The 144,179-nt window shown below is 45.8% G+C and overlaps 2 protein-coding genes across 6 annotated transcripts; both read right to left on the minus strand.

Moving 5' to 3' along the window:
- Window positions 1-867: 867 nt before the first annotated feature.
- LOC144608978 (retinaldehyde-binding protein 1-like) lies at window positions 868-52,309 on the minus strand. Of its 5 annotated transcripts, none has more exons than XM_078427261.1 (8): window positions 52,232-52,309; window positions 33,211-33,256; window positions 31,569-31,700; window positions 20,816-21,020; window positions 10,523-10,701; window positions 7,820-7,978; window positions 4,786-4,896; window positions 868-1,039 (listed from the first exon to the last, which is right to left on the minus strand). In XM_078427261.1, exons 2-8 carry the CDS (start codon window positions 33,220-33,222, stop codon window positions 887-889), a joined length of 951 nt encoding a protein of 316 aa, XP_078283387.1. In that variant the 5' UTR covers window positions 33,223-33,256; window positions 52,232-52,309; the 3' UTR covers window positions 868-886. The 5 variants fall into 5 exon arrangements, with proteins under 5 accessions (XP_078283387.1, XP_078283388.1, XP_078283386.1 ...); XM_078427262.1 differs by having other exon boundaries at window positions 31,569-31,697; window positions 52,142-52,294; XM_078427260.1 differs by having other exon boundaries at window positions 52,142-52,294.
- Window positions 52,310-88,471: 36,162 nt separating this feature from the next.
- Window positions 88,472-131,333, minus strand: ticrr (TopBP1-interacting, checkpoint, and replication regulator). The gene is made up of 22 exons (XM_078427108.1): window positions 130,737-131,333; window positions 126,671-126,983; window positions 124,026-124,261; window positions 123,555-123,792; window positions 122,373-122,505; window positions 122,151-122,287; window positions 121,371-121,574; window positions 120,616-120,767; window positions 118,443-118,543; window positions 117,652-117,745; window positions 116,341-116,423; window positions 114,482-114,715; window positions 113,139-113,226; window positions 111,896-111,974; window positions 108,729-108,866; window positions 107,791-107,881; window positions 107,606-107,670; window positions 105,902-106,042; window positions 102,656-102,759; window positions 97,365-100,284; window positions 91,586-91,708; window positions 88,472-89,851 (listed from the first exon to the last, which is right to left on the minus strand). The coding sequence occupies exons 1-22, from the start codon at window positions 131,331-131,333 to the stop codon at window positions 89,706-89,708; spliced, it is 6,417 nt and encodes a 2,138-aa protein (XP_078283234.1). The 3' UTR covers window positions 88,472-89,705.
- Between the last annotated feature and the right edge of the window lie 12,846 nt (window positions 131,334-144,179).

A 144,179-nucleotide genomic window follows, 5' to 3' on the forward strand; every position in this document is an offset into this window, starting at 1 on the left:
ACCTCCCTCTCCCTCCCCCCACCTCCCTCTCCTCCCCTCCCCCTCCCTCCTTCCCCCTCCCCCCCTCTCCCCCTCATTCTCCACCTCCCCCCTCCCTCCTCTCCCTCCCCCTCCCCCCAACTCACCCCTCCCTCCCTCCCCCCCCTCCCCCCTCTCCCTCCCCCCTCCCCCAACTCACCCCTCACCCCTCCCTCCCTCTCCTTCTTCCTCCCCCTCCCCTCTCCCTCTCCCCATCACCCCCCCCCCCCCTCCCGCCTAGTGTTGCCTCTCTTGGTGCAGCACCCTCTCCTCCCCCCTCCCCTCTCCCCTCCATTCCCCTCTCCCCTGCACTCCCACCTCCCCTCTCCCCCCCCCCCCCTTCTCCACCCCCTCCCTCCACCCCCCTCCCTCCCTCCCTCTCGTCCTCCGGCCCCCTCTCCATCCCTCCCCTCCTCCACCCCCCCCCAACGGGCCCCAACTGCGCAGGCGGGTAGGCGTTTGTTCTGCGCACGCGCGGATGCGGCGGCCATCTTACGCAAGTACCAGATCAACGTAGCCCCAACTGCACATGCGCGGTTTTTAAAACTTTGAAATGTGAATAACTTTTAAAATATATCTCCGATTTCAATGAAACTTGTTTCATATACGACCACGGGACGACGGTGAGTAAGATGGGCCTAAAATTGTCGCACTATCTTGTACAGTTTTGGCTGTAGTTCAGGAACAAACAAACAAACAAGATTTAGTATATAGATATCCAGCATCTGAGGTTCTTTATTTTTTGTTGCTTTTTGAAAACCAAATCCTGTGGTAACTGGTTTGCAATTCATCCCCACCTCCCCCCCCCCCCCCCCCCCCCCCCCGCCCCCCCTGTCCTTAAGGCTTCTCTCAATGCCATCTGTGGTGCTTATAGGGCAGTATCTTCCGACTCAGTACCGAAGATTTTGTCAGCTATTATTTTGCCGTCGTATTTCGCCTGCGTCCCTCCAAAATCTTCTGGGAGAATATCAACGTCAATCTCCTTAAAAAACGATTCCAGTTCCTCGCCATGCACGTGCACCTGGAAGAAATGAGCAGTGATTATTGAGCAGGAAGGAACTGCAGATGCTGGTTTACACCGGAGATAGACACAAAATGCTGCAGTAACTCAGCGGGGCAGGCAGCATCTCTGGAGAGAAGGAATGGGTGACCTTTCAGGTTGGGTCTGAAGAAGGGTCTCGACCCGAAACGTCACCACCGAGGTGCTGCCTAACCCGCTGAGTTACTCCAGCGTGTCGTGTCTACCATTGGTGATCATTTTCAGATAATTAAGGTGCTACCACACAAATAGATCGAGCGACAAAGAAGGCATATGGTATCTTCATGTTCATGTTAAAGGAGCAAAATGAGGCCATTTGGCCGATCAAGTCTACTCCACCATTCCATCATGAATGATCTATCTTTCCCTCCTAACCCCATGCTCCTCCCCATAACCTCTGACACCCGTACTAATTAGTTTAGTTTAGTTTTAGAGATACAGCGCGGAAACAGGCCCCTTCGGCCCACCGGGTCCGCGCTGCCCAGCGATCCCCGCACACTAACACTATCCTATACCACGAGGGACAATGTTTTACATTTACCAAGCCAATTAACCTACAAACCTCTATGTCTTTGGAGTGTGGGAGGAAACCGAAGATCTGGGAGAAAACCCACTCAGGTCACGGGGACAACGTACAAAGTCCGTACAGACAGCACCCGTAGTCGGGATCGAACCCGGGTCTCCGGCGCTGCATTCGCTGTAAGGCAGCAACTCTACCGCTGCGCCACCGTGCCGCCCATAATATAATCAAGAATCTACCAATCTCCACCTTAAAAATATCCAATGACTTGGCCTCCACAGCTGCCTGTGGCAATGAATCCCACAGATTCACCGCCCTCTGACTGAAGAAATTACTCCTCATCTCCTTTCTAAAGGTACGACCTTTTATTCTGAGGCTATGGCCTCTGGTCCTAGACTCTCCCACCAGTGGAAACATCCTCTCCTCATTCATTGCTTTCATCACTCAGGGCTTCAAGTGGAAATGTCTGGAAGTCATGTTGCAGCTTTATAAAACGTAGGTTCTGTTGCATTTGGATCATTGTGTGTAGTTCTGGTTGTCCCACGACATGAAGGATGTGTCGGCTTCACAGAGACTGCCTGGATTATTGGATGTCGGCTTCAGGGAGAAGTTGGACAAACTTGGATAGTTTTCTCTGGAGGCTGTGGGGAGATCTGATCGAAGTGTATGAAATTATGAGAGCCATTGTTAGTCAGACTGGAAAAGGCAAAGACGAGAGGGAATGGCTTTGAGGTGAGAGGGGCAAAGTTTAAAGATGTGCGCGGCAAGTTTTTTACTTGAAGGGTGGTGGGTGCCTGGAACGAGGTACTAGGGATGGTGGTGGAGGCAGATACGATAGTGGCATTCAAGAGCCTTTTGGATGGGTGATGTTTTGGATCAGAACATTTTTTCGGACTGGGTTTTAGTTAGGCACATGAATATGCAGAGGGTGGGGGGATGTGGATCATGTCCAGGCAGAAAAGATCAGTTTACCTTAGCATCACGTTCAGCACGGACATTGTGTGTTGAAGGTCCTGGCCCCTGTGCTCTACTGGTCTATGTTTATTTCTATGTCCTTTACTGAAGTCAATGCTTTCAGCACAACCCCTTTCCCTTGCTATGCCTTGCATCTCACTACAACCAGTTGGTACGCCTCCCATCTCAATACAACCAGTCTCAGAATCAGATCAGGTCCCAACTCCAAAATTCTTTCCAAACTCAACTCTAACTCCATCAGCCATCACAGTGGGGCAGCGGGTAGAGCTGCTAACTCACAGCGCCAGAGACCAATCCTGACCGTGGGGACTGTCTGTGTGGAGTTTGCACGTTTTCCCTGTGACTGCCTGGGTTTTCTTCGGGCGCTCCGGTTTCCTCCCGTGTGGGCTTGTAGGTTAATTGGCTTCTGTAAATTGCCCCTCGTGTGCAGGGAGTGGATGTGAAAGTGGGACAATGTGAATCTTGGTGGGCTGAAGGGCCTGTTTCCATGCTGTGTCTCTAAACTAAACTTGAACAAGTCACAACAGCAGTTGAGCTGAGACATGTGCAAAGACAAATTGTAGCAGGTGATAGAATAGACAGATGGACAGACGCAAAGAGCTGGAGTAACTCAACGGGTCAGGCAGCATCTCTGGAGAAACAGAACAAGTGACGTTTCGGGTCGAGACCCTTCTCCAGACTGAGAGGGGGAAGGGAAACGAGAGATATAGACGGTGATGTAGGACAAATGAATGAAAGATACACAAAAAAGTGACGATGATAAAGGAAACAGGCCATTGTTAGCATTGGGCTAGGTGAAAATGAGTTACAGACAATGAAACACAACAAGACAACGTTGAAGCTGGTATGACTTGGGTGGGGGAGGGATGGAGAGAGAGGATGCAAGGGCTACTTGAAGTTAGAGAAATCAATATTCTGCACTCTGTATCTTCCCCTTTGCTGCACCTATTGGTATTGAGTTTGACGTGATTATATTTATGGAGAGTATATCTGATTTGATTGAATAGCATGCAAAACAAACCTTTTAATAATAAACCTAAACCTAAATCTATCACTAATCAGATAAATTCTATCACCTGCTACAATTTGTCTTTGCACATGTCTCAGCTCAACTGCTGTTGTGACTGTTTAGTTTAGAGACACAGCGTGGAAACAGGCCCTTCAGCCCACCAAGATTTACATTGTCCCACTTTCACATCCACTCCCTGCACACGAGGGGCAATTTACAGAAGCCAATTAACCTACAAACCCTTTGGGATGTGGGAGGAAACCGGAGCGCCCGAAGAAAACCCAGGCAGTCACAGGGAGAACGTGCAAACTCCACGCGGACAGCACCCACGGTCAGGATTGGTCTCCGGCGCTGTGAGGTAGCAGCTCTACCCGCTGCCCCACTGTGACGGCTCTTTTCGTTCAGTTCTTACTATCTCCGGACTTGCTCCGGCCACTGTTGTCCTGGCCAGCCTCCCACCTCCCAGTCTCTGCACCCTGCTCCCCTCAGCCTAACGTTATGTAACATACACCTTTGGCCCACAACCAGTTGCAGTACGCACCTGAGAACTGTGTACATTCACAGCTCTGACATATTTGGCATTTCTGAAGGTATTTCTGCACAGAGCATTATGGAGCAAATCTTAACAGAGATGTACGTGCGAGCGATGGGTTGCAAAAGGTGGCGCAAAGGTGGAGCCGCCGCCTTACAGCGAACGCAGCGCCAGAGACCCGGGTTCCATCCCGACTACGGGCGCTGCCTGTACGGAGTTTGTACGTTCTCCCCGTGACCTGCGTGGGTTTTCTCCCAGAGCTTCGGTTTCTTCCCACACTCCAAAGAAGTTCAGGTTTGTGGGTAAGTGGAGCTGGTAATGGAAATTGGCTGGTTCTACGGTCGAGGAAGAAATGGAGGGCTTCAAGACCACCCTGGTGGGGGATGGAGAAGGTTCTCGACCATCAGTCTGAAGAAGGGACTCGACCCGAAACGTCACCCATTCCTTCTCTCCCGAGATGCTGCCTGACCCGCTGAGTTACTCCAGCATTTTGTGTCGACAGGTTTGTAGGTAAATTGGCTTGGTATAAATGCATAAGTGTAAAATTGTCCCTGGTGTTGTGCAGGATGGTGTTCATATGCGGGGATCGCTGGTCGGCGCGCACTCAGTGGGCCACAGGGCCGGTTTCTGCACTGTATCTCTAAACTAAAGTGTTTAAAGGACCATGCCATGCCCTCTTGTTACGTACTTACCCTCTCCAGCAGTTTGCCCTTCAAGAAAGGTTTGACCATGTTGTACGTGGTGGTGAAGTACCAAGGCTGATTGATGAAGTGTACCGCTTTAAACCGAGCAGGAAAGGAATCCTGGAGAGAGGAAGCAATGTGAAAGGGTCAAATTAATCCCAGAGTTTCCTCGGCTGCGCTGTGCGTACTTATGTGTCTTACGCAGGAACTGCCGAATGGTGACAGACAAAATATCCCATCGCTCAGCACTTGAGGTGTGGTTTTATGAATAAACAGGATAGACAATAGGTGCAGGAGTAGGCCGTTCGGCCCTTCGAGCCAGCGCCGCCATTCACCGTGATCATGGCTGATCATCCACAATCAGTACACCGTTCCTGCCCTCTCCCCGTACCCCCTATCTTTAAGAGCTCTATCTAGCTCTCTCTTGAAAGCATCCAGAGAATTGGCCTCCACTGCCTTCTGAGGCAGAGAATTCCACAGATTTACAACTCTCTGACTGAAAAAGTTTTTCCTCATCTCCGTTCTAAATGGCCCACCCCTTATTCTTAAACTGTGGCCCCTGGTTCTGGACTCCCCCAACATTGGGAACATGTTTCCTGCCTCTAACGTGTCCAACCCCTTAATAATCTTATATGTTTCAATAAGATCCCCTCTCATCAAACCATCTTCATTGGTTGTGGAAGATCCTTTGAAGTAAGGTAGACACAAAATGCTGGAGTATCTCAGCGGGTCAGGCAGCATCTCGGGAGAGAAGGAATGGGTGACATTTCGGGTCGAGACCCTTCTTCAAACTCTGTACAGACAGCACCCGTAGTCAAGATCGAACCCGGGTCTCCGGCACTGTAAAGCAGCAACGCTACCACTGCCCAACAGAGAGAGGATAGAAGAGGTTGATAAGGATGTTGCCTGGAATGGGGGGGTGGTGGTTATGAGGGGAGATCGGAGAGATGGGGTTATTCCCAGTGGAACAAGAGGTTGAGGGATGACCTTGTCGAGGTTTATGGAATCTTTTCTCCAAGGCAGTGCTGTCTATAACCAGATGGTACACATTTAGGATTAGAGAGGAGAAATATAAAGGAGATTGGAGGATGAAGGTTTTTCACACAGAGGGTGGTGGATATTTGAGATGAGCTACCAGGGGAGGTGATAGAGGCAGAAACCACGACAACGTTTAAAAGGCAAGTAACAGCTACTTGGACCAAAAAGACATGGAGAGATTTGCAGGTAAATGGGATGAGAATGTGGCACGGTGGCGCAGCGGTAGAGTTGCTGCCTCACAGCGCCAGAGACCCGGGTTTGATCCAGATGCCAGGTGCTGTCTGTGTGGTGTTTGTACGTTCTCCCTGTGACTGTGTGAGTTTTCCCCGGATGCTCCGGTTTCCTCCCACATTCCAAATAATGGGGATAAATGGAACAAGCTGCCGGAGGAGGTAGGTAGATGGGGCAGGTACTACAACAGCATTTAAAAGACACTTGGACAGGTACATAAATAGATAGGAAAGGATTAGAGGGATATGGGCCAAATGTGGGCATATTGGGCTCGCTTTGATGGGGCATCTGGGCTGGGAGGGGCGTTGGGCAGAAGGGCTGTTTCCATGCTGTTTGCCTCCGTGCTGATTCCCTTCCTGAAAGTATCTAGAAAGGGGAACATTATTGTAAGTGTCACCCAGTTAAGATGAAGTTGAGGAGCAGCTGCTTCTCAGAGGCTGAATTTTGAAGAGAGCGGTGGAGGTGGATACACAGAATACATTCAAAGCAGAGGTGGACAGATCTTTGAAATCCACGGGTGTCAAAAGACACGGGAAGAGAGCGTGATGGTGGTGTTGAAGTCAAGACCGGATCACACGCGGATCATTCAAGGGCGGAGCAAGCTTCTTTAGTTTAGAGATACAGGCGGGGAAACAGGACCTTCGGCCCACCGAGTCCGCGCCGACCAGCGATCCCCGCGCACACTAACGCTGCCCTACACACACGAGGGGCAATTTAACATTTACACCGAGCCAATTAACCTACAAACCTCTACGTCTTTGGAGTGAGGGAGGAAACCGAAGATCTTGGAGAAAACCCACGCAGGTACAAACTCCGTGCAGACAGCGCCCTTAGCATTAAAGTTTGACAAGCAAGTCAATGCTGTGGTAAAAGCCAGCTTCTTCCAGCTTCGTACCACAGCTAAAATCAAACCATTCCTCCAATTTGACGACATTGAAAAAATCATCCAAGCATTCATTTCCTCCCGCCTAGACTACTGCAACTCCCTATACACTGGGATCAGCCAATCATCCCTGTCCCGCCTGCAACTGGTCCAAAACGCCGCAGCGAGACTCCTGACGGGTACCCGAAAAAGGGACCACATCACCCCGATTCTGGCCTCTCTCCACTGGCTCCCAGTATGGTACAGAATCAACTTCAAGCTCCTCCTATTCACATACAAAGCCCTAAATGGGCTTGCCCCCCTCCCCCCACATATCAAAAATCTTCTCACCCACCACTCTATCTCCAGGTCCCTCAGGTCGGCTGACTTGGGGCTACTGACTATCCCGCGGTCTAGGCTTAAGCTCAGGGATGACCGCGCTTTTGCGGTTGCAGCTCCTAGACTGTGGAACAGCATCCCTCTCCCCATCAGAACTGCCCCCTCCATCGACTCCTTTAAGTCCAGGCTCAAAACCTATTTCTACTCCCTAGCGTTTGAGGCCCTCTGAGGGGGCGCTGTGAACTGTTTATGTATGTGCTGTTATGTTTGTGTGCCATTGTATGTTCGTTTCTTAGTACCTGAACTGATGTACAGCACTTTGGTCAACGTGGGTTGTTTTTAAATGTGCTATACAAATAAAATTGACTTGACTTGAGTTAGGCGGGATCGAACCCGGGTCTCTGGCGCTGTAAGGCAGTAACTCTACCACTGCACCACCATGCCCTTCTCCTTGTTCAAAGCAAAATAATTTAAATTCATACTTAAAAGAAAATGAAAAAAAAGACAGAAGTGCATGTCTTTCCTTGGATTTTCCAACACGAACCCTTCTGGCAGCGGCTTCCCGACACTCACCTGAAGCATGTCCACCATTTTCTTCAGCTCGGAGGGCTTGATGCCAGATGCCTGCTGCATGGTAAAGCCCTTAAAGTTCTCAATGATGCAAAATATGTTAATCAGAGTCTCCTCATTCTCCAGCAGTTTCTCCAGGATCACGCAATAGGCACGAAGGATCTAACGAGAAACAGAAAGTCTCGGCTCACACCCAATCATTCTTTGACTCAGGAGAAAGCTCTTTCTGTCAACTGCAGCAAAGCTGCCTGAAGCCTTGTCCCAAAGGGCACCAATATCAGTCATCAACAAAGACTCCGGATCCGATGACCGCCCCATGCAATAGAGCAACTAGTTTCTTCTTCCACAGTCGAACGGCCAACTAACAAGATACGTTCACTTTTTTTCATTGGGCAGTGGTGTCCGCAGAGTTGTGTAATTTATACCGGGTTCACGAACAGTAGATTATAGCACAAATGGGGAGGATAAGAAGACGGGCAGCACAATGGCTCTGCGGTAGAGACCTGGGTTTGATCCTGACTGCGGGCGCTGTCTGTACGGAGTTTGTACGTTCTCCCAGTGGCCTACATGGGTTTTCTCCGGGATCTCCGGTTTCCTCCCACACTCTAAAGACGTACAGGTTTGTAGGCTAATTGGCTTGATTAAATTGTAACACGTCCCTCGTGTGTGTAGGATAGTGTTAGCGCATGGGATCGCTGATCGGCACGGACTCGGTGGGCCGAAGGGCCTGTTTCCTATTGTATCTCTAAACTAAACTAAATTAACTAAACTAAACTAAACATCAGCTGGGATTACTATTTTTGTTTGCCATAACCCTGTTGAACATCGAACAAGAGAGACAAAAATTAAGGAAGAGTTGCAGGGCAAGTTTATTTACACAGTGGGTAACACACACACAATGGGTAACAAACACTGTGGGTAACACACACACAGTGGGTAACACACACACAGTGGGTAACACACACACAGTGGGTAACACACACAGTGGGTAATAGACACACAGTGGGTAACACACACACACACAGTGGATAACACACACACAGTGGGTAACAGACACACAGTGGGTAACACACACAGTGGATAACACACACACAGTGGGTAACAGACACACAGTGGGTAACACACACACAGTGGGTAATAGACACAGTGGGTAACACACACACAGTGGGTAACAGACACACAGTGGGTAACACACACACAGTGGGTAACACACACACAGTGGATAACACACACACAGTGGGTAACAGACACACAGTGGGTAACACACACACAGTGGGTAACACACACACACACAGTGGGTAACAGACACACAGTGGGTAACACACACACAGTGGGTAACACACACACAGTGGGTAACACACACACACACAGTGGGTAACACACACACAGTGGGTAACACACACAGTGGGTAATAGACACACAGTGGGTAACACACACAGAGTGGGTAACACACACACAGTGGGTAACACACACAGTGGGTAACACACACAGTGGGTAACACACACACAGTGGGTAACAGTCCCACAGATGCCGGTGGGTGCCTGGAACATATTGCTGGGCTGGTGGTTGAGGTATGGTAGTGCCATTTAAAAGACTTTTGGATAGGTGCATGGATATAGTTTAGTTGGTTTTATTGTCACGTGTACCGAGGTACAGTGTAAAGCTTTTGTTGCGTGCTAACCTGCCAGCAGAAAGACAATACATGATTACAATCGAGCCGTCCACTGTTTACAGATACCATGATAAAGTGAACAACGTGAACAATGTTTAATGCAAGATAAAGTCCACAATGCAGGGAATGGATGACTGTGGGTCATGTGTCATCTGGCTGGTTGATCAGTGATGGTCTTGGCATCATGTTTTGCACAGACATTGTGGGCCGAAGGGCCTGTTCTTGTGCTGTACTGTTCTATGCAACAATACAGAAACTGCTGGAGGAACTCAGCGGGTCAGGCAGCACCTGTGGAAAGAATGGACAGGTGATATTTTGTGTCGGGACACTTCTTCCAACTGATTGGAGAATGGGGGGGGGGGGGAGGGGAAGCTGGAAAAGAGAGGTGGGGGCAGGACAAAACTGGGAAATGAGAGGTGGATACAAATATTGGAACAGTGTGAAAGGTCGGCTGATGGTTGGTGCGGACTCAGTTGGCTGAAAGGCAGTGAGAATTATTGGAACGATTGTTTGAAAATATTCTTTGGAGTATTCTGGTATTGTATAAAGCATGCAGGAATCAGAACTCAAATCTAGAAGCATGTTAGGCAGCATCCGTGAAGAGAGAATGATAGTTAAAGTTTCAGGTCCAAGATGAAGGGTCTCTGACTTGAATCTGTAACTCTGATTCCCTCTCCTCAGATGCTTCCCGACCTGCTGAGTGTTTAGTTTAGTTTAGCGATACAGCGCGGAAATGGACCCTTCGGCCCACCGAGTTCACGCCGACCAGCGACCCCCGCACATTAACACTGTCCTACACACACTGGGGACAATTAAACTACACACACTGGGGACAATTAAACTACAAACCTGTACGTCTTCGGAGTACGGGCGGAAACCGGATAAAACCCACGCAGGTCACGGGGAGAACGTACAAACTCTGTACAGGCGGCACCCGTAGTCGGGATGGAACCCGGGTCTCTGGCGCCGTGAGGCAGCAACTCTACCGCTGCGCCACTCCAGCACCAGCGTGTGTTGGACGCCTTGTCACTTACCTCATCGAAGGTGATCTCCTCGTAGTCCCAGTTCTCGATGTTGAAGAGCAGGACCACGCGACCGTGCTTGTCGCGGGCGGTCAGGATGCCCGGGTAGCCGGCCTCGATGGTGCTACGCACCGCCTCCAGCGTCAGCTTCTCAAACAGCTCGGGGTACTGCTCACGGAAACGCACATAACCTGAGGTACACACATCAAACACCTGTTTTATACTTACCAAGAATAATGTTAATCAACCATTTACAAACATACCCACAAACATACAAACAAACCCCACCACCAGAATACAAAATAAACACATATTCCTAAATATGAAATCACTATTTCCCAATCCTTATTACATAGAAACATAGACAATAGGTGCAGGAGGAGGCCATTCGGCACTTCGAGCCAGCACCGCCATTCATTGTGATCATGGCTGATCGTCCATTATTGAGGATACATTCCACCCCCCCGCAGTGCCCAGCGGTCCCGGGAATCCCCCAGGATGCCCGTGGACATCTCTAGTGCCAGCTGGGCGCGGACGTAACCCCCGGAAAAGTGGCAGGTAGCAGGCTCGTGCAGAGCTCTCTTCCGCCTGGCGCCAGTTTGGCAGCCACGTCTTGTCAGTGCTTGGTGTTACAACTTCACCCCAATCACTGGGTCCAGGGATCACTGGGTCCAGGGTTGCCATGTGAGAGGAGATTGAGGAAGGGTCTCGACTTGAAATGCCACCTGTTCCTTTTCTCTAGAGCGCGACAGGCAGCCCCCCGGAGAGAAGGAACGAGTGAAGAAGGGTCTCGACCCGAAACATCACCCAGTCCTTCTCTCCACGGATGCTGCTTGTGCCGCTGAGTTACTCCAGAATTTTGTGTCTATCTTCTGAGTAGACAATGCCAGGATTCTCCACAGCCTGGACTAACAAGAGGAGAAAGGTGTACATTGTTCTTATTTTGTTTAAAGCAACAAAATTAATATGTGTAGGGAGGACCTGCAGATGCTGGTTTATTTGGAGGATGGTCTCCCCACATTTTTCTGCTGTCCCATTATCGAATGATAACTGATCCAAAAAAGGACGATGTTGGGTTGTCTGAAAATTATGTCTCATTGAACAGGAATGAACTGCTGATGCTGGTTTAGACCAAAGATACATGATTGCAATCGAGCGACACAATATGCTGGAGTATTTAAAGGCAGGCAACATCTCTGGAGATGGTACAGTGGGCCAGGCAACATCTCTGGAGAAAAGGAATAGGTGACGTTTCATGTTGGAACCCTTCTTCAGGATGGATATTTTGGGTCAGACTCGAGAAGTCTGAAGAAGAGTTCTGAACCGAAATGTCATTTCTGCCTTTGATTTATCCTTTTCATACCATTCATTCTTTGTGCCTTTTCATATCTCTAGTTTTCCTCTCCCCTGACTCTCAGTCCGAAGAAGGGTCTCAACCCGAAACGTCACCCATTCCTTCTCTCCAGAGATGCTGCCTGACCTGCTGAGTTACTGCAGCATTTTGCATCGATCATCTTCAACAAAATTAACGTCTGAAAATGATAGCTTAATATTGATCGCAAACCCAACTTTAATCAGCACCGTTTTAACCCGCTTCAGTTGAACGAATACCTGGGCGTATACAAAACTATGAAAGACATATGAGTTCAAACAATTTTAAACGGCTGCGGCCTAATTTACAAGTCACTCTGCAGAGATCCCAACCTCAAATGATCGGTGGCACAGCGGTAGAGTTGCTGCCTCACAGCGCTAGAGACCCGGGTTCGATCCTGACTACGGGTGCTGTCTGTACGGAGTTTGTACGTTCTCCCTGTGATCTGCGTGCGTTTTCTCCGGGTGCTCTGGTTTCATCCCACACTCCAAAGACGTACAGGTTTGTAGGTTAATTGGCTTAGTATAAATGTAAATTGTCCCGAGTGTGTGTAGGATCGTGTTAATGTGTGGGGATCGCTGGTCGGCGCGGACTCGGTGGGCGGAAGGGACAGTTTCCGTGCTGTGTCTCTAAACATTGTCATTTCATATTGGACGTTTCGTTCCAGAACTAGAGAAACCCTCAAACATAGAACAGTACAGGACAGGAGCAACCCCTTCAGGCCACGACGTCTGTGCCAAGCATGATACCAAGGTAAACTAACCTTATGCCTGGATGTGATCCAATTCATTCCAAAGTTCCTCGGCAATTCATAAACACTTTGGATTTGCATTTCTAGAATATTTATCCACACATTTGACTTGCAAAGTCGTAGGCCAGCTTCTTCACAGTCAAGTAATATACAGGTATACGTTGTGCAGGAAGGAACTGCAGATGCTGGTTTACACCAAAGATAGGCGCAAAATGCTGGAGTAACTCAATGGGTTAGGCAGCATCTCTGGAGAAAAGGAATAGGGTCGGGACCCTTCTTCAGACTGAGAGTCTGGGGAGAGGGAAACTAGAGATATGGAAACATATAAAGAACAAAGAAGAATGAAAGGTATGAAAAGGACAAATCAAAGCCAGCAACGATGATCAAGGGAAGGCGGAGCCCACAATGGTCCATTGTTGGCTGTGGAGAAGGTGATACGAGTGGATACAACAATGAAACTAAGCAGGACGATAGTGAAACTGTTAGGCCGATTAAGGTGGGGGAGAGACGGAGAGGCACCACGTGGCACCTCTAAAGATGTCAGTGCTCGTTGGGGATTATAATACTAGTAGTTGTTCACAAATAAATCTCATTAGTAAATTCAGGGCAGACCTACTGCCCCCGAGGGTAGTTATGGTCTAGAACATGAACCAAACGCCACTGATGTATTTCAGAGAAAGCTGCCTCAGAACATCAGGGGGGAAAGGATGGAGAGACTGAGGGCGGCACAGTGGTGCAGCGGGTAGAGCTGCTGCCTCACAGCGTCAGAGCCCCAGGTTCAATCCTGACCCCGGGTGCTGGCTGAGTGCAGTTTGCAAGTTCTCCCAGTGGCCACGTGCGTTTCCTCCGCGCTCCGGTTTCCTCCAAAGACATCCCAAAGACATGCGGGCTTTGTAGGTATTATTGGCCTCTGCAGAAAGCCCCTGAGTGTGCAGGGAGTGGATGAGAACGTGGGATAGCATAGAACTAGTGTGAGCGGGTGATCGATGGTCGGCGTGGACTCTGTGGGCCGAAGGGCCTGAATCCATGCTATGTAAGCTAAACTAAACTGGCTGATAGCATGAAGCCAGACGTGAGGGCGGCACGGTAGCGCAGCGGTAGAGTTGCTGCTTTACAGCGAATGCAGCGCCGGAGACTCAGGTTCGATCCTGACTACGGGTGCTGCACTGTACGGAGTTTGTACGTTCTCCCCGTGACCTGCGTGGGTTTTCTCCGAGATCTTCGGTTTCCTCCCACACTCCAAAGACGTACAGGTATGTAGGTTAATTGGCTGGGTAAATGTAAAAATTGTCCCTAGTGGGTGTAGGATAGTGTTAATGTACGGGGATCGCTGGGCGGCACGGACTTGGAGGGCCGAAAAGGCCTGTTTCCGGCTGTATATATATGATATGATATGATATAATAACTCATGGAGCAGAGCAGCAACATAAGCTGTGTGGCTAAATGCCTTGGTCTCATGAAGTCAGGGCGAGCCAGAGACCTTACAGGGTGGGAGCAAGTCCACCAGCTCAACGAGTCTGCACCAACCATCTGCTCCCACTTACATTCATCCGACATTAATCCTGTTTTTATTCTCTCCACATTCCCCATTAACTCTCCTTAAATTCTGTTCCTTACCTGCACATTTGGGGCAATTTACACGACAAATGTAACCACTAATCTGCATGTCTTAAGGGCCTGTCCCACTAAGGCGATTTTTTAGGCGACTGCCGGCGACTGTCATAGTCGTAGCAGGTCATCGAAAAACCGGCGACTGGACCCCCCCCCCCCACGACAATGTCTACGACAAGCTACAACAACCTACCACCTAGTCGACGTCAAGCTACGGCAACCTACCGACAACCGGCGACCCAGTCGTCGCGACTTAGGACGTCCAGCTATGACCGCATCTACGACAACCTACGACCGCACAGGCGGCAACCTACAACAACCAAAGTCAACCCACGTCCACCCGCGACAAGGTACGACCGTGTCGGCGACAACTGAAGACAATTCACGTCACTTTGCCCTCTGGTTTTGACGCCGGTACCTGTCGCCGGTTGAAGTAGGTAGTCATAGAAACATAGAAAATAGGTGCAGGAGGAGGCCATTCGGCCCTTCGAGCCAGCACCCGCCATTCATGGTGATCATGGCTGATCGTCCCCAATCAATAACCCGTGCCTGCCTTCTCCCCATATCCCTTGATTCCACTAGCCCCTAGAGCTCTATCTAACTCTCTCTTAAATCCATCCAGTGATTTGGCTTCCACTGCCCTCAGTGGCAGAGAATTCCACAGATTCACAACTCTCTGGGTGAAAATGTTTTTTCTCACCTCAGTTTTAAATGGCCTCCCCTTTATTCTAAGACTGTGGCCCCTGGTTCTGGACTCGCCCAACATTGGGAACATTTTTCCTGCATCTAGCTTGTCCAGTCCTTTTATAATTTTATATGTTTCTATAAGATCCCCTCTCATCCTTCTAAACTCCAGTGAATACAAGCCCAGTGTTTTCAATCTTTCCTCATATGACAGTCCCGCCATCCCAGGGATCAATCTCGTGAACCTCGTGGCGGCACGGTGGCGCAGCGGTAGAGTTGCTGCCTTACAGTGAATGCAGCGCCGGAGACTCAGGTTCGATCCTGACTACGGGCGCCGTCTGTACGGAGTTTGTACGTTCTCCCCGTGACCTGTGTGGGTTTTCTTCAAGATCTTCGGTTTCCTCCCACACTCCAAAGACGTGCAGGTATGTAGGTTAATTGACTGGGTAAATGTAAAAATTGTCCCTAGTGTGTGTAGGATAGTGTTAATGTGCGGGGATCTCTGGGCAGCACGGACTCGGTGGGCCGAAGGACCTGTTTCCGCGCCGTATCTCTAAATCTAAAAAAAATCTAAAACCTACGCTGCACTGCCTCAATTACAAGAATGTCCTTCCTCAAATTAGGAGACCAAAACTGTACACAATCTGTACACATTTTGTGTACACACAACTGTACACAAAACTGTACACATAGTCGCCAATGGAATTCACCAAAGTCAGCACCGGTGACAACCTACGTCACCTGGCGACAACCTACGACAGCGCCCCCGTCAGGAGACGTCAAGCTATGATCATTGGCGTCAAACCCAACAGTCCCCTAAAATTTTTAAACATTTCAAAATCCAGCGGCGACCAGAAAATCGCTACGACTCTTTGGAGACGCCTCACGACCGTACAGGCGACACCCCGGCAACCGCATGGCGACGGCCTAGTCGCCTGTAGTCGCCTAAACAATCGCCTGCGTGGGACAGGGGATTATTAGTGTAGTTTAGTTTATTGTCACAGGTTCAGTGAAAAGCTTTTGTCGCGTGCTAACCAGTCATCTGAAAGACAATACATGATTCCAGTCCAGCCGTCCACAGTGTACAGATACATGACAAAGGGAATAACGTGAACAATGTTTAGTGCAAGGTAAAGTCCGATCAACACCATCATTTGGGTGTCAGAGGGAACTGGAACAGCAAGAGGAAACCGACGCGGTCACAGAGAGAATGTGCAAGCTCCTTGCACACAGCACCCAAGGTCTGGTTCCTGGCACGGGCACTGAAGTCTGGTATTGTTTAGTGTAGACACACAGCGGGTAGACAGGCCCTTTGGCCACTGCGTCCATGCCAACCAGTGAAACGCGTGCACTGGCACTACCCTGCACACTAGGGTCACTTTACAATTTACAATCTTTACTGAAGCCAATTAACCTACAAACCTGTACGTCTTTGTAGTGCGGGAGGAAACCGGAGCACCCGGAGAAAACCCACGTGGTCACGGGGAGAACGTTACAAACTCCGTACAGACAGCTCTCATGGTCAGGATCAAACCTGGGCCTCTGGCGCTGTAAGGCAGCAACTCTACTGCTGTGCCACTGTGCCGCCCAACCATTTTGGAAAAAAAACATAGAAAATAGGTGCAGAGGGAGGCCATTTGGCCCTTCGAGCCAGCACCGCCATTCATTGTGATAATGGCTGATCATCCACAGTCAGTAACCCGTGCCTGCCTTCTCCCCATACCCCTTGATTCCACCGGCCCCTAGAGCTCTATCTAACGTTTTGCTCAGCAGTCAGCACTCCTCCTCCTGGTCTGATCTGAATCGTCCCTGTTCGGCTCCACTGCGGGACAATGCTTACTGTGTCTCCTGTGTAATGGCATAAACCTTCGCACTAATGAACACACAATAAGCGGACTTTCCCATGCCAAAGAATTGGCTCTTTTCAAGAACAATTACTGTGGAACTAGCAGAGGAAACAAGTCCCCCCTTTAATGAATACATTACCCTCAAATGGGTGAACTCTTTCTTGTCTGCTGATTAGAGATGTTGAGGCAAAGTTGAGTGTTGGACTCCGCTAAAGCCAAAGCCATTGGTGATGGTCCAGCCTGGGAATGAGGGCGGGGAGCAGACAATTGTTCCAGTGTCTCTGGGTGAGAGAGATGGGAAAGATGAACTCCACCACCACTGGTACGGAGTAGCTCCAAATGGGAGGTGCTTATCTACAAGTTGATCCAAAGTGTGGCTGCAAAGTTACTGCCACCCAAACAGACAAACAACGTCCAGCCTGACATGCACAAAACCACTTGGACAAACTAAGCTGATGGGAGACCCTTTTTAAAATTGTGTTGCAGGATAAGGCCTTTGCTGGTCTGGAATGTACCACCCATCCGACCAACAACTGGAGAGCTGTCCTGGGCTACTATCTGCCTCATTGGAGACCCTCGGACTATCTTTAGACTCAGAAGGCTGGAGTAACTCAGCGGGTCAGGCAGCATCTCTGGAGGAAAGGAATAAATGAAGGGTCTCGACCCGAAACGTCGCCCATTCCTTCTCTCCTGAGATGCTGCCTGACCTGCTGACTTACTCCAGCATTTTGTGAATAAATACCTTCTTGCACATTTGATCGGACTTTACTGGACTTTATTTAGCACAAATGTTATTCACGTTATTTGTACACTGTGAATGGCTCGATTGTAATCACGTATTGCCTTTCCGCAGACTGGTGAGCATGCAACAAAAGCTTTTCACTGTACCCCAGTGCAGGTGATGCTAAACTGAGCTCAAACTCATCACTGACCACCCAGCCCTAAATTATAGGTAGACTCAGAATGCTGGAGTAACTCAGCGGGTCAGGCAGCATCTCAGGAGAGAAGGAATGGGTGACGTTTCAGGTCGAGACCCTTCACCAGCCTGAAGAAGGGTCTCGGCCCACAACGTCACCCACTCCTTCTCTCTCTCGAGATGCTGCCTGACCCGCTGAGTTACTCCAGCATTTTGTGTCTACATTCGATTTAAACCGGCATCTGCAGCTTTTTTTCCTACACATCCCTAAATTATCTCGGGTTGGTAATGGTAGGCTGCCCTGGAGAATCATGTGGGGAAAATCTCTCCCCCCACCTCTCACCCCCTCCCCCACCTCTCCCCACCCGCTCCCCCAACTCTCCCCACCCCCTCCCCACCTCTCCCCACCCCCTCCCCACCCCCCAGTTGCGCAGTGTAGACAGTCCCATGGCTTTAGATCGAACTATGAAACACGTTGGCCGGTTATAGTTCCAAGTCAGGATTCTATGTGACATAGGAAGATCTGTAGTGTTCCATCTCCTGTTCCAACTGCCCTTGGACCTTCCTTGTGGAGTGGCCCGAGGTTTGAGGGTCATAAATCAATCAATGGCGTACATTTTTAGATCACACTCACTGCAGCCTGAGTGGTGGGGAAGGAGTTTAGCAGGGGGCTTTTCCATTGATCAGTTCTGATTGTTATTGGAGTAGCGTTTTTGTTTAGGTGATGAGATAGCTCCATATGAAACAAAAGCATGGTTGATGCACTGCTGAAGTATATCCCATCACACATCTCCACTATAGTCGACTATAATTTGAGGAAGGATATTCTTGCTATTGAGGGCGTGCAGCGTAGGTTTACTAGGTTAATTCCCGGAATGGCGGGACTGTCATATGTTGAAAGACTGGAGCGACTAGGCTTGTATACACTGGAATTTAGAAGGATGAGAGGAGATCTTATCGAAACATATAAGATTATTAAGGGGTTGGACACATTAGAGGCAGGAAACATGTTCCCAATGTTGGGGGAGTCCAGAACCAGGGGCCACAGTTTAAGAATAAAGGGTAGGCCATTTAGGACTAAGATGAGGAAAAACCTTTTCAGTTAGAGAGTTGTGAATCTGTGGAATTCTCTGCCTCAGTAGGCAGTGGAGGCCAATTCTCTGAATGCATTCAAGAAAGAGCTAGATAGAGCTCTTAAGGATAGCGGAGTCAGGGGGTATGGGGGGAAGGCAGGAACAGGGTACTGATTGAGAATGATCAGCCATGATCACATTGAATGGCGGTGCTGGTTCGAAGGGCCGAATGGTCTCCTCCTGCACCTATTGTCTATTGTCTATCTATTGTCTATAGTCTCTAGCCCAGAGTTAGATGCACAGAGTCTCTTGCCCAGAGTAGGAGAATCGAGAACCAGAGGACATAGGTTTAAGGTGAAGAGGGTTAAAGTGAAAATTGAATAGGAATAGAAACATGGAAAATAGGTGCAGGAGGAGGCCATTTGGCCCTTCGAGCCAGCACCGCCATTCATTGTGATCATGGCTGATCATCTACGCCTAATCGAAGGCGTAACTTTTTCACACAAAGGGTGGTGGGTGTGTGGAACGAGCTGCCAGAGGAGGTAGTTGAGGCAGGGACTATCGCAACGTTTAAGAGACAATTAAACAGGTGCTTGGACAGGACAGGTTTAGAGGGATATGGACCAAACGCAGGCAGGTGGGACATGTTGGTCGGTGTGGGCAAATTGGTCCACTCTGTATGACTCTCTGACTCTCTTTAACTCTATCTGCCTGGTTTGAGGCTGGTATACTGGTAAAGATGCAACAGTCCAGCAACCATACACTTGCCCACATTGCTTCCTTTATTACCTAAACGAGACTAAAATGGCCAGTCATGGGTGTCCACACTACGTTTGCCTAGTAGATGTGAAATCAATGGTGCTTAGTTTGGACAGATCGGCTTTTGGCTGAGCAGGAACCTAGCCCTCTCCATCCAGGAGTAGTTCCAGCATGGCTCCAGTAGTTCCCCATTACAGGAAGGGTGAGGAGGCTTCAGAAATGGTGCAGAGGTTTACCATCCAGAGTGATGCCTGGACTCATAAGTTCAAGCAGCAGAATAAGGCCATTCGGCCCATCAAGCCTATTCGGCCATTCTATCGTGGCTGATCTATCTTTCCCTCTCAACCCCATTCTTCTGCCTTCTCCCCCTAAACCCCTGACACCCTTGGTTTGGTTTAGTTTAGTTTAGGTCAGAGATACGATGAAGAAACAAGCCCTTAGCGATCCCCGCACACTAACACAATCCTACACACACTGAGGGCAATTTTACATTTACACCTAGTCAATTAACCTACAAACCTGCACATCTTTGGAATGTGGGATGAAACCGAAGATCTCGTTGAAACCCACGCAGGTCACGGGGAGAACGTACAAACTCTGTACAGTCGGCACCCGCAGTCGGGATCGTACCCGGGTCTCTGGCGCTGTGAGGCTGCAACTCCATCGCTGCACCACCGTGCCGCTCGCTCAGGGGGTATCAGCTACAGGGAGAGGTCGGACAGACGAGAATTGTTTTCTCAGGAATGACAGAGGTTAAGGGGGAGACCTGATAGAAGGGTATCAGATGATGAGAGGCATAGATAGGGTAGAAAGTCAGAACCTTTTCTCAGGATAGAAATATTAAATACTAGAGGCCACAGCCTTAAGGACAGAGGGCCAAAGTTTAAAGGAGACGTGGGGGGCAAGTTCGTTTCCCCGCGGAGGCTGATGGGTGCCTGGAACACACTGCCAAGGCGATAGTTGAGGCAGATATGATAGTGGCAGTGAAGAGACTATTACACATTTGAATGAAGAGATATGGATTATGTGCAGGCAAATAAGAGTTGATCTTGGCATCATGTTTGGCACAGACATTGTGGGCCGAAGGGCCTGTTCCCGCACTGTGCTGTTCTATGTTGCTCAAGACTTAGTCCCGGCAAAAGATAAATCAATTCTTGCCCATTTGAACGCTGTTTGAGGGATTGGCCAACATGCAAAACCAGACCGGGTGGAACTTTCTGGAAAATCCACATCTGAAATGTGTGAGGAAGCTCAGCCTGGCTTTTCCAAATGTCCTTACGTTCACCTCTCACCTTTGAGAAGTTCATAGGACCGTTTCACGTCAAACTTCCTTGCTCTAATGAACCTCAGGAAGAACAAATCATCTTTGTCTTTTGTTTTCTCCAGCACGACCTTGGCAAACTCCTCTCCCGAGCTGGCGGAGTCCTGCACGAGGTTCTGAAGCTCTATCACACACGCCACCCGCTTCTCTTCTGTCTCGTTCAATTCATCCTTGGCCTGCGGAGGGAAAAGAAAGGTTCGAGTCGTTCTGCAGCAAGTTCTGTTGTCCAGTCTGTGCAGAGTTTTCTCTACAACCACTAGGCTGTTAAACCCGGCATCCTCCAAATAGGCTCCAAAGTATATAGACTTGGGGACATAATTTTTGCACTATTATTGAATATGTTGTTAGGGCTTAAAGTTCTGAGCTGTAGGTAAGATAAGAAAATAACTGCAGATGCTGGTACAAATCGAAGGTATTTATTCACAAAATGCTGGAGTAACTCAGCAGGTCAGGCAGCATCTCTGGAGAGAAGGAATGGGTGACGTTTCAGGTCGAGTCTGAAGAAGGGTCTCGACCCGAAACGTCACCCATTCCTTCTCTCCAGAGATGCTGCCGGACCTGCTGAGTTACTCCAGCATTTTGTGAATAAATACCTTTGAGCTGTAGGTAAAGTTGATCAGGCTGGGACTCTATTCCCTGGAGCGCAGGAGGATGAGGGGTGATCTCATAGAGGTGTCTAAAATCATGAGAGGAACAGATCGAGTGGATGCACAGTCTCTTGCCCAGAGTAGGGGAATCGAGGACCAGAGGGCATAGGTTTAAGGTGATGGGGGAAGGATTTTATAGGAATCTGAGAGGTAACTTTTTCACACAAAGGGTGGTGGGTGTATGGAACAAGCTGCCAGAGGAGGTAGTTGAGGCAGGGACTATCACAACGTTTAAGAAACAATTAGACAGCTATACGGATAGGGCAGGTTTAGAGGGAATTGGGCCAAATGCAGGCAAGTAGAACTAGTGTAGATGGGACATTGTTGGCCAGTGTGGGCAAGTTGGGCCTAAGGGCCTGCTTCCACACTATGAATATTTATTTGACTGTGTTTTATACTGAACTTTCTTTTGTTGTTTATTATGGGTTTTACAGAATATTATATTTGCATATCTGTTGTGCTGCTGTGAGTAAGAATTTCATTGTTCCATTTCGGGACATATGACAATAAAACGCTCTTGACTAGAAGTGAATAGGCTGGTGGGAGAGGGGGTGGGAGTGATGGTGAGGTGGTAAGCCAATCTCTATCTCTGTTAAATTTCCTCTGAAATTTTCCCGTCTCCACCCCTTTCCGCCTTCCGCAGAGACCGTTCTCTCTGATACTCCCTGGTTAAATCATCCCTTCCCACCCAAACCACCCCCTCCCCTGGTACCTTCCCCTGCAGCCGCAGAAGATGCAACACCTGTCCCTGTACCTCCTCCCTCGACTCTGCCCAGAGACCCCGACAGGTGAGGCAGAGGTTCACTTGCATCTCCTCCAACCTCATCTACTGTATCCATTGTTCAAGATGTGGACTCTTATACATCGGCGAGACCAAACGCAGACCGGGCGATCGTTTCACGGAACACCTTCGCTCAGCCCGCCTGAACCCACCTGATCTCCAGGTTGCTGGACACTTTAATTCTCCTTCCCATTCCCACACAGACCTTTCTGTTCTTGGTCGCCTCCATCGTCAGAGTGAAGCCAAACACAAATTGGAGGAACAGTATCTCAAATTTCGCTTGGGCAGCTTACAGCCCAGTGGTGCAAACATTGATTCCTCTCACTTCAGGCAGCCCCGGCATTCCCTCTCTCTCTCTCTATCCCTCCCCCACCCAAGTCGCACCAGCTTCTCGGTTTCACACAACAAACAGCTTACAATGGCCTGCTTCCTTTATCATCATCACTTTTATGCATATCTTTCATTCATTGTTAGACAATAGACAATAGGTGCAGGAGTAGGTCGTTCGGCCCTTCGAGCCAGCACCGCCATTCACTGTGATTATGGTTGATCATCCACAATCAGTACCCCGTTCCTGCCTTCTCCCCATACCCCCTGACTCCACTATCCTTAAGAGCTCTATCTTGCTCTCTCTAGAAAGCATCCAGAGAATTGGCCTCCACTGCCTTCTGAGGCAGAGAATTCCATAAATTCACAACTCTCTGGGTGAAAACATTTTTCCTCATCTCCGTTCAAAATAGCCTACCTCTTATTCTTAAACTGTGGCCCCTGGTTCTGGACTCCCCCAACATCTATATCTCTCGTTTCCCTTACCCCTAACCAGTCTGAAGAAGGGTCTCGAGCTGAAACGTCACCCATTCCTTCTCTGCAGAGATGCTGCCTGACCTGCTGAGTTACTCCAGCATTTTGTGTCTATCTCCTTTATGTTATTGACTAAGCACTCTATAAGAGATGGAAGGTCTGGGAAATTAGAGTTTAGTTTAGTTTAGTTTAGTTTAGTTTAGTTTAGTTTAATTTAGTTTAGTTTAGTTTAGTTTAGTTTAGTTTAGTTTAGTTTAGTTTAGTTTAGAGATGCATCGTGGAAATGTGACCCTTTGTCCACTAAGTGCACACCCATACATTAGTTCCGTCCTACAAACTGGAGACAATTTACAGAAGCCAATTAGCCTACAAACCCGCACATCTTTGGAGTGTGGGAGGAGACCAGAGCACCCGGAGAAAACCCACGAGGTCATGGGTAGAATGTACAAACTCCATACAGAAGGCACCCGTAGTCAGAATGGAACCATGGTCTCTGGCGCTGTGAGGCAGCAAGTTTAGTGAGTCAGGGTTGTAGGTGGTCAGGACTTGTCAGAGCTGGGTGGCATGGTGGCACAGCGCCAGAGACCCGGGTTCGATCCTGACTACGGGCGCTGTCTGTACGGAGTTCTCCCCGTGACCGGCGTGGGTTCTCTCCGGGTGCTCCGGTTTCCTCCCACACTCCAAAGACGTGGAGGTCTGCAGGTTAATTGGCTAGTTACAATGGTGAATTGCGTTAGTGCGCGGGGACCCGTGTTAACGGTTGGCGCGGACTCGGCGGGACCAAGCCGTATCTCTAAACTAAACTAAGCTGAACTAATCAGTGAAGGAAAGGTCATTGCAAATGTAGAGCTAGAGTTACTTAGTTCAACTTTGAACCTTTCTTCGTGTCAAGCAACACGCACAGAGCCTGTTCAGTGACACTCATACAAAACAGATGGCCATGGAACTCTAATCCTGACCTGACATCATGAAGTGGACTGACTCCTATTCAAAGGAGAATGAAGATCGCCCATTTAAAAGAGCAGCTATCTGTGTGGATTTGACAGCAAGCCTCCAGCTTGTTCTACACTGTTTAGGAGGCATGAGATTATTTTTTTCAGATCTCTGCCTTTGAAGCTGAGCTTGAGGCAATGGGACATCTCCCAAGGATGTTTTTGGTCACTTGATAAGCAGATGTTTCCGTCTAAGTAACGCTCACTATCAGTCAACTAGGGACCCAACATCCAGCCATGAGCACAGGCAGATATTGAACTGCTAGTATTTCACCTCTCTTCACTCTAAGACAGGCCTTTCCTTCTGAAAAGCAACAACAACAAAAAAACTGCAGACGCTGGGAACAAGAAATAAACAACAGAAAATGCTGGGAACACTCAGCAGGTCAGGCAGCATCTGTGGAAAGTGAATCAGTGAACATTTCAGATTCCAGGATCTGTGAAGAAGGGTCTCGACCCAGAACATCACCCATTCCTTTTCTCCAGAGATGCTGCCTGAGCCGCTGAGTTACTCCAGCTCTTTGTGTCTATCATCTAGAATAGAAGAATAGTTCCTTTATTGTCATTGTAACATGAGCCATGTACAACGAAATTGTAAAATGTCAGCCAGTCAGTGCACCATTCAAACATTTCTAAAAGCTAACGATACATACAAGGTAAAATATTTAAAAAAAGATAAACAACTAAAATAAATATCATGAAAATAGCACGCATAAACACCCAACCCTACATCCTTCTGTCGATTTCACAGTCTCTTATTATGTATCGCCCCTGCGTTCCTTGGCGGCTACATTTAGTGCCTTTATAGCAGTGGGGTAAAAACTATTTTTAAGTCTGTTTGTCCTTGTCCTTGTAGATCTGTACCGTCTGCCTGACGGTAACAGTTCAAACAGGGAGTGTCCGGGGTGGGAAATGTCCTTTATAATACTCTGGGATTTTTTGATGCAGCGGGAACTGTGTAAGTCCTCTGGGCGTTGTCAATGGCCCTCTGGAGCGCTTTCCTCTGAGCCGCTGTGCAGCTGGTGTACCATACGCATACACAGTATGTTAGGATGCTCTCAATGTAGCACCGATAAAAGGACAACAGCAGTCTCTGAGTGATGTTATTCTTCCTGAGCACCCTCAGGAAGTGCAGTCTCTGCTGGACCTTTTTCAGCAGCGCAGAGGTGTTCACGCTCCACGTCAGGTCCTCCTCAATATGGATTCCCAGGAAGCGGAAATCCGCCACCCTCTCCACACAGTCCCCTCTGATAGTTAATGGTACCATGTCCGTTTTATTCTTTCTGAAGTCTATTATTATTTCCTTTGTCTTTAAGGTGTTGAGGAGCAGGTTATTTTCTCCACACCACACTGTCAGCTGCTCCGCCTCATCCCGGTAGGCGTACTCGTCCCCCCCGGTGATGAGTCCCACCACCGTAGTGTCATCCGCAAATTTGACAATGGTGTTGCTGTGGTGGGCGGGGGTGCAGTCATGTGTATAGATGGTGTAGAGCAGGGGGCTCAGCACGCAGCCCTGTGGAGAGCCGGTACTGAGGCTGAGGGCCGTGGATGTGTGATGGCCCACTCTGACTCTCTGGCTGCGAGCTGACAGGAAGCTATTTATCCACATGCAGGTGGAGTGTGGAAGTCCCAAGTCCCCCAGTTTGTCCACCAGTTTATGGGGAAGGATTGTATTAAAGGCAGAGCTGTAGTCCACAAAGAGCATCCGCACGTAGCTCCCCGGCTGCTCCAGGTGGAACAGTGCAGCATGGAGGGCTGTGGCTATAGCGTCCTCTGTGGATCTATTCGCTCTGTACGCAAACTGGTGGGGGTCAAAGCTTCGGGGCAGGAGTGATGTGATATGACCCCGGACCAGTTTTTCAAAACACTTCATCACCACTGGTGTGAGTGCGACTGGCCGGTAGTCGTTGAGGCTGGAAATGTGGGGTTTTTTGGGCAAGGGGACTATGATTGCGGACTTCAGACAGGATGGAACAGTGGACTGGGCCAGAGACTGGTTGAAAATCCTCGTACAGACTCCAGCCAGCTGGTCAGCGCAGTCCTTCAGCACGCGTCCAGAGACGCCGTCGGGTCCAGTAGCCTTCCTTGGATTGATGGCCCGCAGCGTGCGCCTCACCTCATGCTCCTCTATCTTGAGGGTTAGGCTGCTGTGGACCATGTGGTGTGATATGGCTGTCTCGGGTGGCTCCACTTCAAAGCGAGCAAAGAAGAGGTTCAGCTCCTCTGCCAACGAGGCGTCACCTTCAGCAGCTCCAAGGTTGGTCTTATAGTTGGTTAGATACTGGATCCCCTGCCACACCTGCCTGCTGTTGTTACTGTCCAGGTGGTCCTCTATCTTCCTCCTGTAGTCTAATTTGGCCTCTCTGATGCCTCTCTTCAGGTTAGCTCGGGCCATGCTGTATAAAGCCCTATCGCCAGACCTAAAAGCAGTGTTCCTCTCTTTTAACAGCCGCTGGACCTCCCTGGAGTACTGTGCGCAGTTTTGGTCTCCTGTTTTGAGGAAGGACGTCCTTGCTATTGAGGCAGTGCAGCGTAGGTTCACCAGGTTAATCCCCGCTATAGCGGGACTGTCATATGAGGAAAGATTGGAAAGACTGGGCTTGTATTCACTAGAGTTTAGAAGGATGAGAGGGGGATCTTATAGAGACGTATTAAAATTATAAAAGGACTGGACAAGCTTGGTGCAGGAAAAATGTTCCCAATGTTGGGCGAGTCCAGAACCAGAGGACACAGTCTAAGAATAAGGGGGAGGCCATTTAAAATTGAGGTGAGAAGACATTTTTTCACCCAGAGAGTTGTGAATTTGTGGAATTCTCTGCCACAGAGGGCAGTGGAGGCCAATTCACTGGATGAATTTAAAAGAGAGTTAGATAGAGCTCTACGGGCTCATGGGATCAATGAATATGGGGAGAAGGCAGGCACAGGTTACTGATTGTGGATGATCAGCCACGATCACAATGAATGGTGATGCTGGCTCGAAGGGCCGAATGGTCTCCTCCTGCACCTATTTTTTATGTCTATGTCTATGTCTATGTCTATGTCTATGTCTATCTTCACCTATTACCTGCCATGCTCTGTCCTGCCCCTATTCTCTTCCAGATTTCTTCCCCCCTTCCCCCTTTACAATCAGTCTCAGCTACTCCAGCACTCTGTGTCTTCCTTCATCAGAACAGAAAGAGTGAAAGAGAAAGGGAAGGGTCTCGACCCGAAACGTCACCCATTCCTTCTCTCCAGAGATGCTGCCTGTCCCGCTCAGTTACTCCAGCTTTTTGTGTCTACCTTACTATTTTTCTGTGTAAAGTAATACATTACACAGTCATAGGAACTTAATCCTATCTTAACTGCTCCATCATTTCACCCAAAAGAACAATTCATCATCACTGTTTAGTTTAGATTAGTTTAGTTTAGTTTAGTTTAGTTTAGTTTAGTGGTACAGCGCGGAAACAGGCCCTTCGGCCCACCGAGTCTGCGCCAACCAGCCATCCCCACACATTAACACTATCCTACACACACTAGGGACAATTTACACTTTGACCAAGCCAATTAACCTACAAACCTGTACGTCTTTTGAGTGTGGGAGCAAACTGGAGCTTCTTGAGAAAACCCACGCAGGTCACGGGGAGAACGTACAAACTCCGTACAGACAGCACCCGTAGTCAGGATTGAACCCTGGCGCTGTAAGGCAGCAACTCTACCGCTGCGCCACCTATAGTTCAGAACCCGACTCACTGTAACTTTGCAAATACAAATGCATTCACATTTATGTCATGTGCATAGTGTATACTTGTAATTGTCTGTATCCATCCTTGCCCCATCTACAAAATACTAACTTGTTCCCCCCCTCTCTGTTCCTGTTAAAATGTTCCAACTTGAAATTTTAACCATTTATTTTTCGACCTGCTCAGTGTTTACGTCTTCTGTCTTTATTTCAGATTCTCAGCATCTGCCATATTTTGACTTTCATCCAGTGTTTGTGTGTGAGTTCATGATGCCGCTTGATGTGTGCAGAGATGCGTGTGCACGTGTGTGTGCGTGTGTGTGTGTGTGTGTGTGTGCGTGTGCGTGTGCGTGTGTGTGCGTGCATGTTTGCGTGTGTGCATGTGCGTGCGTGTGTGCGTGTGTGTATGTTCATGCATGTATATGCGTGTCTGTGTGCGGGCGCGTTTAAGTTTGAGTTTGAGTTCAGTTTATTGGTACAGTGAAAAGCTTTTGTTGTGTACTAACAAGTCAGTGGAAAGACAATGCATGAGCCATCCACTGTGTACAGATACATTATAAAAGGAATAACGTGAATAATGTTTTGTGCAAGATAAAGTCCAGTAAAGTTTGATCAAAAATAATCTGAGGGTTTCCAACGTTGTTAATGTTGTAGTTGTTCGTCCTTCGGGTTGGAAGATGACCATGACTTCACTTTCAGTTGGATGATTGGTGACTGTGGGTCCGGAAGTGACTGGTGAGGCCAATCCGGGCCCGGAAGGCATGCCCACACGTAGGACACAAGTGGATGGGTGCTGCAGTGGAAGTGGAGGTAGCCCGGGCCTTGCGCGCGGTGCGTTTCCTCTGGGCCTCTGCAGTGCGTCTGTTCTCTGCTGCACGGGTTCCTGTGGTGAGCTTGCTACGCCAGGTTGGACGGTCCAGAGCAAGAGACTCCCAAGTGCTGAGGTTGATGTCCAAGTCTTTGAGGGACACTTTGAGGCAGTCCTTAAACCGTTTCTTCTGTCCTCCTACTGAGCGCTTGCCCTGACACAGTTCTCCATACAGAAGCTGTTTTGGCAGTCGATTCTCGGGCATTCTGACGACATGGCCTGCCCATCTGGCTTGAGCTTTCCGTAGGAGGGTGTGGACCCTGGGGATTCCGGCCCGTTCCAAGACCTCTGTGTCGGGAATTTTGTCCTGCCACCTGATGTGAAGGAGTCTGCGTAGGCAGCTCAAGTGGTTGAGCTGTTTGGCATGTCTGCTGTAGACAGTCCAGGTCTCACTGGCATAGAGAAGAGTGGTGAGTACCACTGCACGGTAGACCTTCAGCTTGGTGGTAAGGCTCAGTCCTCTCCGCTCCTAAACATTCCCACGGAGTCGCCCAAAGGCAGCGCTGGCATTGGCCATCCTGTTGTTGACCTCAGCGTCAATGTTCACCACTCGAGAGAGTGTACTACCCAGATAGGTAAAGCTGTCGACTGCCTGTAGATTCTGCCCCTTCACCATGATGTGTGGTTCCTGGTAGGGCTCTCCAGGCGCGGGCTGGTACATAACTTCTAATGGAGAGACCTAGGCCTGTGAGAAGCAGTCCATTTCATGCTGCATCTTCTGCTCTGTGCTGGCGTTGAAGGCCAAGGTAGGAACCAATGAGGTAGATAGTAGCTCAGGACTGCTCGCTAGTTGTTGGTTCAGTTGCCTGATGACAGCTAGGAAGAAACTGTCCCTAAATCTGGTATAGTTTTCACACTTCTATACCATTGCGCATGTGTGCACGTGTGCCTGTGTGTGTTTGTGCATGTATGCATGTGTGTATGTGTGTGTATGTACATGTGTGTGCGTGTGCATTTGTGCGGCATGTGTGTGCATATGTCTGTGTGTATGCATGTGTATATGCATATGTGTATGCATGTGTGCGTGCATGTGTGGGTGTGTGTGCGCGCGTGTGTGTGTGGGTGTGTGTGCGCCTGTGTGTGTGCGTGCGTGTGTGTGTGTGCGTGCATGTGTGTGTGCGCGTGTGTGCGTGCATGTGTGCGCCCGTGTATGTGTGCGTGCATGCATGTGTGTGTGTGCGCCTGTGTGTGTGCATGTGTGTGTGTGTGTTTGTGTGTGTGCGTGTGCATGTGTGTGCATGTGCGTGTGTGTGTGCGTGTGTGTGTGTGTGTGTGAGCGCGTGCGTGTGTGTGTGCGCGTGCATGTGCGTGTGTGCGCGTGCATGTGCGTGTGTGTGTGTGTGTGTGCGTGCGTGTGTGTGTGTGTGCGTGCGTGTGTGCGTGTGTGCGTGTGTGTGTAGTGTGTGCGTGTGCGGTGCGTGAGTGCGGATGTTTGTCCACTGATATCTGACCGTGTAGTTCCAGACAGCGGCTAACACCACCGCTGTTTCCTACGTTGTGATGGCACATTCATTTTCTTGACCTTTAAAGGTCATCAGTTGTTTTTCTCTAGCCTAAGGAAATGACCTTTGTTCAATGATTGGCCTTGAAAATAAAGGTAACCCTGTGGCAATGAAAGAGAAATGGCAAAGTATCATTTGTGGCAGCGTTGATTTTTTGTAAAATATTCAAAACAACAAAATAATAATTGTCTTTATATCAATCTACCTGCTGTCTTTGACAAACACAGTAAAGTACGTGAATAAACCTAAAGTACTTTTGCTTCCTCAAGCATGAATCAAACTGCATCATCCCCACCACTCTGTGTTCTGCTTCCAGCCAAATATTTAGTTCCCAAATGTAGTCTCCCTAAACTAAATTGTCTGTGCCTTGGCTGAGAAAGAAAAACATCATGTTTTAACCAGCCTGCTGACTAACCCTGATGTATCTAGGGACAGGTATGTGTGTGTGTGTGTGTGTGTGTGTGTGTGTGTGTGTGTGTGTGTGTGTGTGTGTGTGTGTGTGTGTGTGTGTGTGTGTGTGTGTGTGTGTGTGTGTGTGTCTGTGTGAGAGCGTGTATGTGTGTGTGTGTATGTGTGTGAGCATATGCATGTGTGTTTGTATGTATGTGAGATGTGTATGTGTCTGCATAGTATATGCAGTGTACGTGTGTGTAGTATGTGTATGTGCGCAGTGTGTGTTTGTGTGTGTGTAGTACATGCAGTATATGTGTGCTGTGGGTGTGAAGTATATGCAGTGTTTTACATTGTGCATCCATGTAGTATATCAGGTGTACGTGTAGTATATGTGGTGTGCGTGCGTGCGTGCGTGTGCATGTGTGTGCGTGTGTGTGTGCATGTGTGCGTGTGTGTGTGCCTGTGTGTGTGTGCATGTGCATGCGAGTATGTGTGTGCGCCTGTGTGCATATGTGTGTGCGCGTGTGTGTGTGCGCGTATGTGTGCGCATGTGTGTGTGCATGCGAGTATGTGTGTGTGTGTGTGTGTGTGCGCGCGTGTGTGTGTGCGTGTACGTGTGTGTGCGTGTGTGCATGTGTGTGTGCCTGTGCGTGTGTGCATGTGCATGCGAGTATGTGTGTGCGCCTGTGTGCGTGTGCATGTGTGTGTGTGCATGTCTGTGTGTGTGCGTGTGCGTGCGTGCGTGCGAGTGTGTGTGCGTGTGCGTGTGCGTGTGTGTGTGTGTGTGTGTGTGTATGTGTGTGTGCGTGTGTGTGTGTGTGTGTGTGTGTGTGTGTGTGTGCGTGTGTGTGTGTGTGTGTGTGTGCGCGCGCGTGTGTGTGTGTGTGTGTGTGTGTGTGCACGTGTGTGTGTGTGTGTGTGTGTGTGTGTGTGTGTGTGTGTGTGTGTGTGTGTGTGTGTGTGTGTGTGTGTGTGTGTGTGTGTATGTGTGTGTCCGTGTCCCAGGGCGAGCGTTCACTGACCTTCTGTAGTGTGTGAGGGGGCAGCTGCTCACATCTGCCAAACACTGGCCCATGGTCCTTGGTGGTGAGATGGTCAAGTTTAGTGCGCAGTGCTTGCTCCTCCTCAGAGACCATCCGGAACGTTCCCGTCTGCTAACGACAAAAATAACAGTGAAATTATAAGCTGCTAAACAATGTGACCAAGAACAGAAGGCACAAAGTGCTGGAGTTACTCAACGGGCCAGGCAGCATCTCTGGAGAACAGGCTGTTCCCTGGAGCAGTGGGGGATGAGAGGGGATCTAGAGGTGTACAAAGTCATGAGCAGAATAGATAGGGTAAATGCACAGTCTTTTTCTTAGGGTAGGGCAATCATGAACCAGTGAACAAAGGTGTAAGGTGAGAGGGGAAAGATTTGATAGGAACCTGAGGGGCAACTTTCTCACACAAATAGTGGTGGTGTATGGAACGAGCTGCCAGAGGAGGTAGTTCGGTCAGGTACAATAATAACATTTAACAGACAATTGGACAGGTACATGAAGAGGAAAGGGTTAGAGGGATATGGGCAAAATGCAGGCAGGTGAGACTGGCATTAGTGGGACATCTTGGCCTGCATGGAGAAGTTGGGCCGAGGGGTTTATTTACATTGTCTCCATTTCTCCCCAACATGGATAGGTGACATTTTGGGAAGAGTCACAACCTAAAACGTCATCTGTCCATCTTCTCCACGGATGCTGCCTGACCCGCTGAGTTACTCCAGCACTTTGAATAATTCCTTTTTGTAAAATAGCATCTGCAGTTCCCTGCGTCTCCAAACAATGTGACCAGATATGGTCAGCAGAGGTGGGATAAGTCATTGTCTGACGTACACACATCAACATGAATTGTTCATCAGGGGCCCACACTTTATAAAGATTTTTTTATTTCAGCAATTTTCATCTATGATAAAACAATTGTACCGGGCCTTGGTGAGACCACATCTGGAGTATTGTGTGCAGTTGTGGTCTCCTAATTTGAGGAAGGACATCCTTGCTGTTGAGGCAGTGCAGCGTAGGTTCACGAGGTTAATCCCCGGGATGGCGGGACTGTCATATGAGGAAAGATTGGAAAGACTGGGCTTGTATTCACTAGAATTTAGAAGGATGAGAGGGGATCTTATAGAAACGTGTGAAATTACAAAAGGATTGGACAAGCATGATGCAGGAAAAATGTTCCCAATGTTGGGGGAGTCCAGAACCAGGGGCCTCAGTCTAAGAATAAAGGGGAGGCCATTTAAAACTGGGATGAGAAAGAAAAATTCACCCAGAGTTGTGAATTTGTGGAATTTTCTACTACAGAAGGCAGTGGAGGCCAATTCATTGGATGAATTTAAAAGAGAGTTGGATAGAGCTCTAGGGGCTAGTGGAATCAAGGAATATGGGGAGAAGGCAGGCACAGGTTACTGATTGTGGATGATCAACCATGATCACAATGAATGGCGGTGCTGGCTCGAAGGGCCAAATGGCCTCCTTCTACACCTATTTTCCATGTTTCTATGTTTTCTATATTAATTAACTATGTTAGCTGGTGACAGATAACAGTATAAACCCTTCATATTCCATTACTTTTTCAAGCAATGATATGAAATATTAAAACAAAATTATGTGCGTTGTGTTGCCTACTTACATTCGCAGCCATTTTGTCCCTGAAAGTCCAGGAGTGGTTTTAAACACTGAAAATAATAAAATAAATAGTATTAGACACCTGCAGGGTGTGAAGAATAGGAACATAGATAGCTCCTCAAAGCTATTCCACGCCAAGGTTGTGAACAGACTGCATCCGAGCTTTTCCTCTTCCATTGATAGCCGTCAGCTAGAAACAGTGCCTTCATTTTACATCGAAATGAATCTTTCAAAGATACAGCATGAAAACAGGCCCTTCAGCCCACCGAGTCCACGCCAACCAGCGATCCTCGTACACTAGCACTAGGGACAATTTTTAGCAAAGCCAATTAATTGACAAATCTGTACGTCTTTGGAATGTGGGAGGAAACCGGAGCACCCGGAGAAAACCCATGCGGTCACGGGGAGAACGTCCAGACTCCGTGCAGACAGCACCCGTAGTCAGGATCGAACCTGGATCTCTGGCGCTCTCTGGCAGCAACTCTGCCAGTGCACCGCCCCAAGCAGGCCGCATCTCTGGAGAACATGGATAGGCGACGTTTAGGGTTGGGACCCTTCCGCAGACTTTGTGTTCCTTTTTGTAAACCAGCATCTGCGGTTGCTTGAGTTTACATTGAACAGTATAGCACAGGAACAGGCCCCGTGGGCCACAATCTCCATGCTGATCATGATACCTAGTTAAACTAATCTCCTCCTGTTACAACCACCTAACAGATGGATGTTCAAAAACATGCAATGCAAGGAGATACCAAGTAAAAATAGAGAGGATTAGATAAGGAGGTGAATCACTTAATTTCAACAACGGAATATCAGACAGTATGTCATGGGCCTCCTCCATTGTCATAGTGAGGCCCACGGCAAATTGGAGGAACAGCACCTCATATTTTGCTTGGGCAGCTTATACCCCAGCGGTATGAACATTGACTTCTCTAACTTTAGATAGCTCCTCTGTCCCTCTCTTTCCTCTCCCCCTTCCCATTTCTCCCACTGTCTTCCTGTCTCCAACTACATCCTTTCTTTGTCCCGCCCCCTCCCCTGACATCAGTCCGAAGAAGTGTTTCGACCCGAAACGTCACCCATTCCTTCTCTCCTGAGATGCTGCCTGACCCGCTGAGTTACTCCAGCATTTTACGATACATCAGACAGTATGTTCCCAATGTTGGGGGAGTCCCAACATTGCCCCTTTGGCCCACTGAGTCCATGCCGACCAGCGATCTCCAAACACACTATCTACACACTAGGGACAATTTACCAACTCTACCAAAGCCAATTTACCTACAAACATGTAAGTTCTCTGGAGTGTGGGAGGAAACCGGAACACCTAAATAAATCCCGCGCAGGTCACGGGGAGAACGTACAAACTCCGTACAGCCAGCACCTGTAGTCGGGATTGAACCTGGGTCTCTGACGCTGTAAAGCAGCAACTCTACCGCTGCTCCACCGTGCCACTCCCTCAGATGGAACCCAGGTTGGGAATAACACAAGATTTTGCTCAATTGCATCTAGCAGTAACATATTCCTCAAGTCAACAGGTGAGTACAATGTCAACAAAACACACACATTCTCAAGATGATCAAAAAGACTCTGAAACCCTGTAGTGTTTCTTCAAGAAATTCACCAGGCAGAAAACTAGATACCAGATATCTGAATTAAAAACAGGAATAGAGGAAAGTACTTAGCAGGTATTTATTCACAAAATGCTGGAGTAACTCAGCAGGTCAGGCAGCATCTCGGGAGAGAAGGAATGGGTGACGTTTCGGGTCGAGGCCCTTCTTCAGACTGATGTCGGGGGTGGGACAAAGGAAGGATATAGGTGGAGACAGGAAGATAGAGGGAGAACTGGGAAGGAGGAGGGGAAGGGAGGGACAGAGGAACTATCTAAAGTTGGAGAAGTCGATGTTCATACCACTGGGCTGCAAACTGCCCAGGCGAAATATGAGATGCTCTTCCTCCAAATTGCGGTGGGCCTCACTATGGCACTGGATGAGGCCCATGACAGAAAGGTCAGACTGGGAATGGTAGGGGGAGTTGAAGTGCTCGGCCACCGGGAGATCAGTTTGGTTAATGCGGACCGAGCGCATTCCTCTGTCCCTCCCGTCCCCTCCTCCTTCCCAGATCTCCCTCTATCTTCCTGTCTCCACCTATATCCTTCCTTTGTCCCGCCCCCCTGACACCAGTCTGAAGAAGGGTCTCGGCCCGAAACGTCGCCCATTCCTTCTCTCCTGAGATGCTGCCTGACCTGCTGAGTTACTCTAGCATTTTGTGAATAAATACCTTCGATTTGTACCAGCATCTGCAGTTATCTTCTTAAAGTACTTAGCAGGTCAGACAGGATCATCAATTTAAAATATCGATTCTGTTTTTCTTTCTACAAATGCTTTCTGACCTGCTGAGAATTTTAAACATTTTTGTTTCTGTTCGCCTTGAAACAGATCTGGGCAGCATGGTGGCACAGCGGTAGAGTTGCTGCCTTCCAGCCCGAGAGACCCGGGTTCAACCCTGACCATGAGTGCTGTCCGTATGGAGTTTAGTACTTTCTCTTTGTGAACAAGTGGGTTTTCTCCAGGTGCTCTGGTTTCCTCCCACACTCCAAAGACATACAGGTTTGTAGGTTAATGGCTTCTGTAAATTGTAAATTGTCCCTAGTGTGTAGGATAGTGCTAATGTACGGGGTGATCTTTGGTCGACGTAGACTCAGTGGGCCGAAGGGCCTGCTTCCACACTTTATCGCTGAAGTCTAAAATCTAAAGTCTAAATCTGCACAGATTCATCTGCACTGAGTAATCTGCCTTGTGCTGGTTTCAAAAGCTCTACGAAATTTGTGAAATTCAATAGCCCTCGTTCAAACACACCCTAGCAGATTTCCTTTAAGTAACACTGGAGAACATGGATAGGCCATGTTTCGGGTTGGGACCCTTCTTCGAACTTACACTGAAGAACAGCAAGAAGGGTCCCCCACCTGAAACGTTACCTATCCATGTTCCCCAGAGATGCTGCCTGGTCCGCTGAGTTACCCCAGCACCCTGTGAAACGTCACCTATCCATGTTCTCCAGAGACGCTGCCTGGCCCGCTGAGTTACCCCAGCACTCTGTGAAACGTCACCTATCCATGTTCTCCAGAGACGCTGCCTGGCCCGCTGAGTTACCCCAGCACTCTGTGAAACGTCACCTATCCATGTTCTCCAGAGATGCTGCCTGGCCCGCTGAGTTACCCCAGCACCCTGTGAAACGTCACCTATCCATGTTCTCCAGAGACGCTGCCTGGCCCGCTGAGTTACCCCAGCACTCTGTCTCTTCAGTAAGAGTAACTGCACAGACATTGCATTGCGGGATGTGTTGATTAGAGCAAGCATTCCTTTGTAGCCGGGGCAGAGAAGGTTCCTGGTCTCACCTTTTCAGTTGTAAACAATAGACAATAGGTGCAGGAGGAGGCCATTCAGCCCTTCTAGCCAGTACCGCCATTCAATGTGATCATTATGTCATGTCTTTCTCCTACGTTTAGTCACATCATCTCCTGAGCACGAGAAACATCTCTCCTTTTGTAGTGTTTGTTCTGGCGCTTCTGGACACTTAATTTTGAGGAGGATTTTCAGGCTTGGTGACAGGGATCCCAGACCGAATCAATCTCCCAGAGATAGACTCAGGTAACTCAGCGGGTCAGGCAGCATCTCCGGGTAAAAAAGAACAGGTGACGTTTCGGGTCGGAGTCTTGCTTTATTGAATGGAATTGCACTCCCGATAACTGCAAGAACAAGATGTTTCTGACACTTTAAGCAACATTCACTTTGTGCCATTAGCATTATTAGAAGCCGGAACAGATCATTTGCAATCAAGACCAATTTGGTGGAAAACCTCATCAGGAAATAATAGTTGGCTTTGGTGCTTAGGCAGGCTGGATGCCACAAATATAATGCCATGGTACGCAAAGACCTTGGACGAAAGACCCATATATCATTAATGGCTGGGATTATTTTCCCCAGAAATATGGGCCAAAATTGGTTAAAGGTGGAGTAACTCAGCGGGTCAGACAGCATCTCTGGAGAAAAGGAATAGGTGATGTTTCGGGTCGAGACCCTTCTTCAGACCTAAGGGCCTGAAGTGTCTTGCTTCATGTTGTATCTCGAAATGAAACTAAATTCAGTCAATGCAGATTTCAATCGTTGTAAACATTTTGATTTTGCGTTGTCCATAGTGATTGTGTCATTATTAGTTATTGAATCTATACAGCCCTTTAGCCCAACCCATCCCAGCCAACTAGGGTTGCCAACTATCTCACTCCCAAATAAGGGACAAAAGGTGACGTCACCGCCCCGTGCCCCACGTGACTTAACCCAGCCAGCGGCCACTTGCTACCGCTCCACCAATGGCGGCAGCCTGGGCCGGGAGGTGGGTTGCAAGGCAACCTCCGTTAGGCGGCGCCCGGGCCTCCGGGCCTTCAGCGGCCCCTGGGAAAACAGTGTCCGGGCCTAAAGTGTCCGGGCTGACAGCACCGTCCGGGCCTACAGTGTCTGGGCCTGCAGTGTCTGGGCCTACAGTGTCTGGGCCTACAGTGTCTGGGCCTACAGCGCCCCCCGGGCTTAATAAGGGACAAGGGCGGTCCCACGCGGGACAAACCAATTTAGCCCAATATACGGGATGTCCTGGCTAATACAGGACAGTTGGCAACTCTACTGCCACCGAGATATCTATCTGATCTTTTGGATACGGAGGCATAATCAGTCTGTGCTTTGTTATAAAGTGCTTCCAAGTCTGTATTGTGCCAATCCTGTGAACTTTTGTTCTGCTCCATGACGTGCCACTTTGCCTTGGTGTTAACTGCCTGAATCTGCTCAGAATATTCCATCTCTCCATTTCCTCAGGAAAAATGCTCCTTTCCGGACAATCAGGAATTCTCCAAGAGTCCCCCATATTTTAAGAGATTAATGACAGCTCTCAAAGAAATCACCAAACAACAGAACTTCCTAAGTGGACAGGAATTAGAAACTTGAACTGAGAGTGGTAACAGCAGCAGCAGTCAAAAATAATATATCATTTGCAAAATAATATTACACATTATCAAAGCAGCCCGCGACCAGCAAAGGAATAATCAACCCTTTGATCATTGAATTTAAATAAACAAATGGACAATGTTTCGGAAATAAAAGCTTTGATAAAGGGAAAAGAAGATAACCATGTGTGGGAAGGAACTGCAGATGCTGGTTTGAACCGAAGATAGACATAAAAAGCTGGAGTAACTCAGCAGTTCAGACAGCATCTCTGGAGAAAACGGATAGGTGACATTTCGGGTCGAGACCCTTCTTCAAACTTAAGGGAAAAGGGAAACGATAGATATAGATGGTGATATAGAGAGAGAGAAAGAGCAAATGAATGAAAGATATACAAAAAAATGACGATGACAATGGAAAGTGGCCATTGTTAGCTGTGGTGAAGGTGAAAACGAGTTACAGACAATGAGACTCAACAAGACAACTTTGAAACAAGGGCTTGGGTGGGGGAGGGGCGGAGAGAGAGGGGATGAAAGTGTTACTTGAAGTTAGTGAAATCACAAATCATACTGCTGGGTTACTGCTCCAAGCAAAGAAAGTTTCACTACTTCCAATACGAACTCTGCTCAATTTCAAGTGGAAGTCGTTCCCCAAATTAGAACAAGTTGGCCACATTATGCATTTTTAAGTGAGGAAAAGTTAAGAAATGCATCTTCCGTTAGGTGGTTTCCTGCCTTCAGACAGGTCCTGCCACTTGCAGGGGTCTCGAAACACACTGGCTATCCCTCCACATGCAAGAGCCATTGGGATAAAGGACCCAAAACAGAAATGAAGATGAAGGTTAACACGCCCTACCCCAGAGTGAGTTAGAACATCCTCCCTGATGCATTGTAATCTCATTATGCGTTTCCATTATAACACTCTCCCTGTTACATCACACTATCATTATGAGGTTGTGGAAGCAAGGAACCGCAGATGCTTGTTTACAAAAAAAGGACACAAAGTGCTGGAGTGACTCAGCGGGTCAGGTATCATCACACCTGACCCAACTCCGAAACGTCACCTCTCCATGTTCTACCGAGATGCTGCCTGACCCGTTGAGTTACTCCATCATCTTGTGCCTATCATTATGTACAGGTGGGGCAATGGGGAGAGAGGGAGGGAAAAGAAAGGGGGGTGAGGTGGGGGGGGAGGGGTGAGGGAAGGAAGGGAGAGGGGTTTGTAGTTACTTAACATTCCTCCACCCTCGCCTCCATCCAGGGGCCCCAGCAGTCCTTACAGGTGAGGCAGAGGTTCTCTAACCTCATCTACTGCACCTGGTGTTCCTGATGTGGCCTCCTGTTCATCAGCGAGGCAAAGCATAGACTAGGAAGACTCTTTCACCAAACATTTGCTCGGTCCGCCAAGGCCTACTGGATCTCCCGGTTGCTGACCATTTGACTCCTCCCATTCCCACACTGACCTTTCTGTCCTGGGCCTTCTCCATTGCCAGAGTGAGGCCACATGCAAACTGGTGGAAACACCCCTCATATTCACACAACACAACAGTACGGGGCTTCCTCTCACATTTCAAAGACGTGCACATTTGTTGGTTCATTGGTTTCTGTAAATTGCCACTAGAGTGTAGGACCGAACTAGGGTATAGGACAGATTGTTGGTTGGGCCTAAGTGGGCCTAAGCCACCTGTTTCCACGATGTATCTCCAAAAGAAACTAACCAATACCATCACCTGTATCAAGCTATTAGCTGCTAGGCTTTGTCCTGCCCCTCCTCTCTACCACCCCCCTCACAACCCAATCAGTCTGAAGAAGGGTCCTCACCCAAAATGTCACCTATCCATGTTTTCTGGAGATGCTGCCTGAGCTGCTGAGTTACTCCAGCACTTTGGGTCTTTTTTTTGGTAAATCAGCATCTGCAATTCCTTCTTTCTATAGTCTTATCTGATTGGATGGCATGCAAACGGAAGCTTTTCACTGTATCTCAGAGCAGGGGTATCAAGAGCCAGAGCACATAGGTTTAAGGTGAAGGGGGAAAGATTTAATAGGAATCTGAGGGGTAGCTTTTTCACACAGAGGGTGGTGGGTGTATGGAGGTAGTTGAGGCTGGGACTATCACAATGTTTAAGAAGCAATTAGACAGGTACATGGATAGGACATGTTTGGAGGGATATGGGCCAAACGCAGGCAGGTGAGACTAGTGTAGATGGGACACGTTGGCCGGTGTGGGAAAACTGGTCTGAAGAGCTTGTTTCCACGCTGTATCACACCATGAGACCACTAAATGGAACCGAGCGGGATCAACACTTGCTCTTACAAGACGTTGGTGAGGCCACGCTTAGAGTTCTGGGCACCATGTTATTGGAAAGATGTTGTTAAGTTGGAAAGGGTACAGAGAATCTTTCTTTGTCCCACCCCTCTCCCCTTACATCAGTCTGAAGAAGGGTCTCGACCCGAAACGTCACCCATTCCTTCCCTCCTGAGATGCTGCCTGACCCGCTGAGTCTCTCCGGCATTTTGTGGTACAGAGAATATTTATGCTCTTCAACACTTGCTGTGACGAAGCCGTTCCTGAACAAGAATCAGTGCCTTCACGAGAGGGAAATTGGGTGGAAATCAAGAGGACAAGCCTGTGGGCCTCACAAAGCCATCCAGTGTTGTAAAGATAACCGTGTAATCTTGCAAAATGCGATTAGTCTGTACAAACACGCCACCCTGCAGAGCAGAGAGGCCAAACTGCACTAATCAGTACAGAGTGACACTAGCTTACTGGCAAGTGAATGGCGCAGATTGTCTGATTTTTCCTTTAAAGGAAACATTCCTTCTGCTCTGATGTCAGAAACATTAGGAAAATATTGTCGGTGACTGGAATTTAATTCAATTTTCAAGTTGATGACAGGCAATTTTATTTTCAATCTTGTTTTAAATGCTTGCTTCTATGTGGTTTTCCTTCACATTTTTGGAAAGTCTCTCTCTTGCAGTGTGGCTCCATAACTAGGCGGACGGTTCGCCCCCTCCATCTTGTCACCATTCTTCGCGTCGAATGAATTTGTTTTCATGTTTTAGAGATACAGCGGGGAAACAGGCCCTTCGGCCCATCGAGTCCACGCCGACCAACGATCTCCACACACTAACACTAGGTACAATTTATGTTATTTACCAAGGCCAATTAACCTACAAACCTCTACGTCTTTGGAGCGTGGGAGGAAAGCGGAGCACCCTGGGAAAACCCACGTGGTCACGGGGAGAACGTACAAACTCTGTACAAAAAGCTCCCGTACTCAGGATTGAACTTGGGTCTCTGGCATTGTGAGACAGCAACTCTACCTCAGTGCCACCGTGCCGAGGATGTATGCATGAGGCTGTTGTACCAGCGTAGTGAAACAAACACTTGGCGAAAGAAAGTACTGATCACAACCTCAAACTAACCCAAAGCATTTTACAGTCCATGCAAAATGGCATCAGCTGATTAATTCACAGCATGATTCCACATGGTGCAGGGTGATAACGGGAACTGTTTCCTCAGCACTGATTGACTCTTTGACTATAAAAACAACTCCCCCTTCAGCACTTCAACTCCCCCTCCCATTCCCAGTCTGACCTTTCTGTCATGGGCCTCCTCCAGTGCCATAGTGAGGCCCACTGGAAATTGGAGGAACAGCACCTCATATTTCGCCTGGGCAGCTTGCAGCCCAGTGGTATGAACATCGACCTCTCCAACTTTAGATAGTTCCTCTGTCCCCCTCCTCCTTCCCAGATCTCCCTCTATCTTCCTGTCTCCACCTATATCCTTCCTTTGTCCCGCCCCCCTGACATCAGTCTGAAGAAGGGTCTCGACCCGAAACGTCACCCATTCCTTCTCTCCCGAGATGCTGCCTGACCTGCTGAGTTACTCCAGCATTTTGTGAAGAAATACCTTCGATTTGTACCAGCATCTGCAGTTATTTTCTTATATAACAACAAGGCAGATTATTATCTGAATGGTATCAGATTAGGAAAGGGGGAGGTGCAACGAGACCTGTGTTTTCGCTGTACATCAGTCACTGAGTGCAAGCAAGCAGGTACTGCAAGCAGTGAACAGACCAAAGAGCATGTTAGCCTTCATAGCGAGAGGATTTGAGTATGGGAGCCTGCAACTGCGCTATATCTCTAAACTAAACTAAATAGAAGATACGGACTAGAGAAACTGATTTACATTAAGAGACGCATAGTGCTTGAGTAACTCAGCAGGTCAGGCAGCATTTCTGGAGAATGTGTAGGATGGAACTGCAGATGCTGGTAAATACGGATGATAGACACAAAATTCTGGGGTAACTCAGTCAGGCACATCTCTGGAGAAAAGGAATAGGTGACGTTTCAGGTCGTAACCCGAGTCTGAAACATAGAAACATTGAAAATAGGTGCAGGAGGAGGCCATTCGGCCCTTCGAGCCAGCCCCGCCATTCCATATGATCATGGCTGATCATCCAAAATCAGTACCCTGTTCCTACTTTTCCCCATATTCCTTGATTCCATTAGCCCTAAGAGGTAAATCTAACTCCCTCTTGACTAGATCCAGTGAATTGGCCCCCACTGCCTACTGTGGCAGAGAATTCCACAAATTCACAACTCTCTGGGTGAAAAAGTTTTTCCTCATCTTAGTCCTAAATGACGGAAATATTTCAAACGTCATTAGAAACAGGGATGGTGCCGGAAGATTGGCGCATTGCGCATGTTGTGCCTTTGTTTAAAAAAGGTTCTAAAAGTAAACCTAGCAATTATAGACCTATTAGTTTGACGTCTGTGGTGGGAAAATTAATGGAAAAGATACTTAGGGACAATATATATAATTATTTGGATAATCAAGGCCTGATTAGAAACAGTCAACATGGATTTGTGCCTGGAAGGTCATGTTTGACTAATCTTCTTGAATTTTTTGAAGAGGTTACCAGGGAAATTGATAAGGGCAAGGCTGTGGATGTTGTCTATATGGACTTCAGTAAGGCATTTGACAAGGTTCCACATGGAAGGTTGATTAAGAAGGTTAAATCGTTGGGTATTAATAGTGAGGTTGCAAGATGGATTCAACAATGGCTGAATGGGAGATACCAGAGGGTAACGGTTGACAATTGTATGTCAGGTTGGAGGCCAGTGTCTAGTGGAGTGCCCCAAGGATCTGTGTTGGGTCCACTGTTGTTTGTCATTTACATTAATGATCTGGATGATGGTGTGGCAAATTGGATTAGTAAATATGCAGATGATACGAAGATAGGTGGAGTAGTTGATAGTGAGGTAGATTTTCAAAGTCTACAGAGAGACTTGGGCCTTTTGGAAGGGTGGGCTGAAAGATGGCAGATGGAGTTTAATGCTGATAAGTGTGAGGTGCTGCATTTTGGTAGGACAAATCAAAATAGGACGTACATGGTAAATGGTAGGCAATTGAGGAATGCAGTGGAACAGAGGGATCTGGGAATAACTGTGCATTGTTCCCTGAAGGTGGAATCTCATGTGGATAGGGTGGTGAAGAAGGCGTTTGGTATGCTTGCCTTTATAAATCAGAGCATCGAGTATAGAAGTTGGGATGTAATGTTGAAATTGTACAGGGCATTGGTGAGGCCAAATCTGGAGTATGGTGTGCAGTTCTGGTCGCCAAATTATAGGAAGGATGTCGACAAAATGGAGAGGGTACAGAGGAGATTTACTAGAATGTTGCCTGGGTTTCAGCACTTAGGCTACAGAGAGAGGTTGAACAGGTTGGGTCTTTATTCTTTGGAGCGTAGAAGGTTGAGGGGGGACTTGATAGAGGTTTTTAAAATTTTGAGAGGGACGGACAGAGTTGACGTGGGTAGGCTTTTCCCTTTGAGAGTGGGGAAGATTCCAACAAGGGGACATAGCTTCAGAATTGAGGGACAAAGGTTTAGGGGTAACATGAGGGGGAACTTCTTTACTCAGAGGGTTGTGGCTGTATGGAATGGGCTTCCGGTGGAAGTGGTGGAGGCTGGCTCGATTTTATTATTTAAGAGTAAATTGGATAGGTATATGGATAGGAGGGGATTGGAGGGTTATGGTCTGAGTGCAGGTAGATGAGACTAGGTCAGGGAGAATGGTCGGCGTGGACTGGTAGGGCCGGACAGGCCTGTTTCCATGCTGTAGTTGTTATATGTGTTATATGTTATATGTGTTATAAATGGCCTACCCCTTATTCTTAAACTGTGACCCCTGGTTCTGGACTCCCCCAACATCGGGAACATTTTTCCTGTATATAGCCTGTCCAATCCTTTAAGAATTTTATATGTTTCTATAAGATCCCCTCTCATCCTAAATTCCAGTGAATACAAGCCCAATCGCTTCATTCTTTCAGTATATGTCAGTCCCGCCATCCCGGGAATTAACCTGGTGAACCTACACTGCACTCCCTCAATAACAATAATGTCCTTCCTCAAATTAGGAGACCAAAATTTGCACACAATACTCCAGGTGCGGTCTCACCAGGACCCTGTACAACTGCAGTAGGACCTCCTTGCTCCTAAATTGAAATACTCTCGCAATGAAGGCCAACATGCCATTGGCTTTCTTCACTGCCTGCTGTACTTGCATGCTTACTTTCAGTGACTGATGTACAAGCACACCCAGGTCTCGTTGCACCTCCCGTTTTCCTAATCTGACACCATTCAGAAAATAATCTGCCTTCCTGTTCTTGCCACCAAAGTGGATAAACTCACATTTATCCACAATATACTGCATCTGCTAGGCATCTGCCCACTCAACCAACCTATCCAAGACACCCTGCAGCCTCATAGCATCCTCCTCGCAGCTCACACTGCCACCCAGCTTTGTGTGATCCACAAACTTGGAGATGTCACATTTAATTCCCTCGTCTAAATCGTTAATACAGTATATATTGTAAATAACTGGTCCCAGCACCGAGCCTTGCGGCACCCCACTAGTCACTGCCTGCCATTCTGAAATGGACCCGTTAATTCCTACTCTTTGCTTCCTGTCTGCCAACCAGTTCTCTCTCCATGTCAATACCCAACCCCCAATACCATGTGCTCTAATGTTGCACACTAATCTCTTGTGTGGGACCTTGTCAAAGGCTTTATGAAAGTCCAGATACATCACATCCACTGGCTCCCCCTTATCCGTTCTACTTGTTACATCCCAAAAAAATTCCAGAAGATTAGTCAAGCATGATTTGCCCTTCACAAGGACCATTTCTCTTTTCCCTTTCATAAATGACAGCGCCAGAGAGCCGGGCTCGATCCTGACTACAGGTGCAGTCTGTTCGGAGTTTGTACGTGCCCCCTGTGCCCACATCGATTTTCTCCAGCTGCTCTGGTTTCCTCCAACACTCCAAAGCAGTCCTGAACTACCTACCTAATCGGGGACCCTCGGACTATCTTTGATCGGCCTTTACAGGCTTTACCTCGCACTAAATGTTATTCGCTTCATCATGTATCAGTCCACTGTGAATGGCTCAAATGTATTGTCTTTCCGCTGGCTAATTTTTTTTAAAATATATTAAAAAATACTTTATTCAAGTAATAAATATTTACAAAACATCTTCTTTTCAACAACTCCATCCGCCATTTCCGGAGGTTACACATTCAATGCAGATAATCATTTCCAATTTTACACAGAATCCCTTATTTGGCACACAACAAAAGCTTTTCACTGTACCTCAGTACACATGACAATAAACTAAACTGGTGATGAAAGGAAGCGGCCACACAGTTGAGACAGGGTAACAACAGTCCTACCTCAGGCAATAGTTTACCACAGCCTAGGATACCAGAGCTAACCGTGCCATAGACAATAGACAATAGACAATAGGTGCAGGAGGAGGCCATTCGCCCTTCGAGCCAGCACCGCCATTCAATGTGATCATGGCTGATCATTCTCAATCAGTACCCCGTTCCTGCCTTCTCCCCATACCCCCTGACTCCGCTATCCTTAAGAGCTGTATCTAACTCTCTCTTGAATGCATTCAGAGAATTGTCCTCCACTGCCTTCTGAGGCAGAGAATTCCACAGATTTACAACCCTCTGACTGAAAAACTACAGGCAGTGACTGTGGAATACAACTCATAGATACTAGCTTTTATTTTAATTCCAGATTAATTTAATTTCTTGACATAAAGTTCCATAACTACTATAAGGTAGATTTTAAATTAATATCTCCAGATCAAAAATCAAAAATCCCCCTCCTCATATTCCTGCACTCAAAGGAATAAAGTCCTAGCCTGTCGAACCTCTACCTGTAGCTCAGGCCCTCAACTCTGCTGCTGCACCACTGTGCGTGCTGCCTTCGTAAGGCTACCAGCCAATGTAAGGCGATGTCAAGTGTATTAAAGCAAGACAAGCCAGTGTATTCAAATAATTATACTGTATTCGCTATTGTACTGGGGCACTGAGGAGGGGGGGGGGAGGGGGGGGGGGGGTAAAGCAGCATTCTACTGTTGTGTTGTCTACAAAAAAATACCATTTAGTCAGGTAAGTCTATCCCAGTGTTTTTCATTGTACAATAAACCTTGGGTTATCCTACTCCTCTGTCTTTTATTGACAAAATGCTGGAGTAACTCAGCAGGTCAGGCAGCTGAGTTACTCCAGCATTTTGTGAATAAATACCTTCGATTTGTACCAGCATCTGCAGTTATTTTCTTACACTACTCCTCTGTCTGACCTTCATTCTCTTAATGCTCTTCTTTCCTTAGTGGCCAATTCCACATTAACAAGAAACACTTCCAAGGATATAGTGTTTACTGTGGCAAAAATGCAGCACGGTGGAGCGGCGGTAGAGTTGCTGCCTTACGGCGCCAGAGACCCAGGGTCGATCCATCCTTCCACCCTCCAGGGTGTACAGGCCCAGAGACTTCAAACGCTCCTGACTTCGGGTGCTGTCTGTATGGAGTTTGTACATTAGAGTTGTAGAGTCATAGAGTGATACAGTGTTGAAACAGGCCCTTCGGCCCAACTTGCCCACACCGGTCAACATGTCCCAGCTACACTAGTCCCACCCGCCTGCGCTTGGTCCATATCCCTCCAAACCTGTCCTATCCATGTACCTGTCTAACTGTTTCTTAAACGTTGGGATAGTCCCGGCCTCAACTACCTCCTCTGGCAGCTTGTTCCATACACCCACCACCCTTTGTGTGAAAAAAGTCACCCCTCAGATTCCTATTAAATCTTCACCTTGAACCTATATCCTCTGGTCCTCGATTCCCCTACTCTGGGCAAGAGAGTCTGTGCATCTACCTGATCTATTCCTCTCATGATTTTATACACCTCTTTAAGATCACCCCTCATCCCCCTGTGCTCCATGGAATAGAGACCCAGCCAACTCAACCTCCCCCTACGTCATTTCATTCCACTGCTATGCCGATGACACTCAGCTTTACCTCCCCCTGAAACCCAACAACCAGTCAAATTTAAACAGCCTCTTACACTGCCTTGAGGACATAAAATGTTGGATGGCACAGAACTTCCTCCAATTAAATGAGAGCAAGTCTGAGGTCATCCTATTCGGCCTCCCCGACTCCATCAAATCGATAACAGGCAGTCTTGGAAGTCTATCCTGCCTAGTCAAACCGCATGTCAAAAACCTCGGCATGATATTTGACTCTGCATTAAAATTTGATAAGCAAGTCAACGCTGTGGTAAAAGCCAGCTTCTTCCAACTTCGAACCATAGCTAAAATCAAACCTTTCCTCCAATTCGACGACACAGAAAAAATCATTCACGCTTTCATTTCCTCCCGCCTAGACTACTGCAACTCCCTATACACTGGGATCAGCCAATCTTCCCTGTCCCGCCTGCAACTTGTCCAAAACGCCGCAGCGAGACTCCTGACGGGTACCTGTAAAAGGGACCACATCACCCCGATTCTGGCCTCTCTCCACTGGCTCCCTGTACGGTACAGAATCAACTTCAAGCTCCTCCTATTCACGTATAAAGCCCTAAATGGACATTCCCCCCCACATCAAAAATCTTCTAACCCCCCTCTCTAACTCCAGGTCCCTCAGGTCGGCCGACTTGGGGCTACTCACTATCCCGCAGTCTAGGCTTAAGCTCAGGGGTGACCGCGCTTTTGCGGTTGCAGCTCCTAGACTGTGGAACAGCATCCCTCTCCCCATCAGAACTGCCCCCTCCATCGACTCCTTTAAGTCCAGGCTCAAAACCTATTTCTACTCCCTAGCGTTTGAGGCTCATTGAGGAGGCGCTGTGAACTGTTTGCGTGCTACTGTATATTTCATTTTTTTTTCCTTAGTACCTAATCAGATGTACAGCACTTTGGTCAACGTGGGTTGTTTTTAAATGTGCTATACAAATAAAATTGACTTGACTTGACTATAGCTCACACCCTCCAGTCCTGACAACAGCCTCGTAAATCTTCTCTGAACCCTTTCAAGCTTGACAATATCTTTCCTATAACATGGTGCCCAGAACTGAACACAATACTCTAAATGTGGTCTCACCAACGTCTTATACAACTGCAACATGACCTCCCAATTTCTATACTCCGTACTCTGACTGATGAAGGCCAATGTGCCAAAAGCCTTTTTGACCACCTTATCTATCTGCGAGTCCACCTTCAAGGAAACATGCACCTGCATCCTAGATTCCTCTGCTCTACAACACTCCCCAGAAGCCCACCATTCAATGGGTAGGTCCTGCCCTTGTTAGACGTCCCAAAATGCAACACCTCACACTTCTCTGTATTTAATTCCATCAACCATTCCTCAGCCCACCTGGCCAATTGATCCAGATCCTGCTGCAATCTTTCACAACCATCTTCACTATCTTAAAGGTTCTCCCTGTAACCTGCGTAAGTTTTCTCCGGGATCTTCGGTTTCCTCCCACACTCCAAAGACGGACAGGTTTGTAGGTTGATTGGCTTGGTATAACTGCAAAATTGTCCCTCGTGTGTATTTAGATTTAGATTTAGATTTAGTGATACAGCGCAGAAACAGGCCCTTCGGCCCACCGGGTCCGTGCAGCCCAGCGAGCCCCGCACATTAACACTATCCTACTCTCACTGGGGACAATTTTTACATTTGCCCAGCCAATTAACCTACAAACCTGTACATCTTTGGAGTGTGGGAGGAAACCGAAGATCTCGGAGAAAACCCACGCAGGTCACGGGGAGAACGTACAAACTCCGTACAGAAAGCAGGAACGGGGCACTGATTTTGAATGATCAGCCATGATCATATTGAATGGCGGTGCTGGCTCAAAGGGCCGAATGGCCTACTCCTGCACTATTTGCTATGTTTCAATGTTCTATGTTCCATTGATTCATGGAGTCATACTGCATGGAAACAGGCCCTTTGGCCCAACTTGCCTATGCCAACCAAGATGTCCGTTCTTCACTAGTCCTACCTGCCTGTGTTTAGCCCATATCCATCTAAACCTGCCTTATCCATGTACCTGTCTAAACCTTTCTTAAACATTGCAATAGTACATGCTTCAACTACCTCCTCCAGCAGCTCGTTCCGTACACCCACCACCCTTTGTGTGAAAAAGTCACCCCTCACGTTTCTATCAAATCTTTTCCCCCTCACCTGAAACCAATGTGCTCTTGTCTTTGCTGGATCTATAGGAATTACATGGGTTTGCTCACATCCTCCTGAACACGTTAATTTAATGGGTCACATGTCTGATGGTGCCCCACTATCTCAATGCTGCACTGAAGGTCCAGCCCTGGTGAAAGACCATTGCACCTACAACAGTCTCAGTGAGAAAGCAACCAACAAACCAAGTGCCCTTTACCTGGTGACTATTTGCATACCTTGGGTAAGCAAGCAAAGAATTTCACTGTGACTTGTCATATGTGACAATAACGTATGTAATTCAATTCAAGCCAACACATCGCAGGTAGTGATACAACCAAGGGGATGCCCTCTTTTAGATTTTAGATTTTTTAGATTTAGAGATACAGTGTGGAAACTGGCCCTTCGGCCCACCGGGTCCGCACCGCCCAGCGATCCCCGCACATTCCTAAACACCCTAGGGACAATTTAAAAAAAAACATTTGCCCAGCCAATTAACCTACATACCTGCATGTCTTTGGAGTGTGGGAAGAAACCGAAGATCTCGGAGAAAACCCACGCAGGTCACGGGGAGAACGTACAAACTCCGTACAGATGGCGCCCGTAGTCAGGATCGAACCTGAGTCTCCGGCGCTGCATTCGCTGTAAGGCAGAAACTCTACCGCTGCGCCACCGTGCAGAACGGTTCTGATCAGACGTCGAAAAGAAGACCAGTCTAAATTCTTAATCGGATGTAAAAGATCCCACATTACTATTGTGGCCAACCTTTAATCCCCAGTCAACATTGAACCAAAGAAGATCATTGTTACGTTGTTGAGTGTGGGTCTTTGTTTCCGACTTTACAGTTGTGATGATGCTTCAAAAGCTCTTCATTGGTTGCAAAGTGGATTTGGATACCTGAGGCGATGAGGGGTCTTTTTCAAAAAGGAGCAGTTCCCTTGATCATCAGGTAGTGAATTCAGGCATGAATAATTCTGCCACTTGGAGGTGCAGAGACACATCAGTTTACAGATACGAAGGGATACGAAGAAATCACTGGCATGGGATAAGTCTTTGATTTTGTTGGCTGCTTTTTCGAGGCAGCGTGAAGTGTAGATGGAGTCAATAGTAATCTGATCAATCCAGACCTGGATCGTATTAAAAACTATGTTTAATCAGCAGTCGTTCATGACCAACGATATGTACAGATCGAGCGATGGAATGGGATTATAATCTGCCAGGCACTTCAGTCATTGAGACAAGTTCTGAGGACTGTTCTCTCAGACATTATATCAGGAAAGATAGCAATCTCACTTTATTATTCACACAATACATCCCACTCCTTTTGATAATTGTTGAGTTTGCATCAGTTCGGTTTAGTTTATTGTCATGTGTACCGAGGTACAGTGAAAAGCTTTTTTTGCGTGCAAACCAGTCAGGATAAATAGTATACGCATACACATAAATAGCACACGGCCGAAGATTTAAAGAAATACTAGACCAAGTTGACCCGTTGGGCCCAAACCTCTCCTGCATTGGTGCAGCACCCTCTCCTCCCCCCCTCCCCTCTCTCCTCAACCCCCCTCTCCCTTCTCCCCCACTCCCCTCCCCCTCCCCCCCCCCCTCCATCCCTCCTCCCCTCCCCCTCCCCTCCTTTTAAACTTTAAAATGTGAATAACTTAAAAAATATAACACCGATTTCAATAAAACTACTTGCATTATCACTAAAGTGACAATGGTGAGTAAGGTGGGCCTAGAATTGTCGCGCTACCGTGTACCGTTTTGGCTGAAGTTCAGTCACAAACAAGATAACAAACGAGAGTTTTAGTATATAGATTATTAATCCCATAGAATTAATCATCACTGTCCCACAGATCAATTAGCGCCAGTCAAAATTACAGTTTTAAGCAAAGACGGGTTGAAATTTGCTTCATTGTGTGATGCTGAAAGTATACAGAAAGCTTTTCCTCGTAAACCTTCATGGGAGACCCTGGGGGAAGGTGCAGATATACACGGACATGTACTGTTGAAGCCAAGATAGAATAACAGCGCAAACAACTGTTCGAACCATTGAAGAAATGGGCAGCAAAAAGGGTGGAGAAAGTAAAGCAGTTAAACAGTGGAGAATTGAGCCTTAGCTGGTTCAGCATTGGGAATAAACAGCAGCTGTATGGGCATGAGAAATTTGGTGCTGTGTTCTCGCAAGTATTTGAACAGAATTAGATAGAATTTGACAGATTAATATTTTTACCTTAACATTTAAGCTTTTTTGGGGCTGAGAATCGCAACTTTGGTGACATTTTTGTCTTGATATTTCCGATTATTAGAAAACCGCAAATATTTTAAGTTTAAATCCTCCACCATTATCGTGTCGTTAACGCAATCTCTAATTGTTCACTCCCGTGTGTGGCGTCTATTCTCCCTGGGCTCGGCGACAGGCTGCCTTACCTTGCCGTGAAGGTGTGTCCAGACTCTGTGCGATGAAGCTGAGAGACCGACCCCGACACTGTTCGCTGGCTGGCAATGATTGTGACTCACCAGGCGATGGCAGAGAGCGGTTTGGAAGCTCGCTGGGTCCAGGAACACTGGCTTCTCCCGGGAGGTCCCTACAACTGAGAAGCCGCAGTCTCTGGAAGAAAGCTTTGTATGGTCAGTTGATGTGGATTAGATTGTCACAAGGCATCACTCAAAGCAACTTTTAATTAATTAAGCCTGCTTAGAATGACGAGGCTTCCATTTGCAAAATGCAGTTGGAGGGCGGAGGGGGGAGGGAGGGGGTGGTACAGGGGACAGGGGACAGGGGACAGGGGAAGCTCTTCCAGACCTTATTAGCAAGTGCAGTTTGACGGTCAAGTATAGCCAGCAATGGGAATAAACAAGGCAAGACTGACAGAATCCTGATCAACCTGCAATGGACGCCGAGCCTCATCACTAAAACTCACTCACTTAGACCATAGAACAGTACAGCACAAGAACAGGCCCTTCGCCCCACAATGTCCGTGCTGAACATGATGCCAAGTTAAACGAATCTCTTCCGCCTACACGTGATCCATATCCGTCAATTCCCAGCATAAATCCCCGCGGAAAGGAACACCAAAACACATTTTACACATTCCAATTGTTTGTAATAAATTATTTTCAGCTACATAACTCGAAACCGTTCAACAATGCTCATTATAGAAACATAGAAAATTGGTGCAGGAGTAGGCCATTCGGCCCTTCGAGCCTGCACCGCCATTCAATATGATCATGGCTGTTCATCCAGCTCAGTAGCCTGTACCTGCCTTCTCTCCATACCCCCTGATCCCTTTAGAAAAAAGGGCCACATCTAACTCCCTCTTAAATATAGCCAATGAACTGGCCTCAACTACCTTCTGTGGCAGAGAATTCCACAGACTCACCACTCTCTGTGTGAAGAAATGTTTTCTCATCTCGGTCCTAAAAGACTTCCCCCTTATCCTTAAGCTGTGACCCCTGGTTCTGGACTCCCCCAACATCGGGAATAATCTTCCCGCATCTAGCCTCTCCAACCCCTTAAGAATTTTATATGTTTCTATAAGATCCCCCCTCAGTCTTCTAAATTCCAGCGAGTACAAGCCCAGTCTATCCAGTCTTTCCTCATATGTAAGTCCCGCCATCCCAGGGATCAATCTGGTGAACCTTCTCTGTACTCCCTCTAAGGCAAGAACGTCTTTCCTCAGGTTAGGAGACCAAAACTGCACACAATACTCCAGGTGCGGTCTCACCAAGGCCCTGTACAACTGCAGCATAACCTCCCTGCTCCTAAACCTTATTAACCTTTCTTGCGTTGCTGGAGGTGTTGCTATCCGGGTGGGATTTTATATCAGGTGCTTTAACGCAAGGAACTGCAGATGCTGGTTTACAAATAAAAGACACAGAGTGCTGGAGTAACTCAGCGGGTCTGGCACCATCTCTGGCGAACATGAACAGGTGACATTTTGGGTAAGGACCATTCTCCATTCTATTTGTGGAGGGAGGGTTTGGGGTGGGGGTGGGGGGTGTGGGGTGGGGGTGGAGGGTGTGGGGTGGGGGGTGGGGGATGGGGGGTGGGATGGGGGGGCGGGTAAAAAAGCTGGAGGAGAAGAGGGGCAGACAAAGCCTGGCGGGCAATGGTTGATAGAGGTGAGGGGGTTCTTGATAGGCGGATGGTTAGAGAAAGGCGAGAGGTGAAAAGGCAGAAGGTGTGAGAGAAAAAGATTCAAGAATTGAAAATTGTGAAGCTAGAGGAAGGAATGTAGGTGGAAGGGGAAGGGGAAGAGGAGAAATAAGTGCAAGTCCGGGTGGGACCAATGTCATTAAGCTGCAATGAGGGCAGAGAAGATTTACAAGGACGTTGCCAGGTCTTGAGGGCCTGAGCTACAGGGGAAGATTGGGCAGGCTAAGACTTTATTCCCTGGAGTGCAGGAGGCCAAGGGATGATCGTATAGAGGTATATAAAATCATGAGGGGAATAGATAAGGTGAATGCACTGAGTCTTTTACCCAAGGTAGGGGGAATCAGGAACCAGAGGACTTTGGCTAAAGGTGAGAAAGGCACAATTTAATAGGAAGCTGAGGGGCAGCTTTCTCACGCAGATGGTGGTCAGTATGGAACGAGCTGCTGGAGGAGGTAGTTGAGGCAGGTAGTTGGTTTTAAAGACATTTGGGCAGTAAGGAACTGCAGATTCTGGTTCATACCGAAGATAGACAGAAAATGCTGGAGCATCTCAGCGGGTCGGGCATCGTCTCTGGAGAAAAGGAACAGGTGACGGATCGGGTCGGAACCCTTCTTCAGACATATTTGGTCTTCACACTTCAGACACATTAAAAGACATCTAGATGGGTACATGGATAGGAGAGGTTTAGATGATCTGGGCCAAATTCAGGCAAGTGGCACTAGCGTAGATGGGGCATGATGGTCGGCATGGGCAAGTTGGGTCATAGGGCCTGTTTAAATGCTGCACGATTGTATGACCCTATGGTAGGAGTAGTCATATAACAAAATGGTGGCACAGCGGTAGAGTTGCTGCCTTACAGCGCCTGAGCCCCGGGTTCGATCCCGACTATGGGCGCTGTCTGTACGGAGTTTGTATGTTCTCCCCATGACCTGCATGGGTTTTCTCCAAGATCTTCGGTTTCCTCCCACACTCCAAAGACGTACAGGTTTGTAGGTTAATTGGCTTGATAAATGTAAAAATTGTCCTTAGTGGGTGTAGGATAGTGTTCGTGTGCGGGGATCGCTGGTCGGCGTGGATCCGGTGGGCTGAAGGGCCTGTTTCCGCGCTGTATCTCTAAACTAAAATCACAATAATCCAACCGCCCCACCGCTTTCTCTACAGTCCACACTAGCTGCTTTTTGGTGATGTTTACAATGTTTAAGCTGTAATGGTTCGCTTCAAGTGGCAACCAACCCAGTGCCTGTTTCATACTGGATGAAATATTCTTCTCTTCACGTCCTGATTTAGTCATCGTTCCTCCTCACAAACTCTCTCTCCTCCCGCCTGGCTGAGTTCTCACAGGACAATTTTATAAAGTTATACCCGCCACAGGAACAACGCGGAGGAAGCAACTGCAGACGCTTACGCACAAAAAAGCCGGGGTAACTGTACGGGTCAGGCAGCAACTCCAGAGAGAAGGAATAGGTGACGTTTCGGGTCGAGACCCTTCTTCAGACTGAGAGTCAGGGGAGAGGGAAAGGAGAGATGTGAAATGGAACATAGAAAAAAATGGATGCAGACATGTGCAAACGGCCAAATCAAAGCCAGCAACGAGGATCAAGGAACAATGGAGCCCACAATGGTCCATTGTTGGCTGTGGGGAAGGTTGATACAAACAGTGAAATTCAGCAGGAAGAGAGTGAAACTAGTACGGGGGAGGGTGGGGGAGGGGCGGAGAGTGAGAGGGGATGCAAGGGTTACTTGAAGTTAGAGAAATCAATGTTCAAGCCCAAGCTGCCCACCAGAAGCAGGCTCTTCCGCCAACTCACCCGCGCCTTCCAAGATAAGCGATCCCCTTCCCAGCATTTGCTGCATTTCCCACAGAGAAAATGTTCCAAATTATATTCCTGTATCTGGGTCGGCACCAACACACTTCCTCCAACTAACAGCTTTCAGTTTAGTTTGATTTAGTTTAGAGATACAGAGCGGAAAACAAGCCCTTTGTCACACCAAGTCCGCACCGACCATTAACATCCCCGCACATTAACACTAGTCCTACACACACTAGGGACAATTTACGATTATACCAAGCCAATTAACCTTGTACGTCTTTTGAGTGTGGGAGGAAACCGGAGCACCCGGAGAAAACCCACGCAGGTGGGCACCCACTCACGGGGAGAACGTACAAACTCCGTACAGACAGCACCCATAGTCAGGATCGAACCCGGGTCTCCGGCGCTGTGAAAGACAGCCCCATTTATATGTGAGCAGATGAGATTGGTTTATTTAGGCATTATGTTCAGCACAGACATTGTGGTCTGCACCTGTACCTGTGCCTTACCTTTCCATGTCCCAAGTTCCAATCAACCTCCCCCAGATTCTCCCACTCACCTGTACACTAGAGACAGACGACAGTGGCAGGTCGGTGTAGCAATCTGTACATCCTTGGGAAAGCCAAACTTGAGCTGCTGGATAAATCCCATGCAGTCATGGATCAAATATGTAAAGTGCACAGAGACAACAAGCAATTGACCATGAAGTTGTGAGGCAGCTATTGGTTGCACCATTGGCCCAACCACCATGTTCATGCCACCCTGTGACAGGCAGGGTGTGGAGGCTTGGAAATGGTGCAGAGGAGGTTCACCAGAGAGATGGCTAGGATAGGGCCTAGTAGCTGCAGGGAGAGGTTGAACAGACTTGGCTTGTTTTCTCTTGAATGCTGGAGGTTGCAGGGAGACCTTTAGTTTAGAGATGCAGCGCGGAAACAGGCCCATCGGCCCACCGGGTCCGCACCGACCAGCGATCCCCGCACACTAACACTATCCTACACATACAAAGGACATTTTTTACATTTACCACGCCAATTAACCTACATACTTGTACGTCTTTGGAGTGTGGGAGGAAACCGAAGATCTCGGAGAAAACTCACGCAGGTCACGGGGAGAACGTACAAACTCCGTACAGACATCGCCCGTAGTCAGAGGTATCACAAAATGCTGGAGTAACTCAGCGGGTCAGGCAGCACCCGTAGTCGGGATCGAACCCGGGTCTCCGGCGCTGCATCGCTGTAAGGCAGCAACTCTACCGCTGTGCCACCGTGACCGCCCCTGATAGGTATATCAAATTATGAGAGGCATTTTTAAAAGATTTTTTAGATTTAGAGATACAGCGACTGGGCCGCCCAGCGATCCCCGCACATTAACACTATCCTAGTAACACACTAGGGACAATTTTTACATTTTGCCCAGCCAAATAACCTACATACCTGTACGTCTTTGGAGTGTGGGAGGAAACCGAAGATCTCGGAGAAAACCCACGCAGGTCACGGGGAGAACGTACAAACTCCGTACAGACGGCGCCCGTAGTCAGGATCGAACCTGAGTCTCCGGCGCTGCATTCGCTGTAAGGCAGCAACTCTACCGCTGCGCCACCGTGCCGCAGTAGAGCACCATAGATAGGGTAGGCAGTCAGAACCTTTTTCCCAGAATGGGAAAATCAAACACTACAGGGCATAGCTTACAGGTGAGAGGGGCAATGTTTAAAGGAGATTTGCAGGGTATTTTGTTCCACAGAGGGTGGTGGGTGCCCGGAACATGCTGCCAGGCTGTGGTGGTTGAAGCAGATACATTAGTGGCATTTAGAATACTTTTGGATAGATATATCGTTTGGAGAGATGTGGGTAATGTGCAGGTCGATGGGTTATGTGCAGGTCTTGGTTCGGCTCAAACATTGTGGGTTCTTGAAGCCAGCGATCTCCTGCCCTCTGGCAGTTTTGCTTCCAATTGGCTGGCAGCATCCACTCACGCCCAGCTTAGGACAGGCACCCATCAGGTGGGCAGGCATGGTTATGGGAATCATTCATCAGTACAAACAGCCCAACAGCAGGTAACTGTACCCAGGCAATCACAGCTCACTGCTGAACGCTATGTGGTTCTAATCTCAAATATTTTATCACAAGTTTGCAAAGGTTATATAAAAATAAGCCGTGTTAGTTTTTTCCGTCTATCCTTTTCCAAGTATCCCCTATTAAACTCATGGGCCTCCTCCAGTGCCATAGTGAGGCCCACCGGAAATTGGAGGAACAGCACCTCATATTTCACCTGGGCAGCTTGCAGCCCAGTGGTATGAACATCGACTTCTCCAACTTTAGATAGTTCCTCTGTCCCTCTCTTCCCCTCCCCCTTCCCAGTTCTCCCTCTATCTTCCTGTCTCCACCTATATCCTTCCTTTGTCCCGCTTCCTGACATCAGTCTGAAGAAGGGTCTCAACCATTCCTTCTCTCCTGAGATGCTGCCTGACCTGCTGAGTTACTCCAGCATTTTGTGAATAAATACCTTCGATTTGTACCAGCATCTGCAGTTATTTTCTTACATTACTCTTCCAAACTGGCAATCGACGGCAGTTCCTCTCATTTACTTTGCAAATTAACGATCGCAACTAAACACATTGTCTGGCTCGCTGAATGGCTCTTTGTTGCTTTATCCAAAATAATTTGCTCCCTCCCTCCCTCCCCTCTCTCAACTCACAATCATTCGACAACCGGCTGAGATGGGACCCAGCGATAGTGGTCTTAATTAGGACATCGCAACCAAAGGAGGAGACGATTCCATTGCCTGGCAACAATTACGGCATCACAAGCTGACAATAACACAGCCAATGCCTTCAGCCGCTACAGCTTGGCTCACTAAGCTGACCCTGCCATTATCAATGATAGACACAAAAAACTGGAGTAACTCAGAGCGCATCTCTGGAGAGAAGGAATGGGTGATGTTTCAGGTCGAGACCCTTCTTCAGACTGATGATAATAATAATAATAATAATAAACATTTATTTTATATAGCGATTTTCCAAGTGCTCAAATATGCTTTACAAAAACAGTCAAGACATAAAAACAAACAGACGAACTATCCTGACGGAGAAGTGGCGAACAAATAGACGGTGATGCAGAGAGATATAGAGCAAATGAATGAAAGATACGCAAAAAAAGTAACGATGATAAAGGAAACAGGCCATTGCTAGCTGTGGGCTAGGTGAAAACGAGTTACAAACAATGAGACTCAACAAGATGACTTTGAAACTGGAGTGATGGACAGAGAGGGAATGCAAGGATTGAATTTAGATAAATCAATAACAAGAGGAGTTGAGTATAGGAGCAAAGAGGTCCTTCTGCAGTTGTACAGGGCCCTGGTGAGACCACACCTGGAGTACTGTGTGCAGTTTTGGTCTCCAAATTTGAGGAAAGATATTCTTGCTATTGAGGACGTGCAGCGTAGGTTTTTAGGTTAATTCCTGGAATGGCGGGACTGTCATATGTTGAAAGACTGGAGCGGCTAGGCTTGTATACACTGGAATTTAGAAGGATGAGAGGGGATCTTATCGAAACATATAAGATTATTAAGGGGTTGGACACGTTAGAGGCAGGAAACATGTTCCCAATGTTGGGGGAGTCCAGAACCAGGGGCCACAGTTTAAGAATAAGGGGTAGGCCATTTAGAACGGAGATGAGGAAAAACTTTTTCAGTCAGAGAGTTGTAAATCTGTGGAATTCACTGCCTCAGAAGGCAGTGGAGGCCAATTCTCTGAGTGCATTCAAGAGAGAGCTAGATAGAGCTCTTAAGGATAGCGGAGTCAGGGGGTATGGGGAGAAGGCAGGAACGGGGTACTGATTGAGAATGATCAGCCTTGATCACATTGAATGGTGGTGCTGGCTTGAAGGGCCGAATGGCCTTCTCCTGCACCTATTGTCTATTGTCTATAATATTTGTACCCCTGGGTTGGAAGCTGCACAAGCGAAATATGAGATATCGTTTATTGAACTCCTCTGTCACCTCATATAATCCTGCTTCTATTCTGGCTCTGAGAGGGAGCTCATCAATCACGCTCCTCTGCATTTCCCTATAACCTATTCTCTGTCACGTATCCATTAATCCCATCCTGACTCACCTGTCACCTTAGTACAGGCCCAGATAGAGTGGATGTTTCCACTCGTGGGAGAGACTAGGGCACAGCCTCAGAATTAAAGGACGTTCCTTTGGGAAGGAGATGAGGAGGAATTTCTTTAGTCAGAGGGTGGTGATTCTGTGGAATTCATTGCCGCAGACGGCTGTGGAGACCAAGTCAATGGATATTATTAAGGAAGAGATTGACGGATTCTTGATTAATTACGGGTGTCTGGGGTTACAGGTGAATGGGGTTAGGAGGGAGAGATAGATCAGCCATGATTGCATCAGTCAATGAAAGGAAGCATGCAGGTACAGCAGGCAGTGAAGAAAGCCAATGGAATGTTGGCCTTCGTAACAAGAGGAGTTGAGTTGAGTTGAGTATAGGAGCAAAGAGGTCCTTCTACAGTTGTACCGGGCCCTGGTGAGACCGCACCTGGAGTACTGTGTGCAGTTTTGGTCTCCAAATTTGAGGAAGGATATTCTTGCTATGGAGGGCGTGCAGCGTAGGTTCACTAGGTTAATTCCCGGAATGGCGGGACTGTCGTATGTTGAAAGGCTGGAGCGATTGGGCTTGTATACACTGGAATTTAGAAGGATGAGGGGGGATCTTATTGAAACATATAAGATAATTAGGGGATTGGACACATTAGAGGCAGGAAACATGTTCCCAATGTTGGGGGAGTCCAGAACAAGGGGCCACAGTTTAAGAATAAGGGGTAGGCCATTTAGAACGGAGATGAGGAAGAACTTTTTCAGTCAGAGAGTGGTGAAGGTGTGAAATTCTCTGCCTCAGAAGGCAGTGGAGGCCAGTTCGTTGGATGCTTTCAAGAGAGAGCTGGATAGAGCTCTTAATGATAGCGGAGTGAGGGGGTATGGGGAGAAGGCAAGAACGGGGTACTGATTGAGAGTAATCAGCCATGATCGCATTGAATGGCGGTGCTGGCTCGAAGGGCTGAATGGCCTACTCCTGCACCTATTGTCTATTGTCTATTGTCTATTGAATGATGGAGTAGACTTGATGGGCCGAATGGCCTAATTCTGCACTTATCACTTATGAACGAATGAGTATGAATTTGGAAACACCACAACTACACTCATCTACAAACTCCTGGACTCGGAGATAGACACAAAACGCTGGAGTAACTCAGCGGGACAAGCAGTATCTCTGGAGAGAAGGAACGAGTGACGTTTCGGGTCAAGACCCTTCTTCAGAGCAGCCAGCATCTCTCTCTACAACTTGGTCCGCGTCTTCATGACCCATGGACCATGGTCAGTGAGGACGGGCATGGTAATTCCTCCGTGAAGCCCTCAGTGAAACGCAGGATCCGCCATGATAATTGTCAGCGTCCGTGCCCTGCGAGGGTGCGTTCTCAGCTCCTTACTACGGTCCCTATACACCCACAACTCTGTGGCCAAATTGTGCTTTAACTCCATTTACAGGTTTGCAGGTGACACCACTGTGGTGGGTGGGATCACAAACAATGGCAAGACAGAGTGCAGGAAGGAGGTAGGGACCCTGGGAACATGGTGTCAGGACAACAATCCCTCCCTCAGCATCAGCAAGACCAAGAGGCTAGTTATTGGGCTGCTCCTTGCCTTCTGGCTGCACTCCTCACCCACCACCCTCATCTCTGGACACCCTGTGCGTAGGGGAGAGGGTGGGTGGGGCTGGAGATGTCCTGGTTGGGTTGCTCTTGGGCCTGGCCAAGCTGGCCATCCGCGAGTCACGGCGCCAGGTGGAAGAGGGCTCTGCCCCTTTTCCGGGGTTACGTCCGTCCGCGCCCGGGTGGTGTTGGAGAGGGACTATGCGCTGCCCACGGGCACCCTGGGAGATTTCCGGGACCGCTGGGCACCGCGGGGATTGAATGCATCCTTGACAAGGAGTGTAAGATAGTTGTATAATAATGTATTGTTTGTCTTGTATTATGGTGGTGGGTTCTGTTTTGGTTTTATTGTATTGTATATATTATTTTAATATTCGAATAAATATTTTTGATTAATTTTAAAAAAGAAGCTTGTTATTGACTAGGAAGTTCAACGGTACTTTTATTGTCAAGTGTACCTCAGTAGAGTTAAATTCCTTTTTTTGCCTAGTTAAGTGACAATCCTGCTGTATATGAGGCAAAGTCGTACTAAGTACAAGAGTGGAACATACTAAGATTGGAACATACTAAGTACAACAGCGACAGTGGACCACACTGAGCCAGTACACAAGAATCGCCATGTTTCATGCATCATCTTCTACACTTCACGTCCAAAATATTAAATAATGTCAGAGTCCTAAATTGGCTTTAAAGGCTTGTTGTCCTGGTGGCAGCACAGGGTTAGAGTTGGAGGGATCGGCCTGGCCAGGTGATCCTGTCAATGTCCTCCACCGCTCAATGCCACTGCAGGCCACGTCCGACCCACGTGCTCAGCTTCTTGGAGCAGCGGCCGATCTGGTTGAGCTCCAGGCTGCTGCAGGGCCTCCAGCGGCCCACTCCGCCGACTCACCCGCTCTCTCACCTCCTCAGCATCAGCCCACAAACCTCACCTCTGATGGCCACCGCTCAGCCTCTGAGCACCATGCTGCCTTTCACCACGTGCAGGAAAGAACTGCAGATGCTGGTTTACATCGAAGATAAAGTCATAGAGTGATACAGTGTGGAAACTGGCCCTTCGGCCCAACTTGCCCACACCGGCCAACAGTCCCATCTACACCAGTCCCACCTGCATGCGCTTGGTCCATATCCCTCCAAACCTGTCCTATCCATGGACCTCGACACAAAATGCTGGAGTAACTCAGCCGGTCAGGCAGCATCTCTGGAGAGAAGGAATGGGTGATGTTTTGGGTCAAGACCCTTCAGACTGTCCAAGTACCCGTCTAAGTGCTTTTTAAACGATGGGATAGTCAATAGATAGAGTGGATCGGTCTGAAGAAGGGTCTCGACCCGAAGCGTCACCATTCCTTCTCTCCAGAGATGCAGCCTGTCCCGCTGAGTTACTTTTGTAGCAAAGCATTTTGTGTCTACCTTTCACTATGTTGGACAGCCCTGTATTTGATAGTTAGGCTGGATGCAAGATCCTGGCAACTGTGTGGGCAGCTTTGAGTTTTCACCTGGACTCACTGTGAAATAGTGTGCCAAGATCTTTAACGTTCACGGAATGGAGATTGGCTGTTATAAAACAGGAATGAATTCAATAGTTCAATGGTTCAATTGTACTTGATTTGTCTCATGTACTGACGTACAGTGAAATTCATTTCTGTATACAGTTCAGTACAAGTATCACTATACAGAAGCACTTAGAAATGCTGCGACGTTTTCACTCATACTGTAGGTAATCAAATGGGCTCCCATAATTGGCAAAAGAACCAGATGGGAAATAGTTAGAACTTACTTTGAATGGAGAATTGTTATAATCTGGTATGTATCTCCTGAAATGTGGCAAAAACAGATTTTAAAACAAGTTTTCAAAAGAAACAGTAAATGTAAAGGGTTATGGGGAGAGAACAAGGAATGGAGAGACAGAGGAAATTAGGTTAACTTGGCATCATGTTCAACACAGACATCATGGACTGAAGGGCCTGTGCTGTACCGTTCTCTGATCTACGTTCGATGAGTGGAACTAATTGGAGAAGGTGGTGTAGCGGTAGAGTTGCTGCCCGTCAGTACCTGCAGACCCGGGTTCCATCCCGACTACATAGCACAAAAAGTAAGGAAATTTGTGTTTGGTAGATTATTTCTTTGTTGTAACAATGCTTCTTGGCAATAAATCTTATACCGTTGGAAAGCCTGTTTATTTCCCTTTTAAATGGTGCCACATTTGTAAGGAACATGCATTTGTGGGATGAGCAGCAGAGCTGAGTATATGGGTTGCGCCCATGAAAAATTTGCCAAATCTTCTCTGCCAATGCCAAACAGCTTATTCTGCTGTTGCTATTGACTCTTGTTTTGAGCTTCTGGTACCCCCAGGTGCTGACAAGAATGGGATGCCATCCCACAACAGTGTGTGACCAGGCTGGTGACCAGCATGAGGAGGAGGTGCCAGGCTGTTGTGGCTGTGTATGGTTCTTCCACACGCTACTGTGGCTCCTGTTTATTAAATGAATAAATTGTTAAATTGCCAATATGTCTTGTTTCTTCAGACCAATCATCCAATCCACCAAACAACACCGAACAAGAGTCAATGGCAGAATAAGCTGTTTGGCATTGGCAGAGAAGATTTGGCAAATTTTTCATGGGCGCATCCCATATACTCAGCTCTGCTGCTCATCCCACAAATGCATGTTCCTTACAAATGTGGCACCATTTAAAAGGGAAATAAACAGGCTTTCCAACGGTATAAGATTTATTGCCAAAAAGCATTGTTACAACAAAGAAATAATCTACCAAACACAAATTTCCTTACTTTTTGTGCTATGTTTATAAAAGTTTTATTCCAAAGAAAAACATACAAACATACTAAGCAAAATGTGATCAAACAAAAGCCGCCTGTATCGGCAGTTTACAAATTAAACAATTATCACATTAAAATCCCGCCATCTCTGTCAACAATACATTCAACCCCCCGCGGCGACCAGCGTTCACGGAAGGCCTCCAGAGTCCCTGTGGACACCGCGTGTTCCCTCTCCAGGGACACGCGGGCACGGACGTAAGCCCGGAACAGGGGTAGGACGGGTGCTGTCTGTACGGAGTTTGCACGTTCTCCCCGTGACCGCGTGGGTTTTCTCCGAATACAGAATTTCAGCGACAAAATGCGTAAAATGGTGAATAGTGCAGGCGTGAGTATAGTTCACTGCACACTGTACAGGGTGACGTAAAACAGAGACAGGATTAGGACATGAACTCTCTGTCATTCTGAAGCAGGCTCACTAAAACTGGCCAACCTCCCCACACAAATAAAAACCTCAAAGTGTTTCTATGAACTATCTATGATCGCAGAAACGTAAAAAAAATTCTGTTGCAACTAAGTTATTAAATCTTAGATTAGATTAGTCTGAAGGAGGATCTCGACCCGAAATGTCACCTATCCATGTTCTCCAGAGATGCTGGCTGTCCCGCTGAGTTAATCCAGCACTCTGTGTCTATCTCCTTCAAAATGTTAATTGTCCTTGCCATAACGTAGGTTTAATGTGGTGGAATACTGAATAAGCAGCAACATCCCAGCTAAAGGCTCTGTTCACACTTTGTTTTAACCCAAGCAGATTTAGTCAGATCCTGCTCATAACAACTTGCAGCCTTGACATTAAAGGCATTGTATGCATTGTTACAGTTGTAATCTTGCAATCTTTACATTTGTACTGTAAGTTGCACAAGGTGCCACTGGTAGAGCTGTTAGCTCACAGCCCCAAAGACCTGGCTTCAATCCTGACATTAGCAAATTTGCAGATGACACAAAGCTGGGTGGCAGTGTGAGCTGTGAGGAAGATGCTATGAGGTTGCAGGGTGACTTGGACAGGTTGTGTGAGTGGGCGGATGCATGGCAGATGCAGTTTAATGTGGATAAGTGTGAGGTTATCCACTTTGGTGGTAAGAATAGGAAGGCAGAGTATTATCTGAATGGTGTCAAGTTAGGAAAAGGGGACGTACAACGAGATCTGGGTGTCCTAGTGCATCAGTCACTGAAAGGAAGCATGCAGGTACAGCAGGCAGTGAAGAAAGCCAATGGAATGTTGGCCTTCATAACAAGAGGAGTTGAGTATAGGAGCAAAGAGGTCCTTCTGCAGTTGTACAAGGCCCTAGTGAGACCGCACCTGGAGTACTGTGTGCAGTTTTGGTCTCCAAATTTGAGGAAGGATATTCTTGCTATTGAGGGCGTGCAGCGTAGGTTTACTAGGTTAATTCCCGGAATGGCGGGACTGTCATATGTTGAAAGACTGGAGCGGCTAGGCTTGTATACACTTGAATTTAGAAGGATGAGAGGGGATCTTATCGAAACATATAAGATTATTAAGGGGTTGGACACGTTAGAGGCAGGAAACATCTTCCCAATGTTGGGGGAATCCAGAACCAGGGGCCACAGTTTAAGAATAAGGGGTAGGCCATTTAGAACGGAGATGAGGAAAAACTCTTTCAGTCAGAGAGTTGTAAATCTGTGGAATTCACTGCCTCAGAAGGCAGTGGAGGCCAATTCTCTGAGTACATTCAAGAGAGAGCTAGATAGAGCTCATAAGGATAGCGGAGTCAGGGGGTATGGGGAGAAGGCAGGAATGGGGTACTGATTGAGAATGATCAGCCATGATCACATTGAATGGCGGTGCTGGCTCGAAGGGCTGAATGGCCTCCTCCTGCACCTATTGTCTATTGTCTAACCTCAGGCGCTGTCTGTGCAGAGTTTGCATGTTCTCTCTGTGGCCGTGTGAGTCTCCTCCGGGTGCTCCGGTTTCCTCCCACATCCCAAAGACATGCAGGTTTGCAGGTTAATTGGCCCTCTGTAAGTTGCCACTGGTGTGCAGGTAGTGGATGCAGAAGTGGAATAACACTAGTGTGAACAGGTGAGTGTGTTGGTGTGGACTCGGCGGGCCGAAGGGATTGTTTTCGTGCTGTTTCTTTCAATTCAATTCAATTCAATTCAAATATGTGACACTAATACTACCTTGTATTTTTGCAGCACAATTGAAGCAGTAAAATGCCCCAGGACAGTCAAATTATCATTGAAAAATTAACTGAGCCCCACGTGTAACATACTGAAGCTCATCTTCAGAGACGGAATTGAAGAGGAAGGTTTTTCAGGAGTGACATCGGAGCGGAGGGAGGTAGAGTGCTTCGGGTGGGAATTCCAGATCGGGAGTTGAGAGTGATAAGGAACACTCAGCAGTAGTTTACCCTGAAAAAAGACACAAAGTGCTGGAGTAATTCAGCGGGGTCAGGCAGCATCTCTGGAGAAAAGGAATGGGTGACAGATTAGGTTCGGGACTGAAAGTATCTGCAGTTTTTCCTTTGTCCTGCTTGAATTTTTGAAGGCTTGTGGGGTTGGAAAGGAAAGGTTAGAAAGTGGTCATGTTGCCTCGATCTTTAACATCCAAAAGAGACTTGTTGGTATCTAAAACTCGGATTGGAGACCTTGCATTTGGGAAAAAATAAGGTTTGCCTTAATTGACAAACCAGATCTATTTTTTTAAAATACGGTCTCCATTTATTGAATTTTTAAAAAAGTAAGTGGGTTTGTCACAAAACTAAAATTTAAAACTAAAGTTAAAACTTGAGTTTAGGGTTGGATGTACAACATTAACTCCCTGATCTACCCCCATAATCTTTATATTTGTAATTCTCTTTTTTCTTTGCTTTCTCTCCATTAGTTTATAGTCTTTTTTTTCAGTCTCTTTTCATCTTTATTTTTTCTTTAAAAATTAAAAGATTGAAGCTACGTAAGAATTCTATAACCAGTTTGTCATTTATTATTATTTGTACATATGCTTTAATTTTTTTTTTTTAATTTAAAACTTGGATTGGACATGTGCGCATGAAGATGTATTTATACGTGGCCTGGGACTGCAGTACAGGCAGGATTTGCACCAAAAGGCATTTACAGCCTCCCTGAAACGTTTCAAATGCCTCCTGTTTTTCTTACACGGTTCTTCCCGCTGAGAGACTTCTGAGTTGGTTCAGGCGCATTCCTCAGTGGGATACACAACTGAGGAGAAGCCAGCTGATCACTGCTAATGAGAAGCAGCTGGCAGCAGGAACGAGGGCTGAGAGAAAGACTTGTCCCTCACACTGCCTCCATTGAGAGACTGACCCCCCCCCCCCCCCCCCCTCACCCACTCCGTGCTCCTGAGTAGCACCGGATGCCCGTGTGGAAACTGGAGCTCGCTCGAGTCGTTCAGACTGGAGGCTGCATTGTAAAGCCCTCTCCAAACGCAGGCACCAGGAAAAGGCAAGGCAATGCGGGCAAGAATGATAGCATTATGTACGCCCTCCAGTCCATGGACCTAATCATCCTGAACACAACGCACAACTTTATTTTCTTGGGATACATTGGGGGAAATGTAGAGCGTTTTTACAACCTGACTATCAGTTCTGCCAATGCAGCTTCCTGAATTCCAAGTTACTCAGATCATCAGTTCAACAGATAAATTACTCCTGCAGTAATGTTTAAACCTTCGTGATTTGTGGCCTCACTTTTCTGTGAAGGTTCATCAGGAGGCAGATTTGTCAGAGCATGCATCTCCCCAGTTTGGTGTCATTCGACAAACATGTCTAATTGCTCTGCTATTAAACTCTTGTCAGACCCCTAGAACATGTTTTTCACCAACTCTACTCTTAAAAAAAAAATCAAAGCGCCATATTCTCTTGAAGCCACAACACTGGCATCTATTCATCAAGTCAGAGGGTGGTGAGTCTAGGAAATTCATTGCCACCGACAGCTGTGGAGGCCAAGTCAATGGGATATTGGCTTATCTGCGTCTTATCTGGATCTTAAAGAGATCCAGGTTCAATCCCAACCTTGGGTGCTGTCTATGTGGAGTTCTCACGTTCTCTCTGTGACCACGTGGGTTTCCTCCGGGTGCTCCGGTTTTCTTCCGCATCCCAAAGACGTGCGGGTTTGTAGGTTAATTGGCCCTGTGTAAATTGCCCTAGTGTGCAAGGAGTGGGTGAGAAAGTGGAATAACATCAAACTAGTGCGAATGGGTGATCGATGGTGAACGTGGACTCGCTATCCACACTGCACAGCTATGTTCATCAAATAACACGTTCTTATTCACCAACACTCATGGGCAGAAGCTCCCACCATGATGTAGCCTACAGGCTGACAACCACCGGTCAGGGCACCTGACTTGAGAGTGCCATAGAGTAGACGCCCCTTGCATGCGGGCTCAGTGGACTATGTCTGTACACTTTGCTAACCGAGGATACGCTCTGGTATGGCAATATTGTACTGGACTGCATGTAAGAATAACAAATCACTGTGAAGGTGCCAGAGGAGGTAGTTGAGACTGGGACAATCCCAACGTTTAAGAAACAGTTAGACAGGTACATGGATAAGACAAGTTTGGAGGGATATGGACCAAGCGCGAACAGGTGGAACTAGTGTAGCTGGGACATGTTGGCCGGTGTGGGCAAGTTGGGCCGAAGGGCCTGTTTCCACACTGTATCACTCTATGACTCTATGACACCATGTGCTCCTTATCGAGGGATTCAGGGAACTCAGAAGGCAGTGGAGGCCAATTCTCTGAATGCATTCAAGAGAGAGCTAAATAGAGCTGTTAAGAATAATGGAGTCAGGGGGTATGGGGAGAAGGCAGGAATGGGGTACTGATTGAGAATGATCAGCCATGATCACATTGAATGGTGGTGCTGGCTCGAAGGGCCGAATGGCCTACTCCTGCACCTATTGTCTATTGTCTATTGTCTATTGACTTAACCCCAGAAGAGGGGCAGGCTATCGGCTTGGGCAAAGCCCTCTTCCACCTGGCACCGTGACCCACTAATGGCCATCTTGGACTGGGCCTGGGGCAACCAGCCAGGACACCCTCTGCTCGACACAAAGAGCTGGAGTAACCCAACGGGTCAGGTAGCATCTCTGGGAAAAGGAATAGCTGATGTTTCGGCTCGAGACCCTTCTTTGGACTCATGGAGTCCCATTCCTTCTCCTTTTCTCGCCTATTCCTTTTCTCCAGAGATGCTGTCTGACCCGCTGAGTTACTTCGGCTTTTTGTGTCTATCTTCAGTTCCTTCCTACACTGGACATCCTCTGCTCTACCCACTCCCCTGCACACTGGGTGCCCAAAGAGGAGGACAGTGGGGCTGAAGTGTAGTCAGAAAACGAGGGGCAGCCCCTTCAAGCAAAGATACTAAAGGAGCAAGATAGACCACTCGACCCTAAAAACCGTAGTACGTCACGGCGCCATTTTAGTAGGCAGAAACTTGCAGAAACATCTAAAAAGAAAAATAACAAAAATCTGCGAATTGATAGATGAGATATATTCTGCATTTTAATGGTATAATCCCGCATTCCGTTCCCCCAAACACTGATTACACTGCGAGAGGCATAACGGACGGTGGGTTTTGCCCACTAAATTGGTGGACGTTACGCTCCTTTGCGTACTACACTTCAGTATTGGCGATTTCAACGGAGTGGTCCATCTTGTTCCTCTAGTATCTTTGCCTTCGAGTGTTCAAATTCCATGTCAGCCTTGGGTGTGAGCCCTTCCACAGTCGAAGAGGCTAATGGGGCTTCACTGTCCCGAGTTGCCTACGAGCAATGGCCAATTCAATGGGATACTTCCAAGATGGCGCCCAACCCAGGCGACTATTGGCGTGCTAGCCACAGTACACGTGACAATAAACTAAACCGTAAATGCAATTATAGTTCACTTGGGTATCTAAAATGGGCATTGTTTCATTCCCCTGCACAAGAATCCTTTGACCAGCTACGTATATCATTTAGAAATGTACTTATTCACAAGAGGTTTCCTGTTATAAATGTTTTACTTATCCATCATTGCCCTACAACAACATTTCCTACTTTAACTGTGATGCTGGCTTTATCTTGCGCTAAACGTGATTGCCTTATCATGTATAGGAAAATAACTGCAGATGCTGGTACAAATCGAAGGTATCACAAAATGCTGGAGTAACTCAGCAGGTCACACAGCATCTAGGAGAGAGGGAATGGGTGACGTTTCGGGTCGAGACCCTTCTTCAGACTGATCAGGAAGATTCGGCACGGTGGCGCAGCGGTAGAGTTGCTGCCTTACAGCGAATGCAGCGCCGGAGACTCAGGTTCGATCCTGACTACGGGCGCCGTCTGTACGGAGTTTGTACGTTCTCCCCGTGACCTGTGTGGGCTTTCTCCGAGATCTTCGGTTTCCTCCCACACTCCAAAGACGTACAGGTATGAAGGTTAATTGACTCGGTAAATGTAAAAATTGTCCCTAGTGTGTGTAGGGTAGTGTTAATGTACGGGGATCGCTGGGCGGCGCGGACCCGGTGGGCCGAAGGGCCTGTTTCCGCGCTGTATCTCTAAAAAAAAAAGATCTATACACTGTACACTGGCTGGTTTGTGATGTATTGTCTTCCTGCTGACTGGACCGCACGCAACAAAAGCCTTTCACTGTACCTCAGTACACGTGGGAATAAACTGAACTAAACTGAAGTGACCAAACATTTAGGTGAGTTGCTGTGGAGAGGGAGCGCGGCATGCATCACAGTGGAAAGGCTGGCCTTTTGAAGGGCAGGAGGGGAAGTGGGGGAAAGATCACCATCTGGGCAACTTGGCCGAATGACACCACAGGGATTAACCGGATAAAGAGTTTTCCTGTGAAGATTTTGGATCAAGCGCTCACCATGCGTAATCCCAACAGAGATTATCCCTTTCCACATAAAGACTACATTCTGTGACGCTCGCCCCCTCCTTTGCTACTAAGAATATTTACTGTACTTCAAATTATATTCCACCTCCCAGCTTAATTCACGGACAATGGCCTTTCATTCACGGGCTGAGGTCGGCTGGAGCGGAGTGCTCTGTGCTCAGGGTAACCTGTTCTCCACTTGTGTCACCATTACTGTTGCAAACTCAGGATCACAATTTGCAAATATATTACATAAGAACAAAACGAAATAGAAACAGGAATAAGGTCCTGCAGCCTGCACTGTGATAACTGGAGAAGGGTCTCAACCCGAAACGTCATCCATTCCTTCTCTCCGGAGATGCTGCCTGTCCCGCTGAGGTACTCCGGCATTTGTGTCTTTCTCTGGTCACACCTTGCTTTGGCCACTCTGGCAATGGAGAAGTCCCAGGACAGGAAGGTCAGTATCGGCACGGGAAGAGGTGCTAAAATGGGTCGTCGATCCCAACACTATTATTCCCACCTCTAGGGTCACAGTCACACAGTCATACAGCAGGGAAACAGGCCCTTCAGCCCAACGTGTCCATGCGGACAAAGATGCCCCATCTAAGTTAGTCCCATTTGCCCGCATTTGGTCCATATCCCTGTCATCCTTTCCTATCCATGTACCTGCCCGATGCATTTAGATGTGTTATAGTATCTGCCCCAATCACTTCCTCTGGCAAATTGTTCCATATACCCACCACCCTCTGAATAAAAATGTTGCCTCTCAGTTTAGTTTAGTTCAGAGGTACAGCGCGGAAACATGCCCTTCGGCACACCGAGTCCGCGCCGACTAGTGATCCCCGCACATTAACACTATCCTACACACACCAGGGCCAATTTTAAACTTATGCCAAGCCAATTGACCTACAAATGTGTACATCTTTGGAATGTGGGCAGAAACTGAAGATCTTGGAGGAAACCCACGCAGATCACGGGGAGAGCGTACAAACTCCGTACAGACAGCACCTGTAGTCAGGATCGAACCTGGGTCTCTGGCGCTGTAAGGCAGTAGCACCACTGCTACGCACAGGATCATGGTAAACCTTGCCCCTCTCACCTTAAATCTATGTCCTCTGGTCCTTGATTCCTCTGCCCTGGTATAGGACCATGTGTTCATCAGACACCTACGCTCCAAGGAGTAAAGTCCTAGTCTACTTTGCATGCGGTCCTGAATGGCGGTGGACAATTGAACCGCTAATGGGAGGAGCAAGAGTCAGAGAGACATGGAATCATACATCGAGGAAACAGGCCCAGCGTGCCCGCACCGACTAACATGTCCCGTCTACACTAGCTTATGGGGAGAAGGCAGGCACGGGTTATTGATTGGGGATGATCAGCCATGATCACAATGAATGACGGTGCTGGCTCGAAGGGCCGAATGGCCTCCTCCTGCACCTATTTTCTATGTTCCTATGTTTCAAATTGCTGGAGTAACTCAACGGGTCAGGCAGCATCTCTGGAGAAAAAGGATGGGTGACATTTCAGGTCGGAACCTTGCTAAGTAAAGGGGAGGGAACTGGAGGTAGGAAAAAAGGCCAGAACAAATCAGGGCCAGCAACAGATGACCAAGGTAGGGTGGAGTCCATAATGGGCCATTGTTGGCTGGGGAAGAGGTGATAACAAAGGGGTAGACAATAGACAATAGGTGCAGGCATAGGCCATTCGGCCCTTCGAGCCAGCACCGTCATTCAATGTGATCATGGCTGATCATTCTCAATCAGTACCCCGTTCCTGCCTTCTCCCCATCCCCCCTGGCTCCACTATCCTTACAAGGATATGGAGTATCACAAGATACAAGGATGCGCACTATGAATGCAGGACAGGAGTGTCTGGGGAAAGTGGGCACAGTCGTGATATCAGCTGTGCCATATGATTCAGGCCAAAATCATGTTCCCCTATCTCATGTGCACAATATGGTGTGATAGAAACTGGCCCTTCTGCCCACCACATCCCTGCTGGCCATCTAGCACCTATTCAGACTAGTCCCATTTACAGCACTTGGTCCGTAGCCTACTCTGCAATTCCAATGTTTGTCCAAATGCTTCTTAAATAAAAATGTAAAAATAAATGATTAGTCATTCATTAGTCATTCTTAGCATTACACTAGTAAAATTGTTCAACAAATTTGGGCAGCACGGTGGCGCAGCGGTAGAGTTGCTGCCTTCCAGCGCCAGTGACCCGAGTTCGATCCTGACTATGGGTGCTGTCTGTGCGGAGTTTGCACGTTATCCCAGTGACCTGCGTGGGTTTTCTGCATGGAGAACCTCCGGTTTCCTCCCACACTCCAAAGACATACAGGTTCGTGGGCTAATTGTCTTGGTATGATTATAAATTGTCCCTGGTGTGTGCAGGATAGTGTAAGTGTGCGGGGATCGCTGGTCGGCGCAGACTCGTTGGACCGAAGAGCCTGTTTAAACACTGTATCTCAAAACTAACAAACTAAACTAAGATTTCTATGTTTTATTATTAGTAGCATTTAATTGAAGGGACAGATTGTTTTATTGTGTCAACATAACACCCCTGTTTCCTGGCCCGTAAAATGATGAGGGGTGGTCTTTAAACAATAAACTCTTGTTAAGTTTAAACATGTCGGTCATAAATATTACACAACTGTGAAAAATAACACATTTGGCATTAATCAGATGAGGTGGGATTTCATCATGACGAGACGAATAGCTCGCTTAATTAAGTAGGATTGAGTGAACTGTGTAGGGTGGAGATGAGGTTAATTAACAAATCTCGGAGGACATTTGTCAGAAGTCTGCGATACAGGATGCTATTGACCTGTAGCCCCAGGGGTCAGAGTGCATGTTGTAACTGCCGATGTGAGTCAACTGATCGTAATTGGAGGGCACAGGTCAGAGTGCAGTATCCCAGGTCGCTTGACACAGAGGCTGAAGTCAATGATTCCCACGGTTCAAATTGAGCAGTCATTTTGTTGAGGAGGAACATTTGCTCACATGGTCACAGCATGGAAGGGGCCATGCAGTCTGTTCCAGCCTCTCGGAGAGACTGCCAAGCCCTCTCTCCACTGCCCTGTAAATTCATTCTTTCAGATACTTAGTCCTGTTGACTAACTCTAACTTCAGATAGTTCCTCTGCCCCTCTCCATCCCCTCCCCCTTCCCAGTTCTCCCACTAGTCTTCCTGTCTCCAACTACATCCTATCTTTGTCCCGCCCCCCTCCCCTGACATCAGTCTGAAGAAGGGTCTCGACCCGAAACGTCACCCATTCCTTCTCTCCCGAGATGCTGCCTGACCTGCTGAGATACTCCAGCATTTTGTGATACCTTCGATCTGTACCAGCATCTGCAGTTATTTTCTGGCTGTAGTTCAGGAACAAACAAACAAACAAACAAACAAACAAACGAGAGTTTTAGTATATAGATGACAGTGCGTAAACACAAAATGGTGAGGAAGGAAATTCCACAGCAGTGGGTTTAACATAGAACATGCTGTAGAGTAGAACAGTGCAGCCCAAGAACAGACCCTTCGGCCAACTATGTTGGTGCAGAACATGATGTCCAATCGCGCTAATCGCCTCTGCCTGCACGTGTACCCAAAATGGCGGCGCTGCCCTAGCAGCTGCGGCTTACCTGCGGTCCGTTTGTCTCTGTGTTTTGTTGTTTTTTTTGTCTTCATTGTAGTTGTGATGTCGTGTTTTTGTGTTTGTGTACTATATGTGTGTGTGTGGTGGGGGGGGGGGAGGGGGGAACGGTAAAATTGTAATATTTGTCCCTTCCAAACGGAGACCCGACCTCTGTTTTCTGGGCTGTGTCTCCGTTCCTGCTGCGGCCTACCATCGGCCCAACTCCTGGAGCTGGCGGCCTCCAGGGCTCCGGTTCGCAGTGCCCGCGGACCGGACTCACCATCAGCGGAACCGCCCGGACTCACCATCAGCGGAGCCGGCCGTCCTCGGAGGCTGCGGGAGCGGCTGCGACTCGCCTTCTGCTCTGGCCGCGTGGATGCCGACATCGGGAGCAGCGGCAGCGTGTTCGCCCGCCCCGAATCGCAGGGCTTGGGTTGGCCCGCCACGGACATTTCACCGTCCGGCGCGGCTTGAAATAGGCCGCGGGATTTTTCTCTGCTCGGCGGGAGCTTCAATGTCGGGAGCCCCGACCGCCCCGACGTGCAGCAACAGCGACAGCGACAGCGTGTTCGCACGCCCCGGATCGCGGGGCTTGGGTCGCCACGCTGCGGACCCTTCACCGTCCGGCCCGGCCTGCAACGTGGCAACGACATCAGCCTGACCGCGGGAGAGGACAGCAGGGGAAGAGAAAAGGACATTCTGGCCTTCCATCACAGTGAGGAGGGGACTGGAGGAGACTCACTGTGATGGATGTTTCTTTTTTTTTTGTGTGTTGGTTGGGGTTGTGTAATTTGTTTGTTTTACTGCTTTTAATATTGGACTGTGGGTGACTAAATTTCGTCCAAAAAACTTGTTTTTTGGATGACAAATAAAGATATCTTGAATCTTGAATCCATATCCCTCCATTCCCCGCATAACGGGCCTATCGAAAAGTAATTTAAGCGCCACTGTCGTACCTGCCTCCACCACTACTTCTTGCAGCGCATTCCAGACTCCCACCACACTCTGTAAAAAACTTGCCCGGCATATCTCCTTTAAACTTTGTCCCTCTCACCTCATACCTCTGTCCTCTAGTCTCCCCGGGAAAAAGGTTCTAAATATCTACTCTATTTACACCTCTCATAACTTTATATACTTACATCTAGTCTCCCCTCAACCTTCGGCCTTCCAGAGAAAACAATCCAAGTCCTGGATCCAAATCCAAGATTTAGTTTGGAAGTCTATCTGAAGGAACGATTCCCAGTCTTCAGTAGAGGAGAGCGGAGGGCTAAAATTGTTCCAGAGGAGGTAGTTGAGGCAGGTATATTAACAACATTTAAAGGACAGATACATGGATAGGAAAGGTTTAGAATGATACTAGACCAAGTGGACCCGTTGGGCCCAAACCTCTCCTGCATTGGTGCAGCACCCTCTTCCACCCCACCCCACCCCTCTCCCCCTCCCCTCTCCCCATCCCCTCTCCCCCCTCCCATCTACCCCCTCCCCTCTCCCCCTCCCATCTTTCCCCTCCCCTCTCCCCCCTCCCATCTACCCCCTCCCATCTACCCCCTCCCCTATCCCTCCCTCCCTCCCCCCTCCCTCCCCAGGAGATAGATTTAAACTTTAAAATGTGAATAACTTTAAAAATATAACACCGATTTCAATGAAACTTCTTCCATTAGCACCAAAGGGACGACGGTGAGTAAGGTGGGCCTATGATTGTCGCGCTATCGTGTACCGTTTTGGCTGTAGTTCAGGAACAAACAAACAAACAAACGAGAGCTTTAGTATATAGATGGGCTAAAGGTAGACAAATAGCTTTGATTTCGTTTTAGTTTTTAGTTTTAGAGATACAGTGTGGAAACAGGCCCTTCAGCCCACTGAGTCTGTGCTGACCAGTTGGTCCTATCTTAGACAGTAGGGACAATTTACAGAAGCCACTTAACCTACAAACCTGCATGTCTTTGTGCAGAGAAAACTGGAGCACTCTGGGAAAACCCTCACGGTCACAGAGGAAACTTACAAACTCCGTACAGGCAGCGCCCTTAGTCAGGATTGAACCCGGGTCTCTGGCGCCATAGGGCAGCACCTCAACCGCTGTGCCACTACGTTTAAATACATATGGCCACCCATGTCCCAGATGGAGCATGTTGGTCGGCATGGACAAGTTGGGCTGAAGGGCCTGTTTTCGTGCTGTCTGACTCTATGGCTGAAATAAAAGGGCAGAACAGTGGTGCAGCGGTAGAGTTGCTGCATTAAAGCACCAGAGACTACGGGCGCTGTCCGTAGGGAGTTTGTACTTTCTGCTGTGGCCTCGTGGGTTTTCACCGGGTTTCCTACCACACTCCAAAAACGTGCAGGTTTGTAGGTTGATGCGCTCCTGTGAATTATTAGCTTCTGTAATTCCTAGTGTGTCGGATGGAACTAGTGTAAGGGTGACCATTGGTCAGCACGGACTCGATGGGCCGAAGAGCCTGTTTCCCTGCAGTATCTCTAAAATAAATAGAAAAATAATAATGCCAGGAGCTGGAAGAGAATGGACCCTGAAGCCACCAGCATTTAATGCCACTTGGAAAGAAGTAGTGAAATTCTGTTCCCAGTCATCCAGGTCAACGATGCGATATTTCCCCTGTTACCTGACCCTCTAAGCCAGGGGCCGCCATGTTTCCTGCCTCTGGGGTTAGTTTGATGTTGCTTCAATTTCCCTTCACCCTCAGTGCCGGCAGCAGCTGCTTCCACCCATTCATTGTAGTTGCCGGGGGAAGGATGGACTTGTTGCTTCCAGGGATGCCACAGGAAAATCTGCACTCGACTGTTGTCAGCAGTAATCTTACAAACAGCGGTCACACTTTCCACCCCCCGACTCTCCTCTGTCATCCTCTCTCCTGGCTTCTTGTCTGATCAGATCCCATGGCTTGCTCATGGTCCAGACTTTAACACAGGCAATCGGGCAAGGGTTTAACGATGAGATCGCAAACCCACACAAGCGGGCAGAATTGTGACGTAGAATAGAGAACAGTGCAACACAAGAACAGGCCCTTCGGCCTGCAATGTCGCTGCTGCCGAACGTGATGCCAACTCGAGATAGACACTAAAAGCTCAGCGGGACAGGCAGCATCTCTGGAGAGAAGGAATGGGTGACGTTTCAGGTCGAGACCCTTCTTCAGACTGACGGGGTTCCCAGCAAAGGGTGAACAGGGTGGGGGGGGGGGGAAGGGGGGAGGCGGAGGGGGAATTTGTAACTTTGTAAGCGCCCTTCATGGGCAACTATTTGCATACCTTGGCAATAAGGTATTCAATTCAATTCAATTCTTATGACAAGCTCTGTGGGCTCTGCTTCTCATCACTCTCCACCCTCTGGGGCGCACTGCTTATCCCGCTGCCCAGTTGCTTCGCTAACTACCAAGGGGGTCACAGCCTCCCTCAGACAAGCACGGCTTTGACTCCAGCAGAAGGAAGAGGCCGGCGTTGGAAATTCAAACGGAACGCTGCCATTCCTGGAATTCATCAGAGCACTCAGTCACTGGAGCACAGAGCAGGAAACCTGGGGAAAGCAGAACCCGCTACAAGGGATCAATTCATTTGAAATTCCCAACCCAACCTTCCCAATGTTCTGATGTGTACGAGGGAAAAGCAACCGAATGGTCTGTGGAATGGAGTTCCAAGTGCAGCGTGTGACCCAGGCGGGCTGACTGGAGTTTATGCTAACTCTAATGGTCGTAGGATTCTTCCACTTTTACCGAACATTCCCTGTTATGCACACATTACACCAGCCTGGAGTTGAAGATGAAAGGGCGTTGAAGGGTGGCGCAGTGGTAGAGTTGCTGCCTTACAGCACCAGAGACCCGGGTTCCATCCCGACTACGGCTGCTGTCTGTACGGAGTTTGTACGTTCTCCCCGTGACCTGCGTGGGTTTTCTCCGAGATCTTCGGTTTCCTCCCACACTCCAAAGACCTACAAGTTTGTAGGTTAATTGGCTTATAGGTTTGTAGGTTGTAGGTTAAATGTTAAAAATATCCCTCGTGTAGGATGGTGTTAGTGTGCGGGGATCACTGGTCGGCGCGGACCCGGTGGGCCGAAGGGCCTGTTTCTGCGCTGTATCTCTAAACAAAATCTAAACTAAAAGCACATCATGTTCTATATCAGAATGCGACTGTGCACTCGCATATTTGATGTTCTCTTCCTTTCCCTCATCCATAACGCAGTTGAATGCTGCTGCCTGTTTGAACAAGCAGGCTACGTTCAGATGCCCAGATCACAGAGCTGGAAGCTCTTGCAGAGTAGCCTTGCCAGCGTGTGATGGGGTGCAGTGGTGGTACAGCTGGCCCGGATACTGGCATGTGTAGCAGCTGGCAGCGGTCAGGAATCTTTCACCGGATGACCAAGCCTCTGATGTTTGTACGTGTTCAGCTTGCCAGAGACTCGATGTTCCTGGGGCTGAGCGTGTTGACACACAGACGTGAAGTCACTGTTCACAGGTCAGAAGCGGCTGCCAACTACAACCTGAAGGTGATGCTGGAGTCAGAGGTGTAGGAGGGTACCCGATGCTGCACCAGACACAGTAGACACAAACTGCCCGAGTGAGTCAGTGGGTCAGGCAGCATCTCTGCAGACTTTAATTCAACGATGCTTTATTGTCACATGTACTTATGTACAGTGAAATGGAGTGCTTTGTTTTGTGTACAATACACAAAGTATGCAAAGGGTCGCCACCTGAAGGGCGCCAACAAAGTTCCAAATGTATTCATTATGGCCCCAATGGTCCCTCATCTTTCTCGGCCCTCCCCACCCCCACGCCGGGTCCCTCTTTGATCTCGGAGGCACATCCTCGCCCGTCTGCCGGGACCCACGCGGGCTCATCCTTGCCCACCCACCGACGGGTCCTTGCCCACCCACCGCCGGGTCCTTGCCCACCCACCGACGGGGAGGTTGGGGGTTGGGGGAGGGGTATGGGTGGGGGAGAGATGGGGTGGGTGCGGGGTGGGGTAGGGGTGGGGGTGGGTGAGGGGTGGGGTTGGGGGAGGGGGAAGAGTGGTGGGGGTGGGGGAGTGGTGGGGGTGGGGGTGGGGGAGGGGTGGGGGAGGGGTGAGGGTGAGGGAGGGGTGGGGGTGGGAGTAAACTGGAGGCAAGAAGAAGCCAGATAAATAAGGACTTGCAACAGATGAGCTCAGGAAGTGCAGAGCCCACAATGGGCCATTGTTGGCTGGGGAAGGTGTGATAACAAGAGGGATACAAAGGTGCGATCAGCAGAACTGGTAGGATGTGAGGGTGGGGGGGGGGGGAGGGGGGAGAAAGGGGTGGGGAAGGAATGCAAGGGTTATTTGAAATTAGGGAAATCAATATTCATGTCGCTGGGGTGTAAGCTGCCCAAGTGAAATATGTGGTGCTGTTGTTCCTCCAATCTGTGTGTGGCCTCACACTGACAGTGGAGGAGGCCCAGGACAGAGAGTTCAGTGTGGGAATGGGAGGGGGGGGGGGGGGTTAAAGTGTTTGGCAAGCGGCAGATCACGTAGGCCAAGGTGGACTGAATGGATTGATCTCTTCTTTGTGCATGGAGTTTCTCAGAATGGGATAACTTTATCCAAAGTACTGGGTGTGAATCTTGATTATTACCAACCTACAGGAAATGGATTGGAATGGATTGATGCCTGTTCAACTTCGTGCCAATGAAAAGCCAATTGTGAAATGAAAGCCTGATCCATTGATGCTGAGGTGTGAAAACGCACACCTCCAGATTCTTCCCAGCTGTTATTAGGCAACTGAATCATCCTACCACAACCAGAGAGCAGTGCTGAACTACTATCTACCTCTTTGGTGACCCTAGGACTATCCTTGACCGGACTTTGCTGGCTTAACCTTGCACTAAACGTTATTCCCTTATCATGTATCTGTACACTGTAAATGGCTCGATTGTAATCATGTATTGTCCTTCTGCTGACCGGTACAACACAAAACGAAAGCTTTTCACAGTATCTCGGTACACGTGACAATAAACAAAACTAAACTATGACTCTAGATCGACACAAAAGCTGGAGTAACTCAGCGGGACAGGCAGCATCTCCGGAGAGAAGGAATGGGTGACATTTCGGGTCGAGACCCTTCTTCAGAACTATATGACTCTATCTAAACAGATTTGCTTCTGCTGAAGGACTGGAGGCTTCATGTCTGATTACATGCTGCCATGCCGATCACTGACACGGAGACAGTCAGCTGATACAGTCAGGAGGAACAAGAAGGTATCAGGACAAACTTCCAATATGTGGGAAGTTAATCAGTCTCAGCCAAAGTGACAAGGGGATAGTGAAGCAATCGGTCTCAGTGTCCCTTGGGCTTGCTGCTCCCAATAACGCCCCAGTTATCCCTGTCGGTGGGACGCAGGGGGTGGGTGGGTGGGTGGGGGATGGGGGAAGATGAGCTCAGCAGGAAATCCCCGCCTGGTCACGAAAGGAAAAACTACAGCACGCTTAAACAAACATCGTCACAGTCCACGACGCAGAACGGTTTATGCCAGGAATAATATCCATTCCCATAATGTAACTGCCTCTCCCCTAGTTGGAAAACAAACTAGCTCCTCATCACCCCAGGTAAGGTTAAGTTTTCCATCCAACAGTATGTCATTCCACCTCCAATATGTTCTACCTATTATAGACACAAAAAGCTGCAGTAACTCAGCATCATGACGCAGCGGCAGAGTTGCTACCTAACAGCGCCAGAGACCCGGGTTCGATCCCGACTACGGGTGCTGTCTGAGCGGAGTTTGCACGTTCTCCCCGTGTCCTGCGTGGGTTTTCTCCGAGATCTTCAGTTTCCTCCCACACTCCAACGACGTACAGGTTTGTAGGTTAATTGGCTTGGTAAATGTAGAAAAATTGGCCCTAGTGTAGTGTAGATAGTGTGCGGGGATCGCTGGTCGGCGCAGACCCAGTGGGCCGAAGGGCCTGTTTCCGCGCTGTATCTCTAAACTAAAAACTAATCTCTGGAAACAGAACTCTCATCAGAGAGAGGAGGAGAACTTCTTCAAAGTAGACATGCCTTGAGGAGATTTCGCAGTGGAGTGGACAAAATGTGGAGGAAGGAACTGCAGATGCTGCGATAAACCAAAGATAGACACAGAAAGCTGGAGTAACTCAGCGGGACAGGCAGCATCTCTGGAGATAGGCTCTCTACCTGTTATGTGGTCTTCCTCTCTACATCCTGGGTTTCCTTGGGCAAGGGATAAATACCGATCAGGACACCAGGGAATAACAACCCTGCTCTTCTGTGCACAGTGCCATGGGACCTTCCACTTCACTTGAGGGAGTAGATGTGATCAGCATTGTATTCTAAGGGCAGCACCTCTAACAGTACAATGCTCACTCACTATGTACCGAGGGGTGTAAGCCTGAAGAAGGGCCCCAACCCAAAATGTTCTCAGTCCATTCCTTCCGAAGATGCTGTGTGTAGGAAGGAACTGCAGACGCTGGTTTACACCGAAGATAGAGACAAAATGCTGGAGTAACTCAGCGGGTCAGGCAGCATCTCGGGAGAGAAGGAATGGGTGACGTTTCGGCTTGAGACCCTTCTCCAGACTGACTTTTGACTAATGCCAAGTTCTATCGGCTTGCCATTCATTCCAGGACTTCAGTCATTCACCAACGTCAGATGCTGTCTTTAATATCACGAAGGACACAGAAAGACTGTCTGTTTAATTTCTCTTGCAGTGTAATTTCTCCAGCATGTCAGTCATACCGGAATGCCAAATTAACCACTTCTGATCTTTCTCCCCATTTACACACCCGTAGAAGCTTAAATATTCTGCGTTATTTCCGCGATATCCCTTTTCTAGAATTTAAAAGGCCGCTCCTGCCATAACCTAAATGCATGTTTCTGACCCTCACTGATCTCAAACGCGCGCACAGCCAAGCTTTTGTGCATGGTAGGGGTCCATTGATAACCAAGACCTAGTGCACTAATGAGAGCCAGTGTGCCAACTCAATCAGATGCAAGACCATTGCAGTTTTATAATATTAGAAAGGTTTACAAGACTAAAATCCCACATGCATGTTATATTATTCTAATAGGCACCATCTCATTGCCTGTTTTATGTTATGTCTTACATTACCACTGCAGTATGAGAACCCATAGATAACTCCCACTAATGCTTTTCCACCCGTTGCTGTTACAAGGTTCAAGCCAATATACTACTTGGAGAAACATTCGATCCAGAACATTTATGTTTCAGCTTATTTTAACAAACCCAAGCTAAAACCTATTGGATCGTGTTCCCACACTCCTCTTAAACTCACCAGGACAGTTTCATGTTCCCTTTAAATTCATTGTGCTCACTGTAAAATTTGTTATTCTGCTGTACAACACGTCAAATAAGAGTTTTCCAAACTTTGCTACACTGCCTTTATCCCACCCTTTATTACGAGGGCTACCATTTCTTAAACATTTTAGAAAAGGGGATAAAATGGAAGTATCCAGGAATATTTAATAACCATCCTTGGTCTTATTGCAAATACATCCTCCTAAAAGCTCTCAGATCACCCCATGATCTTTCCTGTTCTGCTTGCTGGATGTGGTCAGATAACAAGCCTTTAATTTTGTCGTTTTTTGGGTTTTTTTCTTGCTGACTCTAATTAAAGGTATTCTGTTCTGCTCCAACTGATTCTGATCATCATTTAGTCTTGCATTGCCTCAGGTTTTTTCTTCAAGTTTCCCAGCTTCTGGCTTCACCATTCCTGCTAGACTTAATTCTTTTAAATCTATATATTAAAACTCTCATTTGTTTGTTTGTTTGTTCCTGAACTACAGTCAAAACGGTGCACGATAGCGCGACAATTTTAGGCCCACCTTGCTCACCGTCGTCCCTTTGGTGCTAATGGAAGAAGTTTCACTGAAATCGGTTATATTTTTAAAGTTATTCACATTTTAAAGTTTACATCTATCTCCGAGGGAGGGGGGGAGGGAGGGAGAGGATGGAGGGAGAGGGTAAAGGGGGGTTGAGGGGGATGGAGTGGAGGGGGAGGGGAAGGGGGGTGGGAGGGGGGGAGAGGAGGAGAGGGTGCTGCACCAATGCAGGAGAGGTTTGGGCCCAACAGGTCCACTTGGTCTAGTATATATACCTAAAAACTTGCCCCTAACTTGCAAAGCCCTTTTAGTCTTCTTCAGTCTGAAGGGTCTCAGCCCAAAATGTCACCTATTCCATTTCTCCAGAGATGCTGCCTGACCCACTGAGTCACTCCAGCGCTTTGTGTGAAACCCCTTTACATGGTCCAGGCACCACAAGCTGGACTAAACCATACCGTGCCTCAGCATAACCCAAAGACTATTCTACTAATTCCAAGACAACCGATTTCTGTTAACCAGTTCTAAGTGGTAACCCAATCACCTGGAGGACTAAAGGCTAGTTGCTTACCACTCTATGAAACTTACCGCTAAAATAAAAACCACAAAATGAGAAATGGTAAACAGTCAAGTGTTTAAGATGAAATGAGCACTTTATTCCTTCAAGATGCCTAAGATAAGTCTATATTTACCAGAAATATAACCCATCAAAGGCTGAATTAAATATACGATTCCATCGTTCAAGGTCCAATTGCCGTTAAAACTGAACAAGGTGTGCCCTCTGGAGGATATCCAGAGAAAGGACGCAATTAAGAAAATTGATTTTTCATTAGCACAGCACAGCAGAGCACGCTTTGACAACTGCGTCTTTCCCTAACAGACCTCTGCCCTCACCCCCACCCCCCAACACCCACACCCAAGAGCAGACCGATCGCTTGCTTTCCTTCCAGCTCACCTGCTTCACTCTCACCTGCTGCATATGTGGCCACTTCCATAAATCAATAGGGCCAAGTTTAAAAGAACCGCCAACCCCCTAACCGTCTCTCAAATCTCATCTCAATTCTTACATAGAAACATAGAAAATAGGTGCAGGAGGAGGCCATTTGGCCCTTCGAGCCAGCACCGCCATTCATTGTGATCATGGCAGATCATCCACAATCAGTAACCTGTGCCTGCCTTCTCCCCATATCCCTTGATTCTACTGGAGCTCTCTCTAACTCTCTTTTAAATTCATCTCTAACTCTCTTTTAAATTCATCTCTAACTCTCTTTTAAATTCATCTATAACTCTTTTAAATTCATCTTGGAAATGCTTTTTCTTTTTACACATTATAAACTGTGCCAATTCATTTTAGACCTCAACCGTCTCAAATTTTGCTCCCCAAGCCTCAAAAACAAATTCAGTGCTACCAACACATGAGTGCAATTAACCTAAGACAGACGGTAAAAGCTGGAGTAACTCAGCGGGACAGGCAGCATTTCGGGAGAGGAGGAATGGGTGACGTTTCGTGTCGAGACCCTTCTTCAGACTAGACAGGTGTAAGGGAAATGAGAAATATAGACGATGATGTGGGGAGATAAAGAATAATTAATAAAAGACATTAAAAAAAGGTACGATGATAAAGGAAACGGGCCAATGGCAGCTTTTGTTGAGAGAAAACGAGAAGCTGGTGCGACTTGGGTGGGAGAGGGATAAAGAGAGGGAATGACGGGGTTACTTGAAGTTAGGGAAATCAATATTCATACCACTGGGCTGTAAGCTGCCCAAGTGAAATATGACCCGGTCTTTTCCCAGTGTCAGACATCTATATAGTGCCAGTCAAATAGCATAGAAATTGGCTCTTCGGCCCAACTTGCCCCTGTGACCAAGATGTCCATCTACACCAGACCCACCTGCTCACGTTTGGCCTATATCCCTCTAAACCTTTCCTATCCACATACCTGACCAAATGCCTTTAAAAAAAATAGCTATCACTCGGGCTCCTGCTAAACATTTCCCCTCTCACCTGAAACCTCTCCCCCTTGGTTCGGCTCGGCGATCATTTCGCTGAACACCTCCGCTCAGTCCGCCTTAACCTACTTGATCTCCTGGTTGCTCAACACTTTAACTCCCCTTTCTGTCCTGGGCCTCCTCCATTGTCAGAGTGAGGCCCAGTGCAAACTGGAGTAACAGCACCTCATATTTCGCTTGGGCAGCTTACACCCCAGCGTTATGAACATTGCCTTTTCGAACTTCAAATAGCCCTTGCTTTTTTTCCCTCTCTCCATCACCCCTACCCAGTTCTCCCACGCCCTACTGTCTCTTGACTACATTCTATCTCTGTCCCGCCCACTCCACTGACATCAGTCTGAAGAAGGGTCTCGACCCGAAACGTCACCCATTCCTTCTCTCCAGAGATGCTGCCTGTCCCGCTGAGTTACTCCAGCATTTTGTATCCTCCCTTGGTTCTTGATTCCCCTACTCTGGGTAAAAGACTGTGCATTTACCCTATCTAGGGTTTTAGGGGGCGCATGGTGGCGCAGCGGTAGAGTTGCTGCCTTACAGCGAATGCAGTGCCGGAGACTCAGGTTCGATCCTGACTACAGGCGCCGTCTGTACGGAGTTTGTACGTTCTCCCCGTGACCTGCGTGGGTTTTCTCCGAGATCTTCGGTTTCCTCCCACACTCCAAAGACATGCAGGTATGTAGGTTAATTGGCTGGGCAAACGTTTAAAAAAAATTGTCCCTAGTGTGTGTAGGATAGTGTTAATGTGCGGGGATCTCTGGGCGGCACGGACCCGGTGGGCCGAAGGGCCTGTTTCCACGCTGTATCTCTAAATCTAAAAATATATATATTTTCCCTAATGATCATACACCTCTACAAGATCGCCCCCCTCCTGTGTTCCAAAGGATAACGTCCTAGCCTGCCCAACCTCTCCCTATAACTCAGGCCCTTAAATCCTAGCAACATCCTCGTAAATCTTCTCTGCACTCTTTGCAGCTTAAGTGCTATGCACAATGCTCTAACTCCATCTTAGCTCGGTGGGCACAATCCAGCACTACCTTAAGCAAACATATGTTCTTATCATAATTTTGAATATAGACAGCCCAACTAATTCCTCCCTATCCACACCTCATCATAAAGATCAAACCACTTACCCCCAATATATGGGAGTATTTTATGAAGAACATCCTAGGTGATGACAAACCAATACCAATTTTGCTACAACAATTAACCCTTTGAGGAAGGAATGAAGAAAACCTAAACGTTTTAAGTGAACAAAATATGTTCTGAATATCAGATAGTTCAAATGAGGAAAACTTATCCAAATCCTCAATAATAATAAAAACTCAAAAAAAGTACACATGTATATAGATTAGAGTAACTTCTGATACATGACCAGAAGCCTAAAACTGAACCTTGATTCAGGGGCACATCAGAACATAGGAGGCACAGCTGGTAGAGCCATTGCTTCACAGCATCGGAGACCTGGGTTCATTTTTGACCTCCGATGCACACAACAAAAGCTTTTCATTCTACCTTGGTGACAATAAACTAAACTGAATTGACCCTTGTCCTGTCCTACCTTTCCCCTCCAAGTGTTGCCTGACCCACTGAGTTATTAAGGGCCTGCCCATTTAGGCGATTTTAAGGCGACTAGGCTGTCGCGGGCATGATCGTGAGGAGTCTTCAAAGAATCATAGTGGATCACGGCGCGTCGCTGAGAAATCAACCGGATTGAAATTTCTCGGCGACAGCTGGCTTGTCGCCAGGTATCGTTGCTTATTGCGGGCGCTGTCGCACGCTGTCCCCAGGTTTGCTAGGTTGTCGCAGATGCAGTTAGAAGCACGTAATATTAAATTAAGTAAAGTAATTTGAAAATACCATAAAATACCTGTGTTTAACCAATTTATTTATGGTCAGGACATTTGTCAGGTAGATTGGAGGCGACAGTTTGACGGTCAGGTAAGCGTGGGAATTTTCACGGTTTATGGCCATCAGCGATTACATTTAAAGGGGGCTCCCAACCCAGATATGCAACCCAGAAACCAGATATGCATCTCCCGTACATTTTCATAGAATGCCCACACTCCACACAAAAATCCATTTAACCACATTTTAAATTACATTTCTTAATACTGCTATTAGTAAACTGGAAGTCAATCCAGTTTATGCCTTGTTACCGTGAAGCTTGGTTTTCAAGTAACCCGGGCAAGATGTTATATTTCAAAACTCTCAAGTAATTAGTCTTGTCAGTGATTTCAGCAATAATTAGGACGCCGGAGAAGCATTGATAAGCTTGGGAATGTTTCCGAAGACGGTGTAATCTCGACCTGACTCGGCATTGTGTCATTGTCGTAGGGTAAAAGAAAATTTCGGCGATCTGCTACGACTTTGACAGTCGCCGGCAGTCGCCTAAAAAATCGCCTAAGTGGGACAGGCTCTTTGCTCCAGCACTGTGTTCTACACAAGATTCCAGCATCTGCAGTACCTACATGTCCCCGTGGTATAATTTTCTGTGTCATTTTTATTTGAGAAAGAACAGGCATCAAGTTATTCTCTAGGAAAGAAAACTGCAGATGCTGGTTTAAATCGAAGGCAGACACAAAATGCTGGAGTAACTCAGCGGGTCAGGCAGCATCTGTGGAGAGAAGGAATGGGTGACGTTTCGGGTCGAGACCCTTCTTCAGACCCTAATTCTTCAGATATGAAGAAGGGTCTCGACCCGAAACGTCACCCATTCCTTCTCTCCACAGATGCTGCCTGACCCGCTGAGTTACTCCAGCATTTTGTGTCTACCTTCAAGTTATTCTGTTACATATCTGTGATTTTAGTAACAAACTTGCACTTTTAAGTCTCTTTAATATTTCATCGTTGAAAGAACTTAGTGAAAATGAAAACAACACATTGGAAACATATTGTTGGTGGATGAACACTTGAAACGCAAGGTTCATTTGTCTTTAATGCACCTTCATCAAGGTCTATGAAGTAACATATACAAGCTGCACGTACTTGTAATATAATTTCCAGTTTATTCCAAAATAAACAAATTTATCACAATCTAAATGAAATACTTGTAACAGATTTCATTAAATTAAAACCACTTTACACAATATTTACACTTCCATTCCCCTAATTCAGTACATAGAGAAATCTTGTACACGACGAACATCTATCTGCATTCAATGTGTGACGGGCTCATTATCTTCTGCTGAAATTTAATGATCATTTAAAACAAGACCAGTAAGAAACCATTGTGGCTTTTCTGTAAAAATCCATAAAAAAATTAAATTGTGACAATGTTTGAAAAGATAAAATTTTATTTAATAGTATAAAATGTGTGCTTCCCAGTAGTAAAGGTTTGGTTAACACATTAGGAAATTCAATTTTAAAACCAGGATCTAATTGAAATTTTCAGATAGAGGACTGAACTACATTGACCACTGCAATGTGAGGGGCAGAAGCATGCGGTTTAAGAATCTGCTCTCTTCTCATTTTAATGCCCTTGAAGTCACTGGGAATTCAATGCAGCTTTTAAGTATTTTTTTCATACACATTCCAATTAGAGTTAAAGATAAAATCTGGAAAATGTTAAAATGGGTACTGTTGGTTTATCATTGCAAAATTTTACTTTCTATTTAAAAAATATTGCAACATAATGATTTTAATCATAGGTGTTACGAAGACGACTCTCAATCCACTTTACTTTATCCTTTATAATATTATTCCTCTCATCAGCAACAGTAACATCCACCCAAATAAATAATTGAACCACCCATTTCTATGTGTGAAATTCAATTCACAGCAAGAGGTAGTCCCTTTTCATTTGGTCCAGCCTTGTGAAAAAGACCGAGTAAATGACCCACTTTAAATTCTGCCTTCAATGAATCCAAATGGTTTTAGTCCAAGTTTGTACTCGCACTCAAGGGACAAGGAACATTTTTCAAATACAACATTTATATGTTAAAAAAATAAAACTTTTTCCTTTGAGGTCTGTCCATTCCAGTTCAAATGGATCAGTCTGCCTCAAGGTTTACTCAAAACCTTGTGGCGATGTAGTGTTGTTGCTTCCCTCCAAATTGATTCCACCTGAAATGCTTCATCTCATCGAGAGTACCACAACAAAGCAATTCCAATATTCACGATTTCTGTGGACCTGCATATATTGTTTCTCCAGTGAAAAGGAACTGAAACAAAACCACTCTAGATTCGGATGCTTGTTAATCAGTAGCTTTTTTCCTGGAGTAGGTCTTTGTGAAGCGACGGCGAACAGGCATTTTGGCAAAAGGAGAATAATCTTGGTCAATGTCACTGGCCAATCTCTTGCAAGGCGAGTTGTCTGTTTGCAATGCTTCACACACTGTATCTGTGAACAATTCAAAGTGAACAACATTCATTTCACAATTCTAAATGTGCCAAGCAAAGTAGAAATTATATATTCTAAAATCCCAGGCCGTTTCTCATATCGCTAAATTTGTTTAATTTACCAGAGAAAAAAAATAGGTTGAGACTTGGAAACAAGTCCCTCCCTTTTACGTTCACAAGCACATTCACCAGCTGAGAGCAGGATAGATATTGGTTTGCGTTGCCCTTCAGGTCAAAGAATTAAAAAAAAAATTAGACAATGTCACTTGGAAAAGGCAGCGGAAATTTGATAGGACTGCTCAAATTGTACACCAGCAATTAAAACAACTTCAAGGATGACACATCTGTGGTGTTCAGGAGGGAATTCATGCATTTGGAAGAACAAGAGCTGATTAATAATAGTCAGCATGGCTTTATACGTGGGAGATCGTATCTCATGAATTGGATTGTTTTTTGAAGTAACTCGGGTTGATTGCAGCAGGGCAATAGCTGTAGTCTGCATGGACTTCAGTGAGGCATTTGATAAGGCTAGGCATGGTAGGCTGCCTTAGAAAGTTGGATCGCATGGCTTCCAGGGAGAACTAGTTAATTGGACACAGTTGGTTTGATGGTAGTAAGCAGACGGTGCTGATGGAAAGATTTTGGACTGGAGGCTCATGACCAACTCCATTGTTGCTTGTTATCCATATCAACAATTTGGATGAGAATATACAAGCCAGGGTCAATAAGTTTGTAGAAGACACCAAAATAGGTGGTATTGTAGCTAGTGAATAGGATTATCAAGAACTATAGCAGGATCTTGATCGGCTGGGTAAGTGGACTAAGGAATTGCAAATTAAGTTTAATGCAGATAAGTATGAGGGGAAGTCAAACCTGGGAAGGACCTTCACCTTCGCAAGAAGGGTAGGAGCCTCACGGTAACCGAGTGCATCCTGTCAGTGTGGGCAGCCTGAAGAAAACGCTGTCAACCAGGGGCTACAATGTGAGCCGTGACAACAGCTGCATTAACCAGACAGCTGGTGCATCTTGTGGAAGGTGTCGGTGACTCGGCTGGGAGTTGCTCTCCACTACCTTCCTCGCCTTCCCAGTGTCACCCTGAGCCCCGGCAACGTGTCTATATCTATGATGTGGACAGGAAGTCCTCGCCATCCCCCCGTTGCAATAACACAGGCGATTCAGGAAACGGGACCACCTATGGCGAATTGTTTACGCAAGTACCTGTTTACATCACTCGCTTATTATACAAGTCGGGGAGTGCCTGTACTAGTATTGATCTCTTTAATCAAGGAGGGGTCTACTCGCTTTGTAGGTCGTCAAGAATGTGTTCACAAGATAGATTCCTGATGAAGAGTTGTCTTTTGAAAAAGGTTTGAGTCAATAGTCATTGGAGTTTATAGAAAGAAGAAATTGTGAAGGTGTTTTGATGAGTAACTGCTTAATGGTTCCCCAACTGCATGAAGCCAAACCAAAGGGCATATAGTTTCATAATAAGACGGCCACTCTGATAGATGTGGGGATGAGCTTTGTGGAGGTCATATATAAATGGAATTCTCTATCGCAGGGAGTTGCAGCGTAAAACACGGGCACACAATCTTGGCAGCAGGAAAGATGATAAATGGAAAACACGGAATTTCGTCCTAACTGAGCTAGTCTTCCTTTAGTTCAGTTTAAATTAATCCCAATTAGATGTACAATACATACACAAGTTAAAATCCAATACTCATATCATATTTACCTTTGGTGCCAGCTTTTTTCTTCACTGGTGTTCTCCCAGTGTACAACAATGGTGACTGAGTGAGTGCCATTAGGCCACTGGCAGACAGGCTTGGTCTAACTGCACAACTTGGTGATATGTCAACTGCAGAACACAAATAAAATTAAAAGCAACAGAAATAAAGTATTGTCAAAGAGTCTAGAAACAGGCCTTTTGGCTCAACTTACCCACGTCCCATCTACACTAGTCCCACCTGTCTGCGTTTGGCCCATATCCCTCCAAACCTGTCCTATCCATGTACCTGTCTAACTGTTTCTTAAATGTTGGTATAGTCCCTGCCTCGACTACCTCCTCCGGCAGCTTGTTCCATACACCCACCACACTGAGTGAAAAAGTGACCCCTCAGATTCCGATTAAATCTTTTCCCCTTCTACTTAAACCTATGTTCTCTGCTCCGTGATTCACCTACTCTGTGCAAGAGACTCTATGTACCTACCCGATCTATTCCTTTCATGAATTATATACCTCTATACGATCACCCCTTATCCTCCTGTGCTCCAAGGAATAGAGTTCCAGCCTACTCTATAGCTCAGACCCTCTAATTCTAGCAACATCCTCGTAATTCTTCTTTGTACCCTTTCCAGCTTGACATCTTGCCAGCTTTTCAGTTCGGCAATTGTTACAATTCTCTGCTTCATCACCTAATTACCTATAAACGGTCAGCCACATTCTAAAAATGTTCTTTGAAACACAAAATCAGAGTCATACAGCACAGAAACAGGTCCTTCGGCCCAACTTGCCCATGGCAATCAATCCGCCCCGTCCACACTAGTCCCATTTGCCTTCATTCGGCCCATATACCCTAAATCTTCCCTGTGCAAAATGCATCGACCTCAGTCCCCAAACAGAAAAGGTACAGATAAAATCCTCAGTGCTGGTCTCAGGCCAACTTTATTACAGTCAAAGATAGACACCAAAAGCTGGAGTAACTCAGCGGGTCAGACATCTCTGGAGAAAAGGTATAGGTGACGTTTTTGGCTCGAGACCCTTCATCAGACTGTCTGGGGAAAGGGAAACGAGAGATATAGACGGATATAGAGATATTGAATGAATGAAGAATATGCAAAAAAATAACGATACACAGGCCATTTTTACATATCTTTCATTCATTTGTTCTATATCTCTCTATATCACCGTGTATATATCTCTCGTTTATCTTTCCCCAACTCTGTCTGGTTTCGATCAGAATGAAAGATATGCAAAAAAGTAACGATGATATAGGAATTAGGCCATTTTTGCATTTCTTTCATTCAAAGTCCAATAGAGCTGCATCGTGGTTTCCTGCATCTTCCAGTCAATTCCCCAGGCAATGAAGGACAGCTTACAATGTGCCTTCTGTACTACTATATCTACTTAAGCTGACAACTTTCGTGAGCTATGAAGCTGGACTCCAAGATCACCTATGCTCTTACATGCAACCTGCCAACATGCAACACCTCACACTTGCACAGGTTAAACTGCATCCACCCATTTGTGCAGCTGATCTATATCCCACTGTATCTCCCGACAGCCTTTCTCACTGGCTGCAACTCCACCAATTTAGGTGTCATCAGCAAACTTACTCACCAACCCATCTACATTTATGTCTAGGCCATTAATATATATATCACAAACAGCAGAGGTCCACGCACAGATCACTGCGGAGCTCCACAGGTCAGACGTCCAGCCAGAATATCCACCTTCCACTACAACCCTCTGTCTTCTATGAATAAGCCAGTTCCGAATCCATAGGACCAAGTCATTGTGAATACCGTGCATCTTAATCTTCTGGATCTGCCTACCATGAGGGACCTTATCAAAAGCCTTACTAAAATACACGCTTATAACATTCATCACCCTACCTTCATCTATTTCCTTCGTCACCTCACCAAAATACTCGATCAACTTTGTGAGACACGTCCTGCTGTGTATAAAGCCATGCTGGCTATCCCTAATTAGTCTATTCTTCCAAATGAGAGCAAATCCTATCTCCAAGAATTCTCTCCAAGTTTCCTTACCACCTAGGGTTCCGTGGCATAAAGTTCCCTGGATTCCTTCCTTTCTTAAACAAAGACACAAAACTAACCACTCTCCAGTCCTTCGGGACTTTGCTTGTGGTTAGAGAAGAAACAAAGATCCTCGTCAAGGCTCCCGCAATCTCACTTGCCTTCTCAATAACCTGGGATAGATCAAATCAGGCCATGGGAACTTTTCCACCTTAATGTTCTTCAAGAGTCAGCACTACCACCTTCTTGATCTCAAAGTTCCTTAGCATACCTGTATTCTCCAGACTGATCTCACTGTCCTCCTCCTCCTTGGTGAATGTAGAGGCAAAGTACCCATTTAGTACATCAGCTACATCCTCCGACTCCAAGCACAGATTCCCTCCTTTATCTTTGAGCGGTCCTAACTTCTCCTGAGTCATCTTATTTTTAAACACATAAAATGCCTTGGGATTTTCCTTAATCCGACTCGCCAATGGCATTTCATGGTCTCTTCTAATCGCCTGCTTGCACTCTTTCCTACTCACTGTGTGATGCCACCTTTTTAAACCAGACCTTTTTCTTCCTGACCAAGTTTACGACCTCCTTGGTCATCCACCTTGCTGTCCTTATCCTTCCTCCTTATTGGAACATGCTGATCCTGTACTTTGATCAGTTGCTCTTTAAATGACTCCCACATGTCCTTAGTGGACTTGCTCCCAATCTACTCTCCTTAGCTCCTGCCTAATGACATTGACTAAATTAACCACCTTTCTCCAACATTCAAACCTGTCCCCATTCAAAACAATTTTAAAACTTACGGAATTGTGTCAAGCTCTTCTTCCCCCACAACACCAGTCACCTGGCTGGGCTTCTTTCCCAATACAAGGTCCAGTGTGGTCCCTCCTCGAGTCAAATTATCCACATACTGTTTAAGGAAACCTTCTTGGATGCACCCAACAAATTGTGCCCAGTCTAATCCTCTTGCCCTGAGCACGTGCCAGTCAATATTGAGGAAGTTAAATTCACCCACTACAACAACCCTGTGGTTCTTGTATCCTTTTGTAGTCTGATCCTCCGTCCCCTGCTGCCTATTGGGTGGCCTACATTATAATTCCATTAGAGTAATTTCTCCTTTATTATTTTTGAGCTCAACCTCCAATGCCTCAATAGACATATCCTCCAATATGTCCTCTGAGTATCACCGTGACATTCTCCCTGATTAGCAAAAGAACTCCTCCACCTCTTTGACACCCCCCCCCCCCCCATCTCATCTGAAACATAGAATCGCAGGCACGTTGAGCATTATAATTCCAAACACTGATCCAGGTTCTAAGTTCATCACCCACAATACCCCTAGCAGTGAAGTAAACACACTTCAGCCCTTCATAATCCCCATATTCATGAAGCCCTCCCTGCCGTTCCTTCCTTTGAGACTTACTCATCATAACCTCCACTTTCTCATCAACCCTTCCATTTACTGACCGACTACTCTGGACCCCCCTGTCATTCTAAACTATCGGCTTCTTTGCTAATGAAAACTAACTTGTTTCTCTTTTCTGTTCAACAAAAAGTCTCAGACCTGAAACATTATCATTATCTGTAATCGCATGCTGCCCAACCTGCTGGGTGCTTCCGGCAATTTTTGGTTCTCCCTGTAATGCAGACCACCCTACTCTTTTTCTTCTCGTGTTGAAAATGAATAAGTCACCAAAATTCCCAATGCAGGGTTAAGTGATGGGCTGAAGCCTAGACAAGGAATGTCTAACTTACAGGACATTTTAAAAATGGGCTGCAAGCAAATTAATACAAACAGGCACCATTTCTAAAATAAAAACCAAATAAATACAAATGACTGAAAACCCAAATAAAATGCCCTGGGGATTAATGGATGTGTTATACCAAATTTTGCATTGCACTTGGATTCACTTAGACTGAATACATCAAGCAAGCTGAACTCTTGCAAAGGCCCTCATTCTTATGGATGCACGGTAGCGCAGCGGTAGAGTTGCTGCTTTACAGCGAATGCAGCGCCGGAGACTCAGGTTCGATCCTGACTACGGGTACTGCACTGTAAGGAGTTTGTACGTTCTCCCCGTGACCTGCGTGGGTTTTCTCCGAGATCTTCGGTTTCCTCCCACACTCCAAAGACGTACAGGTATGTAGGTTAATTGGCTGGGTAAATGTAAAAATTGTCCCTAGTGGGTGTAGGATAGTGTTAATGTACGGGGATCACTGGGCGGCATGGACTTGGTGGGCCGAAAAGGCCTGTTTCCGGCTGTATATATATGATATGATATGAACAAGTGGATTGCGCAGTGAATTAAAATCTGTGTTACCAAATCAATGGGTGCCAGGGGCCAGATTTTTCCATCCCAGTGACATTTTATAATGGTATCGTCATCTGATTTTCAGTTGAAGAAAGATCCATTTGAAGTTGCAACCCTCCTTCTTCAACTAAGAGCATGGTTAAAAGATGAATTCATAACAATGATGACACTTTTCAGCGTCAGAGTATTTCGACCCATTTCCTTTACTTCCCTTTCAAATAGAAGTCAATAGTTTACAGATACGACAGGAGAACAGGCCCTTCGGCCTAGAGTTCACACCGATCAACTGTTCACCCATTCACATTAGTTCCATATTATCCCGCTTTCTCACCAACTCCCTACACACTATGCCAATTAAAGCTGCAATCCCCCTCGTCTTTGTGAGGAAACCGAGCGCCCGGAAGAATGTGGTCACAGATGATGCAAACTCCGCATAGACAGCACCCGAGGTCAGGTGTTGTGAAACAACAGCTCCACCATGGTGCTGTCTGACTACAATTTGATAACAAAAGCAAAAAATGCTGGAAACACTCAGCTGCACTCTTGCCCCATGATCACCAATGTGGGCCAGATATCAAATCATGATGAGACGGAGGACAGGAAGGAGATTGAGGACCTCGTGTCCTGGTGTTGAGACAACAACCTTTCTCTCAATATCAACAAGACAAAGGAGATAGTGATCGGCTTCAGGAAGCAATACGGTACACATACCCCAGTTTGCATTGACTGTGCCGAAGAAATTTCACCAACAACTTCTCCTGGACCACCCATATTGAAGCAATGACCAAGATAGCACACCAATGCATCTAATTTCCTTAGAAGGCATAGGAAATTTGACATGTCCCCTACAACTCTCACCGACATCCACAGATGCACAATAGAAAGCATTTATCAGGATGCATCAGTTTGGTTTGGGAACAGCTCCATCCAAGACCACATGAAATTGCAGCAAATTGTGGACGCAGCCCAGACCCAAATCTCCCTTCTATTGACTTTATTTTTACCTCACCCTCGCCAGCAGCATAACCAAGGACAAGTTGCACCCTGGCCACTCCCTCTCCTCCCCTCTCCCATCAGGCAAAAGGTATAGAAACGTGAAAACGCACACCTCCAGATTCAGGGACAGTTTCTTCCCAGCTATAACCTGGCATCTGAATCATCCTACTACAACCAGAGAGCAGTGCTGAACTATACCTCTGATGACCCTCGGATTATCCTTGATCTGGCTTTACCTTGCACTAAATGTTATCCCCTTATGTATCTAAACATTGTAGATGGATCGATTGCAATCATGTATTGTCTTTCTGCTGACTGGTTAGCACGCAACAAAAAGCTTTTCACTGTACACGTGACAATAAACTGAACTGAATCTATATCAAATTTCCGGCATTTTTATTTTCTTCAGTGCAATTATAATTTTGAGAAAAGTTAGGGAATTCGGAAAATCACCTGGATTACTGAAGACCTCATCCTCAACTGAACAATTCAAGATAGTTTTATGAATTTGTGCAGAAGTGCCGGGTAAAGATGACTTATTTTGTAGCTCGACCAATGCAAATGCTGAATCTGTGCATGTTCCAGTAAAATTAGTCTCCTTTCGCTTTTTAGCATCTCTTCCTTCTGTTGCCACAGGAGAAATAAATCTATTCCCACGTTTTCTGGAACGGAGGGCAAAAGTTTTCAGTGGACTATCTGGCAATCTTTGGTCCCTTTCCACATTAGAGGATTGATCTTGCAACCTGCTCACTCCCTCCATACTTAGCTCTTCCAAAGGTACTGTTTTGCTGCTACAGTGTCCAGTAGAACAGCTGCCATCTTTTTGTACTACTGCAGGTTCGTCCAACTTCTGCCTCTTCCTACCAAGTGGAGTGGTGGCTGCTTTCTTCTTCCTTGGCCAGTCTTTAATGGCATCTGGTGTTTGGGACAGCCAGAGCTTGTGTGTGGGTGAAGGAGTCCATGGGACTGTTCCCAAATCTGTTTGTGACGGAGAGGATGTGTTGGAGGAGCACTGGGTTGGAGTATAAGATTGGCAGATATAAGTCTGCACGCCACCTTTTCTGGGTGTAGCCTTTGCTGGAGTGCTGAGACAACTATGGAAACAAAGTGATGGAGATATATGGCCTTCAGTTTTTCCTGAATGTTTAACGCACCACTGTGCGGGTGATTCACCTAATGGGCTTTCACATCCACTTTTCTTTAAACAAACTGAGGGAGGGCTATTGTTGCTTTCAGATTTCTCCACCTTTGGATTAATCCCAGCACTAGAATTGGTCCGCTTGAATCGAAGTTTGGGAAGCCCAGAATCTTGCATTTCCAATTCAACCTCATAGATTGGCATTGAAGGCGTTGACGTTCCCATTGGATCTTCTAGCATTTGCTGTTGCCGTGCCGCTGCAAGTCTCTGTCTCCTATCTGGAGTCCAGCGGAACTCGTAGGACATTGATTCCTTTTGAAGCAGGGGCAATTTAGTCGGAGCCACAAAGTCAAGAACATCGGAATTAGACAAGTTTCTCTGCACAGCAACTTTCATTCTTAAACCAGTGTCGGCCTTCTGTAAATTAACTTGAGACACATCGCTACTTCCTTCTCCTTGCAAGCTCCCTGCATCAGAATACATCCTACTACTCAAATGAGACAAATCCGGTTTCTCCAATATCAAATTCACACTGGAAATGAGTTCAGAGGTTGTGTTTTCAGAAGGGCACACGACAGGATGTAATGAATTCAAAGCTACAATTGCATTAAATCTATGATTCTGCGAGTTGTCAGTAGTCGTTTCTGACCAAGTGTCCAAAGCTGTTTGGCTGGGGATAGAGTTTTCAGTTATGTTAGGAGTGCCAAGGTTTCCTTGCTGCATAGCCTTGTGCATATTAGACTTTGATTTCTCAAATGCTTTGGGCAATTTATTCTTTGATTTATAAATTATGCTTTTATTTTTTTCTGTGGTTTTCAATTCATGGTTTAATCCAGGAGCTGAAGTAATAGGTTTTGGTGGAATGTTTATTGGTACTATAACTGCTTCAGTCTCAGAAACTGAATTAATTGATGTATCCAATATTGCCCGAGCTTCAAAAAAATCACACTCATTATGTTTAATTTCTGTAACACCAAATCCGAGCTGTATTCCCTTTGCATCTTTGAGAGATGGAGAAATGGAACTTGACAAAGTTTCAGCTGGGCATTTGTCTGGTGCCAAGTTGTACTTTGATGGCGTTTTCTGATCAACTGCTGAGAAAACATTGTTAAGAGCAGCCCTTGCTCTTAACCTTGATTTGAAGCATGGAGATATTGCAGTACTTTTACAAATTTCCAACACTTCAATACACAATGGTGTTGTATCTAAAACTGACTGCATTTCTGCAGGGATTTTAGGTGATGTTTTCAAGTGTTTTGCCGGTGGCTTTGACTGAGATTTTGCCGGTGTTCGGTTAGACATTGACCGTGTCTTCACCAAGGTTTTAGGTGGTGTTGCAGATTTAGACGGTGTCTTCAACTGCGATTTTGGAGTAACACAAAACTCAACTCTAGTTTTTCCTGGATTTTCACTAAACTTAGTTGGTGTATGTAGAAGAGACATCGATCTCGTCATGACTGGTGTTTTAAGCGGTGTTGGAGGACTAGGTTTGCTAATACTCCTTGGTGTAGAAAAGGTGCTTGAATTTGACCACAGACAAATACTTTTATCGGGTGAGCTTGAATCAAGACCTCTTTCACCAGTCTTCTTTGAACACTCCTGCAGGTATAATTTTGGGGGAGAATCAAAGCATTTCCTTGGCATGGAAGAGATCAACAATTCTTCTGATTTTGACTTTCTTAATTTTAGTTTTACTGATGTACTGACCTTTGAAAGTTTATTTTTTGGCAAAGTGTCAATCAAACAGGATGGAGATAGTTCTTCTGACTCCGTTACTGAACAGTTCGACACAGATACATTTTTGCATGCTGCTTTCACTTGGGAAGAAGATTCTGTTGTTGAGATGTTTCTGAAAGGAGATGCTAAGCGCTCACTCTGTCTACAAGGTAGTTTGACCGGAGATTGGTCTTTGTAAGGAGATGTCAGCTTCAGCTGTGCACTAACATTGGAAGGATATTTAAACAGGGATTGGCCTTTCATTTTGCACGGTGAATTACTTTCTTGGGACGATGCTTTAATCAAACGTTCACTTCGTCTTGGTGATTGCAATTGAGAGTCTGTTGCCATTTTCCGGGGTGAAAAACGTTCAATTGATAAATTTTGGACAACATTTAAGCTCTTGGCATTTGTTACTTTCTTCCTTGGCGTTAAATAATGCGATGTAGACAAGGTTTCTCGGGCAGCTCTGGACTTGTCAGGAGACATCAACATTTGCTTGGGATAAGACTTTCGATCCTGAGAGATTAAACAGAAAGTTATTGAAACTAAATTCAGAAAGAGTTGATATCTTAAACTGCAAAATTCCACAGATAATTTTTGAAAAGCAATCTCAGATAAGATAAAAATCGAATACTGGGACTCTACCCATTTCAATAGACAATAGGTGCAGGAGTAGGCCATTCGGCCCTTCGAGCCAGCACAATTCAATGTGATCATGGCTGATCATTCTCAATCAGTACCTCGCTCCTGCCTTCTTCCCATACCCCCTGACTCCGCTAACCTTAAGAGCTCTATCTAGCTCTCTCTTGAATGCATTCAGAGAATTCGCCTCCACTGCCTTCTGAGGCAGAGAATTCCACAGATTTACAACTCTGACTGAAAAGGTTTTTCCTCATCTCCGTTCTAAATGGCCTACCCCTTATTCTTAAACTGTGGCCCCTGGTTCTGGACTCCCCCAACATTGGAACATGTTTCCTGCCTCTAACATGTCCAACCCCTTAATAATCTTATATGTTTCAATAAGATCCCCTCTCATCCTTCTAAATTCCTGTGTATACCAGCCTAGTCGCTCCAGTCTTTCAACATATGACAGTCCCGCCATTCCGGGAATTAACCTAGTAAACCTACGCTGCACACCCTCAATAGCAAGAATATCCTTCCTCAAATTTGGAGACCAAAACTACACACAGTACTCCAGATGCAGTCTCACTAGGGCCCTGTACAACTGCAGAAGGACCTCTTTGCTGCTATACTCAATTCCTCTTGTTATTAAGGCCAACATTCCATTGGCTTTCTTCACTGCCTGCTGTACCTGCATGCTTCCTTTCAGTGACTGATGCACTAGGACACCCAGATCTCATTGTACGTCCCCTTTTCCTAACTTGACACCATTCAGATAATAATCTGCCTTCCTATTCTTACCACCAAAGTGGATAACCTCACACTTATCCACATTAAACTGCATCTGCCATGCATCCGCCCACTCACACAACCTGTCCAAGTCACCCTGCAACCTCATAGCATCTTCCTCAGTTCACACTGCCACCCAGCTTTGTATCATCTGCAAATTTGCTAATGTTACTTTTAATCCCTTCAACCGAGTCATTGATGTATATTGTAAATAGCTGCAGTCCCAGCACCGAGCCTTGCGGTACCCCACTAGTCACTGCCTGCCATTCTGAAAGGGACCCATTTATCCCAACTCTTTGCTTTCTGTCTGTCAGTGCCCTACCCCCAATACCATGAGCTCTAATTTTGCCCACTAATCTCCTATGTGGGACCTTGTCGAAGGCTTTCCGAAAGTCAAGCTACGCTACATCCACCGGCTCTCCCCTGTCCATTTTCCTAGTTACAGCCTCAAAAAATTCCAGAAGATTTGTCAAGCATGATTTCCCCTTCATAAATCCATGCTGACTCGGAACGATCCTGTTACTGCTATCCAAATGCTCCACAATTTCATCTTTTATAATTGACTCCAGCATCTTCTACACCACTGATGTCAGACTAACTGGTCTATAATTTCCTGTTTTCTCTCTCCCTCCTTCCTTAAAAAGTGGGATAACATTAGCTACCCTCCAATCCACAGGAACTGATCCTGAATCTATAGAACATTGGAAAATGATCACCAATGCATCCATGATTTCTAGAGCCACCTCCTTAAGTACCCTTGATGCAGACCATCAGGCCCTGGGGATTTATCAGCCTTCAGTCCCATCAGCCTACCCATCACCATTTCCTGCCTAATGTGAACTTCCTTCAGTTCCTCCGTCACTCTAGGATCTCTGGCCACTAGAACATCTGGGAGATTGTTTGTATCTTCCTTAGTGAAGACAGATCCAAAGTACTGGTTCAACTCGTCTGCCATTTCCTTGTTCCCCATAATAAATTCCCCTGCTTCTGTCTTCAAGGGGCCCACATTTGCCTTAACTTTTTCTTTCCTCTTCACATACCTAAAAAAGCTTTTACTATCCTCCTTTATATTATTGGCTAGCTTACCCTCCTACCTCATCTTTTCTCCCTGTATTGCCTTTTTAGTTATCTTCTGTTGCTCTTTACAAGAGTCCCAATCCTTTGGCTTCCTCTTCTTTGCTATGTTCTACTTCTTCTCTTATTTTTATGCTGTCCTTGACTTCCCTTGTCAGCCACGGGTGCCTCTTACTCCCCTTAGAATCTTTCCTCCTCTTTGGGATGAATTCAATCACCAATTTATCAGCCTATGCACTTAATGTTTTTAGAACTTTACGTCTGCCTCTTCCCACAAAAGTTAAAACAAATCTTCCTCATCAAACACATAGCACTAACATTCAAGTAACTATTCAAGAAAGTCTGGGTGGGAAAAACAGAGGACAAAAGACCTTCTCAGCAGCGCAGCTAATTATACCCATACCAATAATCCCTCAGGTGGTGAACGAATGCTCTTGCGTTTAGGACTGACGAGCCCAACTACAGCACCGAAGAGAAACTGAGTTGGAGATTGGATTGTTTGGTTGCCTAAAGAGAAAAGATTAAGTGCTGTGAAACATTTTGCCTCTAGACCATAACTTCCTGTATAAAGCAACTAGCATTTTACCGTAAACAGTATTTTTTGCTATTTAAGGTGCAAATAACATTGTTTTATAGACAAAACAGACATGTTTCATAGTACAGTTCATAGAATGATAAATTATTTGTTTGTAATTTAAAAGGCATGTTTCACATATCCATGCACTTTAAAAAAAAATGAGACAAGAACTTCAAAAACAAACAGGAATACACATACTCACTTTACCATATGCCAGTGAAAGAAAATAATTGCAGATGCTGGTACAAATCAAAGGTATTTATTTCACAAAATGCTGGAGTAACTCAGCTGGTCAGGCAGCATCTCAGGAATGGGCGACGTTTTGGGTCGAGACCCTTCTTCAGACTGATGTCAGGAGGGCGGGACAAAGGAAGGATATAGGTGGAGACAGGAAGATAGAGGGAGAGCTGGGAAGGGGGGAAGGAAAGAGAGGGACAGAGGAACTATCTAAAGTTGGAGAAGTCAATGTTCATACCGCTGGGATGCAAGCTGCCCAAGCGAAATACGAGGGGCTGTTCCTCCAATTTCCGTTGGGCCTCACTATGGCACTGGAGGAGGCCCATGACAGAAAGGTCAGACTGGGAGTAGGTGGGGGAGTAGGTGTTGAGCGAAATGATCGCCAAGCCTGCGTTTGGTTTCGCCGATGTAAAGAAGTTGACATCTAGAGCAGCAGATACAATAGATGAGGTTGGAGGAGGTGCAGGTGAACCTCTGTCTCACCTGGAAAGACTGTTTGCGTCCTTGGATGGAGTTGATGGGGGAGGTAAAGGGACAGGTGTTGCATCTCCTGCGGTCGCAGGGGAAAGTGCCCGGAGATGGGGTGGTTTGGGTAGGAAGGGACGAGTGGACCAGGGAGTTACGGAGGGAACGGTCTCTGCGGAACGTAGAAAGGGGAGGGGATGGGAAGATGTGGCCAGTAGTGGGGTCCCGTTGTAGGTGACGGAAATGTCGGAGGATAATTTGTTGGATCCGCTGGCTGGTGGGGTGGAAGGTGAGAATGAGGGGGATTCTGTCCTTGTTACGAATGGGGGGGGGGAAGGGGAAGCAAGAGCGGAGCTGCAGGATGTAGAAGAGACCCTAGTGAGAGCCTCATCTATAATGGAAGAGGGGAAGCCCCGTTTCCTGAAGAATGAGGACATCTCTGATGCCCTAGTGCGAAACACCTCATCCCGGGTGCAGATGCGGCGTAGACGGAGGATTGGGAGTAGGGGATAGACTTTTTGCAGGAGACGGGGTGGGAAGAAGTGTAGCCCAGATAGCTGTGCGAGTCAGTGGGTTTATAGTAATGTCAGTCACTAGTCTGTCTCCTGTGATGGAGATGGTGAGGTCCAGAAACGGGAGGGAAATGTCAGAGATAGTCCAAGTATATTTAAGAGCAGGATGGAAATTGGAATTGAAGTGTATGAAGTCAGTGGGTTCTGCATGGGTACAAGAGGTAGCACCAATGCAGTCGTCGATGTAGCGGAGGTAGAGTTCGAGGATGGGGCCAGTGTACGTCCGGCGTACCCGACAAAGAGGCAGGCCCATGCGAGTGCCCATGGCTACACCTCTGGTTTGGAGGAAGTGGGAGGAGTCAAAGGAGAAGTTGTTAAGGGTAAGAACCAGCTCTGCTAGGCAGAGGAGAGGGTTAGTAGATGGGGATTGGCTGGTTCTGCGGTCGAGGAAGAAACAGATGGCTTCAAGACCATCCTTGTGGGAGATGGAAGTGTATAGTGACTGTATGCCAGGGTAAATTTAAATAAAATTATTTGACTATATATATATTTTTTAAAGTGGGATTGAGCACAATGTCCCGTTAGAAAATGATACAAAAATATTATTAAAATGGTTAAGAACAATGTTTGCAATCTCCGATTCCATAGGTAAAAGCATTGCCAAACATAAAAACTCAAGTTAGCTGGTCTCAGCAGCAAGAATTTTAGTTAATGACATATCTGCCAACTCCTGAACGAGTAACAAAACAAGGGTTCATCCCAAAATGATGCAATGACCTTTACTTATCAATTAAAGCACAGCAGGCTCAGCTATGCCAGATGACTAACATTTAAGTTTAAAAACATTTGAACACATATGGATAGGAAGGGTTTAGAGGGCTAGGGAACAAATAGAATTCTAACTTGATCGGCAAGGACAGATTGGGCCACAGGGCCTGTTTTCAGATCTGGAAGGGCCAGTATAGCTCGAATCTTCAAAATACTAGTGCCTGTAGAATTATGGTGCAACGGTAAAATGATACGAGGGTAGAGGGTAGAGATAACATACACAATTATCCATTCAGCACTATTTAAAAATCAATGTACAAGGAAGGTCACTTTTAACAAAAATATCTTCAATGATCAGAAATTTACAACAAAGCAAAGAAGAGTGGGAAGCCAGAGGATTGGGACATCTTTAAAGAGCAACAGAAGATGACTAAGAAGGCAATACAGGGAGAACAGATGAGGTACGAGGGTAAACTAGCCAATAATATAAAGGAGGATAGTAAAAGCTTTTTTAGGCATGTAAAGAGGAAAAAAATAGTCAAGGCAAATGTGGGTCCCTTGAAGACAGAAGCAGGGGAATTTATTATGGGGAAAAAGGAAATGACAGACGAGTTGAACTGGTACTTTGGATCTGTCTTCACTAAGGAAGATACAAGCAATCTCCCAGATGTTCTAGTGGCAAGAGATCCTAGGGTGACGGAGGAACTGAAGGAAATCCACATTAGGCAGGAAATGGTGTTGGGTAGACTGATGGGACTGAAGGCTGATAAATCCCCAGGGCCTGATGGTCTGCATCCCAGAGTACTTAAGGAGGTGGCGCTAGAAATTGTGGACGCATTGGTAATCATTTTCCAATGTTCTAGATTCAGGATCAGTTCCTGTGGATTGGAGGGTAGCTAATGTTATCCCACATTGAATGGCGGTGCTGGCTCGAAAGGCCAAATGGCCTCCTCCTGCACCTATTGTCTAAATTTGCAAAACTGGTGACGTAGATTAAATTCTAATCCACTTTCAAAATGTATGCAGCAATGTTAAAAACAGTAAGAGAAACGGATTATTTACTTGGAATGCAAATTGTGATTTTTGTTACCTGCTCCTTTTGCTTTTTGTGACAATGACTGGACTCGCTCCAAACTGCGAGACATTGGGCGCGAATCAGAGTAGAATGAGTTTGAGTGGCTTCGGACAAGAGATGCCTTCCTGATGCGTGGGCTCCTCCTTAGATATGGGTCTGCACATAAAGAATAACTATATAAGGGAAAGGAACTGTTTTTCACAGCATAAATATCAGGCAAAGTACATGATCCAAGTATTTACCACCTAATTTTCAGTTCTTCACCTCCAATTTAAATCTACTCCTTTTTTGCTATCACCTTCAAAATAGTTTATTTGTACCTAAACACCCAATTCAGATACATGTCCAAACCAAATCTCAATTTTGAGATTAAAAACACAAAGTGCTAGAGGAACTCAGCGGGTCAGACAGCATCTGTGGAGGGAAAGTACAAATTATGTTTTGGGTCGGGACATTTCTTCAGGCTCATTGCTGGGCTGCTGAGTTCAGCACTGTGTTTTGTTCTAGCATCTGCTGTTCCGTGTGTGGTAATTTTAAGACACTAGTTTAACTCAGTACCCAATCGTGTGATTGGTCATATAATCACAGAAGCAGCTAATCCAGGCAATGAAAGGTTATTGACATGCAACTTCAATATTTGAGGCTTTGTACTACCCAGGACAAAGTATCCCTCTTAACTGGCATCCTATCCACCAACATTACCCACACATCGTGGTTGAAATTTGTTCAATCTACAAGATCTAATGTAATAATTCACCAAAGATTCTTCTGCAGAACTTCTTAAAAATTTGGAAAGTTAATGATATGAAGTACAAAATTTTAAAATGTCATTATGTGCAAGCTCGCTCGCAGGTCAAAACAAACTTCACTTCAAAAGTGCATCTTTATTCTAAATTCTAAAACCTCCGAACAGCACAGTGGAAACACCTTCACCACGAGGGTTAATTGCAGAGGTTCAAGGAGGTGCCTCACTTCCAACGTCTTAGGGAGTAATTAGGGATGCCCACTAAATGCTGGCTAATTCTTTCCCGAGAGTCATTACGGAATCTGCTTTCACCACACTCACACTCAGGGTTCCAAGGTCAAGGACGTTTGAGCCGGCTCACAACATTCTGAAAGGGGAGGGTGAGCAAGCAGAGGTGGTGGCCCATAATGGTGCCAATGACACAGGCAGGAAGTGAGACAGGGCCTGCAAAAAGAATTTAGGGTGTTAGGTAATGTTAAAAACAGACACCTGTATAGTTATAATCTCAGGTGTTAAATGTGTGGCTTAAAGGGCTGGTGGAGAAATAGAGAGAGAATGCCCAGTGTCTTATTTCCTCCGGGTAGGTGAATTAAGAACTAGAGGGCTTAGGTTTAAGGTGAGAGGGAAAAAAAAATTAAAAGAGGATCCAAAGTTCAAATGTTTTCACACAGAGGTTAGTGAGCGTGTGGAATGAGCTGCCAGTGAAAGCCATGCTTACAATGTTCAAGACATTTAGACTGGTACATGGATAGAGAAAGTTTAGGTTTTTCTGAGCTAGTCTCATGAATGCCAATCATTGAGGGATCCTGAGACATCTTGGTCAGCTTGGACAAGTTGTTCCAAGGACCCTGTTTATGTGCTGTACAACTGACTCACCCAATGCACTGCAGGGAGAAATTTTTATTACAAGAACATAACGTTGGCAGCATATGAAAACAATTCATGAGGTATTTCACCCACCACTCAAGACTTACAGGCAGACAGTGCTTTATCTGGAGATTCTTCTGCAACATTAACATCAGAATTAGACTCTGACCTCCTGCAAAAGACAACAGAAATGTATTTTAAAATACACGAGCTGAAGGCGTTGGTGATGTATCATAATCGTAAGTTGCAGCAAACAAAGTCAACTGAATTTCATCTCCATATGATCTCCTACCTTCCTTGAATCTGCCTGTGCAGCAAACGGCATGACACCTGTTTGTGAAGTGGTGTCTCAGTCACACTCTTGGTTAGTAATTTCCGAGTACCTGAGGCAGGCAAAACATATTTAACTCATTCTTTCCACTTCTTAATTAGATGACCCATCACAAAAGTAAGCAATACATTCATTTTAAAATTTAAATATCTTGTCATATGTCAGTTGCAACAATCTGCATGCTTATTCCTCATATGTTGCAAAACATACTTGGCTAACAAAGTATGATTATGCTTATGACTATGATTATGATGCTTACCAAATTAAACTGATCGAGTGTATTAAGCTAACTAATCTCATCAGGGCTACTCTTAGGCTTGAGGCAGGGAAACAAAAGTGGTTTGGACTTCCACAAGATACTGCACTCTAACAGAAAATTAAGCAAATATTAAACAAAACTAGCTGCAAGAAATTCAATGGCAAGTAGCCTGCCATTTACTGAAGCACGCAAGCTGTAACATGGGATCGCAAGAACCAAAAGGTGCTTCTGCAATTGTCCGCAAATACGAATCAGCACGAGACATGTGGAAAGCATGGAAAAATAAAAATCAGCATGTAGCCGAGTATCTGTGTTATTATAGTGATTCATCCAGCCAGAGGTGTTTTGAACATCAAACCTACTATAAAGTCTCAGCAATTTGTCAGTTTTCATTTGCAAACCTCTACTCCAATGACTTGTTATTAAACCTTAAAACATGTAAGATTCGAGTGCTACAATCTAACAGCTAGATGTTAGTGTGTTACTTTGCATAAATGTATTTTGAAAAGTGAAGAGGGAATGTTTCGTAAAACATTACTAGCCAGAGGAGTCCTAAGCAATCATAACAAGATTCATATCGGAAATGCAATAAAGGACTGGCAATGTTTAAATATCACACTAAAAGTTAGTAGATCTTTACTTTTATCAGCCTTTTCTTCACTGCATCGCTGTCTCTCTCCCTTACCAACTGAGACAGACTGGCTTCTGGGCATCTTCGATTTTTTTCTTGGAGACAATGTTTCATGATTAAACAGGTTTCTTCTCACTTTTGTGACCTCTGAGGATTGATAAACAGATGGAAAAGATTAAATGAATGGTAGCCAACCAGGAAAGGAAATATGAAAACATCAGCAGTAAAATTCATGCAATTAAATTTATAAAAATGGCAGTAAATCAATAGGCAACACACAATTTACTTATAACATTTTGCCTTCACCCAGTTTTGCAAAACCAACATTACTTATTTATCCAGTTAGAGAAATATATTAACTAACGAATTAAACTACTGCTAGAAATTTGCTGCATTCGCTCAATTCTAGTTCGGCAAGGGTTGGTGGATAGTAAACAGAAGCGTAACGCATAACTGGTTTACACATTATATATACACTCTTGGATCACTAACCCAGATTAACTAACTTAACAAAGACCAGAAACTGAATTCAAGAGAATTGTTTCAGATGAAACTAATCTCCAAATGAAAGTTTCTATATTCTTCAATACTGTTTTCTTGACTAAACCTGCTAATAAACTACAATGTCAAATCGTAATAACGGGAAAGCTCACAATATAAACCAATGCTATTAAGTGGAACTTTGCAAGTTTTAAAGCATTTGATCGTAACTGCTGTAGTACTGGGGAGATACACTTTGTAGGATGTTTCAATTAACATTCGATTCAAACCCAAAATGTTTGGACAGAGACCGAACCCGTGACTACTGAAGCAGTCTAGCTGAATTGCAACAAGAAATGTCAAAGTCTAAATCATTTTTCCATGAATGATTTCAAAGGAGCAGCATTGAATCAAATATCATTGTTGCTGGCAACTAATGGCACCCTCCAGTGAAATGTCTGCAATGGTCACAAGGTCTTGTTCATGATAATTGAAGTACAGATAGTTATGCTGTATCAGGCATTGCCATAATACAAATTGGATATAAAGTGAGTGATGAATTAAGGAACACTAATTGTATTAGGCGGTCTAATTAGTTATGACACAATTTCAATCGGAACTAGAAAATAACGTTATTTTGGAAATTGACAAGCAGACAAAAAGTTGTCTTGGATTTAAACAGTATAGGGGGGATAAAACAATGTTTTCATGTAACCTCCCTGCAGTAATTAGACACCAATGGTTCTTAAGAACAGTCTGTTAGTTACACCAGCGTTTTAACTTGCAATAACAAAAATAAACTTTTGCTATTAATATGGCTGTTATTTTTGAAAATTCACCTGGAACAATAAACTTTGTTATTGCGAGTCTTACACTCTCTACACCCAAACCCTTTTCCACATTAACACAATTGCCTTTTCACCTGTGACTATTGTGCTATAGGAGAACTACCTGTACACCTACAGTTGATTAGTTTAGAGATATAGCGTGGCCCAATGACTGCACCGACCAACGATCACCCACACACTAGTTCTATCCTACACACTAGGGACAAAGACGCCAATTAACCTTAAACCGTCACGTCTTTGGAATACGGGGTACTGATTGAGAATGATCAGCCTTGATTACATTGAATGGCGGTGCTGGCTCGAAGGGCCGAATGGCCTCCTCATGCACCTATTGTCTATAAACCAGAGAAAACCAACAGTGTCACACGGGATGAATGGACAAACTCCGTACGGACAACACCTGTAGGATCGAACTCGGGTCTCTGGCGCTATAGGGCAGCAACTCTACTACTACGCCACTGTGCCGCCCTGCTTTTTTAAAAAAAAGTTCCCAACCCAAAATGTTGTCTGTCCATTTCCCTCCATTTATGTGGCCTGACCCGCTGACTGTTGAATTACACTGGATTGGAGAATTTATGTTTTGGGAACAATGTGAATTTCCCCGGAGTGGAACGAATAAAGGAATATATGTTGAATTTGAAGAATCAGTTGTAGACTGGTGTTACTACTAGAAAAATCTAATAAAATGATATGTTTTGTTTGAAAATATTTTTAAATTGTGGATGCCAAACCTTGTTCTCACAGCAGTTTGCATTTATAATCATTCTAATGGGGAAAATAAGTCCCAAATGACATCACAAAAACTAAAATATGCTTGATGAAAAGATTACTTTGTGATAGGACTTGAAGAAGGACCTTTAGAGGCAATGAAGATCTAAAGATATATCAGGATACTAGATTTCCCTTATTTATCTACAGAAGAACATCATCACATATCTAATATTGCCGTGAGAAGGGAAACAAAGTCTCAATTTAACATCTTAATGTAAAGACACCGCTACAATGCATCAACATTACACCAAAGAGATTAACAGGTACAGGTCAATTGAATATTGCCCCACTCCACCTTTCCTTTTGGTGCAATGTATAATCTATGGCATGTAGAGTAGCAACTCAATAATCATGCAGGACAGTTCCTCTTCTGTAGCACAAACAAGAGTAATGTTATTGGAACAAGAATAAGTGTGGTTGCCCCCTCACGACAAGAGCACATGGATTTGGAAATATATTAACCATTGCTTCAGCACACTTATTCTGCACAACATTACCACAGGAGTCTGTTCATTAGCAATGATCATAATCAACAGCAATAGTGCAACAGAATGAGCTCAAAGCAAAGCTAGAGCCAGTGGATGAGGAACTGCAGAAGTGGCATTTACATAAGAGAACATGTTGAATTCGATCAGCATAACATTGGCACAATGTGAAAAGTGAGAGTTTATAAAAGTACTAAAACTGCACAAAAGAAAGGACGGGGTCAGCATATTTTGAATTTTCTGGGCTAAATACTATTGCCGTACACACTTTATATTGGCAAGCTATGCAGTAACTGCTAAGAATGTGAATCACCAATACATTTAAGCGTACCACCTAATCAAGTAATAGCTGTTCCACCACTAATCATACAGGTTAAAGCACAACCTGCTGGGAGTAACTCAGCGAGGAAGGCAGCATCTCTGGAGATTATGGATAGGTGACGTTTCTGGTTGGGACCATTTATCAGTTGCTCCACCCTTAATCACACATGCTGTCCCATTACCAATCACACAGGTTTCAACATTGTGGCACGATATTAAATATGTATTAGTCATAAATGTGACTGTAAATCTAAGTATAGCCAAACTGTACCTTGCGTCTCCTTTTGTGACGAAGACTCTTGTAGCACTGGTTGCTCAATACCCAAGGACAAACGAGACTGCACCTTCTCCTATTAGAGAGTCATAGAGTCAGCACTGAAACAGGCCCTTTGAATCACCTTGCCCCATCTACACATCCCACGGTTGGCCCTTATCCCTCTAAATATTTCCTGTCCATGTACATGTCCAAATGTTTTTTAAATTTTATTAAATTGTGCTCATTGTGCAGTTAGTAAGATATTCCTCTTAAGGGTCATCATGGATAGATGTAAAGTTATATCATCAAAACAGTATTAACCGAATAATCTTACACCTTTGAGGAAAGGGCCATGTACAATATTTCCCTGAGATTGATATGGTGCAGGATACATGTCTATCTCAAATCGAGGTCTCATTGAAACATACTAAATGTTTGCGGATAGATGAAGAGTTGATGTTTCCTGAGACGGGCCAGTTAGGAATCAGGAATCAGAGGAAAAATAAGAGCTGGCTATTGAAGAAAGAGGAAAATATATTTTATTTTATCATTGGAATTCTCTTGCAAAGAGCTTTAGTAGCTCAGTTGTTGATTTAAGGGCAGATATTTTATATTAAAGGAATCAAGAGTTGGAGCAGGAAAATGGCCTCAAGATACAAGATTTTACTGAATGGTAGAGCAAGCACAGGGGGCCAATGCCTATTCCTGATTCTATTTCTTGTATACAAAGAATATATCCTCTAGCTTTTGTGTAAAAGATTATACAATTTATGCATGAAAAAGAGATTGTGAAAGGATCACAGAGGTGTTTTAAAACCATGCAGCATTGGCAGTGAATATAAACTTTCATCTTTCATGAACAACAACCACGAACTGTGGGACATTGAATGAAAGTGAATGGCAAAAGAACCATGAAAGTGACATGAAGAAAAAAAAAATTCCACGCAGATGGGGGTTTGGGTCTGAAACGCACTGACGGGTGGTAGCGGAAAGAATTCTGTTGTAGTTTTCTAAGGGAAGAATTTGCAGAGCCATGGATAAGAGGGTGGAGAAAGGTACTGGCTGATTTGCTTCAACCTACAGAAATCACAAACACTTCAGGCTGAAGGCCATCCTCCGGTTTTGTAACCATTCTGTGAATTTTCCCCTTTAACCCGTTCATTCTTGAACACCCGCAATTTCCCAAACAGAAATTTCAACAGGTTTTAAAAATTGAAACTGTAGATTTACAAACAATTTTGTAGATTTAACAACTCACCGGTTTTACAGACTTCTTAGGCATTTGAATTTGCCGCAGATTATGGGACACCTCAGACATGCTCCGATGTCTGGTCAGTGGAAGGTTCCTAGACGATAAAGCATCATTGAACAGTGCTTTATTTTTAATGTTTATTTAGAATGATAATATTCGCTGCATTGAATGCTGATTTTATATTTTTAGTCAAAGTTGATGATTTACATTTGTAAGTAGAAGATCACGTTCAGTATCATTAACTAGCAAACATTCATAATCTACTCAGGCCAATGAAGAGAAACCATTTGGGAATATGAAACATGTTTGCAGAATTTTAACACTGAACAAATCTGCTGATTTAGCATCTGTTGGGAAAGCAACAATTCCTGTTTTCAGTACCAAAGTGCTATATTTTCATTGATATGGGAAAGTTAGGGACCTAAATTCTATATCAAACAAAACAGGTGGACATTAAATAATCAAACATTTTTTTTTGAAAAATGGGAATTTAAAGTTTGTCATTTTGACAGGATATCCAAAAACTGCTTCACTTTTAAATACTCCATCGAAGAGACAACCTGTTCCACGTGTTCATATCTACTGCGCTTTCCCACCATCATACCATAAACCTATGGGTTTCATGCAGGCTAGAAATGATTTTTATTTATGCATCATAGTAAAAGCTCCCAACGTACTTCAGATAAGCATTATTGCACAAACGTTTGATCTGTAATCTCACAGGTAATGTCAGAACAGGTATCATAAACTTGAAGATCCAAGTTTTAAGGAACAGTAGAGGGACAGGTGAGGTTAGCGGCACAATGCAGAGGGACTCAAACTGAAGCCATGGCTGGGGAGACAGGAATTAAAGTCAGCGATGCACAGGAAGTCAGAGTTTGAGGAGTGGCAGATCTCAAGAGCTTTGTAATATTGGAAATGGTTCATGATGCCATGGAGAGATTTAACATGTTACATCCACTCAAATTGTGCCATTAAAAAAAATAATTTTGGTGCACGGTAAGATACAGGCAAAAACATTTTGAGACAGTTACACAGGGAGGATGAGCAAGAATACACTGAAAGACCAAGTTTAGTGCCAATCTGGGTTTCAGAGAGAGGAGGAAAGGTGTTGGAGCACCTTAAATTAAAGGATGGCTGCACGTTATAACTAAGTCCCTATTGTTACACGTCAACAATTAGTGGTAGTCACAGCTTAAGAAATTTTTGAATGACAAATTACAACAGAATATAACAATAAAGCATTGGTTGAATGATCTCCACTCATTTCCACAACTATGGTTAGTAAGTCAAGTCACAGAAATGCAGGGAGTTAACAAAAACACTGGAAGCATTAAGGACCTTAATACCTTCTTTTCCTAGAAGACCTGGTACGTAGTTGTTCCAGCTGCTCTTCAGATTCTGCACAACTGCTATTTGGCGCGAGGGAGGGTGGCTGGGATTCACCAGGTGACTCGGGCTCTTGACTCATTGATTCATCACTGAAGAAATCAGCAGGAAGCACCGAGGAGAGACGTTCTGGAACATTTTGCCCCAATCCAAAGTACAACTCGCCTAATATTTTTGGCACTGTGAGCAAATATCTGAAACACAATATGGTTGAATCACTGTTATTTTTAAAAACAGCTTACATTTATAATCTACTTTTGACAACACATGGAAATTCCAAAGAACCTCACAGCAAATGAAGTATTTTTTGCAGTTTGGTTATTCTTGCAATGCAAGGAACCAGAGCATACATTTGCAAACAGAAACACCAATAATCAGCAATTCCAATAACCAATACTCTGTTGGTGATATTTGGTTGGGAGTTGAATATTAATCTTGGCACAGAGGATAATTTTGCTCTGAATTAGTGCCTTTCTATACTAGTTGATACCTGGGGTAATGCATCCTTAGAAAGAGGGCTCTCCAAGAATGGATCACTCCCTCTGCACAGTACTGCACAGTCGCCAGTGCAAATATTCTGTACTCAAATGCCAAAATCAGATGGGAAAGCTACCGAGCCACAGATGACAAAAACTTGACATTTACACTGGAAGTCAAAGCCAAACCACACAATGGATCACATAGAACAATCAGCAGAGGGGCAATGGAACAGGAAAGAGCTGATATAGTCAAATCCACACAATTTAATTAAATCTTAAAGATTTCTAATCATGAGTAAATTGAACAAGTGATACACAAAAATCAAAATGTGCTTGAATGAATGCTCTGCACTACAACTAATATTTCTTGGGTGACGTTTGAAATTTGGCAGAGTGGATTAATGTTTTTATAAACACTGGAGTTTGAAAACCAGCAAGAATTTTAGGACAAGAAAATTATACCCAAATACTAAACTGCTAACATTTCACATTAAATATTGCAGTCACACTATACAAGTAACAACAGGTAAAGAGTGGAAGCACAATCTGCCTTTGCTTACTCTTGACCCAGTAGAGAAAATTACAGAAAAACTCAATGTTACATTAAATTAGCAAATTTGGAAATTATATCAGGCAATTTAAAATTTTAACGTTGGGGAGCTTCTCACAGGTCATGTTCGAGTCATACAGTATGGAAAGCCCACTGCCCACCATCATGCACTCGTTCACACCTTGCATTACATTAACATCATTTTATTTTTCACACTGCAATACGTCGCAAGATGGGAAAAAAGTATTTAATTCATGTATCATTAAAATTTGTAATTTACAATCATGGCCAAACTAATAATATATTGTTAAATGCAAAACTAAATTTTTAATGAAGGCAACTTCATTATTTCTACCAACCCACTAGGTAAAAGACCAAATAGTAAAGTTCAGAGCCTAAATTTCAAGTAGGTTTTACTCACCAGTTGATTTAATTTGGAGTGGGAGGGCTATAAAATATCAATGCCAGGAACGAGGAGTTATTGTTGATCATTATGTAGACGACAGAGATACAGCATGGAAACAGCCCCTTCGGCCCAACGAGTCTGCACCGGCCGGTGATCACCCCGTACACCATCACTATCCTACATACTGGGGACAATTTATACTTTACGGAAGCCAATTAACCTACAAACCCGAGTGTGCGAGGGAACCTGAGTGAGTGAGTGAGGGAGAATGTACAAACTCCGTACAGAGTGCGCATTATTCTTGGATCCCAACGGTGTGAGAATGAAAAGGAGAAAACTGAAAGCAGATAAAAACACTGCCTTTTATGAATGTTTTGAGCTTACGTTTTCAAAATCTCTTCCTCCAGAAACTTTGCGAGAAATGTGGTGTCTTTTGTTAAAGATATGATACGTAGGAGATTTGTCATCTGCAATCAAAAACAAGTTTAGTTTAAAAAAAGTATTTAGATGACTGTATTAGGAAAGACATTTGAAGCCTTTTCACTCACCACCTATACATCAGATTCTAAATTTGATATAATTCCTCACTGCAGTTTAATTTGACATAATTCCTCACTGCAGTTTATTACATGCTGTAGCATTAGCAATGTGGAAAATGTATACCATTAATACCAAAGAACCTCTATTAGATAGTTAAAACAGCAGAGGTAAATAAGTAAAGACTCAAGATGTCTCATAACCCCTATTAGCTGTCTGCAAACTGTCCTGGATTCTGCAGTTAACTAGTTCACATGGCACCAAACTCAAACAGTGAAAATCTCCTCAAGGTAACAGCATCTGCAGTTCTGAAGGGACTCGACCCAAAACATCATCCATTCCTTCTCTCCAGAGATGCTGCCTGTCCCGCTGAGTTACTCCAGCATTTTGTGTCTACCTTCTGCAGTTCCTTCCTACATATTTTGTCTGCTTCACTGTGAAATCTCATCATGGTACCAGCATCTGCAGTTCCTGCCTACACATTTTGTCTGCTCCATTGTAAAATCTCCTCAAGGTATGCAAACTTTGAAGTTTTCCTTCTCTCTCCAACGAGTTTAGCAACATCGATCAGTCTGAGGAAGGGTCTCGACCCAAAACATCACCAATTCCTTTTATTCACAAAATGCTGGAGTAACTCAGCATTATACATTATACAGTTCTTATACATCACCAATTCCTTCTCTCCAGAGATGCTGCCTGTCCAGCTGAGTTACTCCAGCATTTTGTGTCTATCTTCAGTGCAAGACTACTTCCTCCAAGGGTTGCTCACTACTCCTGAGAGTGATGTGGGAACCCACTCCACAACACAAAGTATGCAACTGCTTTGATGTGAACTTATTAATTCCTATTGATTATAACAACTATTGAAATATTGGATGCTAAGGATTTACTGACTGGATACAGCCATGCATCGGATATGACTCCAATTTGCACTGAATATGAATGGTTGGTTGATGAAGGCTCTACATTTTCTAATGCTTTTCATGACAAAAGAAGATTTTCCAATCATGACTGCCTTTAAGCAGAAATGTTCATTTGGTTTTATTTAACAGCTGCTTCAACAATGAAATTGCATTAAAAATACTAAACTCAAGTGACATTTATCCTGTCCTTTGTGCCAGCTACAAGCTTAGACTTTGTCTAACTCCCCATACTTACTTCTTCCACGAAATGTTCCAACTGTTCTGTATCACTTTGCAGTGATGGGAACTGTTCGCACATCTCTAAACGCAACAAAACTTGAAGTTGGCAGCTGCAAATAGAACCAATAAAATCATTTATAAAAGGATTGTTTTTGAAAACAAAATTAATACAACTTGATGATCTTTCCTTCTTATGATCGTCACCTAACAAAATTTGAAACGTTGGAAGAAAATATTTGCCAATTGATTATCTAGTTATAAGCAGATTTGAAGGCAAGACAAAAATAGGTTACAATTTCCTCAACTCTTCCCAAACGACTTGTATTAAACCAGTTAGAAATATCTATTTAAAACAACATTAATGCAGCTGGAAGCGCGATTGTCACAGCATCAGAGACCCGAGTTCAATTATGACCTCTGGTGCTGTCTGTTTGGAGTTTGCATGTTTTCCCTGCAACAGCGTGGGATTCATCTGGGTACCCTGGTTTCCTCCCACATCCCAAAGACATGCGGGTTTGTAAATTAGTTGGCCTCTGTATATTGCTCCAAGAGTGCAGGGAGTGGGTACGAAAGGGGGATAACAGAAATGTTGTGAACAGCCATATCTCTGAATGAAACAGAATGCAACAGGAATGAAGCGGAGAGATCATCAATATACTGGACAAGTGCAGTTTTTACAAGTGCATTGTAAAACAACTGCATACAATTTCACTAGAAGCGTTGCATCTAAATAAAATATTTTCTTACTTTAAACAATTATGAATGGCAAGTACAGCCAGAACGTATCAATCTAAAGAGTCTACTCACTCTCGGACTTTACATTCTTTGTCCTCCTGGCTTCCATACAGCTGTCGAATGGATTTACTGCTCTTTAGTAGCTGCATCCGGATTAGATTTATGCACGTGGCCTTTGAATATAACAATATTATTACTTTTATTCAAAGCATTTGCAGAAGAATCAGTGTTGAAACTATAGTACATTTACAACTTATAAAAAGGCATTAAGATGTTTGAATTTTCCAACTCAAGATGAAGCAATGTTCAGTGTTTGGTGGAAACTCTGATTAGTTAGTAGTGAAGTACTTTGAAGTGAGAATTCATGACATCCAGTGTTATATGGTAATTCCTAGAGAGAAACTAGCCATTTGACTTAGCCATCAGGGCATTCCAAGTTTAATGTTTCATACAAGATTTCTACCACCTTCCATCTAATCACACCTACATATATTATCACTATCCCTTTCCTTCAGGCAATTATCCAGCTTCCCCTTAAATACATCTCTGCTCACTGCTTCAACTATATACATTAGCCAGTTTCACATTCTAACTGCTCAGGATCAAAAACCTCAGGTGATTTTTATTTATTTATCAATAGCCACCTTGTATTTATACCATTATACCGAGTGGCGCCGTCAGCGATGGCAGCCTTGCCAACAGTCCGTCTGTCTTTTTTGTTATTTTTAGTGTGTTTTAAAAGTACGTGTTAATGTTCTTTGGTTTGTTTTATGTGGGGGGGGGGGGGTCGGGGTAACTTTTTTCAATCTGTTACCTTGCTGGAGATGCGATTGTTTTCCAGATTGTATCTCCGGTCGCTCTGCAGCCTAACATCATGGAGCTGGTGTCCTTGCTCGAGACTGACTTTGAGCCCCACCGCGAGGCCGTGGACTTACCGTCGGAGCCTGCAATCCTTCACCTGGGATCGACACTCCAGCGTGCGGATCTTAACATCGAACAGCTCGCAGTCTCGGGTAGGGACTGATGTCGGGAAGCTCCAAGCTACACGAGGTTCAACTAGCCCCGACCCGGGGTCCAATCTCCCAGCACGGGGAGCTGAGATAACCCCCGATGCGGGAACTTGATCGCCCCAATGCGGAGGGCTCAACCGCCCGCTTCAGGAGCCAGGACAGAAGGTTCGAGTGCCCCGACCGCGCAGGAGAACAAAGAAGGGAAAAAGAAGATTGAACTTTTTTTTGCCTTCCATCACAGTGAGGAAGTGGGGGAGTCGCTGTGGTGGATGTTCATGTTAAAAACTTATTTGGGTGCCTTGTTGCTCTTTATTGGTATGACTGAATGGCAAATCAAATTCCTCGTATGTTGCAAAACATACTTGGCTAATAAAGTACTGTTACGATTATGATTATACTATGGTAGTGGTCTGGACAAGCAGAACATTCTTGCTCATGTCTAGCCTACAAAATTATTTCAAAGCTTTAAAATTGTCTACCGGGGATCCTAGGTCTTTTCTTTTACGTGTCACATGATTCATCTATCTTCTTTGATAAATTTAATTTCTCAATTCAAATGTCATAAGACATCTTCCATTTCTTTATATAAGTTGCGAAACTTAAATGGGACAAACCAAATGTCTGTTAAGTTTACAATTAAACTCACACTATTCATTTCTATCCATCTGGAAGGGAACCCCAAGTGCTTTAGATTTTTTTTTTTAAAGCAGTATCGCTATTTTTTTTCTGCAAACCACTTAGTGGCACCATGAACCTGATTTAAATACTAATTAGTTAACGAGGCTGAGCATGCTCACTCTGCTGACCAAAATAGCCATCTCACGTTTATAAATTCAGTTAGAGTAAAATGCCCATTCCGTAAGTCTTCCCATACGTTGCTTCAACTCCCTTGATTTACCTGTAGTTCCCATTTGGTGTTATCAAGTTTTTGACAATGTGCTTACAAATCATCCCAAAAGTTTATAGAAAGCTATAATGTCGTCAATGGCTCAGTGCAAGTTCTCATGGAACATCACTTCTTTTCTTTTACCAACAAGAGAATTAAATAGTGACAATTCCTATATCCTAGCAATAGAATAAACAACATTGTGCTACACCAAAAAGATAACAAATGTAGACAAGTATAATTGTCTTCCGAATAACAACTCGTGAAGGATCCCAAAATGTCCTAATGGCGTCTTTCAATCATACATTTACTGCAAAAGTATCAGATCACAAAATTAAAGAGGGAATACCTCAAGATCTTCAGTGTTAGCAGATTCCAGGTACATTTTCATAATAGTGATTGCATTTTTTATGAAATTGAACTGGGACAATTCTTCCTCCACAATATATTTCTGGTAGGTCTCTTTCAGACTGGACACCATCTCCTCACTACTTTTAAAATCTGTAAGAAGCAAAATTAGCAGCAGATTTAAATTTGCAAATGGGCAATTTGTAAATCAAGGTGCAAGTATTCTTGCATTATGACATTCAGCCCCCCAAAAAAGGCATCAACATTTAATACACTATTTCACCTCCATGTTTTAATTACCATACTGCCTGTCCTTTAAATTTGCAAATTTAACTTCCACGACATCAGCACCTGGCTAGGTACGGATTAGGCTCTCAACGCCCTGCAAAGCGACACTTAACTGATCATTATTCCTCAACTGTTATGCACCCCAGCTCCAAATGAGTAAATTGTACAAAATAGTTCCCCATCTATTTAATTTTACATTGATAAACCACTGTTGTATTGCATTGACACAGATTTTGAACTAACGCAGGAATAATGAGCAGTTTTGCTTTCTAACCACTAAATGAAGTCTTACAGGAAACAAGCAGTGACCCACCTTCATGTGATAGGAAGGAACGGCAGATACTGGTTTATACCAAAGATAGCCACAAAGTGCCGTAGTAACTCAGGTCAGGCAGCATCTCGGAAAAAAAAAAGCTGGTCTTTAAAACAGCCCAAAATATTGAATGAATAGTAGTCACCATGACCTACCTGCCAGATCCTTTCTTGCTCTCTTATTTTTCCGCTTGTTCCCCGAACGTTTTTTAGATGGATTGGTGGATTTCTCTCCAGTCAGCGGTTGCACCCCATCTGTCAGACTCTTCTGAGCTTTCACGTTTAGCCTAGCAACATTTAGCATCTGCAGAGAGCGACTCATGGATTTCATCTTCTGCCGGATGGGAGTTCGTGGGCCACCTGTAATTTATTAAAACTGTCTTCAATCAGAGAACCAGAAAAATCACAATTAGAAGCTTAATTTAAAGCAAAATAATACCCGGCCATGAGATTCAGACTTTGTCGTTAGGTTTCAGGGCTCTAAAGTTTATTCAAACCAAGAAAAGCATTTGCAGAAAATGTAAAATTTAAACACAAAATACTGGAATTAGGTCTACAGCAGGCCAACATCTATGGAGGGGGAAAATGGAAGGGGAAAACATAGGTGATATTTCAGATGGTCAAATAAAATGTCAGCGACTGAAATATTATTTTTGTTTCTCTCTTTCCACAGGTGCTCATACTCTGACAAGTACCTCCAGCATTTACTGTTTTTATTTACAACAATCAATTTATTTCAGGGCAGAACATATCTGCTGGGGTGAATAATTTGCTGACATTAAGATCCCAAGGATTATTCAACCACGGTAGTCATGGAATGGCGAATCAAAGAAATAGCTCATTCAGAGACAATAGAGATAGGTCAGAGTTGGGAAAATATGTATAGCAAGTAAATATCACATTACCAGTTTAAGTTCCAGAAAAAAAGGGGCTTACATCGTCTTCTTTTATTTGCATGTTCTACAGTTGACCCAGCTTCACTTGCAGATTTCCTCTGGTAAAAGTCAGCCAAATGACCAGTCAGAGCAAGTTCAGAGTCTATATTCTCTTTGTCATCCACTGCATGAATTGATCTAATGCAGAAATAACAGTTCTGAAGTTTTTAATGATCCTGCTACTTTCTCACTTCATAAAATTGAAGTAATTTTAATAATATACCTGAACGATTCCATCAGAGTGGAGCTTGCTCCTGATAATTCAGACAATGGAAACCACCCTTCAATAAAGGAAACATTTTGCTGCGAGGTTTCAGACAGCTCCAAGTCTACCCAATCTGGAACAGTAACATCTTCTAGACAAAAAGAAAATTACATTTAATTGTTTTGGTTTATATCACAAGACAAAGCTAGAGTGCTGAAAACCAAACATCCCATTGAAGAGATCGTAATATTTAAATATTTAAAAATTAAGACAGTATATAAATCACACTCCAAATAACATAATTCAAGTGGGCAGTGAATGCATGATGGATTATTCAAGTGGGATAACGTTCAGAAATGGTGCTGAAAAGTTCAAAGGTGCCGAGATAATGAGAGGCTAGGTAATTTTTTTCGAACCAGCTAAATGGACTGCAATATTATTCTTTCCTATGTTCAAATGTTAAAGTGTATTGTGCTTAATTAGTCACAGATGCTTCGAGAGCCATCATGTGTTCAATTTGTATGTTTGATCCTAGTTTATACAAATTTAATTTGCTAAAATTTGAGGCATGAGAAAAATTATCTATGTCACAATACATCATACCCCAACCTGTTTTTGGTTGGTTTATCAATTGATGAATTAATAATTTCATTTGTAAATTTTTATTCCAATGACTGCATTTCTTGAAGTTTTTATTTTCAATAGGTTACTGAGCATTTTCACCTCAACTGGAGCACATTCCAGAGAAACACAGCAGCATATAGTCTTGCCAAATTGTTACGCTTTTATAGACAAATTTGTCTCAAAACTTTCAAAGCTGATTTCACAAAATGTTAAAATAGGCAACTAAAATGGGAATTAAATATTTGTTCAAAATCGATGTTCTTCATTTCCAAGATCTGTATAGCAAGATAACAGCAATTCAGCAATCCATTGCATGAACTCCCCACTTGTTCACACCAAGAAAGTTGTGTTTTCTCACTATAGTCATTTTTTGAACAGTTCTTGTACTTGCACACCTGCAGTCTCATTAAGTAAATCAACGTTGCAGATAATTTTCATCCACAAAACTCAGGTTATTTAATAAAACTTTCTTCTGTATTCAAAAGGAATGTTCAAACTCAGGAATTATCTGGTCAGATAGATCAAAGGAATCTTAATGGTCACAAAATTAATAAAATTACTGCTAATTTTGATCACCTGAACAGGTTAGACATTCCTCAGGGATGTCAGAGATGAGGCTCAGTGCTTTGTCCACAATATCGGAGACTTCAGTGGATACATTCTCAATCTTTTCTGCTATCCCTGCCTGAAAGAGAAGCTCCTCAAATTCTTGTGTTTGTTGCCAAATTACTGTGAACATGGCGGTATTACAAAACAAGGGAGACAGTACTCCTGTACATGGAGGCAGGCAATCATTCATCTCTACATCAGCAACCTGAAAAAAAACACAAGAATTAATCTCACCATTTGTTCTTAAATATTTTTTCCAATCAATTTTTCCAAGAATTAATCTTTGATTTGACTAATGGTATCCAAAAGAGTTGAATATCAAACGAGTTCCAAATATATTTTATCTCCCATGACATCAGTTCAACATATGGGAATTATGTTATCAAGGGGAAAAAGTTATAAACAGCCTTCAAACTAATGTTTATTAATAGTACGCACCAGATGCAACTCATTGCAAGCCATATCTTGCAAAAGTCGTTGAAGGAAACAGTTATCTTTAGTGTCCTTCTGTTCAGTTGGCTGCAAGACCCAAGAACATGTAGGCAACAGGTCTCTCCTTTTTGGATCCCAGTTCGACATAACTCCTTTCACAATAATGTTGATTGAATCGGTCAGGTATTTCTGAGTACAAGAAATTGGTTCCAGGATGATAGGACAGCAAACCTTCTGTTCTCCTGTTCACAAACAGATAATTTTATATCTGATCACCATTCAATAAGTTAAAGGGAAATCTCCACTGAAAGAACTTAACATCTATTTAAAAATTCTAAAACTTAACAGTTCCAACAAATTATTTAGAATTTCCATAGATGGGCTCAGTATCTTCTATATACTAAAACTCTGGTTTGTTTGTTTGTTTGTTTGTTCCTGAACTACAGCCAAAACGGTACATGATAGCGCGACGATTTTAGGCCCACCTTATTCACCGACGTCCCTTTGGTGCTAATGGAAGAAGTTTCATTGAAATCAGTGTTATATTTTTTAAGTTATTCACATTTTAAAGTTTAAATCTATCTCCTGGGGGGGGGGGGGGGGGGGGGGGGGGGGAAGGGAGGGAGGGTAGGGGGGTTGAGGGGGATGGAGTCGGGGGGAGGGGAAGGGGATGGTGGGGGGAGGGGAAGGGGATGGTGGGGGGAGGGGAAGGGGAGGGGGTAGGGAAGGGGAGGCGGGAGTGGGGAGGGAGAGTAGGGGAGGAGAGGGTGCTGCACCAATGCAGGAGAGGTTTGGGCCCAACGGGCCCACTTGATCTAGTTATACATATAAGGCGCGATACACACTGCAATGAGACTAAATCTATTGATCTGCTCTGGAAGTTTTAATAGACGAAGGTTTATCAGGATATTTTGTTTTAGTTTAGTTTAATTTATTGCTGTCACACCGAGGTTCAGTGAAAAGTTTTTTGTTGTACTATCCAGTCAGTAGAAAGACAATACATGATTACAATCGAGCCATTTACAGTGATAAGGGAATAACGTTTAGTGCAAGGTAAAGCCAACAAAGTCCGATCAAGAACAGTCCGAGGGCCACCAAAGAGGTAGATAGTAGTTTAGCACTGCTCTCTGGTTGTGGTAGGATGATTCAGTTGCCCGATAACAGCTGGGAAGAAACTTTCCCTGAATCTGGAGGTGTGCGTTTTCACCTTCTATACCGTTTGCTTGATGGGAGTGGGGAGAATAGGGAGTGCCCAGGTGCAACTCGTCCTTGATTATGCTGCTGGCCTTGCTGAGGCAGCGCAAGGTTTAAATGGAGTCAACAGAAGGGAAGTTGGTTTGTGTAATGGTCTTGGCTATAATGGGCTTGGTTAATAATATTATAATAATAATATATTCCTTTATCTGTCCCACACTGGGGAAATTTGCAGTGTTACAGCAGCAAAGTGGATAGCAAGACATTCATTATAAATAAAAATAAAGATAAGGATAATTGTCATCATTTACTGTGTTTTTTAAAAACTGTTACTGTTGACTGGTCTGCTGGGAGCAGTGCTGGTTGTGCAGTCTCACAGCAGCGGGAAGGAAGGACCTCCTATATCTCTCCTTCGCACACTTGGGGTGAAGGAGTCTGTCACTGAAGGAGCTGCTCAGTGCAGTGAGTGTCCTGCATGCGGTGGGAGTCGTTGTCCAGCAGCGATGTTATCTTTGCCATCATCCTCCTGTCTCCCACCGCCTACACTAAGTCGTCAAGTTTGAAAGGGGACAGAGAAGAATTACGAGGATGCTGCAGGACCCGAGGGTCTAAGTTTATAGGGAGAGCTTAAGCAAGCTGGGCCTCTATTTGTTGGAACGCAGATGAGGGGTGATCTTATAGGTTAGGCAGCAGCTGTACCTTTTCACACCTCTAGTTTCCCTCTCCCCTGACTCTCAGTCTGAGGAAGGGTCTCGACCCGAAACGTCACCCATTCCTTCTCTCCAGAGATGCTGCCTGACCCGCTGAGTTATTCCAGCATTTTGTGTCTACCGGTGATGTTATAGGGCTGTATAAAATCATGGGGGGGAATAGATTGGGTAGACGCAGACTCTTGCCCAGAGTAGGGGAAATCGAGAACCATAGATTTGAGGTGATGGGGAAAGATTTAATAGAAATCCGAGGGGTAACATTTTCCACACAAATGGTGGTGGGTGTGTGGAACGAGCTGCTAGAGGAGGTCGTTGAGGCTGGGACTATTGCATTGCTTAAGAATAAATTAGACAGGTACATGGATAGGACAGGTTTGGAGGGATATGGGCCAAATGAAGGCAGGTAGGAATAGTGTAGATGGGACACATTTGTTGTTGTGGACGTTGGGCTGCGCGGACCTGTTTTCCTTCGCTGTATGACTCTATGGCCACAACTATTGATTCCACCCTCCTTCCACTTCCAGTTATTAACCACAATCAGGCTGATTGCCGACTGGATTTTTACTGCATGTATGGTCTAACAAGGAATTGTTTTGCTTTGATTGTAAGCAGTTAAATGGCTTAATAAAATAATACTGCAAGAAAGGAAGGGCAGAAATAACAAACAAAAATCATATTTTAAAATGCCAACGTAAAACATCAACATAACAGTACACACACTCAAATCCACAAAATGGGCATAATTACCTTGTGTGATAGTCAGTAATCCATGCTGAAGCGGAAATGTATTTCGATAGAAACTGTCCACACTTACAAAGTAATTCATGTTGCAATCAAATGGAAATAAAACATCCACTGTTTTCAATGTCTTTACACATCCCTTTGCATTCAACTCATTCTTCCGGTCAACTTGGGAATCCAGTGAAGTTTTCTCCAGAGGTAAATGACAATCTTTAAGTGAAAGTTCCATTAAAGCAACAAACGGAATTAAGCTTCCACCAACCATTCGCATCACCTCCGAAATTAACTGATAGCCAATATGATCACGAGTTCCATTGAACTAGATGGAGGGAAAACAAAAATAAAAGCTTAGAATTTCTGTATAAAACCAAGCTTTCAACAAACATTCAAATGTGCACAGCAAGTTCCATAAATAATAAAATGCTCCTACACAATACTAATAATCTATTTGTATTGTGTGGTAAGGAACTGCAAATGCCGGTTTACACCGTAGGCACAAAATGCTGGAGTAACTCAGCGGGACAGGCAGCATCTCTGGTTAGAAGGAATGCCTGACGTTTCTGGTCGAGACCCTTCTTCAGACTTAGTCAGGGGAGAGGGAGACACAGATAAGAAAGGGCAAGGTGTGAAAACAAGACATCAAAGGGGATGAGTTCAAGCAAAATGTAGAATAGATCATTGTTAGCTAGGAGAAGGCGACAACGAAGTATAGATAAAATTTAATCAGGGGACAGTTCGACTGGTCAGAGAACTAACAAGGGGGGGAGGGAGGGATGGAGAGAGAGAGAGAGGGAAAGCAAGGGTAACGAAGTTAGAGAAGTCAATATTCATATCGCTAGGCGTAGGCTGCCTAAGCGAAGTATGAGGTGCTGTTCCTCCAATTTGGGCTGGGCCTCACTCTGACATAGGAGGCGGCCTGGGACAGAAAGGTCAGTATGGTAATGGGAGGGGGAAGTTAAACTATTTGGCAACCGGGAGATCAGGTAGGTTTAGAGCAGAGGTGTGCAGCGAAACGATCGCCGAGACTGTGCTCGATCTCGCCGATACATCGGAGTCTATTTGTCTATTTGCATTGCCAAAACACGGAATACCAGCTATATTTCCACCACCCACCCCAAAGTATCTTTGAAATAGTGTCATTAGATCTTCTCCATTCACTGCATAGCCATGTAGAACTGTGGTATAATTTTCTTTTAAAACAGCACTTTGTGTCTTTCTCTCCAAGTAAAAGATAGTATTGCACTAAATAAACCATAGATGTTGGTTTATAAAAAACACACAAACTGCTGGAGTAACTCAGCACGTCATGCAGTACTGGTTGACATGGATAGGTGATGTTTTGGGTACTGATCAGACTGATCGTAGTAGATGAGAGAAAGTTGAAAAACGTGGGCCTGGGACAAAGCCTGGCAATAGTTAGGATGGCTGGATTTAACAGCCTCATGGGTCCTTACACAATTACTTCCTTCAAATCTATAATTTAATACATTCCCAAGGTTTGGGATGAGTTGGACAATACTAATAGGAAAGAAAGGAAAAAAGAGACATCAACAGTAAAGATATGTTCTTTTTGAAATGGAGCAACTGTAATGAAATGCAACACTTGCACATTATATGATCCTAAAACAATTACCAGTTTTTCTTAAACTTGTTATTTGAGGAAATCAAGCAAGAACAATTTATCTTTTTTTAAATATTAAGGACACTTCAATATCCATTTGAGTAATGGGGAACCTGTTTAATGTTCCATGTTGAAAGCAACACCTCATATAATGTATATAGGTTCTCTCCAGCATATAACTGTAGTAGCATTTATTCACAAAATGCTGGAGTAACTCAGCAGGTCAGGCAGCATCTCAAGAGAGAAGGAATGGATGACGTTTCGGGTCGAGACCCTTCTTCAGACTGTAGTAGCATAATAGCATTCACTGACCCTTTCATCATTTACATAAACTCATATGTTTATCTATAAACAATGCTTTGGTTAACATGTCAGCTCATTGGCCTTTTAATGCTGATTCAAGGACACCAATCTGAATTGAATGAGTAACTTCCTATTGATACGAAGGAACTGCAGATGCTGGTTTAAACTGACAATAGACACCAAATGCTGGAGTAACTTAGGGAGCATCTCTGGAGAGAAGGAATGGGTGACGTTTCGGGTTAGAAATTAGTGAGAGTTGTAGGGGACATGCCGAACTTCCTAAGGAAGTAGAGGCGTTGTAGTGTTTTCTTGGCTGTTGTTTCAATCTGCATGGTCCAGGAGAAGTCCTGGGCGGCACGGTAGCGCAGCGGTAGAGTTGCTGCTTTACAGCGAATGCAGCGCCGGAGACTCAGGTTCGATCCTGACTACGGGTGCTGCACTGTAAGGAGTTTGTACGTTCTCCCCGTGACCTGCGTGGGTTTTCTCCGAGATCTTCGGTTTCCTCCCACACTCCAAAGACGTACAGGTATGTAGGTTAATTGGCTGGGTAAATGTTTTTTTTTTTTTAAATTGTCCCTAGTGGGTGTAGGATAGTGTTAATGTACGGGGATCGCTGGGCGGCACGGACTTGGTGGGCCGAGGGGGCCTGTTTCCGGCTGTATATATATGATATGATATGATAAGTTGTTGGTGATATTGACCTAGGAATTTGAAGTTTTCGACCATCTCTACTTCGGCACCATCAATGCAAACTGGAACAGTCAACCTATGGGCCAAGATATAGGTCTCTGTAAGTCAGCTATGAGAATGGATCTGCTGGCCCTGGCCGCAGGGGGAATGTTCAACCCGCTGATCAGTGTGAGGTCAAGATCGGCCTATGCACCACATTGTAATTGTATCTGGATTAAAGGAGGTGCTGGACCACCAGTTGCCGGGAGACCGGTGGTGGGCCTGTACTCCAAACCAGTGAAGTGAATGAACTATTTGAGCTCCCCAGCACTTTGTTTTTATAATAATTAGAACGTTTGTACGACCGTGTCCGTATGAAAGTTAACGGTATTGCCGCATAAAGCCTGACAAGACTAAAAGTACCCAACAGGTTGGTGACGAGTGTAGATGGATCTCGACCCAAATCTGCACCCATTACTTTTCTCCAGAGATGCTGCCTGACCAGCTGAGTTACTCCAGCGCTTTGTGTCTATCATCGGTATAAATCAGCATCTGCAGTTCTCGTAAAAACAAAGTAACTGCAGGTGATGATTTTTTTTTTTTTTAAAAGGACACAAAGTGCTGAGGTAACTGAACAGTTCAGGCAGCATCTCTGGAGGATATGGATAGAATCAGCCTGAAGAAGGTACCCGACCCAAATTGTCACCTGTCCATGTTCTCCAGAGATGCTGCCTGACCCGCTGAGTTACTGAGGCACTGTGTCTACCATAGTCTTACAGCATGGAAACAGGCCCTTCAGCCTAACTTGCCAAAAAAAACACTGACAAAACATGTTCCAACTACACTCATCACACCTGCCTGCGTTTGGCCCATATCCCTCCAAACCGGTCCTATCAATGTACCAGTCGAAATGTTCTTTAACCGTTGCGATAGCCCCTGCCTCAACTACCTCCTCTGGCAGCTCGTTCCATACACCCACCACCATTTGTGTAACAGTTAGCCCTCAAGTTCCCATTAAATCTTTCCCCCCCACATTTTAAACCTCCCGTCCTTGATTCCACTACTCTGTGCACCCATCCGATCTGTTTCTCTCATGATTTTGCAGACAAATGTGTTAGTCATAGAGTGATAGTGTGGAAACAGGCCATTCGGCCCAACTTGCCCATAACGGCCACCATGCCCCATCTGCACTATTCCCACCTGCCTGCGTTTGGTCCATATCCCTCCAAACCCGTCCTACATCCATGTACCTGATGGGAACAAACGTCAGACTGAAGAAGGGTCTCGACCCATTCCTTCTCTCCAGAGATACTGCCTGTCCCGTTGAGTTACTCCAGCATTTTGTGTCTATCTTCGGTTTAAACCAGCATCTGCTGTTGCTTGCTGCACTGTCCATGAACCTGTCTAAGTGTCTCTCTGAGGTTGGGAGAGTCGCAGAGATGGAGGGGGGCTGGCGGCTGACAGAGATGTGCGGCTCACCTGCTGCAGGGGCTGGGTGTCCACCCAGTGTAGGGCGATGTTGTGGGCGGACAGCAGGGCGCGGACGGGCGGCGGGACGATCCTGTCGGCCACTTGGTGAGGGGTGTCGGCGGCGGAGGGGGGCAGCTGCAGGAAGGCGCGGAGCTGGGCCCGGGACACGGGACAGGGGGCGAGGAGATAGAGGGTGTTACGGGCCCGGGGTAGCGGGGCGGGGGCGGCGGCTCCGCGGGCGGCCTTGGCCGGGGACGTGATGTCGGGCCGGTCCCAGGGCAGGTCGGACAGGGCCTCGACCAGCGCCGTGTGGGTGGCGGCGGCGGTAGCGGCGGTGCTCGACCCCCGGCCCGGCCCCGGCTCCAGCGCCTCCTCCAGCTCCCGCAGCTGCTCCAGCCGCAGCTCCCTGAACGAGCGGCCCCTCATGGCCGCCGCCGCCGCCGCCGCGTTGAAGGGTTTAAAGGCCCAGCGTAGCGCGGGGAAGCCGGCGCCGCAGGCCGAGTGGAGCAGCAGCCGCAACGCCGCCCGCCGCGCCCCCACACCGGCACCGGCACCGGCATCTCCGCCCGCCACGTCCACCAGCAGCGCCACATTGTGCCAGCCCATGGTAGGCGCTGCCGCTTCACCCGCTGGTTGTCACTGCCGCCGCCGCCATTGTCGACAGCGCCGCTCCAACCGATCTTGGCGCCTTTTCCCAGGCGCTGCGCCCATTGGTCCATGCGGCCAGTGTCCGAGCGCCCATTGGTCCATGCTGTCAGACACCTAGCGCCCATTGGTCCATGCTGTCAAATCCCGAGCGCCCATTGGTCCATGCGGCCAGTGTCCGAGCGCCCATTGATCGATGCCGTCAGTCCCCGAGCTCCCATTGGTCACTGCTGTCAGTGTCCGAGTGCCCATTGGTCACTGCTGTCAGACCCCAAGCGCCCATTAGTCACTGCTGTCAGTGTCTGAGCGCCCATTGGTCCATGCTGTCAGACACCGAGCGCCCATTGGTCCAAGCTGTCATACCCGAGCGCCCATTGGTCACTGCAGTCAGTGTCCGAGTGCCCATTGGTCACTGCTGTCAGACCCCAAGCGCCCATTGATCCACGCGGCCAGTCCCTGAGCGCCCATTGGTCTAACGCTGTCCGACACCGAGCGCCCATTGGTCCATGAGGCCAGTCCCTGAGCGCCCATTGGTCACTGCTATCAGTCCCCAGGCGCCCATTGGTCACTGCTGTCAGTCCCCGAACGCCCATTGGCCGATGCTGTCAGACCCCGAGCGCCCATTGTTCACTGCTGACGGTCCCTGAGCGCCCATTGGTCACTGCTGTCAGTGTCTGAGCGCCCATTGGTCCATGCTGTCAGTGTCCGAGCACCCATTGGTCCATGCTGTCAGTGTCCGAGCGCCCATCGGTCCATGCATCCAGTCCCCGAGCGCCCATTGGTCACTGCTGTCAGTCCCCGAGCGCCTATTGGTCCATGCGGCCAGTCCCCGATCGTCCATTGGTCCATGCTGTCAGACCCTGAGTGCCCATTGGTCGCTGCTGTCGGTCCCTGAGGGCCCATTGGTCCATGCTGTCAGTGTCCGAGCGCCCATTGGTCACTGCTGTCAGTGTCCGAACGCCCATTGATCCATACTGTCAGTGTCCGAGCGCCCATTAGTCCATGCGGCCAGTCACCGAGCGTCCATTAGTCACTGCTGTCAGTGTCCGAGCGCCCATTGGTCGATGCTGTCAGTCCCCGAACGCCCATTGGTCACTGCTGTCAGTCCCCGAACGCCCATTGGTCCATGTAGCCAGTCCCTGAGTGCCCATTGGTCAAATGCTGTAGACACCGAGCGCCCATTAGTCCATGCGGCCAGTCCCTGAGCGCCCATTGGTCCAATGCTGTCAGACCCCGAGCGCCCATTGGTTCTGGTCGACGCTGTCAGTCCCCGAGCGCCCATTGGTCGAGGATCATGCCTGCCCTGCGTTGACTTGCCCACACCAAGGAACACCGAGCGCCCATTGGACCAATCGGCAGCATGCCCTGCGCTAATTGGGCAGGGTGACGGCAAGCCGAGCGCCCATTGGCCCAGGCCCAGACTCACAGCGCAGTGATTGGTCGCAGCCGAGGAACACTGGTGCAATCATTGGTCAACGCTGTCGTACCGAGCGCTGGTTGGTCGAGGATCAACCCTGCCGTGCGCTCATTGGTTAAATCAATGCCATACTGTGGTCCGATCGGGCCAGGCCGAGGGACACAGTGCTTCCATTAGTCCATTCTGCAGCATGCTCTCGACTCATTGGTCAATGCTGCAGTACACCGGGCGCTCATTGGTCACGTCAATGGCAAGCTGGGTGTTCATTGGTTAAGGCCAAGGCGGCCGTGCGCTGATTGGATGGTACGGGACATTCAACCCATCCTATAGGTCCAGAGCTGCGATTGGCTGATCGATGCATCAGATTGGCCAGGGATGGGTCCATCATTGTTTGCACAACACCCAGTGCAGGAGGATCTCAGCGGGTCGGGCAGCATCTAGGGTAGCTAATGTTATCCCACTTTTTAAGAAAGGAGGGAGAGAGCAAACGGGAAATTATAGACCAGTTAGTCTGACATCAGTGGTGGGGAAGATGCTGGAGTCAATTATAAAAGACGAAATTGCGGAGCATTTGGATAGCAGTACAGGATCGTTCCGAGTCAGCATGGATTTACGAAGGGGAAATCGTGCTTGACCAATCTTCTGGATTTTTTTGAGGATGTAACTAGGAAAATGGACAGGGGAGAGCCAGTGGATGTCGTGTACCTTGACTTTCAGAAAGCCTTCGACAAGGTCCCACATAGGAGATTAGTCGGCAAAATTAGAGCACATGGTATTGGGGGTAGGGTACAGACATGGATAGAAAATTGGTTGGCAGACAGAAAGCAAAGAGTGGGGATAAATGGGTCCCTTTCAGAATGGCAGGCAGTGACTAGTGGGGTACCGCAAGGCTCGGTGCAGGGACCACAGCTATTTACAATTTACATTAATGACTTGGATGAAGGGATTAAAAGTAACATTAGCAAATTTGCAGATGACACAAAGCTGGGTGGCAGTGTGAACTGTGAGGAAGATGCTTTGAGGTTGCAGGGTGACTTGGACAGGTTGTGTGAGTGGGCAGATGCATGGCAGATGCAGTTTAATGTGGATAAGTGTGAGGTTATCCACTTTGGTGGTAAGAACAGGAAGGCAGATTATTATCTGAATAGTGTCAAGTTAGGAAAAGGGGAAGTACAACGAGATCTGGGTGTCCTTGTGCATCAGTCACTGAAAGGACTGAAAGTCACTAGGAGCAAAGACGTCCTTCTGCAGGTTGTACAGGGCCCTAGTGAGACCACACCTGGAGTATTGTGAGCAGTTTTGGTCTCCAAACTTGAGGAGGACATTCTTGCTATTGAAGGAGTGCAGCGAGGTTAATTCCCGGAATGGCGGGACTGTCGTACGTTGAAAGACTGGAACGACTAGGCTTGTGTACGCTGGAATTTAGAAGTATGAGAGGGGATCTTATTGAAACATATAAGATCATTAAGGGATTGGACACGCTAGAGGCAGGAAACATGTTCCCGATGTTGGGAGAATCCCGAACCAGGGGCCACAGTTTCAGAATAAAGGGTAGGCCATTTAGAACGGAGATGAGGAAGAACTTTTTCACTCAGAAAGCTGTGAAGTCTCTTGCCCAGAAGGCAGTGGAGGCCAGTTCTCTGAATGCATTCAAGAGAGAGCTAGATAGGGCTCTTGAGGATAGCGGAGTCAGGAGTTATGGGGAGAAGGCAGTAATGGGGTACTGATTGAGAATGATCAGCCATGATCACATTGAATGGTGGTGCTGGCTCGAAGGGCCGAATGGCCTCCTCCTACACCTATTGTCTATTGTCTATTGTCTATAAATGTACTCGAGATAGCCGAGAGGCTATTTTTCATCGACAGTCCCTTAGCCTGATGTTGTTAGGCATCCTAGAAAAGAAATACAATACAATATGTACAATAGTTAAAAACATAGTACATTACCATACAAAGCAATACAGTTAATTTAAATGAGCAGACAAAACCCAAATAGCAGATGTAAAAATACAGTGTGAGTGCACTCTTAATTTAAAGTTTACATTTTTTAAGTTTAAGTTTTAAAAGTCACGTTCAAGTTGGATAAAACTAGCATCAGTGTTGACATTGTTGGTTCTCAATAAGCCATTTCTTGACGTTACACTTAAATGAATAATTTAAGTTCTCTAACCGATTGTAGTACTGAATTCCATTGGTGTGATGCTCTGAAGGAGAAGACAGCCTGGCTACATGCAATTGTCCTGAATGGGATCGTGCAGTCCTCCCGAGCTGCACCTCCAGTAGCTCTGTTTGCAGTAGATTTGAAGTTGATGAAACCAGACAGAGGAGCAGAATCAGAATCTTATAAACTGAGCAGACATTTTTGTATTTGATGAGGTTTTCCCAGCTAGGCAGATTATATTTCTTTAGAATGTGGTAATCATGAAAACTGAATGGAATCTTGTCCAAAGTTTTAACTGCTTGCTTATATAATGATTCCAGTGGTTTTAAGGCTGTAGGATGTGTATTAGACCAATTTATCAGACAATAGGTGATGTAGGAGAGAACCATTGAGTGGAAGTATATCTTAGCTGCTGCAGTTGATAGGAAGTTTCTGGTAAACCTGAAATTTGCCAAATTGAACTTTACTTTATTACAAACCTTTTATGTTGGATTTGAAGCCGAGGTTTGAATCTATGTGTATTCCTAGATATTTGTATTCTGGGACAACTAGTAGTCTCTCTCCTAAGATGAGAATACCTTGCTCTACATCTACGCTGTGGCATTTGGAAAAGAACATACAACCAATTTTTGAAACGTTTGAAGTTCAGGAGGATGAGGGGTGATCTTACAGAGGTGGATAAAATCATGAGAGGAATAGATCAGGTAGATGCACAGAATCTCTTGCCCAGAGTAGGGGATATCGATGACCAGAGGAATGAAGGGGAAAAGATTTAGTAGGAATAAGAGGGGTCACTTTTTCACACAAAGGGTGCTGGGTGTATGGAACAAGCTGCCAGAGGAAGTAATTGAGGCTGGGACTATCCCAACGTTTCAGAAACAGTTGCACAAGTACATGGATAGGACAGGTTTGGAGGGATATAGACCAAATGTGGGCAGGTGGGACTATGGTAGCTGGGACATGTTGGCCGGTGTGGGCAAGTTGGGCTGAAGGGCCTGTTTCCACACTGTATCACTCTATGACTAATCTAAAATGTTAAAGGAAAATAGATGGCAGGGATACAGTGAAATACAGGGAAATGAGAGGAATAATTTGCTCAACAATGAACTGACATGGATTCGGAGAGCTGAATCCCTTTATGAGACAAAACAATTTTGTGATTCCTCACGAGAAACTAATGGTGATGGTGGCAGGGTGGCGTGAAGGTAGAGTTGCTGCCTTACAGAGGCATGGGTTCGTTCCTGACTAAGGGGGTTGTCTGTACGGAGTTTGTACGTTCTCCCCGTGACCGCGTGTTTTATCTCCGCGATCTCCGGTTTCCTCCCACACTCCAAAGACGTAAAGGTCTGTAGGCTAATTAGCTTGGTAGATTGTAAATTGTCCCTAGTGTATAGGATAGAGTTAGTGTAGGGAGCGATTACTGGCCAGCGTGGACTTGGTGGACCGAAGGGCCTATTTTTGCGTTGTATCTCTAAACTAAACTAAAGTGAACATCACATATAAATAAATGACACCTATTGTAGGTCCAAGGTTGATTACTTTGTAGCTTGTGTTCCAAACCTCTCCAGCCTTCGCTAGTTAGAGGTAAGATTGCAGACTCGCCAATTGACACGATGGGTGTATCCAAGAACTCTCATGGAGTTCAAAACCACCTGGAACCAAGATTCGACTGAACTAGTGCACAGTCTACTAGTCTGTGATCACATTCTGCACCATAAATCTATCGTAGCTGCAGAGTATAATTTCAACAGACTGCAATCCCCAGTACTGCATCCTTCACATTATGCCGGCAGGAATGGCAGTAGGCTCATGGGAACACCTTGACCGCTAACGACCTCTCCAAGTTACACACTGTCTTGGCTTGGACAAATATTCCTTCCCTTTTGTAGTCACTTGCTCTAAATACTGGATGCCCCTTGCTAAGACCAGTGTAGGCAATCTTCATCATATAAACCAAAAGTTTTAAAATGATGGACACAAATTGCTGGAGTAACTCAACGGGCCAGGCTGCATCTCTGGAGAAGAGAGCAGCAGAAATCACAGAGGGGGAGCAGTGAGAGAGTGTCTCACAGAACTCCCATCGGAGAGAGGAGGAGAACTTCTTCAAAGTAGGCATACCTGAGGAGATTTCACAGTGGAGCAGTCAAAATTTAAACAAGGGAACTGCAGATACTGGTTTAACCATAAGAATTATCTTTTGGTTAAACCAGCATCTGCAGTTCCTTATTTCGAAGGTTTAATATGAAGCTCCATATTATTTACTTTAGGGGAAAGCATTTCTTCCCATTCCTAAGGTAATTAGGAATGGGAAGAAATTCTTTCCCCGAAAGTAAATAATAAAATCAATATTGGATTTTAGTAATCGTTTTCTTATTGATACAGCAAAAATATTTAAAATGTGCACAATTTCACATTAGTTTAGTTTAGTTTAATTTAGAAAAAATGCCTTTCGGCCCAATGAGTTTGCGCCTAGTGTATCCTCATACATTAGCACTATCCTACACACTGGGGATAATTAATCATCTTTACCGAAGCCATTTAACCTACAAACCTGTGGGTCTTTGGAGTGTGGGAGGAAACCGGATCACCCGGGAAAAACCCACGCGGTCGCCGGGAGAACGTACAGGGTCAGGATCGAACCCAGTTCTCTGGCGCTGTAAGGCAGCAACTCTACCACTGCGCCACAGTGTCGCCCAAATGTTGTTTTTGTTTATATATATTGCATTTGATATTTAACATGCAAATTTAATACAACAATTCCACTGTTATCTTCATCCCAAATTCTTACGTAAAAACATACCAATTGCTTCTGATCTAATAATTACTCCTCACCAGCCACCCAAGAGCACTCTGGTATTAATTCCAGTTCTGGCTGTCACAGTAATTTAGCGATCCAGATGATTCTATTTATCCTCAGGCTGAATGATCATTCAGCCCATTAAGGGGCAGGAGCCAGACATTGTAAGTAACCCATGGAAAAACTGTAATCGCCTGCTGGCCTCCTGGCTACTCTCATTCTAAGTTCTGTTCGCTCTCCCTTATGTCCCTGTGATAGCACATGCCATCGTCAGCCATGTTTCTCTTTTAGTTTTGTTTAGTTTAGCTTCGCGATGCAGTGCAGAAACAGGGCCTTCGGCACCGACCAGCGATCCCCGCATATTAACACAGCCCGACACACACTGGGGACAATTTTACATTCATACATTTATACTAGGCCAATTAACCTACAAACGTCTTTGGAGTGCGGGAGGAAACCGAAGATCTCAGAGTAAACCCACGTAGGTCTCGGGGAGAACGTACAAACTCCGTACAGACAAGCACCCAAAGGCAGGATCGAACCCAGGGCTCTGGCGCTGCAAGGTAGTATTTCTACCGCTACGCCACCGTGCCACCCTGTGTGCTGAAGATCACAAGGTAGTGTAAGAGAATAACTGCAGATGCTGGTACAAATCGAAGGTATTTATTCACAAAATGCTGGAGTTCACAAAAGTCGAGACCCTTCTGAAAGGGTTACCCATTCCTTCTCTCCTGAGATGCTGCCTGACCTGCTGAGTTACTCCAGCATTTTGTGAATAAATACCGAAGATCACAAGGTAATCTGCCAGTGCATTTTACTGTGGGGACGCTGCCCCTTTAAATCTCTTTCCCATCACGACATAGAGGCAAGAGTGTTTAATTGTCATAGGTACCAAAAAGGGAACAATGAAATTCTTACTTGCGGCAGCATAACAGGTCTGTAAACACAATTCTCACAGATAACGCAATAAACCAAAGAAAGTTCAATAAATTAAAAATAAACAATATTAAAACAAAAGTCCAAAGTCCCCAAGTGCAACCAGGATGGTTTGTAGCTCCAGAGGTTCAATTGTAGGATTGTCACTGAACTCGGGCATCATGGTGGCACAGCGGGAGAGTTGCTGCCTTACAGCGTTAGAGACTCGGGTTCGATCCTGACTACGGGTGCTGTCCGTATGGAGTTTGTACGTTCTCCCCATGACCTGCGTGGGTTTCCACGGGTGCACCGGTTTCCTCCCACACTCCAGAGACGTATAGTTTTGTGGGTTAATTGGCTTTGGTAAAATTGTAAACTGTCCCACGTACATGAGGGATGGTGCTAGCGTGGGGAGATCGCTGGTCAGCAAGGACCTGGTGGGCCGAAGGGCCTGTGTGTCTCTAAAGTAAATTAAACTAAACTGTCTGCAAAAACAGGATTTCACTGCACTGAGGTGCAAATGACAATAACGTACCAGAGAACCACAAATGACTGGAATATATCTTTTCAATTAATTTGACATTTCAGCATCCAGTTGGGAAGCAATACAAGAAAAAAGATGCTCTTGCTTCTGGAAAGCCACAGTTCGGTTAACCCTTTCTGTGCTGTACCTGCCACAAAGGTGTTTAGAGTCTCCGTTAATTTGATCTGAATGAAACAGTGGTAAATTGGTCTGGTGCCACAGGGCATTTGCCTCATTAATGGATAATTGGATTACAGCTCCTACTTGACATGCATAGAATGACAGTTGGGATGGGAATGAGGCTACCCCATATGTCAGTGCCCCCAAGGAGGGATCTTACCTGCACAGGAAGGGAAATGCTCACTGGAATTAAAAACCCTTTGATAATTTAGCCCGACTTCATCTTCGCCCTTGAAGCAAATAGGAATTGACAAGTGCACTATCTGCCGGGTCGAGACATGGCCGTCAGGTTCTCTACTAAACATCAGACAAATTTCTGTATGAAATCATATGCATTTTCCTCCCTCAATTAAATAGACAGGGATTTTTTTTTTTTCTGAATTGATGAACATAGTTAATTTGCTTCAAGATTAAGGAGCGGCAACAATGACCATACATTTCCGTGAACGGTCTTTCACTGGAACTTCTGGCAGAAATTCTCTACCGTTTGCCCCATCCTTAATCAGTCCAAGCAGGGTAATCAACCCGTTGCAAGCTGGATCAATCGTACGATTAATAATAATTGATTATATTTTAGCTGCACGCCCTGCACTCTCTTTTCCTTCCAACTCCCACCCCAAGTCTTAAGATTCTGGACCTTCTTGGTTCACTCAGACATCCACACAAATTAGCAGCTAACATGGGCATTATTTAATTTCTGCTTGTTAATGAACCTCTTCATTGTTCCTTCATGGTCTCAGGTCAGTTTCCTGCTGGGCTCATGTCTGTTAGTTCACTACGAAAGGTCACAAGGTGTGGAAAATGGGAATGTGTAAAGGAATCTTTAATGCCCATTTATTGCTTTCCTGCTCTGGTTGTACTTAATGTCTCAGGATGGTGCCAGGGCAATTCAGTATCTAACCAGTGCTGCACTGATCATGGTGCACTTGATGGACCAATGTAGTGGAGTTTTATTCAGTGACAACCATGTGCTGTATTGCTAAAATGTGCATGTGGGTGACTGTAGGAGTAGTTCTATTCTCTGTACACCTGGGCAGCACCCGAACACATGCGGTTGCTGAGTCTAATTTAGTTTAGTTTGGAGATACAGCGTGGAAACAGTCCCTTCGGCCCATCGGCGATCCCCGCACATTAATACTATTCCTACGCATCAGGGAAAATTTACACTTACACCAAGCCAATTTACCTACAAACCTGTACATCTTTGGAGTGTGGGAGGAAACCAAAGATCTCGGAGAAAACCCACGCACGTCACGGGGAGAACGTACAAACTCCATACAGTAGTCGGGATCGAACCCGGGTCTCTGGCGCTGTGAGGCAGCAACTCTACCACTGTGCCACCCTTACATTATTATATAGTCATTATAGAGCAAGGTTTATTCAACACATGACCATCGTTTATTGTCTCATCTTTATTCAGAATTGAAAATCAGGGAATGATTTCCCTTTGCGACTCTCTGCACGAGTTGGGATTGCTTGGTGGATGGAGTATGGCAAAATGATAGACACTAAAAGCTGGAGTAACTCAGCGGGACAGGCAGCATCTGTGGAGAGAAGGAATGGGTGACGTCTCGTGTCGTGAAGCTGTTCAGATCGGGCCCAGGTCCACTACAACCTAGTTAGTTTTTAAACCTGCAATGGAAAAATGATATTTCCCATTGCCAAATGATTTGCATTATTACCTTACAGTGTAGAAGGAGTTTTAATCTGAATCTCGCTCCCACCATACCTGACCTCGGTGTTGCTTTGAAGTCAGAGTACAATCCGTCTGAAGCAGGGTCTCGACCCGAAACGTCACCCATTCCTTTTCTCCAGTCTGTCCCGCTGAGTTACTCCAGCGTTTTGTGTCTATCTTCAGTTTAAACCAGCATCTGCAGTTCCTTCCTACACGATGAGATTTAGTATGTGTGCGTGTGCTCAGTTCAATGATAGGTCTGGCCGGCTCTTGAGATTGGCATTAGATGCCCGAAATAAGACGAGGTCCATTCTTCTGCCTAACATTATGCATCTTGCTGCAATACGCAAGTCACAAAACAAGTAAAATAAATTACAATTTAGGGAAAGGGGTCTCTTTAATATTGATGTCGTTGTTTGAGGAAATGGCCGGGTGGTGATATGCTGGAAGTAATTAGCGATGAAGGGCTGCCTCTAGAAGATGGTGCATCTGCTTGAATAGCTGATAACCATCAGGCACAATTAGCAGTGGGCACAGATGATGTAAATGAGGGCACCTTGTTGTATTAATTGCTGCATTCGAAAGGTCCTTGTACTACACAAACCTACTGTGATTATTTTGATTTCATTAATTTTTGACATGAACACTTCAGAACTGTAAACTTTGCGGCTCGGCTAATTGAAAAGCATGAAAAATTCAAACCGTCCGCTAATGGCGACGCATTTCGTATATCGGGGAACAAACAAAAGTTTCTATTAATATTTTAGTCCGATTTGCATTCTGTGGCTCGGAGAGCCTGTATAAAACGCTCCGCTGGCCACAGGGTGCCATCTGGTCCCCAGCTCTCCGTTGACGTCTGGGTAGCTGTCCTACATTGGACGACACAACAATGAGGCAAAGTGGACGAACAGCTGGCATCTGATAAAGATGCATCTCTGAAGGTTGAACCAAAACAATAGCAAAACAGGACTCACGTTTGCTAGGTCCAGACCCCACCATCCATTCTTTGAAGTGGATTCATTCTCGGATAGGACTGGCATGAGAAATTCGACCTACATTTGTTCTTGGGATGTCTCCTGTTGATGGATGCCATGTTGGCGTTGAATGGGGCCAGCATCTTTGCCGGTCTCAACCTCACAAGAGATTGTGCTCCAGCATTAAGATAGACACAAAATACTGGAGTAACTCAGCGGGTCAGGCAGCATCTCTGGATAGAAGGAATGGGTGACGTTTTGTGTCAAGACCCTTCTTCAGGTGCTGCCTGTCTCACTGAGTTACTCCAGCATTTTCTGTCTATCTTGGGTTTAAACCAGAGTGCAATCAGAGTACAATCCGTCTGAAGAAGGATCTCAACCCATATTCCTTTTCTCCAGTCTGACCCGCTGAGTTACTCCAGGTTTTTGTGTCTATCTACGGTGTAAATCAGCATCTGCAGTTCCTTCCGACACATTTGTGCTCCAGCATTTTCTTTTTTGCTCTTGATTTAAATTCATTTGCCGGGCGTGCAAGGGTAGTGTTTAACTCGCTGGGGAATTTATTCTTTAACAACGGAAATGTGTATGGATGTTTGGATGAGAGTTATCAAATAAAATGCGTTGAGATTGCTGAACCACATCTCAGGTTGGATTTTTATAATCTTTAAAGAAAGAAACCTTTGAGGGTATGAGACGTGAATTGGCCAAGATAGACTGGCAATTGATTCTTAAAGGGTTGACGGTGGATATGCAATGGAAGGCATTTTAAAGACCGCATGGATGAACTACAACAATTGTTCATCCCAGTTTGGCAAAAGAATAAATCAGGGAAGGTAGTGCATCCGTGGCTAACAAGGGAGATTAGGGATCGTATCAAAACAAAAGATGAAGTGTACAAATTAACAAGAACAATTAGCAAGAAAACGCAGCCTACCAGAGGACTGGGAGAAATTCAGAGTCCAGCAGAGGAGGACAAAGGGCTTAATTAGGAAAGGGAAAATAGATTATGAAAGAAAACTGGCAGGGAACATAAAAACTGACTGCAAAACTTTTATAGATATGTGAAGAGAAAAAGATTAGTTAAAACAAATGTAGGTCCCTTGTAGTCAGAAACAGGTGAATTAATCATGGGGAACAAGGACATGGCAGACCAATTGAATAACTACTTTGGTTCTGTCTTCACTAAGGAAGACATAAATAATCTCCCGGAAATAACGGGGGACCGGGGGTCAAATGAGATGGAGGATCTGAGTGAAATCCAGGTTAGTCGGGAAGTGGTGTTAGGTAAATTGAATGGATTAAAGGCCGATAAATCCCCAGGGCCAGATAAGCTGCATCCCAGAGTGCTTAAGGAGGTAGCCCCAGAAATAGTGGATGCATTAGTGATAATTTTTCAAAAGTCTTTAGATTCTGGAGTAGTTCCTGAGGATTGGAGGGTAGCTAATGTGACCCCATTTTTCAAAAAGGGAGGGAGAGAGAAAACGGGGAATTACAGACCAGTTAGTCTAACATCAGTATTGGGGAAAATGCTAGAGTCAGTTATTAAAGATGGGATAGCAGCACATTTGGAAAGTGGTGAAATCATTGGACAAATTCAGCATGGATTTATGAAAGGTAAATCATGACGAAACTTATAGAATTTTTCGAGGCTGTAACTAGTAGAGTGGATAAGGGAGAACCAGTGGATGTGTTATATCTGGACTTTCAGAAGGCTTTTGACAAGGTCCCATATAAGAGATTAGTATGCAAACTTAAAGCACACGGTATTGTGGGTTCAGTATTGATGTGAATAGAGAACTGGCTGGCAGACAGGAAGCAAAGAGTAGGAATAAACGGGTCCTTTTCAGAATGGCAGGCAGTGACTAGTGGGGTACCGCAAGGTTCAGTGCTGGGACCCCAGCTATTTACAATATATATTAATGATTTGGACGAGGGAATTGAATTGAACATCTCCAAGTTTGCGGATGACACGAAGCTGGGGGGCAGTGTTAGCTGTGAGGAAGATGCTAGGAGGCTGCAACGTGACTTGGATAGGTTAGGTGAGTGGGCAAATGCATGGCAGATGCAGTATAATGTGGATAAATGTGAGGTTATCCACTTTGGTGGCAAGAACAGGAAAGCAGACTATTATCTGAATGGTGGCCGATTAGGAGAAGGGGAGATGC

Source organism: Rhinoraja longicauda, chromosome 33, assembly GCF_053455715.1.
Source record: "Rhinoraja longicauda isolate Sanriku21f chromosome 33, sRhiLon1.1, whole genome shotgun sequence".
Lineage (NCBI taxonomy): Eukaryota > Metazoa > Chordata > Chondrichthyes > Rajiformes > Arhynchobatidae > Rhinoraja > Rhinoraja longicauda.

What these genes read in the sequence shown, in the direction of transcription:
- ticrr (XM_078427108.1), bottom strand. Translation starts at nt 131,333, where the DNA reads ATGGGCTGGCACAATGTGGCGCTGCTGGTGGACGTGGCGGGCGGAGAT. An exon ending in AGCAAGAAAGGATCTGGCAG is followed by an intron (nt 120,768 to 121,370) that starts GTAGGTCATGGT and finishes TGCTTCTTACAG; the next exon opens with ATTTTAAAAGTAGTGAGGAG. An exon ending in AGATAAAGCACTGTCTGCCT is followed by an intron (nt 106,043 to 107,605) that starts GTAAGTCTTGAG and finishes CTTTATGTGCAG; the next exon opens with ACCCATATCTAAGGAGGAGC.
- LOC144608978 (XM_078427261.1), bottom strand. An exon ending in GTCCTATGAACTTCTCAAAG is followed by an intron (nt 10,702 to 20,815) that starts GTGAGAGGTGAA and finishes TGTGTACCTCAG; the next exon opens with GTTATGTGCGTTTCCGTGAG. An exon ending in AAATGGTGGACATGCTTCAG is followed by an intron (nt 4,897 to 7,819) that starts GTGAGTGTCGGG and finishes TCCTCTCTCCAG; the next exon opens with GATTCCTTTCCTGCTCGGTT.